At 46.4% G+C, this 144,179-nt stretch overlaps 1 protein-coding gene and 1 long non-coding RNA gene across 5 annotated transcripts in view; one reads left to right on the top strand and one right to left on the bottom strand.

The window, feature by feature from the left end:
* The window catches only part of IGSF21 (immunoglobin superfamily member 21), a 426,683-nt gene extending 396,823 nt beyond the window's left edge, over nucleotides 1–29,860 (bottom strand). For 2 of the 3 annotated variants that reach the window (XM_069947001.1, XM_069947003.1), the window contains exon 1: nucleotides 12,522–12,746. In XM_069947001.1, the coding sequence (XP_069803102.1) occupies nucleotides 12,522–12,585 (64 nt within the window). In that variant the 5' untranslated portion in view covers nucleotides 12,586–12,746. Of the gene's footprint in view, nucleotides 1–2,162; nucleotides 2,253–12,521; nucleotides 12,747–29,697 lie in introns of those variants that run through there. The other variant, XM_069947004.1, reaches the window with a different exon arrangement.
* A 20,113-nt stretch (nucleotides 29,861–49,973) lies between these two features.
* On the top strand, nucleotides 49,974–124,322 carry LOC138768931 (uncharacterized). 2 transcript variants are annotated; one of them, XR_011359184.1, is made up of 3 exons: nucleotides 49,974–50,063; nucleotides 64,117–64,281; nucleotides 124,249–124,322. It is a non-coding gene; the product is annotated as an uncharacterized lncRNA (long non-coding RNA). The 2 variants fall into 2 exon arrangements; XR_011359183.1 differs by lacking the exon at nucleotides 124,249–124,322 and adding an exon at nucleotides 80,720–80,862.
* Nucleotides 124,323–144,179: the final 19,857 nt, after the last annotated feature.

Below are 144,179 nucleotides of genomic sequence, written 5' to 3'. Positions count from 1 at the left end.
GACGAGAAGCTGCAGCAATTGCCATATGGACCAGGCAGCACCAGAAGGGGCGGCCATGGACCCCGGAGATGGCAGCGGAGGGGGAGTCTCTACAAAACCTCATGGCAATATGGCATTGAGCACTTACTCATCTCCCGAGTCCAGTCTGAAACAAATATAAAACTAGAAGCTAAAAATAAATTAATTAGAAAAACATAAAATACAGAAAATCCCTCTTCTGCGTGCGGCAGATGAGAACGCCGGAGCCGGGATCGGCCCTTCTGGACAATTAGGCCACATTGATTTCTCTGGAAAGGTAAATTGAAATTAATTTCCAAAAGTAACATCTATTTCACAAGGAGCGGCGCTGTGCCAGCTCCAGCATTACTAATGTGCGGCCAGGACGGCGTGCGAGCGGCCAGCGCTTATCTGGGGGTGATGCTTATCCAACATGAACATGCAGAAGACAACAGACCGCGCATATTGTCGCCATTATCCTGCCAATACAATGAGCAGGGGAGAATCAGGAGATGTGGAGAAGACGCTCACCTCAAGTGTGTCCCCAGGATGGCGCACTACAGAGCCCAGGTGGGTGCTACCGGGCCCCTGGATATAGAGGGCACAGTTCAGGGTGGTCTTCTACCCAATTTGATGAGTTCCTGACCAGTCAGGAGTATGGTCGCGATTATCATTAAGGGTTCAGTGTCATGGGCCCCATCTTTATGCTTCATCTATAGGAAACCTTTCTTAGTTCAGTCCTGGGGGGTCTTGTCACTTATCGTGAGTGATCAGTAGTGCAGCGGTGTTAGACAGAGGGTTCATGGGGCACGCAAGCAAAAATGTGTTCTTTTACATTAACCGGTGTCAGAAAGTTATACAGATCTGTAATTTACTTCTATTCAAAAATGTCCAGTCTTCCAGTACTTATCAGCTGCTGTATGTCCTGCAGGAAGTGGTGTATTCTCTCCACCTGCCACCTCTGTCCATGTCAGGAACTGTCCAGAGCAGGAGAGGTTTTCTATGGGGATTTGCTTCTGCTCTGGACAATTCCTGACACGGACAGAGGTGGCAGCAGAGAGCACTGTGTCAGACTGGAGAGAATACACCATTTCCTGCAGGACATACAGCAGCTGATCAGTACTGGAAGAATGGAGATTTTTATATAGAAGTAAATAACAAATTGATATAACTTTCTGGCACCGGTATTGGATTGGTTAAAGGAGGTTTTCCATGTTGGTAGAATGGAGGCTGGAATTACATGCTACTGGTTCTCCTTTAAATTAGAGAAAAATAAAAGATCGGCAGAGTTCCCCTTGAGAGAATCCTCATTTTTACCACTGATGGAACAAAAACCCTAACCCCCTTGTTTTCTCTTCTTCTCACGCCCCCCCCCCCCCCCCCCCCCCCCCCCAATACCCTTTATTATTATTATTATTATGATGCACTATAGGCTGCAGACTCTGCCCAGTTAACCCCTTCCCTGCCAGCTTCCTCTTTGTAGGTCACGGAGCAGCGTCATCTCCAGGAATAATTAGCACGGTTTATTATTAGCTCCCAATTATCGGGCCCGGTGCATGTATTAGCGGCCGCGGCAGGTTCTCACATCTCACCCCCAGGTTCACGTGAGCGGCTGGATTCAGCTTCCTCCGGTGTCCGCGGCCCGGGCGCTGGCTCTGTCCTCTGCGTCTACCTGCGGTGGCTTCCTCACACAGCGGAGGAGACGGATGGAGAGGGTTCGCCATTCTCCCATGTGATTAATGGGAGCTATTTTTAAGAGTATTTTGCAGCTTATGAGCGAGGCCCGTACAATGTGTCACACAGACAGAACGCTTATTTACCATACAGCAGATGGAGGCGAGCTCGGAAACCACAACAGGACCAAAGAAGAGATGCTCTGCGCATTTAGAATCTCAGAAAACAAAAATGTTCCTGAAGCGGCCGCCAGGGCTCCGGTCACAGGGGGCGCCGCCAGGGCCATGGGCACACCTTCATGGGTTTAGGTGTTAGAATGGAAAGTGGTAACATGATATGATAGAGATACATGAGGCTTTTCATGCGGGGGATTAGACCCACACTTACCGCCATAATACATATAGACATATTAAGCCTAAAAGGGGAACTCGGGACATTCAGATTTTTTCCATATTGCTGGGTCTGTATAGAAAAGAACACCCTGTTCTCACCTAACATGCTCCCCGGGGGTCCTCCTGTGTTGTCTTCCAAAAACAGCGCCACTCTTGTCCTCAGTTTGTGTCTGGTATTGCAGGTCAGTTCTATTGAAGTGAAAAACAACAAGTTGCAATTCCACAAACAACCTGCAGACAGGTGTGGCACTATTTCCATAATTTCTATAATTTCATCTTCTGTAAACAAAGCCCATTAGAAGCGCTGACTGTTTGCTACAATGTATCATGGCAGGTAACATGTATCAGCGCAAAGCCAATATATCTCCCAGAGAATTGTCTGGACTCCACCTATAAAGGCCATTTTACACGGCACCATGTGAGGAGGAAGCGAGCCACGACCTGTCAGCTCAGCACTCGCTTCCTCCTTGTTCCCCATTGTGTATGTCGGCTGATCGCGCCTCTTCACATGAGCGATTACACCGAATGATTATCAGCCTGAGTGGCCGGTACAGCGGGTAATCCATTGGTGTAATAGGGCCTTCAGGTTGCCAGTCCAACACATGGAGTGCTGCTCACAGCTGCTGATGCTACATGTGCGGGCAGCTTCTTCTTGCTGTAAGGGTCCTAACAGACAAAAAGATTTTTCGTTTCCACTGATTAACAATAAACAATTGCAAACGAGAGCTTTTGGGAACGGCCGGAGATCATTCACCATAATATACGGAATGATAGTTATTAGTTACCATCATTCATATATACTCTACAGTCTACAAACATTTGTAATTATGAGTTTTAAGGTGATGCAAATACAAAAGAATTTCCGTTTGTCGTTTGATCAATGCCGCGGAATGATTATCGCTAAAATTCAAATGATATAACAATTTTTTGCACGATAATCATCCCATGTAATATGGTTCTTAGTGAAACAAAGTTTACTAGAATGTTGCAGAACTTTATACTAAGATTTAAAAAAGAAGTCTGGGGTTGGTCCGGCGCTGGAGCCAGGGAGGTAAGTGCCATTTATATTATATTCAGCCACCTTCTCCCCGGATCTTTTGAGAGAAAAAAAAAAAAAAAAAGGGCAACCTCGGACTTCTACTTTAACTTTAAACGTATTAAACATTAAAATTGCTTAAAATCAGCCCTACCCACGTCTAGCGACCTGATGACCTTGGTTTATAGGGACGATGGGCGTCCTGTGAACGGCCACTGGCAGACAGGCCTTGCAATGTTCAAACCTGACATGGAAGCTAACGCCCTCAGGCTGTAATTGGATTCCCTTCTGCCACGGACTGGCTCTACTGCGATGGACAGGAGACACTGATGCAACAGGTGTGCACGCAACAGGAACTCTCTCTCTCCCCCCCCCACCATCGGTTTTCCTGTATTTTCGGAGGCGAGGCACAGACGCAGCAGAGCGATAGTTGAAGAGACTATTTGCATTGGACAAATTTATATTTTGGGATTGTTGTAATAAAGCGTGACTGTAAATCTCTGCAAACACCACAGGCAGGCGGAGAATAGAGAGAGCCTATTATGGCCAATCGAGGGCGAGAGCGCGGCTCGGCCCAGACGCACTCAAATTGCTCATTACTTGCAAGACATTTACAGAACAATGAGGTGTGGGACGCACATTACACAGACACCAGTGATGGAGAGCACTTCAGCCTTATTGGCAGCGCCGGCTACAAATGGTCTTTAATATAAAAAAAAAAAATTGCGCTGCTACCATGTTAATAGGAAGCGATCTGCAGAACAAAAACTCGACAGCTCGGTCTCCGGCGGTAATTTTCTGTGACATTTCTGTGCAACACGGAGGGGTCTGGATATATCAATATCTCTGCAGGAATGGTGCGAAGCCGTACGGTGCCGAGTGAGATCTTTCTTCCGAGGTAATGTTACTAAACCTAAATATGGACGGATTTAGTGATGATATCGGACAGACGACCCAGAGAGCAGAATAAGCGTGCAGACATCCTATTGATCCGAAGCGACACAGATTTATCCTCCTTCAATCCCAAGAGCTGTCAGAACTTTTTTTTTGCTTTATCCGGAAATCTACAAGTTGAACTTAGATCTATCTGTACCGAGACGCCAAGATAGAACTTATTACGAGCTGCTTCACTTCTCATTAAATCTTCCCGGTGGCCAGAGCTTCATTACTTAGGCACACAGCTCTAAATCCCCTGCATACACTGACTGGCATAATCGTATTCTGGCTGCCTTAGCCACCAGTAGGGGGAGCTCTCTGCATACACTGACTGGCATAATCGTATTCTGGCTGCCTTAGCCACCAGTAGGGGGAGCTCTCTGCATACACTGACTGGCATAATAGTATTCTGGCTGCCTTAGCCACCAGTAGGGGGGTCTCTGCATACACTGACTGGCATAATAGTATTCTAGCTGCCTTAGCCACCAGTAGGGGGCGCTCTCTGCATACACATTATTCTGTCTGTCTTCAGACACCAGTAGGGGGAGCTCTCTGCATACACCGACTGACATAATAGTATTCTGGCTATCTTCAGCCACCAGTAGGGGGAGCTCTATGCATACACCGACTGACATAATTGTATTCTGGCTGTCTTCAGCCACCAGTAGGGGGAGCTCTCTGCATACACTGACTGGCATAATCGTATAATCGTATTCTGGCTGACTTAGCCACCAGTAGGGGGAGCTCTCAGCATACACATTATTCTGTCTGCCTTCAGCCACCAGTAGGGGGAGCTCTCTGCATACACTGGCTGACATAATAGTATTCTGCCTGCCTTCAGCCACCAGTAGGGGGAGCTCTCTGCATACACTGGCTGACATAATAGTATTCTGCCTGCCTTCAGCCACCAGTAGGGGAAGCTTTCTAAATACTGTTATCATTGACTTCAATGTATATGTTGTATGCCAGTCCCAACCTGTCGCTCACCAGCTGTTGCAAAACTACAACTCCCAACTTGCCCTGACCACCAAGTATGGCTTTGTCCCTAAACTCTGGTGTTCCTGATGTTACAAACTACAACTCCCATCAGGCAGTGACAACCAGGTATGGCAGCTCCCCAACCTGTAGCTCTTTAGCTGTTACAAAACTACAACTCCCATCATGCACTTACATACAAGTACAGCAATACCCAATATTTACTTAAAATAACCATAAGCTTAGCTTATGAGCTGATCCAATTTTTAATAGATCCTTACGGCAGTCAAAGATTCATTTTTTGGATACAGAGCTCCAAATCCTACACCTATATCATTTACTACCTGTCACCATTAGGGGGAGCTCAGGAGCAGTCTGCATACTGTTAACATTGAGATGTATGCCAGAGTTTCCAGCTTTTGCATCCCATCCTGCTGACCTCCATAGTGGCTACAAACATCCACAGTTTTATACAAATATATCATTACATAATAAAAACTTTAAACAACTTAGTACCATACTTTGTTTTTGTCTGAATTATATTATAATTACTATATGTATGGCGCTGTGCATGGTAAACTATTAGGCCACAGCACTTATTATAGGACTGCTGCCCCTTTCCACTCCAACATTCTGCAGCAACTGACGGTATAATTCCACACCAGGGCCATGCTTTACATTGGACACCAGGGCCATGCTTTACATTGGACACCAGGGCCATGCTTTACATCAGACTAGAGAATCCTTTTTTTATTACAGGTCACCAGAGCGGTTCCTTACTGAAAATACCAAGAGGTGGCTGCTACAATCCGTCCACGTGATGCGGTGACCCCAGCCAGCAAGCAGTCACCTGGGGGACGCAGCCCTGTATCTCTGGACTAGTCACGGCCTATAGGGGTTATTTATCCAAAAGGCCATTCATCCTTGTGACGCTGGGATCCCTGAATGTCCATAGTGACAGCAAGTGACGGCACAGGAGCCCCAGTGTGTGCCGGGCGGCAGAGGACTGAACCAAACAAGAAAATAAAATCAATCTAAAGAGGAGAAAGGAGGCAGAAGGGGGAGACATGATCCTGCTCAGGGAGAGGAAACAAGGAGCCGACAAAGAGGAGATTGTTCAGAGAAGCGAAAGGGAGACTGAGCTGGCCTGACAGAGACAAACAGCACACAGGAGGCACAAGCATATACCCAGGATATCCCGATAGAGACAAACAGCACACAGGAGGCACGAGCATATACCCAGACATCCCGATAGAGACAAACAGCACACAGGAGGCATGTGCATATACCCAGACATCCCGATAGAGACAAACAGCACACAGGAGGCATGTGCATATACCCAGGATATCACGATAGAGACAAACAGCACACAGGAGGCATGTGCATATACCCAGGATATCACGATAGAGACAAACAGCACACAGGAGGCATGTGCATATACCCAGACATCACGAAAGAGACAAACAGCACACAGGAGGCATGTGCATATACACAGGCATCCCAATAGAGACAAACAGCACACAGGAGGCATGTGCATATACCCAGACATCCCGATAGAGAACCCAAACACAGGAGGCATGTGCATATACCCAGACATCCCGATAGAGACAAACAGCACACAGGAGGCATGTGCATATACCCAGACATCCCGATAGAGACAAACAGCACACAGGAGGCATGTGCATATACCCAGGATATCACGATAGAGACAAACAGCACACAGGAGGCATGTGCATATACCCAGGATATCCCGATAGAGACAAACAGCACACAGGAGGCATGTGCATATACCCAGGATATCACGATAGAGACAAACAGCACACAGGAGGCATGTGCATATACCCAGGATATCACGATAGAGACAAACAGCATCCAGGAAGCATGTGCATATACACAGGATATCACAACAGACATGTTTATATAAACACAATAGAGGCCCCATACACAGGAATGAACATATGCCGGATGTACATATGATAAGGCTATCACAATAGAGACCACCACACAGGAGGAATAAGGCCCCAAACACAGGAGGACCGTACGTATACAGTCCTCCCCCCCCCCCACACACACACGGGAGGACTGTACATATACAGAGTATAACACGATAAAGACCCCCCCACACACATACTCTGTATATGTACAGTCCTCCCGTGTGTGTGTGGGGGGGGTCTTTATTGTGTTATACTCTGTATATGTACAGTCCTCCCGTGTGTAACACGATAAAGACCCCCCCCTCCACACACACACACACACACACACACGGGAGGACTGTACATATACAGAGTATAACACGATAAAGACACACACACACACACACACACACACACGGGAGGACTGTACATATACAGAGTATAACACGATAAAGACACACACACACACACACACACGGGAGGACTGTACATATACAGAGTATAACACGATAAAGACACCCCCCCCTCCACCCCCCCACCCCCCCCCCTCCACACACACACACACACACGGGCTTAAACCAAGTATATCACAACAGAAGTCAGTACAGAGGAAAATGTGAATGTATGAAATGTGTCAGAGACCCTCAACACACTTTAAAATGTACCTCCTCGGCTCTCATTGCACGTCATGACAAGAAGAAAATGCATGTGCCGTGGTGACTCTACACACTGCATGGGTGAGCAGACATATGCCCTGTATCATGACATTGCTTCTTCTAGGTAAGGAGAGGATAACTTGTGGAAAAGCAGAGTCTCTCCGTGCTCGTCTATATTATGAATCTCCAGAAAGCACATATTACGGTATAAAGAATTCAATGATGACAAGTGTCATGACAGAAGGCAATATAACCAGAATCTACTTGTCATAAATAGATTACATCATGACAAATGCCTTCAAATACACATGTACTATATACAACAGAGTAAGACCTGTAAAATAAAAACAGTGATAAAACACACATACCAATGCATATCATGAGATAAGTACCTGTGTATGTCCACCCTCATGACAGGGGACCACCAACACAGGGCTATGTCACCATATTTAAAATAACTCTGGTATGATGGCAGAAACCCTACATGAATAGTGATTTCCTGGAAGAAACACAACCTGCACAGCTTGACAGAGAACCTACAGGGAGAATATCGCGACTGAGACCTTATAAGCACCATCATATCATGACAGAGAACCTTGTATGTATCACCGTAACATGACACAGACCGAACATGCACCAGCATATATTACATAGATCCTATATGCCTCACTATATCATGACATAGACCGTATATGCATCATATATCATGTCACAGACCCTATATGCCTCACTATATCATGTCACAGACCCTATATGCCTCACTATATCATGACACAGACCGAACATGCACCAGCATATATTACATAGATCCTATATGCCTCATATATCATGACATAGATCCTCTATGCCTCACTAAATCATGACACAGACCATATATGAATCATATATCATGACACAGACCATATATGCATCATAAATCATGACACAGACCATATATGCATCATATATCATGACACAGACCATATATGCATCATATATCATGACACAGACCATATATGCATCATATATCATGACACAGACCGTATATACATCATATATAATGACACAGACCATATATGAATCATATATCATGACACAGACCATATATGAATCATATATCATGACACAGACCATATATGCATCATATATCATGACACAGACCGTGTATACATCATATATCATGACACAGACCGTGTATACATCATATATCATGACATAGACCCAATATGCATCACTATATTACAACAGCCTTCATGCACAGTGATAAATAGCCTATGTGCACTAAAAGGACAGTGTGAACTTCAGAACACATTGCCCCCTCATAATGGAAAAATCTACATACTGGAGTGAAGACATGACCCTTACAGATATAGCACAACATGGCATTATAATGGGGGACATATAACCGGCTACAAAATAGGAGAACATACAGGCAACTATTAGAACCTTGGGGGATCTAGCATTGGAATGGTACGGCATTAATGATGTGTAAATTGTGTAACACTATATGTTACGGTATAGATGGTACGCACTGTCCCGAATATCATGACATACGCGACTGTGTGCACAGTATTACCCCACCGCACAGTGCACATATACAGGAGACGGCATATCCACAGAACAGGTAATACAGGGAAAGACAGCAGGGTAATACATTATATACAAGAGTCACATAGGAAATCCTCCAGACTGTATATAACAGTGCAAAGCAAGGAGTATACAGCACCAACACAGAACCCTTCTAGTACAGGGAGTATACAGCACCAACACAGAACCCTTCTAGTACAGGGAGTATACAGCACCAACACAGAACCCTTCTAGTACAGGGAGTATACAGCACCAACACAGAACCCTTCTGGTACAGGGAGTATACAGCACCAACACAGAACCCTTCTGGTACAGGGAGTATACAGCACCAACACAGAACCCTTCTAGTACAGGGAGTATACAGCACCAACACAGAACCCTTCTAGTACAGGGAGTATACAGCACCAGTACAGGGACAGCTTCCCAGCTGCGGGCACATCTACATACACATCGGCTCTGTATAACCAGGCTACCATACAGAGCACCTCTGTGTGGATACAATACATGGGCACTTCCCTATAGAGGGCACATAATGGGGGACACTGGGCCAGAAATACTGTAACAATGTATAGCAGGGAGGAACAGATCCCTATAGACAGGGACTAGTGATAGAAAGTAGCAGATGAGGGATCTAATGCAGACGCTGATCCAGAGAGGAGCAGAGACTGAGCCAGGGAGGGAAGACAGCGAGGAGGAGAAGGAGAACAACCAGGGATTAAGAGTGAAGGAATGAAGAAGGAGCCAAAATATCCAGCCTGCCCATCCATCTCCAGGCGGCAGACATGGGGGGTGTATACACAGACAAGTATAGGAGCACAGGCATAGAGGGACAGACACACAGACAAGTACAGACGTATAGGGAGAGATATGGAGGAGTCCAGGTATAGAGGGACAGGCACACAGACACATATAGGAGTCCAGGTGTAGAGGGATAGATACACAGACACATATAGGAGTCCAGGTATAGAGGGATAGATACACAGACACATATAGGAGTCCAGGTATAGAGGGATAGATACACAGACACATATAGGAGTCCAGGTATAGAGGGATAGATACACAGACATATAGGAGTCCAGGTATAGAGGGGAACAAATACAAAGACACATACTGTAGTGAGGACAGAGGAAGAGATACATAAGACAAGTGTAGTACAGACATGGAGGGGTGACGATACACAGACACATATAGAGGTACGGGCATAGAGGAGAACATGCAAATATATAAGGAGGTACAAGCATGTAGCAGGGGCAGATACACAGACGTATATGAGCACATATACAAGTACTGGCAAAGAGGGGGGCAGATACAGAGACACAGAGGTACGGGCATAGAGGGGGCAGAAACAGAGACACAGAGGTACAGGCATAGAGGGGGGAGATACAGACACAGAGGTACTGGCATAGAGGGGAGAGATACAGAGACAGAGGTACTGGCATAGAGGGGAGAGATACAGAGACAGAGGTACTGGCATAGAGGGGGGAGATACAGAGACAGAGGTACTGGCATAGAGGGGGGAGATACAGAGACAGAGGTACTGGCATAGAGGGGGGAGATACAGAGACAGAGATACTGGCATAGAGGGGGGAGATACAGAGACAGAGGTACTGGCATAGAGGGGGGAGATACAGAGACAGAGATACTGGCATAGAGGGGGGAGATACAGAGACAGAGGTACGGGCATAGAGGGGGGAGATACAGAGACAGAGGTACGGGCATAGAGGGGGGCAGATACTGACACAGAGGTACGGGCATAGAGGGGGGCAGATACTGACACAGAGGGGGGGAGATGCAGACACATATAGAGATACGGACATAGAGGGGGGCAGATACAGACACAAATAGTCAAGACAGAAAGAAAGATACACTGACAAGTATAGAAGTATGGGCATAGGGGGGTGCAAATACTGAAACATATAGAGGTACAGGCATAGAGGGTTGAGAACAGATGGTTGCATATAGACATAGACAGATGCACTGTATAGTGGGTTACAGATATGTAGTAGTTCACACAGCCACATACAGAGGTCCAAACATGTGGGGGTGCACACAGCCACATACAGGGGTCCAAACATGTGGGGGTGCACACAGCCACATACAGAGGTCCAAACATGTGGGGGTGCACACAGCCACATACAGAGGTCCAAACATGTGGGGGTGCACACAGCCACATACAGAGGTCCAAACATGTGGGGGTGCACACAGCCACATACAGAGGTCCAAACATGTGGGGGTGCACACAGCCACATACAGAGGTCCAAACATGTGGGGGTGCACACAGAGACATACAGGGGTACAAACATGTGGGGGTGCACACAGACACATAGGGAGGTCCAAACATGTGGGGGTGCACACAGACACATACAGAGGTACAAACGTGGGGGTGCACACAGACACATACAGGGGTCCAAACATGTGGGGGAGCACACAGCAACATACAGAGGTACAAACATGTGGGGGTGCACACAGAGACATACAGGGGTCCAAACATGTGGGGGTGCACACAGAGACATACAGGGGTCCAAACATGTGGGGGTGCACACAGCGACATACAGAGGTCCAAACATGTGGGGGTGCACACAGAGACATAGGGAGGTCCAAACATGTGGGGGTGCACACAGACACATACAGAGGTCCAAACATGTGGGGGTGCACAAGACATACAGAGGTACAAACATGTGGGGGTGCACACAGCCACATACAGGGGTCCAAACATGTGGGGGTGCACACAGACACATACAGGGGTCCAAACATGTGGGGGTGCACAAGACATACAGAGGTACAAACATGTGGGGGTGCACACAGCCACATACAGGGGTCCAAACATGTGGGGCTGCACACAGAGACATACAGAGGTCCAAACATGTGGGGGTGCACACAGCAACATACAGAGGTCCAAACATGTGGGGGTGCACACAGACACATACAGGGGTCCAAACATGGGGGGGTGCCCACAGAGACATAGGGAGGTCCAGGGATGCACACAGGCCACAGCCAGCTATCGGGGTGCACACAGGGCACAGCCAGCTATCGGGGTGCACACAGGGCACAGCCAGCTATCGGGGTGCACACAGGGCACAGCCAGCTATCGGGGTGCACACAGGGCACAGCCAGCTATCGGGGTGCACACAGGGCACAGCCAGCTATCGGGGTGCACACAGGGCACAGCCAGCTATCGGGGTGCACACAGGGCACAGTCATATGTCGGGGTGCACACAGGGCACAGCCAGCTATCGGGGTGCACACAGGGCACAGTCATATGTCGGGGTGCACAGTAACCGGATCGCTATTTACAGCTGCTGTAAGTGACAGCACCGGCGGCGCACGCGTTACCAAGCGCCGGTCACCTCTATTGCCCCGGTGCGGGGTGACTTACCCAGTGCCAGGTGCAGGAGGGGCAGCAGCAGGGCGCTGAGCCCGGGGCAGCTCATCACTCCCATGCCGACCCCGGTACCTCCATCTGCTTCACACGCCTGAGTGCAAACCGGGCATCCCGGGAGCCGTGCGCTGCTGCGGGCGCATCCCCTGCACGAACCCCCACCCGGCGGGGAGAAAAGCGGCGGCGGCGGCGGCGGCTGGAAGATCCCGAGCTCCGTGCTCACTGCCTGCAGCAGCCTCAGCAGCCTGGCATCAACTACTCCTCCAGCAGCCTCCTCCTCCTCCTGCATCCCCTCCCCGACCAGTGCCCACTCCCCTGCCTCATCCCCAGCCCTCCGCCGTGCACCGAGCTCCTGCCCTAGATCCAGCACATCTACCCCGACTAACCGACTGCTCCTGCCCTATATCCAGCACATCTACCCCGACTAACCGACTGCTCCTGCCCTATACCCAGCACATCTACCCCGACTAACCGACTGCTCCCTGCCCTATATCCAGCACATCTACCCCGACTAACCGACTGCTCCTGCCCTAGATCCAGCACATCTACCCCTACTAACCGACTGCTCCTGCCCTATATCCAGCACATCTACCCCGACTAACCGAGTGCTCCTGCCCTATATCCAGCACATCTACCCCAACTAACCGACTGCTCCCTGCCCTATATCCAGCACATCTACCCCGACTAACCGACTGCTCCTGCCCTAGATCCAGCACATCTACCCCTACTAACCGACTGCTCCTGCCCTATATCCAGCACATACACCGACTAACCGACTGCTCCTGCCCTATATCCAGCACATCTACCCCTACTAACCGACTGCTCCTGCCCTATATCCAGCACATACACCGACTAACCGACTGCTCCTGCCCTAAATCCAGCACATCTACCCCGACTAACCGAGTGCTCCCTGCCCTATATCCAGCACATCTACCCCGACTAACCGAGTGCTCCTGCCCTATATCCAGCACATCTACCCCGACTAACCGACTGCTCCCTGCCCTATATCCAGCACATCTACCCCGACTAACCGACTGCTCCTGCCCTAGATCCAGCACATCTACCCCTACTAACCGACTGCTCCTGCCCTATATCCAGCACATACACCGACTAACCGACTGCTCCTGCCCTATATCCAGCACATCTACCCCTACTAACCGACTGCTCCTGCCCTATATCCAGCACATACACCGACTAACCGACTGCTCCTGCCCTAGATCCAGCACATATACACCGACTAACAGAGTGCTCCTGCCCTATATCCAGCACATACACCGACTAACCGACTGCTCCTGCCCTAGATCCAGCACATATACACCGACTAACAGAGTGCTCCTGCCCTATATCCAGCACATATACACCGACTAACCGAGTGCTCCTGCCCTATATCCAGCACATATACACCGACTAACCGAGTGCTCCTGTCCTATATCCAGCACATATACACCGACTAACCGAGTGCTCCTGCCCTATATCCAGCACATATACAACGACTAACCGAGTGCTCCTGCCCTATATCCAGCACATATACACTGACTAACCGAGTGCTCCTGCCCTATATCCAGCACATCTACCCCGACTAACCGACTGCTCCTGCCCTATATCCAGCACATCTACCCCGACTAACCTCCTGCTCCTGCCCTATATCCAGCACATCTACCCCGACTAACCGACTGCTCCTGCCCTATATCCAGCACATCAACCCCAATTAACCGACTGCTCCTGCCCTATATCCAGCACATCTACCCCGACTAACCGACTGCTCCTGCCCTATATCCAGCAGATCTACCCCAACTAACCGACTGCTCCTGCCCTATATCCAGCACATCTGCCCCGACTAACCAACTGCTCCTGCCCTATATCCAGCACATATACACCGACTAACCGAGTGCTCCTGCCCTATATCCAGCACATCTACCCTGACTAACCGAGTGCTCCTGCCCTATATCCAGCACTCACACCCCGACTAACCGAGTGCTCCTGCCCTATATCCAGCACATCTACCCCGACTAACCGACTGCTCCTGCCCTATATCCAGCACTCACACCCCGACTAACCGAGTGCTCCTGCCCTATATCCAGCACTTCTACCCTGACTAACCGAGTGCTCCTGCCCTATATCCAGCACATCTACCCCGACTAACCAACTGCTCCTTGCCCTATATCCAGCACATCTACCCCCACTAACCGAGTGCTCCCTGCCCTATATCCAGCACATCTACCCCGACTAACCAACTGCTCCCTGCCCTATATCCAGCACATCTACCCCCACTAACCGAGTGCTCCCTGCCCTATATCCAGCACATCTACCCCGACTAACCAACTGCTCCCTGCCCTATATCCAGCACATCTACCCTGACTAACCGACTGCTCCCTGCCCTATATCCAGCACATCTACCCCGACTAACCGACTGCTCCCTGCCCTATATCCAGCACATCTACCCCAACTAACCGACTGCTCCCTGCCCTATATCCAGCACATCTACCCCGACTAACCAACTGCTCCCTGCCCTATATCCAGCACATCTACCCCGACTAACCGACTGCTCCCTGCCCTATATCCAGCACATCTACCCCGACTAACCAACTGCTCCCTGCCCTATATCCAGCACATCTACCCCGACTAACCGACTGCTCCCTGCCCTATATCCAGCACATCTACCCCGACTGAGTGCCCCCTGACCTATATCCAGCACTCACATCCGGACTAACCGAGTGCTCCTGCCCTATATCCAGCGCTCACATCCCAACTCATGAAGTGCTCACTCATCTCAGCACTCGGCTACTGACTCATGGAGCATTCACTGCCCTATATCCAGCAGTCTGCTAAGGTCTCATGGAGTGGCCTCTTTCATCCCTTTACTTTCTTGAGTGCTCACTCTCCTGTCATCCCTCTGCTTTCTTATGAAGTGCCTACTCTCCTCTCTACCTTCTCCAGGAGCTCGCACTGTTCTCATCCATCTTCCTTTTCATGGAGTGCCCACTCTCATCCATCTAGTTTCTCAAGGTTTGCCCACTTCCCTCTCATCCCTCTAGTTTCTCATTGAGTACCCACTCCTTCTTAGCCCCCTACTTTCTAATGGAGTGCCCACTCCTCAACCCATTACATTCTCATGGAATACACATGGCCCTATATCATCACTGTACTTCTCATTGAGTGCCCATTTAGTTCTCATTCTTCCTTCTTCCCCTTATCCCCGTTTAGAGTGCGTGCACACTACGGAATTCCTGCATATGACCCGCACACGGTGGAGCGCATCTCCGCCCGTGCCACAGACACTATTTTATGCACGGGCGGATTCCGCATTCCGCCAAAAGAAGTGACATATCAATACGCAGGAATTCTTTCCATTACTCAACTCCTGCAGAGCTCCCATCACTCAATCCATTTCACTGAGTGCTGGGGGAGTGTCATGGAGTCACTGAGCCCTTCTCCATCACTGACCTCTTCTCCTGTCTCAATCATCCAGCTCTTCTGTCTCACTGAGAACTCACACCCGTCTCCATCACCCAGCTCTTTTTTTGTGATACTGCGTATTTACTCCCTTCTCCATCACCCAGCTCTTCTCTTTATTCTGAGTGCTCATTCCCATCTTTATTGCCCAGCTCTTCTCCTGTGATACCGAGTGCTCACTCCCCCATCACCCAGCTCTTCTCCTGTGATACCGAGTGCTCACTCCCCCATCACCTAGCTCTTCTCCTGTGATACTGAGTGCTTACTCCTTTCTCTATCACCCAGCTCTTCTCCTGTGATACTGAGTGCTCACTCGCTGTCTCCCTCCCTCTATCGCCCAGCTCTTCTCCTGTGCAACTAAGTGCTTACTCCTTTCTCTATCACCCAGCTCTTCTCCTGTGATACTGAGTGCTTACTCCTTTCTTCATCACCCAGCTCTTCTCCTGTGATACCGAGTGCTTACTCCATCACCCAGCTCTTCTCCTGTGATACTAAGTGCTTACTCCTCGATCACCCAGCTCTTCTCCTGTGATACTAAGTGCTTACTCCTCCATCACCCAGCTCTTCTCCTGTGATACTAAGTGCTTACTCCTCGATCACCCAGCTCTTCTCCTGTGATACTAAGTGCTTACTCCTCCATCACCCAGCTCTTCACCTGTGATACTGAGTGCTCACTCGCCATCTCCCTCCCTCTATCGCCTAGCTCTTCTCCTGGGATACTGAGAGCTCACTTCTTTCTCTATCGCCTAGCTCTTCTCCTGGGATACTGAGTGCTTACTCTTTTCTCTATCACCTAGCTCTTCTCCTGTGATACTGAGTGCTCACTCGCCATCTCGCTCCCTCTATCGCCTAGCTCTTCTTCGTGATACTGAGTGCTCACTCCTTTCTCTATCGCCTAGCTCAGTGATTTTCAACCTTTGAGCCGCGGCACCCTTTTTATACTTAAAAAATCCTGGGGTACACCACCAACCAAAATGGCACAAAATGACACTAAAACAGTACATATCATACATATAGTTAATAATATAGATTCTAAATGTATTTATACTCACTCAGTGTGAAACCTGGGCCTGTTTTCTTCTCCCCCCTGTGCTTCTCTCCACCATACTTCTCCCCCCTACTTCTCTCCTGTGCTTCTCTCCCCTGTGCTTCTCTCCACCATGCTTCTCTCCACCATGCTTCTCCACCCTGCTTCTCTCCTGTGCTTCTCTCCCTTATGCTTCTGTCCTGTGCTTCTCTCCACCATGCTTCTCTCCTCTGCTTCTCTCCACCATACTTCTCTCCCCCCTGCTTCTCTCAAGTGCTTCTCTCCCCCATGCTTCTCTCCCCCATGCTTCTCTCCTGTGCTTCACTCCCCCATGCTTCTCTCCCCCATGCTTCTCTCCCCCATGCTTCTCTCCCCCATGCTTCTCTCCACCATGCTTCTCTCCACCATGCTTCTCTCCACCATGCTTCTCTCCACCATGCTTCTCTCCACCATGCTTCTCTCCACCATGCTTCTTTCCCCCATACTTCTCCCCCCTGCTTGTCTCCTGTGCTTCTCTCCTGTGCTTCTCTCCCCCCTGCTTTTCTCCACCAAACTTCTCTCCCCCCTGCTTCTCTCCCCCATCCCCAGGTTTCTCTCCCCCACTTCGAGATGGTCGCCGCTGCTGTCCGCCTCACCTACTGGCTGCCCGCAGGGCCCGGACGTGCTCCTCCAATCAGCGGAGACCGGGAGCGTGGTGCGCTGCGGGGTGCCGTAGCGCACACGTTGATTGGATGTGTGCATCACGGCCCGCCGCAGCGCACCACGCAACCGCCCACATTATAATCAGCCACTGATCGCTGCGCATTGCCAGGGAACAAAACACAGGGGCACTATAGTTTGGGAACTTTCCCCGCGGCACACCCGACCATGTGTTGCGGCACACTAGTGTGCCACGGCACACTGGTTGAAAATCACTGGCCTAGCTCTTCTTCGTGATACTGAGTGCTTACTCCTTTCTCTATCATCCAGCTCCCCTCTCCATTATAATAGGTCTGCTCCCCATTGGTTTATTTCCCCTCCATCATACCCACATCCAGCCCTCTTCTCCGCACAGCCATTGTCCTGATTTTCCTCTAATCTTCTCATGGATTTTGTCGCTTTCCTTCCTTTTAAGAGGATTTGTTGCTGGGAGAAAGTGAAGAACAACAGGGGGTTGGGAGACAACAGCTGTACCCACTTATTCTGTTTCACCCCCTAAACCTATAACCAGGCATAAACCACAGACCCACTTCCATAAGCCGTGAGGCTGAAGGTGCCCATTTAACCCCTTGTGGGGGAGGCAGCCTCACAAATGTCACCCATATAAATCACTGTCACTTATTGGGTTAGGGATTTAAATAAAGAGCCATGATCTCCGCTCTTACTGCAGTGTCATCAATCTGAGCCCCAGATGCCAGCAAGGAATGTGGTAAAGCTTAACCCCTCCAGTGCCATCCAAGGTGCAGTGTGCCATGCAGGAGTCACCAGCTGCAGGTGGTGCCAGGCCTGTGGCCAGGGCCTGCTCTGAAGCCATTAATGTGGCATCTCTGTCGTGTTGCTATGATTCACACAGATGCCGGGTTAAAGCTGCGCGGCTCTGCCAATCATTTATGGCCCCGTAATATAGGAGCAGGTCTGATGCACGTGGGTGGGCTGTCACAAGACCACTACCACCATCAGGGATAATCATCTGCTGGGGGCAGTGGTCTCATAAAAGGTCACAATATAGAAAGAAATCTGGTCTAGCGGAGGGAGGATCTGTATAATACAGGCAGGATACACCGTATCTCACGGGGGGATCCATCATTGTATATTGGATTCTGTGTTAACAGGAAAGAGAAGAGGTCATGAGAGATGTGTATAACAAGACAGGAGGAGGTGTCCAAGGGCACGGGGTCACAGTGCAGTACTGACTCCTATACACCTGAGAAGAGACACTCCAGCTACTGCACAACTATTACTCCAATCATGCCCTGACAGCCTGCAGCATGCTGGGAGGTATAGTCCCTCAACAACTAGAGAACAAAAACTCAGAGCACTCACCTGACCCTTTATTTTCATACATATTAATATCATACAATACAAATGGGCTTAAATGGTCACTGCCCTGTGTAAGGTACGTGGATATAAGATATGTAGGTATGTGCGTATAGTGAAGTAACATAGGTATATTGGATGTAGGTATAGGATATATGGGTATAATGTATGTATGTATATAGCTATTATTTTATGTCAGTATAGGATATATATGGGTTTAATGTATGTATGTATATAGGTATACTGTATTTTGGTATAGTGAATGGAAGTAAAGGATATATGTGGGTAGAATGTATGTATGTAGGTATATTGTATGAAGGTATAGTATATGTATGTAGGTATATTGTATGAAGGTATAGTATACATATGTAAGTATAGCATATGTATGTAGGTATAGAGTATGTAAGTATAGTATATGTATGTATATGGGTATAGTGTATGTAAGTATAGTATATGTATGTATGTAGGTATAGTGTGTATATATATATATATATATATATATATATATATATATATATATATTGTATGTAGATATAGTATATGTAGGTATATTGTATATATGTGGGCAGTGGGCATACTGCTGGGCTCCTTCTGAGCTTGTACTTATCCAAAAGAAGCAAGCGGTGCTGCAGTGTAAAGTATAATAATAATATAATAAGGCATAAGCAAAGCTCACAAATTACCTAAGATTCCAATAGACAATGTTATAGGGGTACTCTGACATCTGCGGAGGCATTTAGTATTGCTTACCTGTCTGCCCCAGTTCTGACGATCATTTTGAGGGTCTTAGTTTTGTACTCCCTGGTTGAGCAGTTGCCCGGAATAAATTGCTTTCCCTCCATTCTCCATCACAGCCCTCCCTCCCCTCCCCCAGCACTCCCGCCATGTCCCGCCCAAATGGATTGCAGAACGTCACATTTCACTGCAGACTACTAAGTGGAGGATACAGCCCCTGCGGAATACACTCCCTGACTGCTCTTTCTGTAGCATCACTGTTGGCATAAGGCTCACTCTCCCAATTTAATCCACCCCTCCCTTTAACTGATGAGCATCATCAGTTCAGTGTATAGTGTAACCCATTTATTACTGTGCTGCTTCTTTCTTAAAGGGGTACCCCCAGGCATTAATATTTTTTCAGATATTGTATGGGTTGCATAAAGTTTATTAATAAACAGCCTATTCTCACCTACTAAGCTCCCTCGGGGGTCTTTGTGTCACGGCATCGAGGTCCTCCATCAACCACTATCTCTGGTCACAGCCCCGTCCAGCTTCAGGTCAGTGATAGGCTATGTGTAACTGTCCAGACAGATCAGTGTCAGAAGAATCAGCCATAGTGTTCAGCACAGGACCCCCAGGGGAATAATAGGTTATGAATGTAGATATATATACAATATAATCCACTGCACATAGTGATATCCTCCTATCTGCCACCACCACTGGGGGAGCTCAGGAGCACACTGAATTTGCATGGAGCTGAATGTAAAAAGAGCTCCCCCTAGAGGTGGAATACTGAAATCTATAGGGGAAGGAGCAGGCACTTAAAGGGGTTATCCAGCACTACAAAAACATGGCCACTTTTCCCCCTACTGTTGTCTCCAGTTCAGGTGCAGTTTGCAATTAAGCTCCATTTACTTCAATGGGACGGAGTTTCAAAACCCCACCCCAACTGGAGACAACAGTAGGGGGAAGTGGCCATGTTTCTGTAGCGCTGGATAACCACTTTAACTACCCCTGTGGCTCTCCATCTGTTGTACCACCACCACAACTCTCACCATGTCTGGGTAGCCTATGGAACTAGTAGAAGCCCTAAGGTCCACTGCCCCAGGTGACTCTCCTGCCTGGTCTCTATGACTGAGGCTGTGATGGTTATATATGGTGCAGGTGGAGTGGTCACTACTGTGTCAGCTGAGCTGTGATCCAGACAGTAAGCTGAGCAGTCTCTCGTCCTCTAGTTCCAGTCTCTCCACCATGACACCGCATGCCTTCTCGTCCTCTAGTTCCAGTCTCTCCACCATGACACCCCATGCCTTCTCATCCTCTAGTTCCAGTCTCTCCACCATGACACCGCATGCCTTCTCGTCCTCTAGTTCCAGCCTCTCCACCATGACACCGCATGCCTTCTCGTCCTCTAGTTCCAGCCTCTCCACCATGACACCGCATGCCTTCTCGTCCTCTAGTTCCAGTCTCTCCACCATGACACCGCATGCCTTCTCGTCCTCTAGTTCCAGTCTCTCCATGACACCACATGCCTTCTCGTCCTCTAGTTCCAGTCTCTCCATGACACCCCATGCCTTCTCGTCCTCTAGTTCCAGTCTCTCCATGACACCACATGCCCTCTCGTCCTCTAGTTCCAGTCTCTCCACCATGACACCACACGCCTTCTCGTCCTCTAGTTCCAGTCTCTCCACCATGACACCACATGCCCTCTCGTCCTCTAGTTCCAGTCTCTCCATGACACCACATGCCTTCTCGTCCTCTAGTTCCAGTCTCTCCACCATGACACCACATGCCTTCTCGTCCTCTAGTTCCAGTCTCTCCACCATGACACCGCATGCCTTCTCGTCCTCTAGTTCCAGTCTCTCCACCATGACACCACATGCCTTCTCGTCCTCTAGTTCCAGTCTCTCCACCATGACACCACATGCCTTCTCGTCCTCTAGTTCCAGTCTCTCCACCATGACACCACATGCCTTCTCGTCCTCTAGTTCCAGTCTCTCCATGACACCCCATGCCTTCTCGTCCTCTAGTTCCAGTCTCTCCATGACACCACATGCCTTCTCGTCCTCTAGTTCCAGTCTCTCCATGACACCATATGCCTTCTCGTCCTCTTCTGTCCCATCACCTTTCCTGTAGATCAGAGCCCCCATCTGTTCTCCTATCCATCGCCGTGTATATTCACAGCCAGCTTCTCTCCATGTCTATCACTTGTTGTCTATCCCACAGTCCCTGTATCGTCTCCTTGCCTATCTAGATCATTCCAGCATCTTCCCTCCATGTCCTCTAGATCCAGCTATAGTCGGCACTATGATCAGTCACATGAGCAGTAGACTTTTCCCATGGACACCTTGTTCTCCGTGTCATGAAAATCTCTGCTCGTCTCCATTATTCTGGTATAATTGACGGCTCACCACCATGAATGTCACTTGTTTGATTTTCCATCTTTCACTCATAACATCCCTTCTGCTCTAGGTCAGTCCATTGGCCTTTATGACTGTCACTTGTCATCTATATCCTGAGCAGAGGAGGAGGAGTATACAAACCCATAACACAGAAATACAAGGTATTCTTCCTACATAATCATAAGACTGTACGCAGCCATAGAGACCACAAGACCGGAGCCCAAATCACAAGGGGGAACTTAAAAGATCTACAGGATGGAACTCAGGATCAGTGATGTATGTACACAGTGACCTCACCAGCAGAATAGTGAGTGCAGCTCTGCAGTATAATACAGGATGTAACTCAGGATCAGTAATGTAATGTATGTACACAGTGACCTCACCAGCAGAATAGTGAGTGCTGCTCTGGAGTATAATACAGGATGCAACTCAGGATCAGTAATGCAATGTATGTACACAGTGACCCCACCAGCAGAAAAGTGAGTGCAGCTCTGGGGTATAATACAGGTTGTAACTCAGGATCAGTAATGTAATGTATGTACCCAGTGACCCCACCAGCAGAATAGTGAGTGCAGCTCTGGGGTATAATGCAGGATGTAACTCAGGATCAGTAATGTAATGTATGTACACAGTGACCTTACCTGCAGAAAAGTGAGTGCAGCTCTGGAGTATAATACGGTATAAGTAATGTAATGTATGCTAATTATATACAATGAAACCTTGGATTACAAGGCCTGAGAGTGCTTTGTAAGACAAGCGAATAATTAAAAAAAAAAAAAACACTAACTCTGTAAACAAGCAAGATTTATTATGAGCCCCCCTGTGCCCCCATCCTGATACTGTACTGGATGGTGGCCCTCTCAATCAAACCCACTGCTACCTGATCAACTCTGCCGGTGATCAGGCTCCTTCCAGCTCTCCTACCATGCCCGTCCACTTCACTGCTGATTTAATTTTTGCCCCCTCTCTCCAGGCTAGTAGCACTAGTAGCAGCACCAGCAGGTTTGCAGCCACCTGGGGACTTGTGTGTGGAGGGAGAGGTAACTGATTAACCCCTTCTTTACTGATACAGTGCTCTTTAATCATACGGAACACCTTACCCGCCTTATTTTTGAGCTGCGGCATGAATTGTCTGCATTTCAATTACTTCTTATGGGAAAATTTGCTTTGTTATACGAGTGATTTGGATTACAAGCGCGTTCCCGCAACAAATTACCTTCATAATCCAAGGTTCCACGGTACGTGTAAATGAATGCTATTTTACAGTGTATAGGTGTAATTTACACATTTACATTTCAATAATATAAGAATGAACAGCCCCTGCAGCTCAGAGCTCTCTGGGACCTGTAGTTCCACACACTGGCTGAGCCCGCCCCTCTCTCCCCCCGCACCTCCTTAGAGGCGGCAGAGACTGCATGTAGTGTATACCCCCCTCCATCTCCCTGCAGCTCTGGAGCCTGAGGAGTCAGCAGCACCATTACAGCCTGATCATAAAACTGCACTGATGGATTCCCTGTATCTCTGAGGTGCTTTGAAATCTAAACATGAAGTACAACCTAAGTGAGAATGTAATACTGACACTCTCTGTGCTCTTCGCATTTCATCAACTATTACACCGAGAGGACGGACGTACAGGTGAGAATTGTATTCACTGCGAATGAAACAAATTCTCCTTAACCCCTTCACGCCTGTGAGACAGGAAACCAATTATTAATTAAAGTCTCCCTGTCATTAGAACTTTCAGAATCTGAATCAGCAGGGAATGTGATATAAAACATGTCCGCAATTTACATTCATTATCTTTTTATTAGTTATCATGCTTTTAAACAAAGCTATACTTACTGTATCCAGGTCCAGTCTCCTGAAGGCAGCTATATAACAGCTATACTTACTGTATCCAGGTCCAGTCTCCTGAAGGCAGCTATATAACAGCTATACTTACTGTATCCAGGTCCAGTCTCCTGAAGGCAGCTATATAAAACAGTTATACTTACTGTATCCGGTCCAGTCTCCTGAAGGCAGCTATATAACAGTATACTTACTGTATCCAGGTCCAGTCTCCTGAAGGCAGCTATATACCAGCTATAATCACTGTATCCAGGTCCAGTCTCCTGAAGGCAGCTATATAACAGCTATACTTACTGTATCCAGGTCCAGTCTCCTGAAGGCAGCTATATAACAGCTATACTTACTGTATCCAGGTCCAGTCTCCTGAAGGCTGCTATATATCAGCTATACTTACTGTATCCAGGTCCAGTCTCCTGAAGGCTGCTATATACCAGCTATAATCACTGTATCCAGGTCCAGTCTCCTGAAGGCAGCTATATACCAGCTATACTTACGGTATCCAGGTCCAGTCTCCTGAAGCTATTTAGTTTTGCGCTGGTTAGACACATGAAGTCCCGGCCTGTACAGAGAGTCACAGCTCATACATCAATCTCATGACTGCCTCCTCTGTGAGCGCCCAGATGAAACACGGGACTTTCTGTATTTAGACTTTTCTTTCAGATTCTAAATGCGGTAAGTGCCGTGTGTTCCGTGATAACTTAAAAAAAATTTAAGTTGCAAATATTATTTATATCACATCTCCTGTTGATTAAGACTATTAAGACTGACTAAGAGCTATACCGACAGGTAAACTTTTTAACCTTATAAAGGGACCCTTAAGGGGAGGGGGTGAATGTATATGACTGATCACCCTGGGGTCAGGTGCAGAGAACTCTGGATAGTACAGGCAACATATAACATGACATGCTGACAATCTAATGGATGGGTCTGATCTGGCTGCTCTGGATCATGAAAGGTAGTCCCCAGCATGGAACCCCGCGGCATACAGATATTGGTTGTCTTGGTGAGAGGTTCCCATTTGGAAACACCATATGGATGTACACTATAGATTATTCTCCAATCACATCTAGAGCTGCATTCATATTATGCACTGCAGGCTGGTCATGGGGAGGAGGTGGATGAAGATTCCTCTCTCCCTCACTACAGAAGGCATGACTGGAAACTAACCAGTAGGGGGCAGCAGGGAACATGAGGACCTGCAGGAAACAAACAAAACTGTGGATGTGACTAAAACACAAGGCATGCTCTCCAGTTTATATATACACAGAATATTCCCTTTATCAGTCCCAGGGCCCTCCAAGAATTGTCTCTCCCCTGAATGGACATAGCACCCATGACCCGCAGTACAGCATAAAATCTGAGGATCAGTTTTCGTGTGAATCTACATTAGATAGGAAAATACAGGCCTGGTCATCTGGGCTACACGAGCCGGGCAGGGAGCAGGGCAGAGTGTATACAGGGAGCAGGGCAGAGAGTAGACAGGGAGCAGGGCAGAGTGTAGACAGGGAGCAGGGCAGAGAGTAGACAGGGAGCAGGGCAGAGAGTAGACAGGGAGCAGGGCAGAGAGTAGACAGGGAGCAGGGCAGAGATTAGACAGGGAGCAGGGCAGAGAGTAGACAGGGAGCAGGGCAGAGAGTAGACAGGGAGCAGGGCAGAGAGTAGACAGGGAGCAGGGCAGAGTGTATACAGGGAGCAGGGCAGAGAGTAGACAGGGAGCAGGGCAGAGTGTAGACAGGGAGCAGGGCAGAGAGTAGACAGGGAGCAGGGCAGAGAGTAGACAGGGAGCAGGGCAGAGTGTAGACAGGGAGCAGGGCAGAGTGTAGACAGGGAGCAGGGCAGAGAGTAGACAGGGAGAAGGAGAGAGAGTAGACAGAGAACGGAGCAATTGAGGCAAACAATCCAGGAAAAGGGGATCCTGAAGTCAGACGGTTCCAGATCTCTGTGGATAAACGTGGCCGCTCAGAGAGATCTCTGAGGATAAACATGGCCGCTCAGAGAGATCTCTGAGGATAAACATGGCCGCTCAGAGAGATCTCTGTGGTGCCATACTAATGGGGTTCAGAATTTGGCAACATGTGGATGGACATTTGGACAGAACGGCTTATCTAAGCATTGCGGAGACCATATTTATTTCTTACTGGCAGCTGTTTCCCCTTAGGTAGAAGGAGACAGTCAGCAGGACAATGCACCGTCCACCAAGGTCGTATAGGCATGGACTGGCTCCAGGAACATGGCAGGAAGATTTCCCTTCTCTTGGCCTTCACAGTCTCCAGATGTTAATCCTATAGACGACACTGGGATGAGATAGACCAGGTTGCTCAGGACACATCAGGACCTCCATCTAATGTGCGGATAGAACTGAGAAAGGTCCAACATGCCACTATATGGGGGAGGTGTGATATGGGGGACACTGGGTGTAGATCAGCCTTGTAATAGGATGATCATGGAACGCTCTGCAGACTCCTGCTCCCACCTCTCAGCAGCGATGAGACTTTTTGTTTCTGCACCGCATTTGGTCACAGAGCGGGTGATTTATGGCATTGAGGAGAAGCGTGCTCGCGGTGCATACTATGAGTTAAGTGAGCACCAACACATGGCGCTGCTAATGGATAAATGATGGGTTCGCTCCAAAATTTCAGCAACATTAGGTGGGTATAGACCTGTGACAGGAACGGGACAGGGTGACCCTGATGCTTCCTCCAAAACAAAGCAGCAAAAACTAGTGCAAACAAAAACCTTCACATTATCCTGGAGCGACGGCTTCTCGTATCTACAGGCAGAAGAGCCGAATAATGGCTGCACTGTGTGAGGAGCAGACCGGTGGGCAGAACAATGGCATACATGACCCAGATAACAGATTATTTAGAGGCCTACTAACTAATTCACCTCTCGGGTCATTCATCAACATCTCCTCAGTGGGAGGAGGAAGAAAAAATATAAGAATCCAGGACAGAACTTGTGGGGAAGGCTGAGCCGATAATGCGGCGGCTCCTGCACATATTCCCACAACGTTGCTCTATTTTCTCCCTGTGCCTGGTTAAAATGCAGACGACGGCTTTATAAATCTCGCTCCAGCTGCTTACGAGTCCGCTGTGAACACATAAGCCCTGTGGGCTGTTATGTGGACGCAGAACAGTAACGGTGGTGCCCGTGTGCGGACATCAGACACAACGTCAGTGCAACTGTGAGGACCACGTATGGTAACACACCCAAGCAAGGGGGGACCACGTATGGTAACACACCCAAGCAAGGGGGGACCACGTATGGTAACACACCCAAGCAAGGGGGGACCACGTATGGTAACACACCCAAGCAAGGGGGGACCACGTATGGTAACACACCCAAGCAAGGGGGGGTCCGAAATCCTCCTGTAATATCCTCCAGGGACTGTCCCAGCTTCACATACATCATGTTTATGAGTTTACATTGTGTTATGGTTCCTCCTTATTGTGCGATTTCTGCTTTCAGTCAGGGACTAACAACAATCTTGTATATGCAGTACAGCTCCTAAGAACCTGCTATAGGGAGTACAGCTCCTAAGAACCTGCTATAGGGAGTACAGCTCCTAAGAACCTGCTATAGGGAGTACAGCTCCTAAGAACCTGCTATATGCAGTACAGCTCCTAAGAACCTGCTATAGGGAGTACAGCTCCTAAGAACCTGCTATATGCAGTACAGCTCCTAAGAACCTGCTATAGGGAGTACAGCTCCTAAGAACCTGCTATAGGGAGTACAGCTCCTAAGAACCTGCTATAGGGAGTACAGCTCCTAAGAACCTGCTATAGGGAGTACAGCTCCTAAGAACCTGCTATATGGAGTACAGCTCCTAAGAACCTGCTATAGGCAGTACAGCTCCTAAGAACCTGCTATAGGGAGTACAGCTCCTAAGAACCTTCTATATGGAGTACAGCTCCTAAGAACCTGCTATAGGGAGTACAGCTCCTAAGAACCTGCTATATGGAGTACAGCTCCTAAGAACCTGCTATAGGGAGTACAGCTCCTAAGAACCTGCTATAGGGAGTACAGCTCCTAAGAACCTGCTATATGGAGTACAGCTCCTAAGAACCTGCTATAGGGAGTACAGCTCCTAAGAACCTGCTATAGGGAGTACAGCTCCTAAGAACCTGCTATAGGGAGTACAGCTCCTAAGAACCTTCTATATGGAGTACAGCTCCTAAGAACCTGCTATAGGGAGTACAGCTCCTAAGAACCTGCTATATGGAGTACAGCTCCTAAGAACCTGCTATAGGGAGTACAGCTCCTAAGAACCTGCTATATGGAGTACAGCTCCTAAGAACCTGCTATAGGGAGTACAGCTCCTAAGAACCTGCTATAGGGAGTACAGCTCCTAAGAACCTGCTATAGGGAGTACAGCTCCTAAGAACCTGCTATAGGGAGTACAGCTCCTAAGAACCTGCTATATGGAGTACAGCTCCTAAGAACCTGCTATAGGGAGTACAGCTCCTAAGAACCTGCTATAGGGAGTACAGCTCCTAAGAACCTGCTATAGGGAGTACAGCTCCTAAGAACCTGCTATATAGAGTACAGCTCCTAAGAACCTGCTATATGCAGTACAGCTCCTAAGAACCTGCTATATGCAGTACAGCTCCTAAGAACCTGCTATATGGAGTACAGCTCCTAAGAACCTGCTATAGGGAGTACAGCTCCTAAGAACCTGCTATAGGGAGTACAGCTCCTAAGAACCTGCTATATGCAGTACAGCTCCTAAGAACCTGCTATAGGGAGTACAGCTCCTAAGAACCTGCTATAGGGAGTACAGTTCCTAAGAACCTGCTTACACAGTGAAGATGATGATGTGTGAGCTGAACTTGACTCGGGAATCGGATTGTTCATTATTTGAATATCATTGGCTGGAGAAGTTTAATGCATGGAGCGGGCCCTAGGGAGTGCCCTAGGACAGGGCCGCATGAAGCTTCTCCGGATGCCTGAAGTCAAATACCGAACTATCAAACTCGAGCATGCTCCAGTCACGCTCATCTCTTGTACAGTCCTTTCTCCCATCCTGTATGTGGGTCAGAGCAGGGAAAGTGTCATTCACTGCTACAGTGTAAAAAACCTACCAGCCACTGGAAACAGTCAGCAAGCTTGTAGAAAGACACCCATGATCACTTAACTAAGCCCCTATAATGTGCATGTAGGAGGAAGAGTCCTCCTACATATATATGTGCACAGCTAACTGTAAATATGACACTTCCTACAATACAAGTCACCAGAAGAAGCTCAGAACAGACACTGAACAAGCAGGCAAACAGTAGCCTCACCAGTAGAATAGTGAGTGCTGCTCTGGAGCATATACAGGATGTAACTCAGGATCAGTAATGTACAGTACATACACAGTGACCCCACCAGTAGAATAGTGAGTGCTGCTCTGGAGCATATACAGGATGTAACTCAGGATCAGTAATGTACAGTACATACACAGTGACCCCACCAGCAGAATAGTGAGTGCTGCTCTGGAGTATAATATAGGACGTAACTCAGGATCTGTAATGTAATGTATGTACACAGTGACCCCACCAGCAGAATAGTGAGTGCAGCTCTGGAGTATAATGCAGGATGTAACTCAGGATCAGTAATGTAATGTATGTACACAGTGACCCCACCATCAGAATAGTGAGTGCAGCTCTGGAGGGCACATGACATCTAGATACATGGATTGGGGCCTGGCTCATGCGAGCAGAATACTTACAGTGGTTTCTTTCCTAGTAATGGATCCTCTCCATCTTCCCTGTAGTCACAGACCAGTCTCATTTTGGGATTGCGCACTCTTACATACATCACTGACTGCCTTCCTGGTGTTGTCCATTGTATCCCCGCTGTGTGTTGACACACGGGGGAGGCTCAGGGTAGGTGTTATCAGCGCTTCTAAGAGCTGAATTTAAGGTTTTAATAACATTTTAATAAATCCATTCCGACTCTTTCATTTGCTCTTCGCTATAATGTGCATATTCTTAATTATACATTTGCTCAGTCATTGCTCAGGATTCTCTAATTACTTTCATGCAGCCACATTTCTCATAGAGACGTCTGCAGTGACAGGGGCTTTTGCAGCGGATCCAGAGTGTGTGCACTTAAAGTGGAAGACACAGCAAATGAGGGCACAAAAAGTTACTGAACACATTCAGGGGAGGGGTGACAGCACCATTCAGGGGGATCATCCGCACCCTAATAACCCAGATCAGCAGTGGGTGCTGCTATCACTATGGACAATGTAACTAACCAGAATCCTATCATCAAAAGTTTTGAAACTTTATATTTTTTAGAATATCCAGAAGTCCAGAAGCTGAAAACCTGGAAGGACCTAAAATACTGCACAACTGTGGGTTCTAGTAACCTGAAGAGCTTGTATTCAAAGCAAACACATTGTGCCAAAGCCATAAAACCAGGGCTCTCCCCAACCCATGGCTCCAGCAGGCACCAAACTACAACTCCTAACATGTCCTAACAGCATATTCCACCATGTGCAGCAACACTACAACTGCCAGCATGCTCCAACAGCCTGTTCACCACCCCATCCAACAGTTGGAGCATGCTGGGAGTTGTAGTTTCCCAACTGCTGGATGGTGTGGTGGACAGGCTGTTGGAGCATGCTGGGAGTTGTAGTTTCCCAGTTGTTGGATGGGGTGGTGAACAGGCTGTTTGAGCATGCTGGGGGTTGTAGTTTCCCAGTTGTTGGATGGGGTGGTGAACAGGCTGTTGGCGCATACTGGGAGTTGAAGTCTCCCAATTGTTGGATGAGGTGGTGAGCATGCTGGGAGTTGTAGTTTCCCAACAGCCTGTTCACCACCCCATCCAACAACTGGGAAAATACAACTGCCAGCATGCCTTGACAGACTTTGACTGGGGGGGGCACAAGATATTGGATTCGTGGGGGTCCGACTCCTGGCACTCCTGCAGATCAGCTTATTGTTGGGGGCTGCTGTACGAGCCTTGTGGCCCTTTGTCATCCCACCAGGTAATCAGGTGTAGCTAGTATTGTAGTTGTCCCATTGAATTTAAAGGAATGACCCACACTACCGATACAGCCGCTTCTCAGGGTACAGCACTGTGCCCGGGACATGGAGGAGAAGAGGTTGTGTTACTTGCCTGAATGCAGCAGCCCCTTTAATCGGCGGAGGTGATGATCCAGCATGTGACCAAAACAGCATAATGGCGGATTAACAGTAAGTTACCTGATAGTTCGGCATTTTCCACAGTGTGAGCTACGAGCCATTCATCTGAAATGCAAAAAATATCCAAATATTAAGAATCACTTAAAAGCCGTGTAAATTAGTGATAAAACCGTACGCACGCTTATCAGCTACACCGCGGCAGCTACCACAGGTTCCAGCCGGCGCCTGCACACAATGCCTCCTCCAATGATTTATCTACCGCAATATGATGTTATTTTGTAATTGACCCCAATAACAATAATGCGGCCCCTCCCCCGTCCCCGAGCGCCGGGTTTTATGTCCTGTAGTACAATTGATTACTTTGAGGATTACACGGAGCTGGCGCTCTTTTATCCATTCTTGCTGAGCTGGCCGGTGTGCACCCCCCATCACTCCCCTCAGCTCATACACATGTGCCAGTAATGTAACCGCACGGCACAGCCGAGGATAAATCCGTTATCCCAGAAAACAGCCAGCTGCAAAATCCGACTGGTGAATACAGAGTGGCGATAAGCTGCTGATCCCCCCCTCACCTTCTTTCTCTCCACTTCCCTATGAATCCATTTCCCCTGTACAGATTTTCAGTATCGCATCTCTAGTGTTACACGGCATGAATCCAGGCGTCTTCATCACCTATACAGGAACTCACACAGGTAATGTCACCTGTACAGGAGGGCAATGACACAGGTAACTTCACCTATACAGGAGCCCCCACACACAGGTAACATCACCTATACAGGAGCCCACACACAGGTAACATCACCTATACAGGAGCTCACACACACAGGTAACATCACCTATACAGGAGCCCAAACACACAGGTAACATCACCTATACAGGAGCCCACACACACAGGTAACATCACCTATACAGGAGCCCACACACAGGTAACATCACCTATACAGGAGCCCACACACACAGGTAACACCACCTATACAGGAGCCCCCACACAGGTAACATCACCTATACAGGAGCCCACACACACACACACACACACACAGGTAACATCACCTATACAGGAGCCCAAACACACAGGTAACATCACCTATACAGGAGCCCACACACACACACACACACAGGTAACATCACCTATACAGGAGCCCACACACACACACACACACAGGTAACATCACCTATACAGGAGCCCACACACACAGGTAACATCACCTATACAGGAGCCCCCACACACAGGTAACATCACCTATACAGGAGCCCAAACACACAGGTAACATCACCTATACAGGAGCCCAAACACACAGGTAACATCACCTATACAGGAGCTCACACACACAGGTAACATCACCTATACAGGAGCCCAAACACACAGGTAACATCACCTATACAGGAGCTCACACACACAGGTAACATCACCTATACAGGAGCCCCCACACACACACAGGTAACATCACCTATACAGGAGCCCCCACACACACACAGGTAACATCACCTATACAGGAGCCCCCACACACACACAGGTAACATCACCTATACAGGAGCCCCCACACACACACAGGTAACATCACCTATACAGGAGCCCCCACACACACACAGGTAACATCACCTATACAGGAGCCCCCACACACACACAGGTAACATCACCTATACAGGAGCCCCCACACACACACAGGTAACATCACCTATACAGGAGCCCCCACACAGGTAACATCACCTATACAGGAGCCCCCACACACAGGTAACATCACCTATACAGGAGCCCACACACACAGGTAACATCACCTATACAGGAGCCCACACACACAGGTAACATCACCTATACAGGAGCCCACACACACACAGGTAACATCACCTATACAGGAGCCCCCACACACACACAGGTAACATCACCTATACAGGAGCACACACACACACAGGTAACATCACCTATACAGGAGCCCACACACAGGTAACATCACCTATACAGGAGCCCCCACACACACAGGTAACATCACCTATACAGGAGCCCACACACAGGTAACATCACCTATACAGGAGCCCACACACACAGGTAACATCACCTATACAGGAGCCCCCACACACAGGTACACAGGTAACATCACCTATACAGGATCACACACAGGTACACAGGTAACACCACCTATACAGGAGCCCACACACACAGGTAACATCACCTATACAGGAGCCCCCACACACAGGTAACATCACCTATACAGGAGCCCCCACACACAGGTAACATCACCTATACAGGAGCCCACACACAGGTAACATCACCTATACAGGAGCCCACACACACAGGTAACATCACCTATACAGGAGCCCCCACACACAGGTAACATCACCTATACAGGAGCCCCCACACACACAGGTAACATCACCTATACAGGAGCCCACACACAGGTAACATCACCTATACAGGAGCCCACACACAGGTAACATCACCTATACAGGAGCCCACACACACAGGTAACATCACCTATACAGGAGCCCACACACACAGGTAACATCACCTATACAGGAGCCCAAACACACAGGTAACATCACCTATACAGGAGCCCACACACACAGGTAACATCACCTATACAGGAGCCCCCACACACAGGTAACATCACCTATACAGGATCACACACAGGTACACAGGTAACATCACCTATACAGGAGCCCACACACACAGGTAACATCACCTATACAGGAGCCCACACACACAGGTAACACCACCTATACAGGAGCCCCCACACAGGTAACATCACCTATACAGGAGCCCACACACACAGGTAACATCACCTATACAGGAGCTCTCACACACAGGTACACAGGTAACACCACCTATACAGGAGCCCCCACACACAGCACCGAGGACAGGACAGCACTGTACACACCCACGACTCCTCACCTCTGTGGTGGGACGAGCTCGCGGAGCTGTAAGACTGGAGTAAAGCATGCCGGGAGAGGAGGAGCGCGGGAAGTGCGAGCACTGTGAGGGGCAGTTTCTGCACAGTGATCACGTGACTGTATAAGGGGCAGTTACTGAGGTGAGGGGCAGATTATCATGTGACTGTATGAGGGGCAGGTTATCATGTGACTGTAGAGGGGCAGTTACTGAGGTGAGGGGCAGGTTTATCATGTGACTGTATAAGGGGCAGTTACTGAGGTGAGGGGCAGGTTATCATGTGACTGTATGAGGGGCAGTTACTGAAGTGAGGGGCAGGTTATCATGTGACTGTATAAGGGGCAGTTACTGAGGTGAGGGGCAGGTTATCATGTGACTGTATGAGGGGCAGTTACTGAAGTGAGGGGCAGGTTATCATGTGACTGTATAAGGGGCAGTTACTGAGGTGAGGGGCAGGTTATCATGTGACTGTATGAGGGGCAGGTTATCATGTGACTGTAGAGGGGCAGTTACTGAGGTGAGGGGCAGGTTATCATGTGACTGTATAAGGGGCAGTTACTGAGGTGAGGGGCAGGTTATCATGTGACTGTATAAGGGGCAGTTACTGAGGTGAGGGGCAGGTTATCATGTGACTGTATAAGGGGCAGATTCGGCACAGTGTTCTGCTGCTTATTTCTTCATCTCCAGCTGCAGCATCCAGGTCTGACCCCATACTGGTCACAGCTGAGGAGATGTTACAGTGTATCAGTGCACAGACAGGTTACATAGTGTATGAGGATATACTGTATACAGGTGGTGTATGAGGATATACTATATATACAGGTGGTGTATGAGGATAGACTATATATACAGGTGGTGTATGAGGATATACTATATACAGGTGGTGTATGAGGATATACTATATATAGGTGGTGTATGAGGATATATTATATACAGTTGGTGTATGAGGATATACTGTATACAGGTGGTGTATGAGGATATACTATATATACAGGTGGTGTATGAGGATATACTATATATACAGGTGGTGTATGAGGATATACTATATACAGGTGGTGTATGAGGATATACTATATATACAGGTGGTGTATGAGGATATACTATATATACAGGTGGTGTATGAGGATATACTATATATACAGGTGGTGTATGAGGATATACTGTATACAGGTGGTGTATGAGGATATACTATATATACAGGTGGTGTATGAGGATATACTGTATACAGGTGGTGTATGAGGATATACTATATATACAGGTGGTGTATGAGGATATACTGTATACAGGTGGTGTATGAGGATATACTATATATACAGGTGGTGTATGAGGATATACTATATATACAGGTGATGTATGAGGATATACTATATATACAGGTGGTGTATGAGGAGGGACATACTAAAAACCATGAACCAAAAGAATGAACATTATTTCCTATAGGGAGACATCTAAAATATGGTTTTAATTGGTTTAATTAGTTAGATAGACCAGGAATGAACGGCATTTTTCTGTAGTGCTCAGTGGACTGAGTATATAGACCATAAATATTGATGTGTAATACCCTACCTGTGCAAGGTACACCTGGAATACATAGGATAAGTAGTGAAATTAACCCATAGCTGCACCAGGACGTTATTTAACGTCCTCGTGCCGCTATGGGAGTTCAGAGGGGGGTCGCGCGGCGACCACCCTCTGAACTGCCGCGATCCCGGGTGCCGCGTGTAGCCCGGGCTCGCGGCTATTAGCGGGCACGGTCCGATCGCCGTGCCCGCTAATTAAGTACTTAGAAGCAGCTGTCAAAGTTGACAGCTGCTTCTAAATACTTCCTGATATGCATCCCTGGTGGTCTAGTGGGGGGATCGCCCCCCTGCGGCGCGATTGCGGGGGGGCGATCCCTGCATCCATACCGGGCCGGGGTCTGCTTCGTAATGGCGCTGATCCCGGCTCGGCATTCTATTGCTTTTGGCTGCAGCAGCCAAAAGTAATAGAACACCGATCTCATGGATTCATGCAGTATAACTATACTGCATGGATCTCTATGAGAGATCAGAGTGCATATACTAGAAGTCCCCCAGGGGGGCTTCTAGTATATGTCTAAAGTAAAAGAAAAAAGTATTTTTAATAACACAAAACCCCCTCCCCTAATAAAAGTCTGAATCACCCCCCTTTCCCCATTTTATAAATAAAAATAAATAAATAAATTAATAAACAAACATGTTTGCTATCGCCGCGTGCGTAATCGCCCGAACTATTAATTAATCACATTCCTGATCTCACACGGTAAACGGCGTCAGCACAAAAAAATCCCAAAGTGCAAAATTGCGCATTTTTGGTCGCATCAAATCCAGAATAATTGTAATAAAAAGCGATCAAAAAGTCATATATGCGCAATCAAGGTACCGATAGAAAGATCACATCATGGCGCAAAAAATGACACCTCACACAGACCCATAGACCAAAGGATAAAAGCGCTATAAGCCTGGGAATGGAGCGATTTTAAGGAACGTATATTGGTTAACAACGGTTTGAATTTTATACAGGCCATCAGATACAATATAAGTTATACATGTTACATATCGTTTTAATCGTAACGACTTGAGGAACATGCATAACAAGTCAGTTTTACCCCAGGGCGAATGGCGTAAAAACACATTTCCCCCAAATAAAAGAAATGCGTTTTTTTTTTTCAATTTCACCACACATATAATTTTTTTCTGGTTTCCCGGCACATTTTAGGCAAAAATTACATCTGCCTTAGCAAAGTACAATTAGTTGCGCAAAAAATAAGGGCTCATTTGGGTCTCTAGGTGGAAAAATGCAGGCGCTATGGCCTTATATACACGAGGAGGGAAAAACGAAAACGCAAAAATGAAAACTGGCTGTGTCCCCTAAGGGTTAAGGCATATTCCATCATAAAAAGAGGTGTCGTTCTTTCCCCGTGCAAGATAGACCCGTAATGAACAGCATATATCTGGAGTGCACAGAGCAAGGAGCGTTTGTACGATAGAAACCGATTGGTAATACCTTATCCGTCCAAGGTGCACCTGGAATGAGTAGGATACATAGTCGATGCAAGGGCAGAGAGATCCATCCTTCTGGACAAATAAGAACCCTGCTCCAGCTAAAGAGGAAGACTTTCAGAAGAAGCCCTTTTGCAGGTTATCCTTGATATACGCAGACATGGCTTCAGTTTCCGGATCAGAGGGTGGATACACTCTACCACGAGTGGGCGTAGCACTGAGAAGTAGATTTATGGGGCAATCTTAGGGCCGATGAGGTGCTAACATGTCAGCTTTCTTTTCGGTAAACACATCAGCAAAGTCCTGTTACTGGTCTGGGAGACCAGGCAACGGCTTGGAAGAGTCAGAAGGTGGTGGAGGTACCCGGTTGTGAGAGGTCTGCAGACATCGTCTGAAGCAATCTGGCCCCCAACGCAAGACCTCCCTGGTCTTCCAGTCAAGGCTAGGGGCGTGCAGCTGTAGCTAAGGGAGACCCAACAGGGTGGCAGAAGAGAACCGGGACAGAATGTAGAAGGTGATCTTCTCTGTACTGGGACTTGCCAGAAGTTTGTCGAGCAGGACCACAGGGACTAGCCACTTCTGGACCAAGGATGCTGCAACGAAGTTGTGTGCTGAGCCAGAATCCAGGAAGGCGGTGGACTGGAATCGCTGTCCAGAAGAAGCAGAGATCGTAATCGCCAAGGACAGGCGTGGAGAGGAAGCATTCACACCTAGGGAGGCCTCTCCTACCTGGCCTAGGTGTAAGAGTTTCCCGTCTGCTGAGGATGTTGAGCACAATTCAGGTGGAAGTGGTTGGGTCTAGCACAATAGAGGCACAGGTTTTGCTCCCGACAATAAGTTCTCTCTTCTGCCGTCAAACGACCTATGTCCACCTGCACGGGCTCATCGGAGACTGGCGGGGACAAAGTAGTAGGTGTTCTTTTGAAGGCAGTTGTATACGGCGAGGACATACCAACACGTTCTTGACAAAACTCCTCTTCCCTTATGGAGAAACGAACATCAATCTAAGTGGCCAAGTGGATCAGGTCATTCAAAGAGGAAGGGAGGTCCTGGCTGGAAAGCATGTCCTTTGCCCAACTGGAAAGGTGGCGACTAGGCAGCATTATCCCTGTCGAGTTTGTGAGCCAGCGTGCTGAACAGTTTCGCATACTACCTGACAAAGGAGTTGTTCTTTGTCCCCGCCAGCCTCCGATGAGCCCATGCAGGTGGACATAGGTCGTTTGACGGCAGAAAAGAGAACTTATTGTCGGGAGCAAAACCTGTGCCTCTATTGTGCTAGACCCAACCACTTCCACCTGAATTGTGCTGAACATCCTCAGCAGACGGGAAACTCTTACACCTAGGCCAGGTAGGAGAGGCCTCCCTAGGTGTGAATGCTTCCTCTCCACGCCTGTCCTTGGTGATTACGATCTCTGCTTCTTCTGGACAGCGATTCCAGTCCACCGCCTTCCTGGATTCTGGCTCAGCACACAACTTCCTTGCAGCATCCTTGGTCCAGAAGTGGCTACTCCCTGTGGTCCTGCTCGACAAACTTCTGGCAAGTCCCAGTACAGAGAAGATCACCTTCTACATTCTGTCCCGTTCCTCTTCTGCCACCCTGTTGGGTCTCCCTTAGCTACAGCTGCACGCCCCTAGCCTTGACTGGAAGACCAGGGAGGTCTTGCGTTGGGGGCCAGATTGCTTCAGACGATGTCTGCAGACCTCTCACAACCGGGTACCTCCACCACCTTCTGACTCTTCCAAGCCGTTGCCTGGTCTCCCAGACCAGTAACAGGACTTTGCTGATGTGTTCACCGAAAAGAAGGCTGACATGTTAGCACCTCATCGGCCATAAGATTGCCCTATAAATCTACTTCTCAGTGCTACGCCCACTCGTGGTAGAGTGTATCCACCCTCTGATCCGGAAACTGAAGCCATGTCTGCGTATATCAAGGATAACCTGCAAAAGGGCTTCTTCCGAAAGTCTTCCTCTTTAGCTGGAGCAGGGTTCTTATTTGTCCAGAAGGATGGATCTCTCTGCCCTTGCATCGACTATGTATCCTACTCATTCCAGGTGCACCTTGGACGGATAAGGTATTACCAATCGGTTTCTATCGTACAAACGCTCCTTGCTCTGTGCACTCCAGATATATGCTGTTCATTCCGGGTCTATCTTGCACGGGGAAAGAACTACACCTCTTTTTTGGATGGAATATGCCTTAATTTCACTACTTATCCTATTCATTCCAGGTGTACCTTGCACAGGTAGGGTATTACACATCAGTTTCTATGGTATATACACTCAGTCTGCCGAGCACTACAGAAAAATGCCGTTCATTCCTGGTCTAACTAATTAAACCAATTAAAACCATATTTTAGATGTCTCCCTATAGGAAATAATGTTCATTCTTTTTCTTCATGCTTTTTAGTATGTCCCGTATGAGGATAGACTATATACAGGTGGTGTATGAGGATATACTATATACAGGTGGTGTATGAGGATATACTATATACAGGTGGTGTATGAGGATATATTATATACAGGTGGTGTATGAGGATATATTATATACAGGTGGTGTATGAGGATATATTATATACAGGTGGTGTATGAGGATATATTATATACAGGTGGTGTATGAGGATATACTATATACAGGTGGTGTATGAGGATATATTATATACAGTTGGTGTATGAGGATATACTGTATACAGGTGGTGTATGAGGATATACTATATACAGGTGATGTATGAGGATATACTATATATACAGGTGGTGTATGAGGATATACTATATATACAGGTGGTGTATGAGGATAGACTATATACAGGTGGTGTATGAGGATATACTATATACAGGTGGTGTATGAGGATATACTGTATACAGGTGGTGTATGAGGATATACTGTATACAGGTGATGTATGAGGATATACTGTATACAGGTGGTGTATGAGGATATACTGTATACAGGTGATGTATGAGGATATACTGTATACAGGTGGTGTATGAGGATATACTATATATACAGGTGGTGTATGAGGATATACTGTATACAGGTGATGTATGAGGATATACTGTATACAGGTGGTGTATGAGGGTATACTGTATACAGGTGGTGTATGAGGGTATACTATATACAGGTGATGTATGAGGGTATACTGTATACAGGTGGTGTATGAGGGTATACTGTATACAGGTGGTGTATGAGGGTATACTGTATACAGGTGATGTATGAGGGTATACTGTATCCAGGTGGTGTATGAGGATATATTATATATACAGGTGGTGTATGAGGATATACTATATACAGGTGGTGTATGAGGATATACTGTATACAGGTGATGTATGAGGGTATACTGTATCCAGGTGGTGTATGAGGATATACTGTATACAGGTGGTGTATGAGGATATACTATATATATACAGGTGGTGTATGAGGATATACTGTATACAGGTGGTGTATGAGGATATACTATATACAGGTGGTGTATGAGGATATACTATATACAGGTGGTGTATGAGGATATACTGTATACAGGTGGTGTATGAGGATATACTATATACAGGTGGTGTATGAGGATATACTATATACAGGTGGTGTATGAGGATATACTGTATACAGGTGGTGTATGAGGATATACTGTATACAGGTGGTGTATGAGGATATACTATATACAGTGATGTAGTCAGCCCCTATAGATGTGTGATGTGTGATGTTCTTGTTGCACTGTGTATCGGTATATAGCGGTATACAGCGGTATACATCAGAGCTGTACATGGTGTAGATATTCAGCCTAAACCTATAAGAGTAGTTGAGCGCAGTGTGCACGCGGCCTTACACTGTGTGGCTGTATAGGAGGCTTTCCTGGTTATTATTTGCACGTCTCCCCGGCGGTGGGAGGACGCTGAGCCGGTCAGGTAGCACACAGAGCGCTGTAATCTGATTAATACCCTGGGTGCTGACGCCGCCGCTCCATCCACTCTGCTATACGGCTCCTTTGATGTTTGCTGGTAATTCCTCCGCCTTGTGATGGCAGGAGTGGGGGATTTCTATACACGATCTGCAGTCACCAGGAGAAGGATTTAGGAAATTAAATGTATTTACTCCGAAATTAGAAAGTTTTCTGCGGATCAATACGTCAGCAGCGCGGGGGAGGCTGCGAGCCGCCTCACATCAGGGGGATGGATGCAAAGCCGCAGCATTGGGCCACTTCTAATGTACTTCAAGCTTCAGTCACTCATCCTGATCTCCGCTTCCCGCCACTGAATTGAAAGCCAAAAATCTACGGTAAAGCTGAGGGTTTGCTACAGTTGTATCCAGTCTAGTGACCTCCGACCAACAATTCCATAGACTCTCACCTGACGGAGGTCTGTGCAGTGTCCTTCCTGCCCCCCCATTGGACCGGCATACATCTGGTAGCCATAAGGAATAGTGCGTCTCACTCTGCTATTCCATACAGAGACATCCACAGTGGGAGCCTATGGAATGAATAGCAGAGCGTTTCTCTACATCACACTGTGTGCCAGGTTTACATCTGCACAGTACAGTGTGAACAAGAGCTAAACGTGTCCAGAAAACAGCTGCAGTCAATAAAAGGCTGAAAAACTTTGAAATTGGATTAAAAAAATGTTCAAAATGGTTTTTTTGCCTGTAAAAAAAAATTTAGGGGCTGAAAATACCAAATTACAGTGCGGAATATCATTCGGTCAGGACTGGTTTCTAGCTGTGAGGATGTACTGTGTTCCCCCGAAAATAAGACAGTGTAATTGTTGCTCCCAAAGATGCACAAAGTCAAATTTTTCAATGAAGAAGAATTCACATGTCACATGCACAGCAGGGACAGCATAGGGTATGGGGGCTTTCAGCCACCAGGGGGAGCTCACCACAGCACACTCGTACAGCACAGCAGGGACAGCATAGGGTATGGGGGCTCTCAGCCTCCAGGGGGAGCTCACCACAGCACACTCGTACAGCACAGCAGGGACAGCATAGGGTATGGGGGCTTTCAGCCACCAGGGGGAGCTCACCACAGCACACTCGTACAGCACAGCAGGGACAGCATAAGGTATGGGGGCTCTCAGCCTCCAGGGGGAGCTCACCACAGCACACTCGTACAGCACAGCAGGGTCAGCATAGGGTATGGCAGCCTCCGGCCACTAGGGGGAGCTCTCCACAGCACACTCTTACAGCACAGCAGGGACAGCATAGGGTATGGGGGCTTTTAGTTACCAGGGGGAGCTCACCACAGCACACTCGTACAGCACAGCAGGGACAGCATAGGGTATGGGGGCTTCCAGACATCAGAAGGAGCTCAACACAGCACACTCGTACAGCACAGCAGGGACAGCATAGGGTATGGGGACTTCCAGCCACCAGGGGGAGCTCACCACGGCACACTCGTACAGCACAGCAGGGACAGCATAGGGTATGGCAGCTTACGGCCACCAGAAGGAACTCGCCACAGCACACTTTTAAAGCACAGCAAGGACAGCGTACGGTATAGCGTCTTCCGACTATTGGGGAGCTCACCACAGCACTCATACAGCACAGCAGCAGGGACAGAGTGTGTGGTATGGCGGCTTCCGGCCACCAGGGGGAGTTCACCACAGCACACCCGTACAGCACAGCAGGGACAGCGTACGGTATGGCAGCTTCCAGCCACCAGGGGGAGTTCACCACAGCACATTTGTACAGCACAGCAGGAACAGTGTTCAGTATGGCGGCTTCCGGCCATCAGGGGGAGCTCACCACAGCATACTAGGGACAGTGTATGATATGGCGGCAGGCAACGGAGTAGCAGTAGACTGTGTGCAGCTCTACATCTGGCGGTGGGAGACAACTGGGGATGGCAGCAGGCAACGGGCCTCTTGATGCCTTGCCTGCACATTTACAAGTTGACGGCCACAGAAGGGAACATCGGGGTTGGTGGCAGGTGACTGTCTCCATGTCCTGCATGCAGCTACTCTGCAACGGATGGTGAACGTAGGGGACAATGGCAGCGGGCTAAAAAGAATCCCAGGTGCATGCCCTGGTGTTCTGCTCGGCAGGCAGGCTTCCAAACAAAAACTTTGCTAAGTCTTACTTTTGGGGAAGATGTTAGATTTAGCAATTCAGCAAAACCAATACTAGGTCTTATTTTATTATGAAAATGTAATATACTTGATGATGTTGTGTATAAATGAGCCAGTGATTAGTGAGTGATCATCGTGGTGCTGCCCCCCTCCAGCCCAGGCCATCCGCTGGGCAGCTGAGCTCCTCCTCAGGCCGGTAAGGGTTAAGCATTGGTCTCCAGGATGTCAGTTTGCTGACTAACAAGCCGGAGCGTCTCTATGCATCCTGAGCACTCGCGCAGCCGCCGTCCCTGTTATTCCTCCGCTCGCCATTCATTTTCTTGCCTAATTAAATCCGAGGCATATTTTTTTTTCCTCTCGGTTCCTAATGTGCTGGAGATGAGATCCCGGGTGTGCGCGGCCGAGATTAAAACAAGACGATTTCCATAATTTATCTGTCTGTTCGGATGATAAGATCTGGAAATCAAAGCCCTCTTTTCCCCATAGCTCTGCAAAATTGCGCTCTCCCATCCCGTCCTGGCCGAGTGATCCGGGGAGCGGTATTCATCATGTGATTATTACTGTATCAATGGCTGCGGCTCACCAATACATCGCCCGCCATCCGAGAAGATTGAACGACACGGAATGTAACGACATAGCACAACGAGCTGCCACATTGTGACCATGATACCGGATGGAATGGTGACTGCTCCCTGTCTGCACTACCCAATAAGTTTACGATAACTTGAACACTTTTAGTGTGAGACCCCCATGGTTATGCTGTGATCTGACTTCCAGCATGCGGCCGTGTCTGTTACCCCCTACCTGCTCTGGGTGGCACTGCGCTGTGATTATCTCCCTTTCTCTCAGCCTGCTTGTCCTCTGGCAGCTTCTCTTGCTCTGTGCTGGCCTCCTGCAGGATTGGGCTCCCTCTAGTGGCAGACATGCAGCTTTACACCTGTATTTATGAGCTCAACCCACAGGCTCTGGAGTCTTCTGGCATGTTCTCCTGAGGGTATATATATAGTCTCCACCTCCTCAACTCTTTGCTCAGTTGTTGTTTCTCAGTCAGCAATCACGTCTGTGCTGCCTGGCTATTTGCCACTTCCTAGCGATCTTAAAGCTATTTGGATCTCAGTCCATTTTGGATTCCCAGTTCCAGCTCAGCTTCAGTCTGAACTACGTCCTAATGTTGCATCCTACACTTCTACCACAGAGGAGGAGTACCTAGTCCCAGACTCCAGCACTTCTTCAGTTGGTGGTCATCAAGGTCCTTCTCTGGGGGTAGTGACCTGGGAGTTCCCCGCAGCAAAGTCCAACCGGCCTTGTGGAGAGCGCTAGTGAAAACCTGGAGCTCTTTAGTCTCTTCTCCTCGGGGAAGAAATGCCAGCTTTCCTCGGTGACCCCACCAGCTTTAAAAAGGGTTTAACCCAAGGGTACCATATATCCTCCGCTTGGGAGAGGTGATGACTATGTGATCAGTGGGGATCCGACTTCAGGATCCTAATAGACATCTGCCTTGGATCATATTCACACCTTCAGTAGTTGTTCAGGACCATATATGACGTCTGCAAAGTCCTGCAATCCACAATCTGCAAAAATTTCATCCGTAACCTGGGTTTTCTGTGGATCGTGTAATAAGTAAATTAGTGGGAATGGCTTAAAATGATCATTCATCTATATTTTTTATGGATTCATTCTTCTTGTGGACGTTTCTTCAGTAAAAATTACGGACACTCCAATTGACTTCTATGGGACAATCTGTGTCACGGTTATGGTCTATAATAAAGCTTGTCGGTAATTTTTGCAGATTCGTGAACACACGGACAATGTGAACAGCCCAATTAAAATCAATGGGCCCTACATTTCACGTTTCAGATCTGCAATTATGGACAGAACTATGGAAAGTGTGAATGTAGCCTTAGTGATTGAAATGAGCAGCAGTGTCCATGTCTGACCACCACTCACACAGAGGGACCCCCATTCTTGTGATCACCTACCCATCATTGTATCAATAATACTGCTCTCTTGCTCCATTACTACTAGATGTATAGGGCGCTGGTCTCAGCTGTTGGTGATGATGGGAGTTATAGTAACAACAGCCGGAGACCCGCAGGTTGGGGACATGGATGGAAAGGAAATGGTTGAAATGCAGTTGTATAATCTAGCAGTGACGATTCCCTATAGTATCACTGAGTGAGCTGCCTGTATGATGTACGACGTCCCATTGGCTCCCCCTCCCCTAGCGGCGCCCCCATCCCATGGCTAGGAGACTTGGCCGCAGCCGCTTGTTATTGCAGTTTGTACAGCGTCTTACATGGCGGACGCCACAAAACCTCTGAATCAATATTTGCCAGCGCTGCAGATTGAATTCATTGTAAACAGGATGCTCTGCGCCTGCAGAAGATCACCACTTGTTGATTGGCGCGTGGCGTCCAGATCGGTATTGACATAATGAACACATTAGCCGCCTTTGGAGGTAAATCTGCTTGTAGAAGGGAAATACACTGGCAAGGTGACATCAGCGTGGAGACTCTGTGTACATATCATAGGTAATGTATTTACTCATACACCGGCCAATACCAATGGCGGATTCCCCACTACATCACATTCTGAAAGGTCTATAAGAAGTGTCACAGGGTGCCATGGCTGCTGGTCTGATAGCCGGCATCACTCTGACATCAAGGATGGGCAGGTCCTGGCCAAGGGAACGGGCTGCTGCTTCATCCTCCACATTCAGAACCTATCCACAGGATATTGCACTGATAGAGAGAACTGAGTGCTGCTCCATTCACCTCTATGGATCTGATAGAGAGAACTGAGTGCTGCTCCATTCTCCTGTATATATCTGATAGAGAGAACTGAGTGCTGCTCCATTCTCCTGTATATATCTGATAGAGAGAGCTGAGTGCAGCTCCATTCATCTGGATATATCTGATAGAGAGAACTGAGTGCTGCTCCATTCACCTCTATGGATCTGATAGAGAGAGCTGAGTGCTGCTCCATTCACCTCTATAGATCTGATAGAGAGAGCTGAGTGCTGCTCCATTCACCTGTATATATCTGATAGAGAGAACTGAGTGCAGCTCCATTCACCTGTGTGTGAGTGCAGCTCCATTCACCTGTATGTGAGGGCTGCTCCATTCACCTGGATATATCTGATAGAGAGAGCTGAGTGCTGCTCCATTCACCTGTATATATCTGATACAGAGAGCTGAGTGCTGCTCCATTCACCTGTATATATATGATACAGAGAGCTGAGTGCTGCTCCATTCACATTGAGCTGAGTGCTGCTCCATTCACCTTTATATACCCGATAGAGAGAGCTGAGTGCTGCTCCATTCACCTGTATGTATCTGATACAGAGAGCTGAGTGCTGCTCCATTCACCTGTATGTATCTGATACAGAGAGCTGAGTGCTGCTCCATTCACCTTTATATACCCGATAGAGAGCTGAGTGCTGCTCCATTCACCTGTATATATCTGATACAGAGAGCTGAGTGCTGCTCCATTCACCTTGAGCTGAGTTCTGCTCCATTCACCTTTATATACCCGATAGAGAGAGCTGAGTGCTGCTCCATTCACCTTTATATACCCGATAGAGAGAGCTGAGGGCTGCTCCATTCACCTGTATGGATCTGATAGAGCTGAGTGCTGCTCCATTCACCTGTATATGATAGAGAGAGCTGAGTGCTGCTCCATTCACCTGTATGGATCTGATAGAGCTGAGTGCTGCTCCATTCACCTGTATGGATCTGATAGAGCTGAGTGCTGCTTCATTCACCTGTATATGATAGAGAGAGCTGAGTGCTGCTCCATTCACCTGTATGGATCTGATAGAGCTGAGTGCTGCTCCATTCACCTGTATGGATCTGATAGAGAGAGCTGAGTGCTGCTCCATTCACCTGTATATGATAGAGCTGAGTGCTGCTCCATTCACCTGTATATGATAGAGAGAGCTGAGTGCTGCTCCATTCAACTCTATGGACCTTATGGAGATAGCTGAGTGCAGCTCTCCTAGTCTCTATGGACCTGACGGAAATAGCAGAATGCAAATAGAAAAAGAAAAAAACAAGGACACCAGCGCCTCGTGTCTTACCGAGATGACACTAGAATGGGGGGAGTGGGTGATTCCACTCACCTTTGTGCACCTTGGGCTGTAGGCATATCACCCCTCTGGGGTAGCTGTAAATCCGTGAGGATAGGGCAGTAAGCAGGTGACTAGGATCCGGGACTGCAAAGGCAAAAATACCGTGGACAGGATACTCCCAACGACAGGGCCCGTACAGTAACAACATCAGGTATCATGATATTGCACTGTTCTGATGAAGGGAGACCTATTTACCTCCTGAAGGCTGGGTTCACACTATGTATATTTGAGGCTGTATTTGTGAGGCTGTATAGCAACCAAAACCAGGAGTGGATTGAAAACACAGAAAGGCTCTGTTCACATAATGTTGTAATTGAGTGGATGGCCATCATTTAATGGCAAATATTTGCTGTTATTTTAAAACAACGGCTGTGGTATTGAAATAATGGCCGTTATTTACTGTTATATGGCGGCCATCCACTCAATTTCAACATTGTGTGAACAGATCCTTTCTGTGTTTTCAATCCACTCCTGGTTTTGGTTGCTATGAGGACCTGACATGAGGACCAAATACTGCCTGAAATATACGTAGTGTGAACCCAGCCGAAACGCGTAAACTCTGTGCTGTGATAATAAATTATATATGTAACGTTTTTATGGTGCTTATTTGGATTCTTATTGGGACAGCGCTGTATCTAGTACCATTTTTTTCTCGTATTTTGTTGGAAATAGCAGAATGACACCCCTTTCAGCCCTACACACCTGAAGGAGATAGCTGAATGTTTATCCATTAGGGTGGGTTCACACTACGGAACTCTCACGGATAAACTCAGCGGAATTCCGTTGGCTGTCCACACGCACGGCCATGCACCTTTCCGCCGGCTCCATAGACACCATTCTATGGGCCAGCGTATTCCGCTATCCGCCGAAAGAACTAACATGTCACATCTTTCGGCGGATAGTGGAATACGCCAGCCCATAGAATGGTGTCTATGGAGCCGCACGGACAGCTGATGGAATTCCGCGAAGTTTATCCCCGAGAATTCCTTACACTGTGTGAGCCTGATGAAGATAGCCGAGTGCTGCTCTATTCATCTCTATGGAGATAACCCAATGACATTCCACTCCACCCAGCTCTATGACCCTGATAGAGAGCTGAGTGCTGCTTTCACTCTGTGGAACTGAACAAGAAAGCTGAGTGCCTCACCCTTTGCTTTGTCTGTTTCTGTGTGTGTGTGTGTGTGTGTGTGTGTGTGTGCGCACGCAGTTCAGCCATGTCCTGGCCCGGGTCCATGACCTCCTATAAAGTGTCTCACAGCCCTGTACTCCACGCTGGCTATTAGACTTACGTAAAGGAGAAGTCTGGCTATTTAAAATAATTCACAGCAGGCATTTCTAAACACTTCTTACCCCTCCGTGTTCCTCGGGACCCTCGCCATAACCATAACTCGTGAAAATGCCGACCCGCCTGATGGATTACCCGCTCAGCCACACAGTGACAACAGCAGCGTCCCGCTAAGCGGCCAGGCCCTCTACTAGGTTGTCACGTCAGCTGAGAAGACATCCCAGAGTCCGGCGGGGGTCCCTGGGCAACGATCCAGCGCTGAAGAGGCACAGGGAGAGGTGAGTAGTGATGGTTTATTATCTTTCTCCATGCCCCTGTGTTTTTGTTTTTTTTAAATTATGGCGCTGGACTTCTCCTTTAAGCATGCTTAGAGTTCTCCTGTACTATTTCTGTATTGTTTTCTGTTTTGTTTGACTGGTTTTGACCCTTGGCCCATTAAGCACCCCTGTATGTGAGCCTGTTCTGTGTTATGACTGTAGTCTTAAGAAGAGGCCGTCTCCATGGTTGTCCGCAGTCGCTTAGGACAAGTGCAAGTAGGCAGGCTCAGCTGGTGGGACCAGGCTAGAGTTTACACTGTCTGTGTTCTCCCGTGACATAGTGGGCCCTATTACAGGGGGCAGATATCACACTGTGTAAGAAGGATGATCACGCTCCTGTAACAAGGATGTCCACGCTCCTCCTCCAACCTCATTGAAAGACTATACACTGTCCCCCTAGCAACCAGGCTGTCAGACAGGACTGGATTATAACAGTGGACCATTCCCAGCAAAACAGATAATACTCACAAATAACATAATAAATATATATGTATGTTTTTGAAGTTGTTATTTAGGCTTTTCCTCTTATATACAGGCCACTTCCCTTATATACAGGCCACTCCCCTTATTCAGGCCCCACCCTATTTGTAGACTCCTCCTCTCAGCCTAGGTACCACAGTTTTGCTACAATCTTCTTTTTCCTATTCATGTTTTTCCCTCCTGCATGCTTTATACTACAGCTCTGCTTGCTCTGTTTGGCTCCTGTGTACAAGCACAAGCCCATAAGGAAACAATTCAGAAAGTATATGTATATGTTCTGAATAGTTTCCTTATGGGCTTGTGCTTGTACACAGCAGCCAATCAGAAGAAGCAGAGCTGCAGTATAAAGCATGGAGGAGAGACACACTGCTAATGATACAGAAAGTTGTGGTCAGACTACCATAGTCCCCCATAGACAGTGCAGCTGAACTGTAGTCACTGATCATAGCCGTGTCCTGGTGAGGATAAGAGTCAGCAGACGCTGAGCAGAATAAACAGCAGGTAAGTATCACCCTCCGGCTTAAATTTCCACTTTAAATTTGATGTTACATTATAGCTGATTTGGTTGGTTTTGCTCTGATTTTTATGAGCTGTATCATTCGGTTTTGATATGTAATACAGAACTGGCTGCGTACTTAATTTAGCTAAGGTGCAATCTTACCGGCTCTTTGGATTATTGCCAGCAGAAAGGAGCGAGAAAATGCAGGTGGAACTCCGAAATCCAGACAGATGGAGGCTAAAAATAGAGAGGAGGGATTCACTGCATCCACGGCTGCCAGGTACAATAATGCCGCCCGTACATAGATACTCTCTGAGGCATCTACCCTCTCCATAATGCTAAAGTGTCTGCTGAGGACAGATTATGTCTATATTCATGTGGAAGTGTATAAGAAAAATATTAACCCCTCAACCCCGGCTTATAGCTGTCATATCAAATTCATCTCCGGAAAAAGTATAGTCACTCTGTATGTACATTACATTACTGATCCTGAGTTACATCCAGTATTATACTCCAGAGCTGCACTCACTATTCTGCTGGTGGGGTCACTGTGTACATACATTACATTACTGATTCTGAGTTACATCCTGTATTATACTCCAGAGCTGCACTCACTACTCTGCTGGTGGGATCACTGTGTACATACATTATTGATCCTGAGTTACATCCTGTATTATACTCCAGAGCTGCACTCACTATTCTGCTGGTGGGGTCACTGTGTACATACATTACATTACTGATCCTGAGTTACATCCAGTATTATACTCCAGAGCTGCACTCACTATTCTGCTGGGGGGGGTCACTGTGTACATACATTACATTACTGATCCTGAGTTACATCCAGTATTATACTCCAGAGCTGCACTCACTATTCTGCTGGTGGGGTCACTGTGTACATACATTACATTACTGATCCTGAGTTACATCCAGTATTATACTCCAGAGCTGCACTCACTATTCTGCTGGTGGGGTCACTGTGTACATACATTACATTACTGATCCTGAGTTACATCCTGTATTATACTGCAGAGCTGCACTCACTACTCTGCTGGTGGGGTCACTGTGTACATACATTACATTACTGATCCTGAGTTACATCCAGTATTATACTCCAGAGCTGCACTCACTATTCTGCTGGGGGGGTCACTGTGTACATACATTACATTACTGATCCTGAGTTACATCCAGTATTATACTCCAGAGCTGCACTCACTATTCTGCTGGTGGGGTCACTGTGTACATACATTACATTACTGATCCTGAGTTACATCCAGTATTATACTCCAGAGCTGCACTCACTATTCTGCTGGTGGGGTCACTGTGTACATACATTACATTACTGATCCTGAGTTACATCCTGTATTATACTGCAGAGCTGCACTCACTACTCTGCTGGTGGGGTCACTGTGTACATACATTACATTACTGATCCTGAGTTACATCCAGTATTATACTCCAGAGCTGCACTCACTATTCTGCTGGGGGGGTCACTGTGTACATACATTACATTACTGATCCTGAGTTACATCCAGTATTATACTCCAGAGCTGTACTCACTATTCTGCTGGAGGGGTCACTGTGTAGCTGCTGTGTGGTTGTGGCCCTCGGCTGTATATATGTAGCTGCTGTGTGATTGTGGCCCCTGGCTATATATATATGTAGCTGCTGTGTGGTTGTGGCCCCTGGCTATATATATATGTAGCTGCTGTGTGGTTGTGGCCCCTGGCTATATATATATGTAGCTGCTGTGTGGTTGTGGCCCCCGGCTATATATATGTAGCTGCTTTGTGGTTGTGGCCCCCGGCTATATATATATGTAGCTGCTGTGTGGTTGTGGCCCCTGGCTATATATATATGTAGCTGCTGTGTGGTTGTGGCCCCTGGCTATATATATATGTAGCTGCTGTGTGGTTGTGGCCCCTGGCTATATATATATGTAGCTGCTGTGTGGTTGTGGCCCCCGGCTATATATATGTAGCTGCTTTGTGGTTGTGGCCCCCGGCTGTATATATGTAGCTGCTCTGTGGTTGTAGCCCCTGGCTGTATATATGTAACTGCTGTGTGGTTGTAGCCCCTGGCTGTATATATGTAACTGCTGTGTGGTTGTGGCCCCTGGCTGTATAGTTGTAGCCCTTGGCTGTATACATGTAGCTGCTGTGTGGTTGTGGCCCCTGGCTGTATATATGTAGCGGCTGTGTGGTTGTGGCCCCCGGCTGTATATATGTAGCTGCTGTGTGGTTGTGGCCCCTGGCTATATATATATGTAGCTGCTGTGTGGTTGTAGCCCCCGGCTATATACATGTAGCTGCTGTGTGGTTGTGGCCCCTGGCTGTGTAATTTTGGCCCCTGGCTGTATAGTTGTGGCCCTTGGCTGTATACATGTAGCTGCTGTGTAGTTTTGGTGTGCTCTTCGCTTTTGTCACGGTCCTCAGTATACAATGTACACACAGGGCCGGGGGCGAGACTGTGCCCTGCTGCCGCCTGTCTCCTGTGTGGGGGGGGGGGGGGTCTGTCGCCTTACAGACAGTCGCTATCACTGGTTTCCCATCTCCTTGCTGGGGGTCTGTCTCCTGGTTAGTGGTCTGTCTCCTTACAGACAGTTACTATCACTCCCTGCCCCTCCTGGTAGGGGGTCTGTCACCTGTTTGGGGGTCTGTCACCTGGTTGGGGGTCTGTCACCTGGTTGGGGGTCTGTCACCTGGTTGGGGGGGGTCTGTCTGTCTCCTTGTTGGGGGTCTGTCACCTTGTTAGGGGTCTGTCCCCTGGTAGGGGGTCTGTCATCTATTTGGGGGGTCTGTCACCTGTTTGGGGGGTCTGTCCCCTGGTTTGGGGGGTCTGTCCCCTGGTTTGGGGGGTCTGTCACCTGTTTGGAGGGTCTGTCACCTGTTTGGGGGGTCTGTCCCCTGGTTTGGGGGTCTGTCTCCTTGTTGGGGGTCTGTCCCCTGGTTTGGGGGTCTGTCTCCTTGTTGGGGGTCTGTCCCCTGGTTTGGGGGTCTGTCTCCTTGTTGGGGGTCTGTCCCCTGGTTTGGGGGTCTGTCCCCTGGTTGGGGGTCTGTCACCTGTTTGGGGGATCTGTCACCTGTTTGGGGCTCTGTCACTATCACTCACAGCCCCCCGCTTCCTCCATTGCTCTGTGTGTTGGATTTGGAGGGATGTTACATACACAGTAAATCAGCCACTTCCAGCCTTTGTTTCCTATGATGGGAGGCAGCGGTGTCAGGGCGGCATATCCCGCCACAGTACAGAAATAATGAGGGCGTCTCATGTAGGGAGGACTGTGGGGATGTTTAGTGGTGACTCTCACCCTGGGTGACATTGGATCTTCTGCTGGAGATAAATAATGGGACCGCCGACACCTTTCTCACCACGTTCTACAAACTTCAGAGAATCCTAGAATTTAATAGCAGACTGGATGCGGCTGCACCTGCTGTACCTGCTGTACTCACCTTCATGTCAGCCGCCACCGCTTTGTAGGTGCTCGCTGATCACAGACAGGTTTTATGTATATAGTTTTATCCCATCATGCTTTGCTGAGTGAACTGCCTAAAATGTTAAGAAATGGACTACTGGGGTGGTCTGCTAGAGGGCTGGTCTACAAGAGGGTTTGTCTACTAGATTGGTGGTCTACTAGATTGGTGGTCTACTAGAGGGCTGGTCTACTAGATTGGTGGTCTACTAGATTGGTGGTCTACTAGAGGGGTGGTCTGCTAGATTAGTGGTCTACTAGATTGGTGGTCTTCTAGAGGGCTGGTCTACTAGATTGGTGGTCTTCCAGTTTGTTGGTGTACTAGAGGGCTGGTCTACTAGATTGGTGGTCTTCCAGATTGGTGGTGTACTAGAGGGGTGGTCTGCTAGATTGGTGGTCTACTAGAGGGGTGCTCTGGTAGATTGGTGGTCTACTAGATGGGTGCTCTGGTAGATTGGTGGTCTACTAGATGGGTGCTCTGGTAGATTGGTGGTCTACTAGAGGGGTTGTCTTCTAAAGCGGCATCCCTTAGGTGCATTTGAGGCAGTAATGCTGCACTAAGGGGACAGTTTAGCTCTATAGGGGGCCCATAGTGGCACTTTACTTGTGTAGAGCTTTATAGGGAGACTCTGTGTGGGCGACTAAAGGGATCCGCAGTCACAGCATGATACTGTTATAGGGGCAGCAGATTTGAATGGAGTTATCCTGGCGGTGTGGCTCAGATGGAGAGAAAAGGGAAAGTGATACCGCTATATGGTCACTGTATGACAAGATGGGTGTTGTGTGTAGTGTGTGTTTATTTAATAACAGGGTGGTTATGCTATTCAGTCACTATGTGGGGGGTGGTGATATATGCGCCTGGTCTGCAGATCTTATATAGTAGCAGTATGATTGTATTGTTAAGTGCTAATAAGTGAGCCTGCTATGGCGGTATTATTCAGTCCCTATGTTATATTTGCTTTTGGTGTGGTGTTGTTATTCAGTAACAGTATGAATTTATTATTTACACACTACATAGATAATATACTGTACGGTCCTGGTGTGGAGGTATTCTCCAGTAACAGTATGACTGTATTATTCAGTGACCTTATAATGGCAATATATGTTCTTATGTGGAGGTATTGTCCAGGAACAGTATGACGGTATTATTCATTCACCTTATAATGGTAATATATGTTCTTATGTGGAGGTATTGTCCAGTAAAAGTATGACGGTATTATTCAGTCACCATATAATGGTAATATATGCTGTTATGTGGAGCTATTATTCAGTAACACTATGACTGTAGTATTCAGTGACCTTATAATGGTAATATATGTTCTTATGTGGAGGTATTGTCCAGGAACAGTATGACGGTATTATTCATTCACCTTATAATGGTAATATATGTTCTTATGTGGAGGTATTGTCCAGCAACAGTATGACCGTATTATTCAGTGACCTTATAATGGTAATATATGCTATTATGCTGTCCAGTATTAGTCATGCTGTCATGCATGTGTAGTGTGCCATTATTATTATTATTTTTATTTTTTTATATTTTTAAAATCCCAACCTTGAGAAAGTTCTCTGTACGCTCCTCGCTGGGTGTAGCCTACGATGTAGATCTGTGACGTAGTTCTCTGTACGCTCCTCGCTGGGTGTAGCCCCCGCTGTAGATCTGTGACGTAGTTCTCTGTACGCTCCTCGCTGGGTGTAGCCCCCGCTGTAGATCTGTGACTTAGTTCTCTGTACGCTCATCACTCGGTGTAGCCTCCGATGTAGATCTGTGACGTAGTTGTCTGTACGCTCCTCGCTGGGTGTAGCCCCGGTGTAGATCTGTGACGTAGTTCTGTGTACGCTCCTCGCTGGGTGTAGCCCCCGGTGTAGATCTGTGACGCACTTCTGTGTACGCTCCTCGCTGGGTGTAGCCTACGATGTAGATCTGTGACGTAGTTCTCTGTACGCTCCTCGCTGGGTGTAGCCCCCGCTGTAGATCTGTGACGTAGTTCTCTGTACGCTCCTCGCTGGGTGTAGCCCCCGCTGTAGATCTGTGACTTAGTTCTCTGTACGCTCATCACTCGGTGTAGCCTCCGATGTAGATCTGTGACGTAGTTCTCTGTACGCTCCTCGCTGGGTGTAGCCCCTGGTGTAGATCTGTGACGCAGTTCTGTGTACGCTCCTCGCTGGGTGTAGCCCCTGGTGTAGATCTGTGATGTAGTTTTCTGTACGCTCCTCGCTGGGTGTAGCCCCCGGTGTAGATCTGTGACGTAGTTCTCTGTTTGGGGCGGTCTATCCTATCGTCATTCATCTTTATCCCTGTGTGAATGAGGCCTCAGAGCTGTAATCCTACATCCTGTTCTCTATCCCTCATCTGTTTAGGGTTGTTTTATTCAGTAATTTTCTGGATGCAGCTTGCGGGATCTTTGTATAATTTGTTATTTAGCGTTTTGTCAATAACAGGAGCCAAAATTCAGCAAATCATAAAAAGCTATTGATTGCGGCGGCTCGCACCTCCATTGTTTGTCTCTGCAAATTAGCATGAAGCCCGACAAACAGACAAATCTTCAGTGACGGACTCATTACTTTACCGGGCCCCAAATTTATAGATACAGTAATCTCCTTAACAAAAATCTCCCCCGTTTCTTCATCTTCTTTTCTAATGATCTCTAAGGTTTGACGCATCGTCTCACGGATCCTGCTTAGATCTGGACGCCAGGATGCCACACGGTGTGGTCATTACGGGATAAGTGCCTGATTAGATTGGTCATTTAAAGGTAAAATGGCGCTCGCAGTCCGGTAAACTTCCCATAAAAGTAACAAGCTTTCCTAATCTGGTGGAACAACGGCGAAGTTTCAGCTCTTCTCATTATTTCAGAAATAAATTACGAGTTCCGCGCTTTTTAGGGGAAGTGCTTGTCAATTAAATGTTTTCTTTACTTTTAATCCCCGTCCTGTCCTCGCCAGACGCCTTTAAAGCAACCGCTGCGAAATCATTAAAATTGGCGGAAAAAAGAGAAGTGGCCAGACAAAAGAAATCCATTTAAAGTGAAACTATAAAAATTGATTAAAACAAGTCACATTTATCTACAAGAGAAAACATAAAAAGAATTCTGTAAACTTAACCGAAAGGCGTCGTCTCCTGCTACATTGTTACTCGACAACAAGGACCCAGAGGGGACGAGAAACCCAACATAATGAATCCCCAACCTTCAACCTACAGGAGAGGCTGCATTATTCCGCACAAAGATCCTCAACACTTCTCATACACCAGGAATTAGTCACATAAAGTTTTCTATTCAAACTTTTTATAAGTTGAACATAGTATTATAAAAGTTGTATAGTTCTATTCTTGTATATAGGGGGCAGTATTATAGTAGTTACACTCACCGGCCACTTTTTTAGGTACACCATGCTAGTAATGGGTTGGACCCCCTTTTGCCTTCAGAACTGCCTTAATTCTTCGTGACATAGATACAACAAGGTGCTGGAAGCTTCCTCAGAGATTTTGGTCCATGGTGACATGATGACATCACACAGTTGCCGCAGATTTGTCGGCTGCACATCCATGATGCGAATCTCCCGTTCCACCACATCCCAAAGATGCTCTATTGGATTGAGATCTGGTGACTGTGGAGGCCATTGGAGTACAGTGACCTCATTGTCATGTTCAAGAAACCAGTCTGAGATGATTGTAGCTTTATGACATGGCGCATTATCCTGCTGAAAGTCGCCATCAGATGTTGGGTCCATTGCGGTCATAAAGGGATGGACATGGTCAACAACAATACTCAGGTATTCTGTGGCGTTGCAACGATGCTCAATTGGTACCAAGGGGCCTAAAGAGTGCCAAGAAAATATTCCCCACACCATGACACCACCACCACCAGCCTGAACCGCTGATACAAGGCAGGATGGATCCATGCTTTCATGTTGTTGACGCCAAATTCTGACCCTACCATCCGAATGTCGCAGCAGAAATCGAGACTCATCAGACCAGGCAACGTTTTTCCAATCTTCTACTGTCCAATTTCGATGAGCTTGTGCAAATTGTAGCCTCAGTTTCTTGTTCTTAGCTGAGCGGAGTGGCCCCCGGTGTGGTCTTCTGCTGCTGTAGCCCATCTGCCTCAAAGTTGGAGGTACTGTGCGTTCAGAGATGCTCTTCTGCCTACCTTGGTTGTAACGGTTGGCTATTTGAGTCACTGTTGCCTTTCTATCAACTCGAACCAGTCTGCCCATTCTCCTCTGACCTCTGGCATCAACAAGGCATTTCCGCCCACAGAACTGCCGCTCACTGGATGTTTTTTCTTTTTCAGACCATTCTCTGTAAACCCTAGAGATGGTTGTGCGTGAAAATCCCAGTAGATCAGCAGTTTCTGAAATACTCAGACCAGCCCTTCTGGCACCAACAACCATGCCACGTTCAAAGGCCTCAAATCACCTTTCTTCCCCATACTGATGCTCGGTTTGAACTGCAGGAGATTGTCTTGACCATGTCTACATGCCTAAATGCACTGAGTTGCGGCCATGTGATTGGCTGATTAGAAATTAAGTGGTAACGTGCAGTTGGACAGGTGTACCTAATAATGTGGCCGGTGAGTGTATATTCCTGTATATAGGGGGCAGTATTGTAGTAGTATATTCCTGTATATAGGAGTAGTATTATAGTAGTATATTCCTGTATATAGGAGCAGTATTATAGTAGTTATATTCCTGTATATAGGAGCAGTATTATAGTAGTTATATTCTTGTATCTAGGAGCAGTATTATAGTAGTTATATTCCTGTATATAGGAGCAGTATTATAGTAGTTATATTCTTGTATATAGGAGCAGTATTATTGTCGTATATTCCTGTATATAGGAGCAGTATTATAGTAGTTATGGCTCAGGGAAGAAACAGAGTGCTGCACCTCACACCTATGGCTGATACTAGTGCCGCTTGGCCAAATAAAAAACACATCAGAATTTTGTGTATGAATTGATCAAGCCATACTGCCCCATGTACCTCGTGCCGGTATCTGATACACATGGGTCCCTACACTAAGTCCACACCGTGCCAGTCAGTGGCCACCAACCCCGCAGGCGTGCACAGCCAGGGAACGGGGGCCATGGGACGGCCCTGCGACCCCCATGCCACAGGACCAGACCCAAAAACACCACACCAGAACCCGGCCAGCACCGCCGGCGGAGAAGGTCGCCCCCAAGCAGCACAAGTCTGGATAAGGTATTGCGCTCACCATAGCTGCAGCAAACAGAATGGGAAAAAAACAGGAGGGATTAAAACCATGTGCACTCAGGTGTCTCCTGCTAATTGCGGTCATGTGGGTCTCACATCTGACATCTCACTCTCTGAACAGCTCGCACTCCTTTATAAGACCCACATGACCAAAATTAGCAGGATATGTCTGTGCTCACATGTCTGGACCCTATGTCTTCCCCATTCTGTGAGAGCAGCAATGGTAAGTGTAATACCATATCCATACTTGTGTCGTTTGGGGGCAGCCTTCCCCGCCGGTGGTGCTGGCTGGGTTTTGGTGGGGCTTTTTGGGTCTGGTCCTGTGACATTGGGGTTGCAGGGCCGTTCCATGGCCTCCCTTCCCTGCACGTGCACGCTTTGCGGGGTTGGCGGTCGCTGACCGACACGGTGTGGAGTTAGCGTAGGGACCCGTGTGGACCAGAGGACCTGCGCGGTGGTACACGGGGCAATATGGCTTGATCAATTCATATACAGACACTCTGGTGTTGATTTTTAATATAGGCCTGGCGGCATTAGTATCAGCCATAGATGGGATGTGCAGCCGTTCCATTCTCTCCAGTTCGTGTTTTGCAATTCTCCCTCTCTGAACAGCTAGCACTCCTTTATAAGACCCACATGACCAAAATTAGCAGGATATGTCTGTGCTCACATGTCTGGACCCTATGTCTTCCCCATTCTGTGAGAGCAGCAATGGTAAGTGTAATACCATATCCATACTTGTGTCGTTTGGGGGCAGCCTTCCCCGCCGGTGGTGCTGGCTGGGTTTTGGTGGGGCTTTTTGGGTCTGGTCCTGTGACATTGGGGTTGCAGGGCCGTTCCATGGCCTCCCTTCCCTGCACGTGCACGCTTTGCGGGGTTGGCGGTCGCTGACCGACACGGTGTGGAGTTAGCGTAGGGACCCGTGTGGACCAGAGGACCTGCGCGGTGGTACACGGGGCAATATGGTTTGATCAATTCATATACAGACACTCTGGTGTTGATTTTTAATATAGGCCTGGCGGCATTAGTATCAGCCATAGATGGGATGTGCAGCCGTTCCATTCTCTCCAGTTCGTATTATAGTAGTTATATTCCTGTATATAGGAGCAGTAGTATAGTAGTTATATTCTTGTATATAGGAGCAGTATTATAGTAGTTATATTCTTGTATATAGGGGCAGTATTAGGCTGGGTTCACACTACGTATATTTCAGTCAGTATTGTGGTCCTCATATTGCAACCAAAACCAGGAGTGGATTGAAAACACAGAAAGGCTCTGTTCACACAATGTTGAAATTGAGTGGATGGCCGCCATTTAATGGCAAATATTTGCTGTTATTTTAGAACAACGGCTGTTATATTGAAATAATGGCCGTTATTTACTGTTATATGGCGGCCATCCACTCAATTTCACCATTGTGTGAACAGATCCTTTCTGTGTTTTTAACCAACTCCTGGTTTTGGTTGCAATTTGAGGACCACAATACTGACTGAAATATACGTAGTGTGAACCCAGCCTTATAGTAGTTATATTCCTGTATATAGGGGCAGTATTATAGTAGTTATATTCTTGTATATAGGAGCAGTATTATAGTAGTTATATCCCTGTATATAGGGAGCAGTATTATAGTAATTATATTCCTGTATATAGGGGCAGTATTATAGTAGTTATAATCCTTTATATAGGGGGCAGTATTATAGTAGTATATATTCCTGTATATAGGATCAGTATTATAGTAGTTATATCCCTGTATATAGGAGCAGTATTATAGTAGTTATATTTCTGTATATAGGACCAGTATTATAGTAGTTATATTCCTGTATATAGGAGCAGTATTATAGTAGTTATATTCTTGTATATAGGGGGCAGTATTATAGTAGTATATTCCTGTATATAGGAGCAGTATTATAGTAGTATATTCCTGTATATAGTAGCAGTATTATAGTAGTTATATCCCTGTATATAGGAGCAGTATTATAGTAGTTATATTCTTGTATATAGGAGCAGTAGTATAGTAGTTATATTCCTGTATATAGGAGCAGTATTATAGTAGTTATATTCTTGTATATAGGAGCAGTATTATTGTCGTATATTCCTGTATATAGGAGCAGTATTATAGTAGTTATATTACTGTATATAGGAAGCAGTATTATAGTAGTTATATCCCAGTATATAGGGAGCAGTATTATAGTAGTTATATTCTTGTATATACGAGCATTATTATAGTAGTTATATTCCTGTATATAGGAGCAGTATTATAGCAGTTATATTCCTGTATATAGGAGCAGTATTATAGTAGTATATCCCTGTATATAGGAGCAGTATTATAGTAGTTATATCCCTGTATATAAGAGCAGTATTATAGTAGTTATATTCCTGTATATAGGGGGCAGTATTATAGCAGTTATATTCCTGTATATAGGAGCAGTATTATAGTAGTATATTCCTGTATATAGGAGCAGTATTATAGAAGTTATATTCCTGTATATAGGAGCAGTATTATAGTAGTTATATTCCTGTATATAGGAGCAGTATTATAGAAGTTATATTCCTGTATATAGGAGCAGTATTATAGTAGTTATAATCCTTTATATAGGTGGCAGTATTATAGCAGTTATATTATTTTCTATTGGAAATTATTTCTTCAGAATCTGAGCTAATTCCGTGTTCACCTTTGCTGATCTCCTGCAGCTGTTTGTCAATTACCTCTTACCTTATACAGAAAGGTCTTGATGGCCTTTACAGTTTTACCTCTTTCACAACAAGATCATTTTGATGCTTCTACCATCGTTTCTCTCTGAACTTTTTTCTGCTACTCAGAATCTATTAAGTCAAGTATCCGTCTCCTCAGCCACTTTGGGTTGTGAAGGTTGAGTAAATCTTCGAGGTTGTATGATACGTATGAGCGTTCACTTCATTATCTGGATATCTCAGCACTAAAACTTCTTTCTTCCAGAATTGCCATTTCTTCTGCTCGTGTTATGTTCTTTATATCTGGAGTGTCTGTACGCTTCTCATGTGCTCTTGTACACAGCTTATCGCACTGTTTAGGGGTTACGATGACAGATCTACCAATAATCTATGAGTCTACTTTGCACATATAAGAAAGAAGGACCTATAAGAAGTTTCAGTATGGCACCACACATGTCTACTACTATTGCAATGTATATAAAGGGGTAAAGCAATGGTAAGTATCAGACCATCAAGATGTAACCATGGGGCTCCTTGTAACATGGCAGGTTTGACATAGATTTGGATTGTAGATTCCATTGTAGATTGTAGATTGGGAAGCTAGGAAGCTATGTTACAGATGGCAGCCATGTTGGTCATCGCTCCTCCGATGATACGCTGTATGTATGGAGTCTCTAAGTGGACCGCAGCTCCCTGCATCCTTGCTCTTTGGAGCTTAGAGTCTTGCACAGAGCAGCTAGGGAAACAACACATTCATCTATCATACGCAATGTCAGCCATGGCCGCCGTTCTCCCCAGCGAGCTATTAAAAGGGGTCACAACCTTCAAAGCATCTTCCATTTCTAGGGTCAAAACAACAACAACGCGAAACATTAAACACAAGGCGCTGGCAGAATATACTTAACCAAGGAGATAAAGAGAGAATGGAGGAAATAACCTTTACCGTAATGTTTTGCCAAGAAAAACTCCGTTCAGTAAGATTGATAGATAAAGCCAATCTATTAACAAGATTTTATTAACATGCCGAGAGTAAGTGATTAACCAAATTCACTGTGTTCATATTAAAGCCACTTCATTGTGCCGCTCACTCACTCCAGGCTGATAATAAAAGGCAACATTTTCATGGCTCCATTAATTCAATTAAAGGGAGAACATTTCCTGGGGCCTAATATTTCCCTATACATAAGAGGTAAGTGATGTAAAGACCCCCACCCCCCGATCTCATCATCCCCCGTACATGCTTCTTCAGCTGCAGTCAACACTTTTGGAATTTTCTTGGTTACATTCTTTATTTTGGCAAAAATAGGACCTCAGGTTCCTGAACTATCCAGTTTCCAGTTTGTCCCCTGTCGGTTTTGTGTTTCCCCATATTTACTCTCTGAAATCTGACACACCTGCCATTTTGTGCTTTAAAACCAAAAAGTTGAAATGTTGTGGGCATGTCCCTTTAGATCTGCCATAACCATCATATTTATTGAGCAAGCCCCCCCCCCCTTTTTTCTTTTTTAACATGTTTTGCATTTTAAAAATCCACCACCTGCCAATTTTGGTGGGAGCAACCAACAGTCTATTATGTAATGGGGGATTTCAGAGTCCCTTTGTAGTAGACACCCCTCTTCTGTGCCCATTATAAGTAGTTTTGCCAAATATGTGCCACTCTGTGCCCCATATAGTATAGGAGATCTTCTTTTTGCCTTCATCTAGGTAGGGTGTAGTAGTGGAGGTATAGTGGATAAGGGGTGTAGTAGTACAGATATAGATGAGGAGTGTAGTAGGAGAGGTATAGTGGATAAGGGGTGTAGTTGCACAGGTATAGATGAGGGGTGTAGTAGTGGAGGTATAACGGATAAGGGGTGTAGTAGTAGTACAGGTATAGATGAGAGGTGTAGTGGTACAGATAAGGGGTGTAGTAGTAGTACAGGTATAGAGAAGGGGTGTAATAGTACACAAACAGATGAGGGGTGTAGTAGTAGTACAGGTATAGATAAGGGGTGTAGTAGTACAGGTACAGATGATGGGAGTGTAGTAGTAGAACAGGTACAGATGAGAGGTGTAGTAGTAGTACAGGTACAGATAAGGGATGTAGTAGTAGTACAGGAACAGAGGGCAGGGCGTAGCTAGAAGTCATGAGGTCCCATAGCAAACAACTGCATGGGGCTCCATGAAACTTGGTGACTGGGGGATAATGGGGCAAAATGGCACATACCTGGCATACCCCTTCTCCTTCTCTCACCCTGGGCACACACTACTATTTGCCCCTCATCTATAATCGCCCAGCCCTAATTACAAGAAGACAATTTCGTACGGAGAATCATCATAACATTCTAATCTAAACGATAATCGTCCTGTGAAATTGCAGGCAATGATCGAAAAATCGTTCGTGTGTCCTTAATCGTTGATTTAGCCCCCTATTACACAGACAGATTTATCTGACAGATCATAGAAGCCAAAGCCAGGAACAGACTATAAACAGAAAAGAGGTCATAAAGGAAAGACTGAGATTTCTCCTCTTTTCAGATCTATTCCTGGCTTTGGTCTCAAAAATCTGTCAGATAAATCTGTGTGTGTGATAGGGCCTTTAGATCTGACCCTAAAATCATCATTATTCTTTTGCTAATCGTTCGCTGTAATTCCGCATTTGTTCACTAATCGTTCAGTGTAATTCCACATCGTTCCTTATTTTGCTGGGATCAGATGAAGTAAACGATCGTAGTAACTAACGACTATCGTTCTGTGTAATATGGTAAACCGTAACCGTAAACAATCTCGTTTGCAATCGTTTATCGTTAGTCATTAATCGTTATAAATTGTTTCCTCTAATAGGACCCTATCTGTCCTCCTCAGCTTCTCAGAAATTTCTTTATAGGAAGCTTCAAGTAAAATCTCTAGAAGAGCTGTGGAATATGAACATCCTTCATTTCGATAACAAGGGTTTTTTCACAATTCTTCTTACTATACAGGAAGGATTCGAGAGCCAAGGTACAAGCGTTCTTGACCTTTGTGGAAAACTAGTTGATGACCAGAGCAGAAGAGATGTATAAAAACTATTGTCAATCGGGAGAGAGAAGGCGGCAGATGAAAGGTGGCCTGGTTTATCTGTTCCAGGGCCAAAATGGCCCAATAAGGTATGAATAGAGAGTATAATGTGGCACTGTTAGCTGAATATTCCTTGTGGACAGCCAGTCATCCAGAACAATGTTGAGAACATATCAGCACCTTTTTTAAACTTAGCAACTGCAACTTCTGGAATTTTTGAACCTTCATTTTTGTGGTAAATTCTTGTGATCAAAGTATTTTAGGAGTGATGCCTTTATTGGCCAACAAAAAATTGTTAGAATTGTCAGCTTTGGGGATTCAAAAGATCCCTTCGTCAGACAAGTTCACAAATGTGTGAACTGGTCTGATGAAGGGATCTTTTGAATCCTGAAAGCTCACAGTTCTAACAATCTTTTGTTGGACAATAAAGGTATCACTCCTAAAATACTTTGATCACAAGTATTTACCACAATATGGATTTTTCTGGCTAACACGGTACTATACCATATATTTTTTTTCTGAACCTTCATTAAAATGACCTTAATATTTCAAGAAAAGTCCACACGGTCAGGTACCTGAGGCTGGGCAGAGATTGAGAGAGTTGAGAGACAAATACCCAGCTTCCACCATTCCACCGCCTTGAAAAAATAACTGGATAACTCCAACTGCATAACTAAGGGACATACTTAAGTGTTTTTTTTTTTTTTATTTGTGCACAAAAACCATACTTACCTTTCTTACTCCCACCTGCGCAATTATTCTTCTATAATGAGTCCCATTCCACAGTGCTGTATGCATTTGTGATTGACCCATGCACTGCCTGCTCAGTGTTTGAGGTGGGACTCCACTGTGACTGCTGATTGACTGAGCAGGCACTACATGTGCTGACCACAAACACGAGAATTGCTGTGCAGTGTGACTAGCTCTAGGAGAATGGTAGCGACAGCAGGAACAAGGAAGGTAAGTATATGTATTTTTTATTTATTTTTTGTCTGTCCCAGGCTGAACACATTTAATAAAATGCCACTTCAACCACCCTTTAAATCAAGTTGAACCACTTACCCTGCTGGACAAATACATTGATTCAAAGATGCTGCAGAAGGACGTGAATGATGAAGAGAAGAAAAGTCCAGGCCTATTATCATTCTACACAGTGCCTCCAAACTCAGGGGAACGTGAAGGTCCAACTTATAGGGTATCCAAGACAACAAAAGAAGCATAAAAGTAAGAGAGTCCAGCATGCTTGGAGTGGGTTGAGCCCATGGTTAGACTGGAAGCACTCCAAATTTTGGGGGTCAGTGACCATAGTAATGGGAATTTTCAGTAGCTGTCATCATTCCTCCTGGGAAAGTTTGACTAATGGCAATGTATTGGTCTTCAGAATAAAATATGGTGGAAGGAGTTGTTATTGAGAAGACGCAACTGTTTTAACCCTTGGACTTTTAGAGAACGTCTCCAGTTGTGCTTTACAAGACATTGACCCCCAGGAAGAACGCCTTTGGATCGAGTAGAATTTTCTGAGCTGCGGACGTTGGCCAATCATAGGGATTAACCTCTCTTACAGGTTATGGTAGTGACTGGAGAGGTTACCAAGGAGAAATGTTGAATGAATCCATGATAATAATTCACAAAGCCCAGGAATCTTTGGAAAGGCTTGAGACCTACGGGATGGTGCCAGTATGAGGCTCTCAGAGTCAGTGGCACAGCCCAGTGGCGGAGGAGTTTATTCTGCAGACAGGCATTTCTCCACCTTGGCATGTAAGGAGTTCTGCTGAAGCAGCACAGAGCAGACGGGAGAGAGACGAGTCTTCAGATCCTGAGAGTAGATTAAGATGTCGTCAAGGTAGAGCAGGGCGTAATGATTGAAAACATCCCTGTCAGTCACAGGCTGCTGGAAAACAGCATTGCATAGACTGAATGGCATCACCCAGCACTCTAGGTGCCAGTCCTATGTATCAGAAGCAGTTTACCATCTGTGTGCAGCTAACCCAGTGCCCCCTGTGAGCCCTAAATGTGGTTGCTTCAGTGATACAAAGTGCAGAATTGAGACCTCTGGAAACTTTCTTCTTGACATTGACTGGCAGTCTTCTACAAAGCCGCCTAACTCCACACAATGCTGCGATCACTGTGTACATGGCTCAGTTCTGTCTGTAAACAAAGGTAGCAACTGGAATAGGTGGTTGGGTACTGCTGCAGTATGCACATCTTTAGCTACTTGATTTAGTTACTAGCACGTTACAGGAAGTTGGAAACTGTTGAGCCCTAAGGCTTGGTGTGAGGTCTAGCAAACACGAGGAGACATGGATAGCCTTAATCACCCCCCTGGTCAAGCCAGAACTAACTAAACAATTCCAGCCCTCTGGGTAGAGATGGTTGGAGAAAGGGATTGGTTCACATCCAGAAAGAGGTGGAACTGGGAGATTCCCCCCTCAAAGCACACTGCTAATTGAAGCTGCATTAGTGTCATGTGACCAGAATTTTTATTTCCTTGTCATGTGACCACTGTTTTTTACACCCTTACACTATACCTCAGTATATTAAGTTTCAGCTGTGAGGCAAGCAAAATAGCAGTACATATCAGAAACCATTATATAACAATTTGTGTTGAGCGAACTTACTGAAGGTTCTGTATTTGTCTCCCAGTGACTGGAGAAGTTGGATGCAGGGAAAACATGGATACAGCCTATGGGTGTATTAATGTTTCCCACAACTCTCTAGGGCTGCATCCTACTTCTCCAGCTACCAGTATCAAATGCTGAGTATTTGGGTTTGACAGGTTCGCTGAACACTACTTACAATACTTAGGCACAGTTTAAGATACTCCGCAGAATATTGCTCAGATCCTATTCCACACAGCAACTTAGAGTCACTGTCGTGAATTTTTTTTTTGTTTTTGCAGAAATCAATAGTTCAGGCGATTTTAAGAAACTTTGTAATTTGGGTTTATTAGGCAAATATGCCATTATCTGCATTTACAAAGACTTTTTCCAGGTCCACCCCTCCTCTCCTTTCTGTCATCCACTGCTCAGAATCAAGAAATTGTAACTTGTTGCATCAGACACAACCTATCTGTTTTATAGAGAGGGGAGGGGGAGGAGGGAAGAGGGAGTTAGTCGGCAGCAGAGAGCAGAGAACAAAGGATTACACAAACACTGAGCTGGGTGACAGCATATTCAGAGTTCAGAGAGGTCAGTGGTGACTGTCAGAGGAGATAGAGGGTGATGTATTTGTAGATTAACTCTTTGTTGTCCTGTTTTATTTCCCTCTCTCCATAGGAGAACAATGAAGACAGGGGGGAGAGCTTCAAACTCCTTTTTCATGATAAAAATTCATTTTTCGGCTAATAAACACAATTACAAAGTTTCTTAAAATCGCCTGGACTATTGATTCCTGCAAAAAAAAAAAAAAAAATTCACGACAGTGACTCTCTAAAGTAGCTGGGATACAAGTACTAGGACACTGCACTTAGATGAAGGGTTGCAGGTATCTTAAATATGAATTTGTCCAGTACTCAGTAATCACTGCATGGCCTTGAGCTTCTTTGCTTCTTCGTAACAATGATAAAACCAGCTCCAGCCAGGGAAGAATTTACAAAGGAATTCTTTTTCTAGATCGTCTTTGATATAAGCAGACATTGTCTTTTTCCTCTGGTTGTGAGATTGGGTATACTCTACTCCTGGGAGGAAAGTGGTGTAGAAGACGCGAATTATCAATGATAGGAATGACAATGTGCGGAGAGATGCCTTTTTAGAAATGCATTTGCAAAGTCTTGGCATAGTGGTGGCAGCGGCACGGATACAAGAGCAGCAGACCTGAGCAAGACTTTTAGGATGCAATTTAGACTAGGAAAACAATGCTGGAAACAAAAAGATCCCCGGCGAGCAATTTAGCCAGATGTTTAGTCAATAGTAGGAGAATGAGGTCTGAGCCAGGATAATCCCAGGGGCAGAGAGCTGGAGGAGCACTGAAAACCCAGGAATGATATCTATTCAACATGGAAGAACCCGCATTGGAGGCTGAACTAGAACCAACTTAAGGGAGACTTTTCATAGCAGAATAAAGGAGACATTGACTGAAATTAAACATAGAGGTATCCAAAAAAAAATCAGTAAAAAAAAATATATATACACAAAAAATAAAATATAATAATCCATATTGGACCATGCTGGCCTTATAAAGCCCATAGAAACTCATGATAACATGGAGCAAAATTAAGGGACGTGTCAGGCCCATGATCATCCCATTCTTACCTAGGTCTTCGAGTTTTCTGAATAGGACAATTGACCTCTGTGTCCACAATAGAAGTATAGGTCTAGAGTCAGACACCATATCTGCTCCTCTGCTGCTAATACCATACGTCCTAATTGCCTGTGCTCATCTGGAGTAGTGACTGGTGGGTTATTGATGATAGGAGCTAGATATACTTTTTTATTGATCTTCCCCGGAACCCATTTCCTACCAATTCCCAGTATAGTTAACAATTCTTCATAGAATGCCAAATGCAGAGCTTTACTGATCAACTCCGATACCAGGATACCTGATACCTGGCTGACTGTGGAAGCAAGAAGAACTGAAGCGTCAGAGGGTGTATGGTGTAAATGGACAATGACTTTATGGCAATTTCCTTGATTGTTGAGTTAGTCAACATGTTCATAGATATCCATGGTCTCGGGGTCTATGTAGTGAAGAAGTAGTGGAAGTAGTAGGATGGCACTCCATAAGGTTGGTGGTGTTTGTGGTGGATTAGTCCAGCAGTTGTAGAGGAAGGTACCCAGCACTCACCGGTCAGTTCATTTGTTTACTTCATTAACAACAGTACAAGTTTCGGCTAAGCATGGCCTTCATCAGCTTTGAGCAATGCTTGGCCGAAATGCGCACTGCTGTAAATTTTGATGCATTTCTGCACTAAATAAACTACTGAACTGATCGGTAAGTGCTGGGTACCTTTCTCTACATAGTAAAGCACTGACTAGATCGGGTGCAGAGTTTCTGGAATCTCCCTGTTCTTCACTATTAACCCCTTGTTTGGATTACCAGTTTGCAGTTCCCAGAGTTGTCCCTAGCGGCAGTAGTGCTGGTGGCGCAGGGATGGTGGAGTAAAGGAACATATAAAATACAAAATAAACAGGAGCAACAGCTAGTGAGGAGAAGAGCGGCAACTCATGGCTGAAATGAGATCAGAAGAAGAGGCCACAAGTTGTCTATTCTGGATATGAAACCTTTAGCTCAGGACTGATTTTCATTACCTTGACAGCAAGCAGAGATCTCAGGAGGAATTGATATAAAGCATAGAGGGATCTGTGTACTACTTTCACTGCAATGAGCCTCCTGTAGATTTATATAAGGGGGTGAGCCCTTTAAGGTGGATGCTATGAATTGGTTAAGCCGCCACTTATGTGTCTTGGCCATCCAGAGCTGTAAATGAGGTAAAGAATTTCCTCTCAAATTCGGGAGGAACAATAGTCTGAATATAGTAACAACAGTAATCTCAGAATTTTGCCGACACATTTTCCTCCAGTCTTGAGGTACTTCAAGGGATGATTGGTACGAAAAGAAACCAGCAAAGAATCCAATTTGCGCCGTAAAGACAGATCAGGAAAAGAGCGACGGGCACAGGGAGAATATCCTCCGAGCCCTTTACAGATGGCTACATGCAATGCCACCAATTCTCCATCCATTCAGCTTCATAGCACTGAGCTGGTTCCCCCGAGGAATGAGCTGGATTCATACCCTGGTCATTGTGCAATAAATAAAGTATATTACCTAGTATCTATCATGGCAAAGCAAGGGGGGCTGGGGTCACGAGTCGAGGGACAGTGGGGGGTATATTACATATTGAGTCTCTGCGTAACAAGCAGAATGCGTTCATGACCCCCAAATGCCTGATACTTTATGTGCTGCCTTCTCATTAAGTCTTATTTTCTTACCGTCAGGCTCTAATAGGTAAAAATCCATGGAGATTGTTCAATGTTTTACCTCCAAGGTGCTGTAAGACGCCAAGTGCATGCGAAAGCCTTCCATAAGTGCATGCAGGGGGGGGAGGTGGGGGGAGATGTTCTCTATATGTGTTGCATACATTATCTTATTATGATACACATAGGTCGGAGTTCTAGCGCTGCACACCACGCCATCTCCCTCCTCCGACTACACTTACCAGTTGCCTTTCAGAATCCGCATCCTGCACATGTGCAAGGTCTACCAGGACATCTATCGTAATTCTGCGTTTATGTAGCTACGCGTTTCTACAAAAATATGACAGGGTATATACATTTTCTTCTTTAAAAAATGGCTAGGTCTTGTTTTCGGAGAAACTAGTGTACTACAAAAAGCCTGCAAAATGCAGCTAGGTCTGAGAAACATGGTAAGAGAGGAACAAAGGGAAGGAATCACAGGTGCTCTACTAGAAAACATGTCCCTGACCAGGTAGAGCGATCTCCTGTCATGGTGCTGGGCGATGTACTAGAGGACGTATCCCTGACTGACCAGGTAGGAGCGATCTCCTGTCATGGTGCTGGGCGATGTACTAGAGGACGTATCCCTGACTGACCAGGTAGAGCGATCTCCTGTCATGGTGCTGGGCGATGTACTAGAGGACGTATCCCTGACTGACCAGGTAGGAGCGATCTCCTGTCATGGTGCTGGGCGATGTACTAGAGGACGTATCCCTGACTGACCAGGTAGGAGCGATCTCCTGTCATGGTGCTGGGCGATGTACTAGAGGACGTATCCCTGACTGACCAGGTAGGAGCGATCTCCTGTCATGGTGCTGGGTGCTCTACTAGAGGACGTATCCCTGACTGACCAGGTAGGAGCGATCTCCTGTCATGGTGCTGGGCGATGTACTAGAGGACGTATCCCTGACTGACCAGGTAGGAGCGATCTCCTGTCATGGTGCTGGGTGCTCTACTAGAGGACGTATCCCTGACTGACCAGGTAGGAGCGATCTCCTGTCATGGTGCTGGGTGCTCTACTAGAGGACGTATCCCTGACTGACCAGGTAGGAGCGATCTCCTGTCATGGTGCTGGGCGATGTACTAGAGGACGTATCCCTGACTGACCAGGTAGGAGCGATCTCCTGTCATGGTGCTGGGTGCTCTACTAGAGGACGTATCCCTGACTGACCAGGTAGGAGCGATCTCCTGTCATGGTGCTGGGTGCTCTACTAGAGGACGTATCCCTAACTGACCAGGTAGGAGCGATCTCCTGTCATGGTGCTGGGCGATGTACTAGAGGACGTATCCCTGACTGACCAGGTAGGAGCGATCTCCTGTCATGGTGCTGGGTGCTCTACTAGAGGACGTATCCCTGACTGACCAGGTAGGAGCGATCTCCTGTCATGGTGCTGGGCGATGTACTAGAGGACGTATCCCTGACTGACCAGGTAGGAGCGATCTCCTGTCATGGTGCTGGGCGATGTACTAGAGGACGTATCCCTGACTGACCAGGTAGGAGCGATCTCCTGTCATGGTGCTGGGTGCTCTTCTAGAAGACATATCCCTGAAGAGGTAAGAGCAATCTCCTGTCATGGTGCTGGGTGCTCTACTAGAGGACGTATCCCTGACTGACCAGGTAGGAGCGATCTCCTGTCATGGTGCTGGGCGATGTACTAGAGGACGTATCCCTGACTGACCAGGTAGAGCGATCTCCTGTCATGGTGCTGGGCGATGTACTAGAGGACGTATCCCTGACTGACCAGGTAGGAGCGATCTCCTGTCATGGTGCTGGGTGCTCTACTAGAGGACGTATCCCTGACTGACCAGGTAGGAGCGATCTCCTGTCATGGTGCTGGGTGCTCTACTAGAGGACGTATCCCTGACTGACCAGGTAGGAGCGATCTCCTGTCATGGTGCTGGGTGCTCTACTAGAAGACATATCCCTGAAGAGGTAAGAGCAATCTCCTGTCATGGGGCAGCGCTCATTGTTTTGGCAGCCATGTGTAATCGATATATATTTTAGCAGTGGAAGGAGAGGCGGCTCAGATTGCAGGAATACCCCTTTAAAGTCTCCTTCTGCCTGTGACTTTAATGTGATGAGTCGTCCTCTGCGTCTTTCTTTTCTTCTTATTTCTGTTAATTAAAAATGTGACTTTCAAGACAAATTATAAGGAAAAGCTTCTCCGCGGAAATTGAATTTATTAACCTGTTTACACTGTAGTCGCTGGAAGTCAAACATTCTATGTGAAACTACGAGAACTTGCTGTAATTACTGCCGCTTTCAGGTGGCCGTGATACACCCCAATTTTTGTTTCTGTATTACATTCACTACAACTCCCCCTTCATGCTTCTACTGAAGAAAACATAAAAGTAGCGATTAACTGCGTCTCCTTCTTTCCGGCACAGTCATGGTGTTTGCCGGCATCCATCGTATTCACTTTCTGTGCACAGATGTATACATTTTCCATTGAGTTCAATGGCTATAAAAATCCATATGCAGTAAGCTCCCCCTAGTGGCGGTTCCATACAGCCAGAATTTTATCATGTAACTCAGTTTATGCAGGGGATTGGGGCTTTGGGTCAGAGAAATGGAGCCCCAACTGCTTAAAAGGCAGTGGGACAGCTCAAATTACCTCTCCAACAGCACCAAAACCACAGTGCAGCACAAATTACCTCTCCAACAGCACCAAAACCACAGTGCAGCACAAATTACCTCTCCAACAGCACCAAAACCACAGTGCAGCACAAATTACCTCTCCAACAGCACCAAAACCATAGTGCAGCACAAATTACCTCTCCAACAGCACCAAAACCACAGTGCAGCACAAATTACCTCTCCAACAGCACCAAAACCACAGTGCAGCACAAATTACCTCTCCAACAGCACCAAAACCCACAGTGCAGCACAAATTACCTCTCCACCTGCGCCAAAACCCACAGTGCAGCACAAATTACCTCTCCAACAGCACCAAAACCACAGTGCAGCACAAATTACCTCTCCAACAGCACCAAAACCCACAGTGCAGCACAAATTACCTCTCCAACAGCACCAAAACCCACAGTGCAGCACAAATTACCTCTCCAACAGCACCAAAACCCACAGTGCAGCACAAATTACCTCTCCAACAGCACCCAAACCACAGTGCAGCACAAATTACCTCTCCAACAGCGCCAAAACCCACAGTGCAGCACAAATTACCTCTCCAACAGCACCAAAACCCACAGTGCAGCACAAATTACCTCTCCAACAGCACCAAAACCACAGTGCAGCACAAATTACCTCTCCAACAGCACCAAAACCACAGTGCAGCACAAATTACCTCTCCAACAGCACCAAAACCACAGTGCAGCACAAATTACCTCTCCAACAGCGCCAAAACCCACAGTGCAGCACAAATTACCTCTCCAACAGCACCAAAACCCACAGTGCAGCACAAATTACCTCTCCAACAGCACCAAAACCACAGTGCAGCACAAATTACCTCTCCAACAGCACCAACACCACAGTGCAGCACAAATTACCTCTCCAACAGCACCAAAACCACAGTGCAGCACAAATTACTTCTCCAACAGCACCAAAACCCACAGTGCAGCACAAATTACCTCTCCATCAGCACCAAAACCACAGTGCAGCACAAATTACCTCTCCATCAGCACCAAAACCATAGTGCAGCACAAATTACCTCTCCAACAGCACCAAAAAATACAGTGCAGCACAAATTACCTTTCCACCTGTGCCAAAAACCACAGTGCAGCACAAATTACCTCTCCACCTGCGCCAAAACCCACAGTGCAGCACAAATTACCTGTCCACCTGCACCGAAAACCACAGTGCAGCACAAGTTACCTCTCCAACAGCACCAAAAATCCCAGTGCAGCACAAATTGTCTCTCTACCTGCGCCAAAAACCACAGTCCAGCACAAATTACCTCTCCAATAGCACCAAAAAATACAGTGCAGCACGAATTACCTCTCCAACTGCCAAAAACCCACAGTGCAGCACAAATTACCTCTCCAACAGCAGCAAAAATCCCAGTACAGCGCAAATTGTCTCTCCACCTGCACCAAAAACCACAGTGCAGCACAAATTACCTCTCCAACAGTGCCCAAGACTGCAGTGCAGCACAAATTACCTCGCCAACAGTGATCATCCACCAGGTCACCTGGCCAAAAGTCTAGTGTCCATTTTGTGCACTAAAATGGCAACCAATCACTAATCAACTTAACCCAAAGCGAATCCCAAGAGCTTTGTATTCTTTGAAATCTAAAACTCTCACAAAGATGTCAAGTTTGTTCTAAATTAATTTGCTCATCTCTACAACTCCATAGAAGGGGGGGGTCACATTGCATTGCAAATTAAATCTTAACCTATTCACAGCTCATGGAAGATTGTAACCCCCCCCCCAACACACACACACACACACACACACTTCCTTACGTTTAAATGGGCGCTGTTGTTACCAATTAATATTGTTAGGAAGAGATATACTGATTCTACATCTTTCCAATTAACATTATTTTTTTTGTATTTCTATGTGAGATACAGTGCTATACATTTGGCCACTAGGTGTCTCACTTACTGGAAACCACAGTCCAGGCTCCATCACTAAGGCCATTTGGTCTTTAGTAACAGCAAAAAAAGAGAGACCCAATGCAGTAAGTGATGTTGCTTGGCCCATTGAAGACTGACTGTCCGCCAGCTGTAAACTGCTGATAAAAAAGAGTTCTGTAACTTTCTCTGCTTACTGTCAGTGAACAGAGACATTCTTGTTTACACCCATGCCCCGTGCCCCTCTACTGCCGGAGGTTTCCTTTAATAACATGGATTGTGTGACTGATGAAACTTTTTACTGCCGGGCCGATAAACCCAGAATGTGAGGGCAGATTCTTCACCCTTGTGTTGTCTCAGGGCTGAAAGTCAATTCTGCTCTCCGGTATCCATCACTGAAATAACCACATCACTTTCTTCCACTTGTTTAAATGTGCATTAACTGTGGCTACAAACTCCACGTGATGTAAGTATTCTGTCACGGCCGAGACACTATCGTATTTTACTGGGGCTCTAATCTCGCAGGTGCCTCCAGATCTAAATAGGTTAAATACAGAATTAAACCCATAATTGCAACATCTGTCTTTGAAAGGCATTACAGACGGACGTGGTGAGCCGCAGCCTCCGTGCATTATAGCTCCTTCCAGCATTCACACTGCGTATTGATCTACCTGCATCTCTTACCTTCTCTACATGGCATAAGGAATGACAGTGGGGGTGACGGTAGTAGATGGAGAGCAATGGAGGTGGTGGTAGATGTGATGATAGGGAGAGGGTAGTAGTGGTTCCGGTATAAGAGCACACAGTGGTGGTTGTGCTGGGAGTAATAGTGGTAGTTGTTTTGATAAGTAAAGGATAATGGTGACGGTAAGAAGCGAGGAAGCAATAGGTGATAGAAATGGTGCTTGTGGTGATGGTAGGGACAGTGTACAGTGATGTAGTAGACATATTGTCATGGTAATAATCAGACAGTAATGATTGTGGTGTAATAGGAAGAACATAACAGTGGTAGGGTGAATGGTAATGGTAGCTTGGGTGGGACCACATGGTGGTGGTGTGGTAGGGTGAGTGTAGTAGTGTGGTGGAAGAAGGTAGAGTAGTAGAGTGAGTGGTGCTGGTCATGTGGTGGCTGTGTGTTGGTGGTTGGTAGGTTAAGTGTGATGTGGTAAAATAAAATTGGTGGGAGGGTGAGTATGGTGGTTTGGTAGTAGGGTAAGTATATTGGTGTGGTGATATGGTGATTATGGTAGCAGTGGTGTGGTAGGGTGTATGGTGGTGTGGTTATAGGGTGGGTGTGGTGGTATGGTGAGTGTGGTAGGGTGAGTATGGTGGTAGCGTTAGTTTGGTGTGGCGGTAGAGTCACTGGGGGTGTGGTAGGGTGAGTATGGTAGGGTAAGCGTGGTGGTAGCGTTGGTGTGGTGGTAGAGTCACTGTGGGGGTGTGGTAGGGTGAATAGGGTGGTGGTGTGATAGGATGAGTGTGGTGGGGTTAAAAGGGTGAGTATGGTGGTGGTAGGGAGAGTGTTATAGTAGTGGTGGTAGGGTGAGTGTGGTGGTAGGGTAAGTATGTTAGTGTGGTAATGTGAGAATGGTGGTGGTGTGGTAGGTTGACTGTGGATGTAGTGTAAGTATGTTGGTGTGGTATGTGGGTGAGTATAGTGGTGTTGGTAGGGAGAGTGTTGTGGTGGTAACAGTGGCGCGGCGTGGAGAGACTGTGTGGAGACAGGGATGATATTTGTCGTTTTGATAAAATGAGTTAAATCCCGCTCTCAGCGTGCGCCTCATACAGAGAGATTAATTAATTCCAAGAAAAAGAAAAAAGTCTCCAAAAATTAGTCACTTCAATTTTCTATTTTTGTTCTCGTCTTGAAGAGTTACAGACACTCTCCGGCTCTCACACCATGTGTGGCCATCTCGCTGTGTCTACGGTTTTATCGCTCGCTTCCATTTCCTCTTCTGCTCTAAGGGGGGGGGGGCAAGAATGGGATTTCTTCCCTCCTGCTCAGAATTACTGGGAGAATAAATGAGAGCGCAAGGATCGAGCATCTGTCTATATATGTACAGTATACACACATACCCCCCTACACACACATATACTGTATATATATATATATATATATATATATATATACACACACACACACACAGTATATATATATATACCCCCCTACACACACATATACTGTATATATATATATATATATATATATATATATATATATACACACACACACACACACAGTATATATATATATATATATATATATATATATATATATACACACACACGCACACTCTGTACACATACACACTCACATGTATATACACACTCAATACATTATACACATACACTGGCACACATCAAAATGTACATATATATATTTTTATATATATATATATATATATATATATATATATATATATATATATATATACACACACACACACTGTATTATATGGGGAGACATATACAGAACATCCATCAGTCACTGCTGGGGAGCACTCCCTGCATACTCTGCCCTCATTACTGATTCTGCTCTGTCTATTTTTAGTCTTTTATTAGATGGTTGGATAATATTCCCGTCACTGTCCCAATCTCCTACTTACCGAACAAGCAGGTAAAGCTGGATGTATCAGGTGTAATAACCCCTACAGACTTGTATATAACCCCACCAGCAGAATAGTGAGTGCAGCTCTGGAGCATAATACAGGATGCAACTCAGGATCAGTAATGTAATGTATGTACACAGTGACCCCACCAGCAGAATAGTGATCGCAGCTCTGGAGAATAATACCGGATGTGACTCAGGATCAGTACAGGATCAGTAATGTAATGTATGTACACAGTGACCCCACCAGCAGAACAGTGAGTGCAGCTCTGGAGTATAATACAGGATCAGTAATGTAATGTATGTACACAGTGATCTCACCAGCAGAATAGTGATCGCAGCTCTGGAGAATAATACCGGATGTGACTCAGGATCAGTACAGGATCAGTAATGTAATGTATTTACACAGTGACCTTACCAGCAGAATAGTGAGTGCAGCTCTGGAGTATAATCCAGGATCAGTACAGGATCAGTAATGTAATGTATGTACACAGTGATCTCACCAGCAGAATAGTGAGTGCAGCTCTGGAGTATAATACCGTATGTAACTCAGGATCAGTACAGGATCATTAATGTCATGCCTGTACACAGTGACCCCACCAGCAGAATAGTGAGTGCAGCTCTGGAGTATAATACCGTATGTAACTCAGGATCAGTACAGGATCAGTAATGTCATGCCTGTACACAGTGACTCTTTGTAATGAACATAATTGAATTAGAGCTGTATAATGGTGTGGCCGCACGCTGTAAGTATTGGGCAGGAGCGTCTTCCTGTACCGTCTTTGCCCCATGGGATCGACCCACAAAGCACAAACATGATTATTCTTGAATTAGCAGCCGGAGAACTCTGACAAATTAAAATGAGAAGACTCGATTCATCAAGATCAGAGGATGCACACCTACAGACGCTCGCATTCATTAGCATCCTAATTAGCTTAATCAAGTTTTTGATGCAAGGAAAATGGAGAAAAATGACAGAAGGAGATGTAAGAGCCGGCGTGCCCCATCCTCACACCCGCCTGGCACCTGAGCTTCCATTGTCTCTGCGGACCTCTTCCCCAAATCTCCGGATTCTACAAAGTGAATAAGTGCTCTAATTTCCTAAACTGCACCCATGAGGTTCCCGGGAAAAACTATTATTGTGTGACAAGTGATTCTCGGCTTGGTAAACAGGGAACGCTGGTGTATTACATCCCCCAGTCCCTGCGACATGGCGGCCCATCTCATCATCACTTCATCAACATTTACAAGGTCTGAACTTACAGCAAAGAGGGAGAAGCAAAGGTGTCTTCTGATTGGTTACATCCAGAGAATAACCCCACCCAATAGGGATGTATAGGGATAAGGAATGTATAGCTGGGAAAGTGGTGTGAGGTCACTGTATACAAACATTACATTACTGATCCTGAGTTACATCCTGTATTATACTCCAGAGCTGCACTCACTATTCTGCTGGTGGGGGTCACTGTGTACATACATTACATTACTGATCCTGAGTTACATCCTGTATTATACCCCAGAGCTGCACTCACTATTCTGCTGGTGGGGTCACTGTGTACATACATGACATTACTGATCCTGAGTTACATCCTGTATTATGCCCCAGAGCTGCACTCACTTTTCTTCTGGTGGGGTCACTGTGTACATACATTACATTACTGATTCTGTATTATACTCCAGAGCTGCACTCACTATTCTGCTGAAGAGGTCACTGTATACAAACATTACATTATTGATCCTGTATTATACTCCAGAGCTGCACTCACTATTCTGCTGGTGAGGTCACTGTGTACATACATTACATTACTGATCTTGAGTTACATGCTGTATTATACCCCAGAGCTGCACTCACTATTCTGCTGGTGGGGTCACTGTGTACATACATTACATTACTGATCCTGTATTATACTCCAGAGCTGCACTCACTATTCTGCTGAAGAGGTCACTGTGTACATACATTACATTACTGATCCTGAGTTACATCCTGGATTATACCCCAGAGCTGCACTCACTATTCTGCTGGTGAGGTCACTGTGTACATACATTATATTACTGATCCTGAGTTACATCCTGGATTATACCCCAGAGCTGCACTCACTATTCTGCTGGTGAGGTCACTGTGTACATACATTACTGATCCTGAGTTACATCCTGTATTATACTCCAGAGCTGCACTCACTATTCTGCTGGTGAGGTCACTGTGTACATTACATTACATTACTTATCCTGAGTAACATCCTGTATTATAGTCCAGAGCTGCACTCACTATTCTGCTGGTTGTTTTTGAAACAGCCAACATGTCAGCAGACACCCCCCCACACACACACAGAAATAAAATAGTTTTTAAACCGTAACTGTCATTTTTTTTTTATTGCAGAAATCAGTAGTATAAGCGATTTTAAGAAACTCTGTAATAGGTTTCATCAGCCAAAAAAGCCTCCTTCTGTACTCAAGAAGCAATCTCCCAGCCTCCCCCCCTGACGTCTTATCTGTGCATTATCAGGCAAACACGTCTTCATTACAGAGAAGCCAGTGAAGACGGGTTCTGCTCTCTCCATTGTAATCCTATGGAGGGGGGAGGGGCTGAGGGAGATGAGGGAGCAGGAAGAGGTGACATGAAGGTCAGCTGTTTGTAGACGCTCTGGGCACCTAAACCACAGGATTCTGGGGTCAGAAAGGTCAGTGCTTATCTATGAACTTACTGAGAGAAGATTGCCGGGTGTTGTGCTGTGCAGGACTGCTCCGTGCTCACTCACTCCTAACAGCCCCTCCCCTCTCCATAGCCACATAATGGAGACAGAAATCCTGCATCATCTGCAGTGAGGGGGGAGGCTGGGAGATTGCTTTTTCAGTACAGAAGGAAACTCTTTTGGTTTATAAAACCTATTACAGAGTTTCTTAAAATCGCTTGTACTGTTGATATTTAATGTTTTCAGAAAAATGACCCTGAAATGACAGTTACGCTTTAAGTCAACTGGTGTCAGAAAATTACACAGAAAATTATTTTCATTATTAAAATTATTTGTAAATGAATTTTATTTAAAAATATCCAGTCTTCCAGTATGTATCAGCTGCTGTATGTCCTGCAGGAAGTGGTGTATTCTTTCCAGTCTGACACAGTGCTCTCTGCTGCCACCTCTGTCCATGTCAGGAACTGTCCAGAGCAGCAGCAAATCCCCATAGAAAACCTCTCCTGCTCTAGACAGTTCCTGACATGGACAGAGGTGGCAGCAGAGAGCACTGTGTCATTCTGGAGAGAATACACCACTTCCTGCAGGACATACAGCAGCTGATAAGTACTGAAAAACGAGATTTTAAAATAGAAGTAATTTACAAATTTGTATAACTTTGTGGAACCAGTTGATTTCATAGAAAAAAAAATATCTGGAGTTCCCCTTTAACCATTGAATGGCCACAGTGTATTATGTCCTGTCTAGCCTTCTCCTCGGACCCCAATACTATGAGCAGGAGCCATGTTTGCTGTGCATGTGTGGAGCAGCCCTGTACATAGGATAGGACGTATGCCCCCTGATAAGTGATGTATCCAGCGCTCATCAATCCTCTTGATCGGATACGTACGAGGCGTGGACCCACTTCCATCTCTCCTGGAAATAAAGTCGTCAGCGTCCTGACATTCAATGATCTTCCTGCAGCGGCAATTACTCTTTGGGGTCCTCTGTCTTCTCGCAGTCATTGATAGCAATATGTTGTGAGACGGCTGGGTCAGGCCCGGTCAGGCTCAATAATCTGTCAGCTTGATCAGGATGATGCTGGATGCGGGCACCTGGGAGCCGGGCGGCGCGCTGTTTGCAGCCATTGCTCTGACAGATTACACTTCATGTCGTCTTCATTACACAGTCCACTACTGCCGTATCCTGTCTGAAGCCGAAATCCATCCTCCCGCGCCCATCCTGGGGGAGACCACGTCCTGTCTGAGCGGAAAGGTTTCCTGTGAAGGATTCGTGTAATTTCCTCGGCCTCACAACGCCTCCAGGACGCTCCGAGGAGCTTGTACCCCTAAAATAAGAGAAATAAGTGGAAATCCTTGCTGATGATGCTTGTGTTGTAAAGGGGTTACCCAGCGCCACAAAAACATGGCCGCTTTCCTCCAGAGACAGCACCGCTCTTGTCTCCAGTTTGGGCACAGGTTCCATTGAAGTGAATGGAGCTTAACTGCAAACCACACCTGAACTGGAAAAAAGAGCGGTGCTGTCTCTGGAAGAAAGCGGCCATGTTTTTGTAGCACTGGAGAACCCCTTTAACCATGTTCAGTCCTGACAGAGGATACAGATGATGGATGACCGCCCCCAAATGACTATATACAGCCCCCACTATACAGCTGCCACAGTCAGACAGGTAACTCCTCCTGACATGTAACTAACCCAGATGCATCCACCAGACATCAGGTAGAGAAGTGTGATCCGTCACTCCATACAACACCAGTCCAGTGGCAGCAGCTTTATCGTTATCTCTAGTCCACGGAGCGATAATCGGCTGAATCGGGCAGATTCGGCCGATTATCGCTCCGTGGAATAGGGCCCTTACACATCTGATGCCTTGCATTGTGTAAGGCTTGTAAGATGCTGCCCAGATCACTAGTACAAGCAATGTAAAGAAAACATTGTAATATATCTTATCAGACAAAAATGCTTCCTTCTATTATCAAGCATCTTACTTCTCCCCATCTCCCTTCTCAGACTCTGAAATGACTTTTCTTTACTTGATATAACTTGTAGCAGCTCAGGGAACAGATTACCGACAATGCTAGTTTATCAAGGGGGGGGGGGTAGTAAGGAGGGGGAGTGCCTGGGAACACCTACAGTGCAGAGAGAAAGAGTGACTGCTAAAAGACAATCCACAGAATGATATCCTGTACAAAATGAATGATGGTCAGAGATCTAGCGCTGCCCCTCGTATACATTCATAAGAGGGCTTCTCCACAATAGTCACTTTAAATGACTGGCATGCCTTAAAGTAAGCCAACTAGTGGTTGGTCTAAGCTTAAAGGGGTACTCTGGGGGAAAAAAGTAGTTTGTCTTTTTTAAAATTGGTGTTCGAAATTTATACAGATTTGTAATTACAATTTATATACAATTACACAGAAGCATATTACAGATCTATAAAGCTTTCTGACATCAGTTGATTTGAAAGAAAAAAATATTGAGTACCCCTTTAAATTAAGCACTTGAAATGGCACTATAAGACCTAATGCATCTCATATATAGATTTTCCCAACTAACTTTTATAGGTAAGTGAAAATCAGCATCAATTCTGCAGCATTTCAGTCCTGTGTGAACATAACCTGAATCTACATATCCTCATTTATATCCACATGCTATGGATACAGATTGTTGGCCGCAGACTTACATCACGGTACAGCACAAGACTTCTGGATGATCTTGTCCTCTTTTCCTAAGGCTACGGCCACACACAATACACATGTGCTGGAGAATTGTGCGGATTATGTGTACTACGTTACAATGTTCCTCCATGTGATCGCCTGGGTTGTACGCCATTTTATTTTCCTACAGACAAAAAGGAGGCTCACTGAAATCTGCTTCCCCCCCCCCCGATTCTTACTCGCTTGCTGTTGACACGTGTAATAGCGCTGGTAGCGAGCGGAGGATGAGGAGCAAGCGAGCACTGACCTGACAGGTAGGCGCTCGCTTGCTCCTCTGAATCGCCCCGTGTCACAGGAGCATAACATAGGGATTGTACCCAACGCAGCACGGACCTGCCAGGATCTGCTAAAGTTCCCATAACCATAGACCTCGCTTCCCTCTCTTTCTGCACCTGTTTTGCTGCATCCACTAAGAAGCAGAAGTGGTGGAGCAATGGGCGTCCGCTCCCCCTGACTGACCTATAAGAAGGGGGATATCATCATACAGGCCTGCAGGGCCCAGGCGGGTGGCCGGCCATGAGATATCACACACATCTTTGGATTTCAATGCATCAAGGTGAACAGGTCTGAAAATGGAGAAAAGTGAAATGATATCAGACTTCCGGTCCTGGATCCTGAGGAGTGTGGGGCTGTGTTTGCGGTGCGGAGGTGATGGATTGCAGACACTGAATTTTCTTATATTTCGTCCTTTCCTTTTGACATAAAAAATTATCTAATGCCACGTTCTTATTAATGTTATAAATAGCCGAGCGGCTGACTCCTTCGAGCCTCGCCCGCGCCATCGGCGTGATTTGCTCGGCCTCCATCTTGTTGTAGATCATTGGCTTCAAACGTTCCCTTGTTTTTACTATAAACCTGAGTGTGTGAAAGTTAAAGCCTCGGTAATGTCAGGAAGGCAGCTCCAGCCAAGAGATAAAGGGGCGAGATGGAGACGCTGAATTGTTGCCAATCGTATTTCGCAGACATAACCCGTGGAAAATTGCTGCAGTTTGCTGTCAGGTTGTGTTTTAGGAAGGTTTCCTCCGATTCAGCAGATAAAAAACCTCAGGAATCAGAATGACCAAAAAAAAAATACTTTTCAGTGAAGGAAAAACATTGGAGGATAAAAACCACTTTATTCTGCCGATCTCCTTCCAAGAGCGCAATGTCCATCTGTTACGTACCCAGAGAGCATAGCCGCAGGGCAGCGGTGACAACCTGACTGCCCCTCAGATACAGTAATTGGGGGATAGTGACATGTCTACTAGATACAGCCGTCATTACACCAGACTTAGCAGATGGGATATATGTTCACGTTATATCACACACTACGTATGCTTCAACACCGATAATCCAACATAGGAGAATCTGCCATATTGTATCTTCATAAAATCAGCTGACAATGGACATTATTGTTACATAACGCTCATCGATCTGTTGCTAAGTAATCTGGGATGAAATGTTTGTTACTTTGTCTTTTTTATTTTTAAACGGCAAGTTCAAAGATATGTATTAAGTTACATTAAAGATATCTGGTTTTTGATGATACGTGGTAAGTGCGACCCAGCTCTCAGCTAAATACATCCTGAGTGTCTGTGACCTCTAAGTGTCCTTACACTGAGCTGCGTAAAAAGTGTCAAGACTCCTCAAAGAAATCCACATATTAGTTCAGAACGACGATGACCTGCGAGCAAGGTTAATATCAAGGGTCCAGCTGCCACAACACTTACGGTCAGGAAGATATATGTGACCTCAAACAGGATAAAATGTTCTATCTGTATTATATCACTTCCTGACAAGACAAGATTAATGCCATAATACTGCCACCTGTGTACAAGAATGTAACTACTATAATACTGCCCCTATATACAAGAATATAACTGCTATAATACTGCTCCTGTATACAGGAATATAACTACTATAATACTGCTCCTATATACAGGAATATAACTACTATAATACTGCCCCTATATACAAGAATATAACTGCTATAATACTGCTCCTGTATACAGGGCTGTATTAACAGCTGCTGCTGCCCTAGGCACTGAACCTGAAGACACCCCATCTACACGCAGCTATTGGCGATACCAGACCTGTCCAATACCACCATACCCCCCACCCCCCTGGAAAAGACACCAGATTTACTGGCAAGTCTGAATGGGAGGAGGGAAACTAAAAAAATAAAAACAAAATAATTTGGTTTTTTTTGTCCCCCTGCTCCCTGGTGCTGCCCCCCTGCAAGGTGCTGCCCTAGGCACCGGACCACGGGGGCCTAATGGTAAATACGGCCCTGCCTGTATACAAGACTATAACTGCTATAATACTGCTCCTATATACAGGAATATAACTACTATAATACTGCTCCTATATACAGGAATATACTATATATACTGCCCCCTATATATACACAGGAATATAACTACTATAATACTGCTCCTATATACAGGAATATAACTTATACTGCTCCTATATACAAGAATATAACTACTATAATACTGCTCCTATATACAGGGATATAACTACTATAATACTGCTCCTATATACAGGAATATACTACTATAATACTGCTCCCTATATACAGGAATATACTACTATAATACTGCTCCTATATACAGGAATATAACTACTATAATACTGCTCCTATATACAGGAATATTACTACTATAATACTGCTCCTATATACAGGAATATAACAACTATAATACTGCTCCTATATACAGGAATATAACTACTATAATACTGCTCCTATATACAGGAATATAACTACTATAATACTGCTCCTATATACAGGAATATAACTACTATAATACTGCTCCTATATACAGGAATATAACTACTATAATACTGCTTCTATATACAGGGATATAACTACTATAATACTGCTCCCTGTATACAGGAATATAACTACTATAATACTGCCCCCTATATACAGGAATATAACTACTATAATACTGCTCCCTATATACAGGAATATAACTACTATAATACTGCTCCCTATATACAGGAATATAACTACTATAATACTGCTCCCTATATACAGGAATATACTACTATAATACTGCCCCTATATACAGGAATATACTACTATAATACTGCTCCTATATACAGGGATATAACTACTATAATACTGCTCCTATATACAGGAATATAACTACTATAATACTGCTCCTATATACAGGAATATACTACTATAATACTGCTCCTATATACAGGGATATAACTACTATAATGCTGCTCCTATATACAGGAATATAACTACTATAATACTGCCCCTATATACAAGTATATCACTATTATAATACTGCTCCTATATACAGGAATATAACTACTATAATACTGCCCCTATATACAAGTATATCACTACTATAATACTGCTCCTATATACAGGAATATAACTACTATAATACTGCTCCTATATACAGCAATATAACTACTATAATACTGCTCCCTATATACAGGGATATAACTACTATAATACTGATCCTATATACAGGAATATAACTACTATAATACTGCCCCCTATATACAGGGATATAACTACTATAATACTGCCCCTATATACAGGAATATAACTACTATAATACTGCTCCTATATACAGGAATATAACTACTATAATACTGCTCCTATATACAGGAATATAACTACTATGATACTGCTCCTATATACAGGGATATAACTACTATAATACTGCCTCCTATATACAGGAATATAACTACTATAATACTGCTCCTATATACAGTAATATAACTACTATACAGGGCTCCAGATGGCGACCAAAATGGTCGCCAATGCGACTGATATCTTGCAAATGGCGCCCAGATTTATTAATCTGGGCGCCATTTGCGACTGGCCCCGGCAGCGGCTGTCTCTTTAAGGACTTCTGCACGCTGCACCGAAGCACGTGGCGCCTCTGCGGCCGTCCGTCCAATGAATGACGGACGTGCTGGATGACGTGTGCAGGGACACGCTTCTCCAGTGACGTCATCCAGCACGTCCGTCATTCATTGGACGGACGGCCGCAGAGGCGCCACACTCCTCCAGCGCCTCTCTCCCGCCTCTCCTCACCCGGAGGTTCTTCAAGTGCACCCCAGCGGCACCAATTTGTGGATAGTGTGTGTGAGTACAACCGGAGGGACAACAGGGGTGGCGGCCGGCCACTAATCTGTGTGGGGGGACCGCGGCCTGGGCGGCTGATTGGTAGTGTCTGTTGTGATGGCGGCCAGGTGCGGTAGTCAGTGCGTGTGGGGTGCGGGGGGGGGGGTATGTATAGACTGCACAGTGCCACTTCCCTTAGTGTCAGTATGTATAGACTGCACAGTACCACTTCCCTCAATGTGTGTGTGTGTATATACACTGCACAGTACCACTTCCCTCAGTGTCTGTATGTATATACACTGCACAGTACCACTTCCCTCAGTGTCTGTATGTATATACACTGCACAGTACCACTTCCCTCAGTGTTAGTATGTATATACACTGCACAGTACCACTTCCCTCAGTGTCAGTATGTATAGACTGCACAGTACCACTTCCTTCAGTGTCTGTATGTATATACACTGCACAGTACCACTTCCCTCAGTGTCTGTATGTATATACACTGCACAGTACCACTTCCCTCAGTGTCTGTATGTATACACTGCACAGTACCACTTCCCTCAGTGTGTGTGTATGTATACACTGCACAGTACCACTTCCCTCAGTGTCTGTATATACACTGCACAGTACCACTTCCCTCAGTGTCTGTGTATGTATACACTGCACAGTACCACTTCCCTCAGTGTCTGTGTGTATGTATATACACTGCACAGTACCACTTCCCTCAGTGTCAGTATGTATACACTGCACAGTACCACTTCCCTCAGTGTCTGTCTGTATGTATATACACTGCACAGTACCACTTCCCTTAGTGTCAGTATGTATAGACTGCACAGTACCACTTCCCTCAGTGTCAGTATGTATAGACTGCACAGTACCACTTCCCTCAGTGTCTGTATGTATATACACTGCACAGTACCACTTCCCTCAGTGTCTGTATGTATATACACTGCACAGTACCACTTCCCTCAGTGTCTGTATGTATAGACTGCACAGTACCACTTCCCTCAGTGTCTGTATGTATAGACTGCACAGTACCACTTCCCTCAGTGTCTGTATGTATATACACTGCACAGTACCACTTCCCTCAGTGTCAGTATGTATAGATTGCACAGTACCACTTCCCTCAGTGTCAGTATATATAGACTGCACAGTACCACTTCCCTCAGTGTCTGTATGTATAAACACTGCACAGTACCACTTCCCTCAGTGTCTGTATGTATATACACTGCACAGTACCACTTCCCTCAGTGTCTGTATGTATATACACTGCACAGTACCACTTCCCTCAGTGTTAGTATGTATATACACTGCACAGTACCACTTCCCTCAGTGTCAGTATGTATAGACTGCACAGTACCACTTCCCTCAGTGTCTGTATGTATATACACTGCACAGTATCACTTCCCTCAGTGTCTGTATGTATATACACTGCACAGTACCACTTCCCTCAGTGTCTGTATGTATATACACTGCACAGTACCACTTCCCTCAGTGTTAGTATGTATATACACTGCACAGTACCACTTCCCTCAGTGTCAGTATGTATAGACTGCACAGTACCACTTCCCTCAATGTCTGTATGTATATACACTGCACAGTATCACTTCCCTCAGTGTCTGTATGTATATACACTGCACAGTACCACTTCCCTCAGTGTCTGTATGTATATACACTGCACAGTACCACTTCCCTCAGTTTTAGTATGTATATACACTGCACAGTACCACTTCCCTCAGTGTCAGTATGTATAGACTGCACAGTACCACTTCCCTCAGTGTCTGTATGTATATACACTGCACAGTATCACTTCCCTCAGTGTCTGTATGTATATACACTGCACAGTACCACTTCCCTCAGTGTCTGTATGTATATACACTGACTCAGAACCTGACTTGTAGACCCCCTCACACATTCTAGTGGACTGTATATGGTTGTCAAGTTGCAAGTTTCCATGTTGAACGTTTTCAAACTAAGAAAAGAGAGGATCTAAAGGAGGAGGATGCTGCCGCGGCCTCTGCACACAGTAAGTCCCATGTAACATAACATTAATTTTACATGTTTTAAAATGTTGGCGACCAAATATTCTATTTGGCGCCTAAATTTTTCAGGTTAGGAGCCAATGGCTCCCAGGTAAATTTTTTAGTCTGGAGCCCTGCTATAATACTGCTCCTATATACAGGGATATAACTACTATAATACTGCTCCTATATACAGGAATATAACTACTATAATACTGCTCCTATATACAGGGATATAACTACTATAATACTGCTCCTATATACAGGAATATAACTACTATAATACTGCTACTATATACAGGAATATACTACTATAATACTGCTCCTATATACAGGAATATACTACTATAATACTGCTCCTGTATACAGGAATATAACTACTATAATAATGCTCCTATATATAGGAATATAACTACTATAATACTGCTCCTATATACAGGAATATAACTACTATAATACTGCTCCTATATACAGGAATATAACTACTATAATACTGCTCCTATATACAGGAATATACTACTATAATACTGCTCCTATATACAGGAATATAACTACTATAATACTGCCCCCATATACAGGAATATAACTACTATAATACTGCTCCTATATACAGCAATATAACTACTATAATACTGCCCCCTATATACAGGAATATACTACTATAATACTGCTCCTATATACAGGAATATAACTACTATAATACTGCTCCTATATACAGGAATATAACTACTATAATACTGCCCCCTATATACAGGAATATACTACTATAATACTGCTCCTATATACAGGAATATAACTACTATAATACTGCTCCCTATATACAGGAATATAACTACTATAATACTGCTCCCTATATACAGGAATATAACTACTATAATACTGCTCCCTATATACAGGAATATAACTACTATAATACTGCTCCTATATACAGGAATATAACTACTATAATACTGCCCCCTATATACAGGAATATAACTACTATAATACAGGAGTATGACTTGTATAATGGGCAGCCAGTGCCCCAGTCTTGCAGGTATATACTTTAACATATATGTATACTGTATATACAGGTAGATCAGGCAGGTATATACTGTACATACTATATATACAGGTAGATTAGGCAGGTATATACTGTACATATTATATATACAGGTAGATCAGGCAGGTATATACTGTACATATATGTATATATTCAGGTAGATCAGGCAGGTATATACTGTACATATATGTATATATACAGGTAGATCAGGCAGGTATATACTGTACATATATGTATATATACAGGTAGATCAGGCAGGTATATAGTGTACATATATGTATACATACAGGTAGATCAGGCAGGTATATACTGTACATATATGTATATATACAGGTAGGTCAGGCAGGTATATAGTGTACATATATGTATATATACAGGTAGATCAGGCAGGTATATAGTGTACATATATGTATATATACAGGTAGATCAGGCAGGTATATAGTGTACATATATGTATATATACAGGTAGATCAGGCAGGTATATACTGTACATATATGTATATATACAGGTAGATCAGGCAGGTATATACTGTACATACTATATATACAGGTAGATCAGGCAGGTATATACTGTACATATATGTATGTATTCAGGTAGATCAGGCAGGTATATACTGTACATATATGTATATATACAGGTAGATCAGGCAGGTATATAGTGTACATATATGTATATATACAGGTAGATCAGGCAGGTATATACTGTACATACTATATATTCAGGTAGATCAGGCAGGTATATAGTGTACATATATGTATATATACAGGTAGATCAGGCAGGTATATAGTGTACATATATGTATATATACAGGTAGATCAGGCAGGTATATAGTGTACATATATGTATATATAGAGGTAGATCAGGCAGGTATATAGTGTACATATATGTATATATACAGGTAGATCAGGCAGGTATATATTGTACATACTATATATACAGGTAGATCAGGCAGGTATATACTGTACATATATGTATATATACAGGTAGATCAGGCAGGTATATACTGTACATATATGTATATATACAGGTAGATCAGGCAGGTATATAGTGTACATATATGTATATATACAGGTAGATCAGGCAGGTATATAGTGTACATATATGTATATATACAGGTAGATCAGGCAGGTATATACTGTACATACTATATATACAGGTAGATCAGGCAGGTATATACTGTACATATATGTATATATACAGGTAGATCAGACAGGTATATACTGTACATATATGTATATATACAGGTAGATCAGGCAGGTATATACTGTACATATATGTATATATACAGGTAGATCAGGCAGGTATATACTGTACATATATGTATATATACAGGTAGATCAGGCAGGTATATAGTGTACATATATGTATATATACAGGTAGATCAGGCAGGTATATAGTGTACATATATGTATATATACAGGTAGATCAGGCAGGTATATACTGTACATATATGTATATATACAGGTAGATCAGGCAGGTATATAGTGTACATATATGTATATATACAGGTAGATCAGGCAGGTATATACTGTACATATATGTATATATACAGGTAGATCAGGCAGGTATATACTGTACATATATGTATATATACAGGTAGATCAGGCAGGTATATACTGTACATATATGTATATATACAGGTAGATCAGGCAGGTATATAGTGTACATATATGTATATATATACAGGTAGATCAGGCAGGTATATAGTGTACATATATGTATATATATACAGGTAGATCAGGCAGGTATATAGTGTACATATATGTATATATACAGGTAGATCAGGCAGGTATATAGTGTACATATATGTATATATACAGGTAGATCAGGCAGGTATATAGTGTACATATATGTATATATACAGGTAGATCAGGCAGGTATATACTGTGCCGCTGGGGGTTTGTTCCTTCCGCTCTGTGTGATGAGGACAGGAGGAGAATTAGATTGGGGATCAGTGTGGATACATGTGTGTTAGTGTGATGACACGCGGAGGCCTATTAGTATACAATGTATCCAGGTTGTAGCTGCTTTGCTGTCAGTAGATGTCGGAATACTAGTAAGGTCACTGGTGCATCATTTCCCAATAGGCGTTTAATCTCTGACAAATGAAATAAGTGATTGTGCGGAGTGGCGGCTGCACTAAGTCCCCAAAATGCATTTAATCTCATGTAAATTAAAAAAAATCACAAGTAATGTTATAAGAAACGTTAATCCGCGTCGGCGGCGTCTTGTGTGTCGGGTAAACACGGTGAGCAGAACAAATCCTGGCGCAGAAATCATTAGCAGCGGCAGAGAAGTCTCCGGCAGCCGGGATCACTCCCCCCAACATCTATTTCCATAAGGTAATAACTTCTCCGTGCGGCGTTATAAAGTAGAATTTGTTCCAGCAGATGAGCCGTAAAGAATCGCCCATTCACACGCACGCCACAGAAATGTCTCGTTTTAACAGGTATTACCATGTAATTGAGAGGGGTTCATATATAATGAGGGTCTGCCACCGCTCCACGTCCCAGGATGCAGCGGGAGGAGACATCCGCGTCCGGAATCCAATGGATGTGTCATTCTACCGCAAGGAATATTACACGTCAGGATGGAAGTCTGCCACCTCTGGGCCACAAAGCATCACACTGCCGTATAACCTCAGGACGGTGACGGGTAGTGACCCTGTGACCGCACAGAAACGTCACCAAATACTTCAACCCTGACTTCATCATCTACATATAGAGTGAGTACATACATGACCTGACTTACTATGTATTCATCCCATCCTGTATTATACTCCAGAGCTGCACTCACTATTCTGCTGGTGGGGTCATTGTGTACATTACATTACTGATCCTGTACTGATCCTGATTTACATCCTGTATTATCCTCTAGAGCTGCGCTCACTATTCTGCTGGTGGGGTCACTGTGTACATACATTACATTACTGATCCTGAGTTACATCCAGTATTATACTCCAGAGCTGCACTCACTATTCTGCTGGTGGGGTCACTGTGTACATACATTACATTACTGATCCTGAGTTACATCCAGTATTATACTCCAGAGCTGTACTCACTATTCTGCTGGTGGGGTCACTGTGTACATACATTAAATTACTGATCCTGAGTTACATCCTGTATTATACTCCAGAGCTGCACTCACTATTCTGCTGGTGAGGTCACTGTGTACATACATTACATTACTGATCCTGTATTATACTCCAGAGCTGCACTCACTATTCTGCTGGTGGGGTCACTGTGTACATACATTACATTACTGATCCTGAGTTACATCCTGTATTACGTATACCCCAGAGCTGCACTCACTATTCTGCTGATGAGGTCACTGTTCACATATAATATTTCATGTACCGTGTTTTGATCCATAATTACAGCATGTTTTACACTCCAGAGTTAGGCCCCGTTCCCACTGGAATGAACATGTTCAGTGCGGACAGAGCAGGAGCGCGCGCCTCCCATAGACTCCCATTATGAGCGGTAGGCTAACGGCATTCCGCGGTGGACAATTCCGCTAGTTTTGCTCAGTGGGAACGGGGCCTTACAGTTACTATTTTGCAGCACCTGAGAATACGCTTTCCTGCATCTCCATATTGAGCATCTCTGCACTGGGGACTTGTACTGTTATTGAATGTAGGATAACATCTACCCTCCCCCGCGTATCATAGGAGATGGAGCAGCTTTTCCCCCCTGATATAATACAGACCATCACTATATCTGCAGTGTCATCTGTCTCATCCCAACTCTGCTGCATCCATACATCTCATTACTGTATCTGAGTCATGTGACCTCTGATCAGCACCCTGACTGCACTCCCCATCAGTCTGCTCTCACTCCCATGATGCATCAGCGCAGGGACAGATCTAGGGAAGGATTCAGTGATAGTTATTGTCAGTGTTGAGGGAAAGATCTAGGGAAGGAGTCAGGGATAGTTTTGGTCAGTGTTCAGGGACAGATATAAGGAAGATGTCAGGGACAGTTATGGTCAGTGTTCAGGGACAGATCTAGGAAAGGATTCAAAAGAGGAGCCCGTGGAGCCTCATTGAAGAGTCTCAAAACACAGGACTAGTCAGACATCCCTCTGGGAAGGACCCAGCCAAGGGGCAGCTCCTGTTAGGAAACCACCATATTAAGTGGCCCTATAAGTCAATGTAATGACAAGGGATAAACCAAGGCTAGGTAACCATCCACATACAGCTGTTTCAGGGTGTTGCCCCTCATCAGTGTGGAGCAGGATTCTGGCTAGGTGGGAGCAATAAGAGAAACAGACTGCTGAACTCAGGGAGACCAGCCAGACGACAACACTGCTGGCTGCTAGTGAAAGCGCTCAATGCAGTGAAGTCCTAGGTGCATTGCCCCCTGGGAAACATGAATATGCAAAAGAAGAGCCCGTGGAGCCTCATTGAAGAGTCTCAAAACACAGGACTAGTCAGATATAGTTAGTCAGGAATAGCTATGGTCAGTGTTCTGGGACTGGTCTAAGAAAGGTTTGGAAAATATTAGGGTCAGTGTTTAGGGACAAATCTAGGGAATGAGTCAGAAATAGTTATGGTCATTGTTCAGGGACAGATCTAGGGAAGAATCAGGGATAGTTATGGTCAGTGTTCAGGGACTGTTCTAAGAAAATTTTGGGAATATTAGGGTCAGTGTTCAGGGACAGAGTAGGGAAGGAGTCAGGGATAGTTATGGTCAGTGTTCAGGGATAGAGCTAAGGAAGGATTCAGGGATTGTTATAGTCAGTGTTCAGGAACAGATCTAGGGAAGGAGTCAGGCATAGTTATGGTCAGTGTTCAGGGACTGGTCTAAGAAAGGTTTGGAAAATATTAGGGTCAGTGTTTAGGGACAAATCTAGGGAATGAGTCAGAAATAGTTATGGTCATTGTTCAGGGACAGATCTAGGGAAGAATCAGGGATAGTTATGGTCAGTGTTCAGGGACTGTTCTAAGAAAATTTTGGGAATATTAGGGTCAGTGTTCAGGGACAGAGTAGGGAAGGAGTCAGGAATAGTTATGGTCAGTGTTCAGGGATAGAGCTAAGGAAGGATTCAGGGATTGTTATAGTCAGTGTTCAGGAACAGATCTAGGGAAGGAGTCAGGCATAGTTATGGTCAGTGTTCAGGGACTGGTTTAGAGAAGGATTCTAGAGTAGTTATGGACAGTGTTCAGGGACTGGTCTAGGGAAGGTTTCAGGGATAGTTATGGTCAGTGTTCAGGGACTGGTCTAGGGAAGGTTTCAGGGATAGTTATGGTCAGTGTTCAGAGACAGATCTAGGGAAGGAGACAGGGATAGTTTTGGTCAGTGTTCAGGGACAGATCTAGTAAAAGGATTCATGGATAGTTTTGGTCAGTGCTCAGGGACAGATCAAAGGAAGACTCAGAGATAGTTTTGGTCAGTTTTCAGGGACAGATCTAGGGAAGGAGACAGGGATAGTTTTAGTCAGTGTTCAGGGACAGATCTAGGGAAGGAGACAGGGATAGTTTTGGTCAGTTTTCAGGGACAGATCTAGGAAAGGATTCAAGGATAGTTTTGGTCAGTGTTCAGGGACAGATCTAAGGTTTTGGGAATATTAGGGTCAGTGTTCAGGGACAGTTCTAGGGAAAGATCCTGGAATTATTAGGGTCAGGTTTTGTAGCCTGTTCCTGTCCTTCATTCATCTATTCCCAGCATTATTTGGCTTCTGTCATCTAATGAGTTCCTAGTCTTATCTTCTGTACCCTGTTTGCATTGATGCTTTGATATAATTGTCCTTCTGACTGGTTGGTATAGATTTAGTCCTGTTGTCAGTCCTTGAGATTACTGGGAGCCATTGGGATGACCTGGGAATGGCGCCTGCTATGGGTGAAGCCCAGTTCTGCTGTCCTCTCTGCACACACAATCTTGTGGTCTGTTTCCTATAATGATTGTGAGCGCAGCTCTGGAGTAAATTGCAGGGATTAGCAGCTTCTATCAGTAGATTATACTGTGGGACGGCAGCACTTGACCTCTTGGTTGGTTGATACATAAGTGCGGCTTCATCATCCTCTCTGTACTGCACACAGTTACCCTAGTCTGCATGACGTTATACGGTTACATAACCATGGCCTATTAGGCTGTGCGCAATTCCTATGGAGAAAAAAAACCCCACAAGTTTATATGAAAATTGTGACATAAGAAAAATACACAAAATCATGATGATAAATGTTTGCAGAAAACACCAGAAAAGTCATTATAAGGACCTAACAGGCTGACGTCATGGTCCTCATATTTCCCCACGGACGTTGCTGACGGAGTCCTGTCCCACAATACATTCATATCAGATGTATATCATGATGTCATGGATGTGTGGTGATGATGTCATGGCGGTGTGGTGATGATGTCATGGCTGTGTGGTGATGTTGTCATGGCTGTGTGGTGATGATGTCATGGCTGTGTGGTGATGATGTCATGGCTGTGTGGTGATGATGTCATAGTTATGTGGTGATGATGTCATGGCTATGTGGTGATGATGTCATGGCTGTGTGGAGACAATGTCATGGCTGTGTGGTGATGATGTCATGGCTGTGTGGTGATGATGTCATGGCTGTGTGGTGACAATGTCATGGCTGTGTGGTGATGATGTCATGGCTGTGTGGTGATGATGTCATGGCGGTGTGGTGATGATGTCATGGCTGTGTGGTGACAATGTCATAGCTGTGTGGTGATGATGTCATGGCTGTGTGGTGATGATGTCATGGCTGTGTGGTGATAATGTCATAGCTGTGTGGTGATGATGTCATGGCTGTGTGGTGATGATGTCATGGCTGTGTGGTGATAATGTCATAGCTATGTGATGTTGGGAAGGAGGAGTCAGTCTCCTTCCCACTTTTTACACACAGACATGATTCCCCTCCAGTAACCTGTGACACATAAACTGATGAGGATATGAGACACATAATACCGCCCTAAGAGCTCATGTAACTATGTCGTTTTCTTTACCAAAATGCCGATTGCATAAAACTATATAAACAACTGTAAATTACCGACAACTACAGACACGAGGAAGAGCTGGAGGTAAAAAAAAATTCTAACTAAAATAATCTTACAGAAAATAGCAGAAGAGTAACCACCCGGGCCTACAAGGTTAGGAGCCTGTTCACACCAAGGAAAACAGGCGGATAATCTTCTCGGAATCCCGCCTGCTATCTGTTTCCATGTGATGCCTGACACACCTCTGCTCTCCATGCCGCTCCACTAAGGGTTAATAAGAAGACTCCTAATTGTATACAGGCTAGGGGGGTGCCCAGCCGCTGGTTTATCATCTCAGGGGTCTTGTTGGTCACGGTAAACTGCTGTGCCCACCAGGGTTGTTACAGCTCATGTTGCTGCAGCTCATGTTCATGGCTAGATATAGATGGACGTTGCGTTATCGGCCTCATCTGGAGAAGCGCTCTCTATTAAACCAAAATCGAGTAAACTGGCTCAGCCGCAACCTCCAGCCGGTGCCCATACTCAGGCCTGTATTTAGAGTTCATGCTGCCCTAGGCACTTTGCATGCTGAGGCGCCCAACAAGCCCCCCCCCCACCCCCGTAGCCCTAGCGTCCCGGCACCCCACCCCCCACTTGGCACTGGCAGGTTACATGCATGGTGTATACCCTGGCAGGCTGGCACCCCAGCACCCAGTACCTGGTACTACTGAACGGCACCCCCCGACTTTCAGGAGTGCTGGGTGCTGGGGCACTCTGCTTGATTCTCGCTCTTCTCATCAAACAGACGTGAAGGAGGCCGGGGATGTCTTAGTTTGGGGACCGCTTCTGTCCAGTTATAGAACCAGTGAGACACGACATGCTGACCCGCTCCTTTCCTGGATTCATCTGTATCTGTGACAAATCCCTACATTTATACAGCTCTCAGGGTATGCTGGGAGTTGTAGTCTCTGAGAGGACAACCCTGTAATAAATCACTGTGTGCAGAGGCTCCTGGTGGCTGCAATCTGTGGGTGACAACCATCAGCCCTGAAGGTCCAGCAATACATCTGTCTGCACTGTACTACAACTCCCAGCATATCCTGAGGGCTGCAGACTGTCAGTAAATGCTGGGAGTTGTAGTGCCTGTAGTGCTTTGTGAGATCAGAATACAGAGATCTGTGGGGGCTCAGTGCATGGAAGTGACCCCAGAACATTACTAATAGGGATAGGGGGAGATGTTTTTGTTCTATCCCCTATTAGTGATGTTCTGGGGTCACTTCCCTGCACTGAGCCCCCACAGATCTATGAATTCTGATCTCCCACAAAGCATCCAGTGTATAGGACCCAACTAAAACAGCTGCAGGCACTACAACTCCCAGCATGTACTGACAGTCTACAGCCCTCAGGAAATGCTGGGAGTTGTAGTGCCTGCAGTTGTTGTAGTTGGGTTCTAGTTTAAAAGTTTGCGCTAGTGTACTGTAGTGACCCCGGGGCTGTGTCAGTACACTACCGCAAACAATACACTGACCCATTGAGACCCCAACGGTACGCAGGCTCGGCACACTATAGAAGTGATTACAGTGCAGTTACTAACGACTCACAGGTGACGTCTTCTCTGATTTGTCGTCGCTCACTTTTTGCTTTCTTCTCCATCTGGCGCAGCATCATGAAGACTTCTCCGACCACAACTAGTCTGCAGAGGGGCAACTGGGGGTGACTGGGGAAGGGAGGCAGCTGGGGGTGACTGAGGAAGGGAGGCAGCTGGGGGTGGCGGGGAGAACAGCTGGGGTGACAGGGGGAGGGGAGAAACTTGGGGGCAGGGGAACCGCTGGGGGTGACTGGGGAAGAGAGACAGCTGGGGGTGGCAGGGGGAGCAGGAACAGCTGGGGTGACAGGGGGAGCAGCTGGGCGACAGGGGGAGGGGGAGAAGCTGGGGGGTAGGGGGAGCAGCTGGGGCGACAGGGGGAGGGGGAGAAGCTGGGGAATGGTGAGAAGCTGAGGCGATAGGGGGAGCAGCTGGGGAGCAGGAGGAGAAGATGGGGGGCAGCTGAGGTGACAGGCAGGAAGAGCAGATGGGGGCACATGGGGGGGGCAGATGGGGGTCAGCATATGGGGGCAGATAGAGAAGCAGGAGCAGCTGGTGGTGGGGGGGGGGTAGAAAGGGAGCGGTCAGGGGACAGGGGGAGCATCCGGTGGGCAGGGGGTGCAGCCATGGAGCAGGGGAAACACAAGGGCAGCAGGGACAGAGGCAGGCTGAGCAGGTCCCCCCCAATGCAGGGTCGGCAGGAGCTTCCGGCCAGTGTGACGGCTATCTGTGCCGGAAGGTCACAGCCGCAGCCCGGCAGTGCAGAACTCCTCCTCTGCTTGTGACGTCATTGCGCTGGCGCCGATGAGAAGAGGAGTTCGGGCACTGCGGGGCTGCAGCTTCCGGCCTGCGTGATGGCTATCTGTGCCGGAAACCTACGCCAGCACCCGAAGCTGCCAATCCCCCTACCCGACCCCCCCCCCCCCCCCCCGGGAACGGACGTCAGTGGCGGAGGGGGTTAAGATTTTCTTTTTAAATTAATTTTAAAAAATGTGTCCTGCGGGTGCCGACCCCTGCAGGGCGCCACCCTAGGGACCAGACCATGGGTGCCTAGTGGCAAATACGGCCCTGTCCATACTAATTACCCGAGCCGAATCCGAAGAGGGAGAAACGGCGGCGATCAGCGGCAGCGCAGCAGGCGAACGAGCGGAGGCACGGTGAGACCTACAGAAAACACGAAGGACAGCGCCAGAGCGCAAGGGCAGCCGCCTCACAGCAGCCGTCTCAATGTCACTCATCCCGCCAGGCCGGCTACTACACGGTTAACGCTGGGACGGAGCCGGCGTGTTTACCAAGGCATTACCGAGCGGAAGAAACGCCCATTTAATGAAGAGATGGTCGCTAATGGGTTTCTGATTATCCCGCTGTGTATTAAGTTAAGATATTCCATTGATTCCGAGCTATTTCATTTGTTTCTCTCTCCTGTTGACCTTTCACTTCCTATTAAAGTACTTGTCCCCGAGGGAGCGGCGCGTTCATTATCACCGCTCTGATGCTGCAGACAGGTTACACATGCAGATGGAGGAATCCGGAACAATGAGAGGAGACGCTCTGTAACAAGTATACAGACAGCCTGCCCGACCACCATCCACGGACAGCACCCAACCAGGTGATCAGGACAACCACAACCCTGTAAGGGAGACACGTCACCGCCAACCATTACTATATAGTAGTTATATCCCTGTATATAGGAGCAGTATTATAGTAGTTATATTCCTGTATATAGGGGCAGTATTATAGTAGTTATACCCCTGTATATAGGAGCAGTATTATAGTAGTTATATTCCTGTATATAGGAGCAGTATTATAGTAGTTATATTTCTGTATATCGGAGCCAGTATTATAGTAGTTATATTCCTGTTTATAGGGGGCAGTATTATAGTAGTATATTCCTGTATATAGGAGCAGTATTATAGTAGTTATATTTCTGTATATAGGAGCAGTATAATAGTAGTTATATCCCTGTATATAGGAGCAGTATTATAGTAGTTATATTCCTGTATATAGGAGCAGTATTATAGTAGTTATATTCCTGTATATAGGGGGAAGTATTATAGTAGTTATATTCCTGTATATAGGAGCAGTATTATAGTAGTTATATTCCTGTTTATAGGGGGCAGTATTATAGTAGTTATATTCCTGTATATAGGAGCAGTATTATAGTAGTTATATTTCTGTATATAGGAGCAGTATAATAGTAGTTATATATATAAGTTATATATATACAAGTTGATAAATTTGCACTTTTTTGTACATTGTATGGGAAACTTTTCTGCTAGTGTTTATCATTTGTCGCTGAAATTTTATAGGAACCATTAAAAGTTAACACAGTGAAATCTTTGTGACTTTGGTATTGTTGTTGAGTCCCACAATGGCGTACACCCTCTGGGGCTTGGAGACGCAGCGTGATAATAGGCAGCACTCAGAGGCTTGAAACCATGCCACATACTCAGCAATTTAACCCCAGTCTGCTGAGTCAGAGACACGGAGCCTGTAACAAGAGCAGGCACAAGGTAAGCATTCTGCATCTGCTGACACCATCTCCCCAGTGCTCCACCGCTCTGTAGTTTCCCTCTTCTGTCTCAGCAGAGATGATTGGAATAACATAGTTAGATGGATAAGCATCAGACTGACTCATTCCCATTCATTTCCCTCTATTCAGGGTCACCAAAGAATTCGGTCCCGTGGAGCTGTGTGCGTGGACATTCTTTTCTTCCCTTGTTATTCTTTAAAGTGACATTCCAGGCTGAACTTATACAAAAGCTAACAAAACCTAACCTGTGGCCTCCTCTTATATATGGGTTTTCCTTATCTGTGGCCTCTACTGACCTGTAGCCTCTTCGGACCTGTGGCCTCTTCTTTTATGTGGCCTCTCCTGATCCATAGCATCTCCTCAGCTGTAGCCTCTCCTGATCTATGGTCTCTCCTGACCTGTGCATCTTCCTACCTAAGGCATCCCTTCACCGTTGACCTCTTTTGACCTGTGGTCTCTCCTCACCTGTGGCCTCTCCTGATCTGTGGTCTCTTCTGACCCGTGGCCTCTCCTCACCTGTTGCCTCTCCTAATCATTGCCCTCTCCTGACCCATGGCATCTTCTTAACTGTGGCATCTCCTGACCTATGGCCTCTTAGGGTCCTATTACAAGGTGCGATTTTTAACGATTAACGATAAAGGATTGCAAACGAGATCGTTTATCGTTAACCTGAAATTGTTCACCAAATTACACAGAACGATGGTCGTTAGTTACAATCATTATTGCGATTGTTACTATGATCATTTATTCCTTCTGATCCCAGCAAAACAATGGACAATGTGCAATTACACTGAACGATTAGTGAAAAAATGCGGAAATTGAGCGAACGAATGTGGAAATCCCACGAACGATTAACAATAATTTTAGGTTCACATCTAAATCAACGATCAACGACATACTAACGATTTTCCGATCGTTGCCTGCCATTACACAGAACGATTATCTTTTAAATTTGAGCGATAAAAATTTTTTTGCACGATAATTGTAGCGTATAATTGGGCCCTTAGGGCTAGGCTAGCTAGGTGGATAGCTCCTGGGTCCCTATGTTTTCAGGCTCAGCTATAATGGATAGCTCCTGGCTCCCTATGTTTTTAGGCTCAGCTATAATGGATAGCTCATGGCTCCCTATGTTTTTAGGCTGATATTGGGCTATGCTATGGTGAATAGCTCCTGGGTCCCTATGTTTTTAGGCTCAGCTATAATGGATAGCTCCTGGCTCCATATGTTTTCAGGCTCAGCTATAATGGATAGCTCCTGGCTCCCTATGTTTTTAGGCTCAGCTATAATGGATAGCTCATGGCTCTCTATGTTTTTAGGCTGATATTGGGCTATGCTATGGTGAATAGCTCCTGGGTCCCTATGTTTTCAGGCTCAGCTATAATGGATAGCTCCTGGGTCCCTATGTTTTCAGGCTCAGCTATAATGGATAGCTCCAAGGTTCCAATGTTTTCAGGCTCAGCTATAATGGATAGCTCCTGGCTCCCTATGTTTTCAGGCTCAGCTATAATGAATAGCTCCTGGGTCCCTATGTTTTCAGGCTCAGCTATAATGGATAGCTCCTGGGTCCCTATGTTTTCAGGCTCAGCTATAATGGATAGCTCCAAGGTTCCAATGTTTTCAGGCTCAGCTATAATGGATAGCTCCTGGCTCCCTATGTTTTCAGGCTCAGCTATAATGAATAGCTCCTGGGTCCCTATGTTTTCAGGCTCAGCTATAATGGATAGCTCCTGGCTCCCTATGTTTTCAGGCTGAGCTATAATGGATAGCTCCAAGGTTCCAATGTTTTCAGGCTCAGCTATAATGGATAGCTCCTGGCTCCCTATGTTTTCAGGCTCAGCTATAATGAATAGCTCCTGGCTCCCTATGTTTTCAGGCTCAGCTATAATGGATAGCTCCTGGCTCCCTATGTTTTCAGGCTCAGCTATAATGAATAGCTCTTGGCTCCCTATGTTTTCAGGCTCAGCTATAATGGATAGCTCCTGGGTCCCTATGTTTTTAGGCTGATATTGGGCTTGGGTATGGTGGATAGCTTCTGGCTTCCTATGTTTTCAGGCTCAGCTATAATGGATAGCTCCTGGCTCCCTATGTTTTCAGGCTGAGCTATAATGGATAGCTCCTAGGTTCCAATGTTTTCAGGCTCAGCTATAATGGATAGCTCATGGCTCTTTATGTTTTCAGGCTCAGCTATAATGAATAGCTCCTGGGTCCCTATGTTTTTAGGCTGATATTGAGCTTGTGTATGGTGGATAGCTCCTGGGTCCCTATGTTTTCAGGCTGATATTGGGCTATACTTTGGTGAATAGGTCATGGGTCCCTATGTTTTCAGGCTTTTTTGTAGTGGACAGCTATGGAGGTCTATGGTAGTCATAGTCAGGGCCAGCCTTTGCTATGTGTGACTGTGGTATCCCACCACGGGTGTTTTTGTCTCTCTTTTGCACCTGTCGCAAAAGCTTCTTTCTTCAGGTTAAGTAGTGTTAAGGGTATTTTTAAAGTTTTACCACTAGATGTCAGTATTTTGGATTCCTATGTATTGCACAGCTGAAGAAGGTAATGGGTTACTGTTTTATGTGTACCATGTGCTTTTATTGACCAATAGGAGGTGCTTTCTACTTCTAACCAATCTTTTTAGAAGTTAGAGTGGAAGAAAATTTAGGTTCCAGTGACCACCAGTGTTTATGGTTCGACATACAAACTGACTGCGTCCAATCCCATACTACAACAAGAGTGTTGGATTTTAAGAAGACAGATTTTAATAAAATGGGGGAGTATTTAGATAAAGAATTAAGAGGGTGGGATAAAACATCGGGAGCGAGCACTCAGTGGGCAGAATTAAAAAATGCCATATTAAAAGCAACTAGACTACATGTACGAGAAGTTAGCAAAAGTAAAAGGAAGAAGAATCCATTATGGTTTACTAGAGAGGTTAAGGCCATTGTAAAAGGAAAAAAGGCAGCGTATAGGAAGTATAAGGAGACTGGGAATGAAGCTGACAGAGAGACGTATAAAAGTATGCAGAAGGAGGCATATCATCCTATAGGAAGTATAAGGAGACTGGGAATGAAGCTGACAGAGAGACGTATAAAAGTATACAGAAGGAGACATATCCTATAGGAGGTATACAGAGCCTGGGGGTGTAGCTGACAGAGAGACGTATAAAAGTATACAGAAGGAGGCAAAGCAGATTATAAATGCTGCTAAAGCCTCAAAAGAAGAAGAAATGGCAAAATCTGTTACTGCGGGGAATAAAACCTTCTTCAGATATATAAGTGACAGGAAGAAGAAGAATGGCTGCAGCATTACTAAAATAAGTAATGGGGAAAATACGTTTATTGATGGAGATAAGGCGGTCGCTGACTATTTGAATAGTTACTTCTGCTCAGTGTTTTCAGAAGGAGAAGCCTTCACAATCACAGGATGGTTGGACACAGCATTGCCTCCAGCTATATGGGTTCAGCTCCAGTATTTTCAGAGACTGAAGTTGCAGAGGAACTTGCCCGTTTAAAGCTGAATAAGGCGATGGGTCCAGATGGGATCCATCCCAGGGTTCTTAAAGAACTCAGATCTGTGATTGCTTCCCCCCTGACAGATCTGTATAACCAATCCCTGCTAACAGGAGATGTCCCCGATGATTGGAGAACAGACAATGTTATACCAATCCACAAGAAGGGGAATAGAGAAGAGCCCAGTAACTACAGGCCAGTGAGCCTGACATCTGTAGTAGTGAAAATGATGGAAACTCTTCTAAAAAAGAAGATAATGGATCATCTAAGAATCAACAATTTGATGGATCCAAACCAGCATGGCTTTACTGAGGGCCGATCATGTCAGACTAATCTCATTGATTTCTTTGATTATGCCACAAAAGTGTTGGATGAAGGTGCTGCTGTGGATATCGCCTATCTGGACTTCAGCAAAGCCGCAGATACAGTTCCCCATAAAGAGCTGATAGAGAAGTTGGAAAAATTGGACTTAATCCCTGGATAGCTCAGTGGATTTGTGGTTGGCTGAAGGAGAGATATCAGAGGGTTGTTGGTAATGGTGAATATTCCGAGCAGAGACTGGTTACAAGTGGTGGCCACAAGGGTCTGTTCTGGGTCCTATTCTTTTTAATATGTTTGTAAGTGACATAGGAGAAGGGTTGGTAGGTAAGGATAGTGACATATAAGAAGGGTTGGTAGGTAAGGATAGTGACATAGGAAAGGTTTGGTAGGTAAGGATAGTGACATAGGAGAAGGGTTGGTAGGTAAGGATAGTGACATATAAGAAGGGTTGATAGGTAAGGATAGTGACATAGGAGAAGGTTTGGTAGGTAAGGATAGTGACATAGGAGAAGGGTTGGTAGGTAAGGATAGTGACATAGGAGAAGGTTTGGTAGGTAAGGATAGTGACATAGGAGAAGGGTTGGTAGGTAAGGATAGTGACATATAAGAAGGGATGGTAGGTAAGGATAGTGACATAGGAGAAGGGTTGGTAGGTAAGGATAGGGACATAGGAGAAGGGTTGGTAGGTAAGGATAGTGATATAGGAGAAGGGTTGGTAGGTAAGGATAGTGACATAGGAGAAGGGTTGGTAGGTAAGGATAGTGACATAGGAGAAGGGTTGGTGGGTAAGGATAGTGACAGGAGAAGGGTTGGTAGGTAAGGATAGTGACATAGGAGAAGGGTGTTGTCTACCCTAAGGCCGGCCCTGGCCATAGTTGATGGTGGCTGCAGCTATACAGAGACAACGATGTGACCATCTTAGTGGAGCAGACATGACAAGGACTTGGGCAAGAAAGCCAGAAGATAAAATGAAACAAAACAGGGAGGTAAAAGGCAGGAGAGGTCAGAGGAAGGCTCTAATAGCCACCTCCATGCCTTCCATAGAGGAGGACTGACCTGTGTCAGTCCCCTGTGTATTGTGCCCCTATGGTGTGTGGGTGTACGCCTACACAGCACTTATGTATCCCCGGCAATCTCTAATGGATTTTGTGCCTTCCAACAATCCCGCATTCACTTTTAAAGGGAAACAGTAAATCGTTGTCTTCAGCGCTGAGCGTCCCTTATTGCAGCGAGTTTTACAATGAGAGGCTCTCCTTTGCGCTGCGGTATTATTATACTCTCCCGGTGTTATTTTACAGATAGATTGTGGTTGTTTTCCTGCTGCCATCGCACATTCAGCCCGGCTGCCTCCTAAACTCTCCTTGAACTCGCGTTTAGTTGTGGCCGTGCCCAGCATATTACCATGGGCAGACCATGAATTGACGTAAGACTCCATCAGGAAGGAGAACATTGCTCGCATTCCTTTTCCTATGTCACAGAAACGTATTGAGTTGTGCTTATAAAACGTGCACAAAAATCATTTCGCCAGGTCATGGCTGCCGCGATCTGCAAGTTCTTTGCTTCCTCTGCGCTGAAATCTGAATACAATAACCTGCAGAAAATCTGTGACTATATACAATTCCTGGTCCCATCTGCAGGACCTCGAGCTCGGCGGAGTCTTAAAGGGGTTGTCCGGCGATCAATAAATTGCTGCCGGTGCATATAAACCAATAAACGTTATTATCCCTACCTCTCCGCTCTGCCTTGGTGTCCTCCTCCAGTGTCCCTCCTGTCCCCCAATCACTCCAATCACTGACTGAGGCGGGACAGTCCTACGCCACTGATTAGCTGAACAGGCTGTCGCTCCTGAGACACATTCATCTTGGAGGTGGAGGCTCTGCAGTCAGTGGCGGACACCAGCAACACCCGGGCAGTGCAGAGGGGTAAAGATAACATTTTTATTGTTTTATATACGCCGATCGCAGGACAACCCCTTTAACCCCTTAACGACAAAGGGCGTATATTTATGCCCTGTTGTCGGTAAGGGCATTCAGAATGGGGCCATGCGGCGACCCCGCTCTGAACTGCCGCGATCCCGGGTGCCGCATGTAACCTGGGACCGCGGCTATTAGTGCGCACGGTCCAATCGCCGTGCCCGCTTATCAGGTAATCAGATGCAGCTGTCAAAGTTGACAGCTGCATCCGATTACCGTATGCAGTCGTTCCCTGGTGTCTAGTGTCGGAGATCGCCCCCCCCCCCCTGAAGCAGCCGAAAGCAAGTGAGTGCCGATCTCATTGATCTATGCTGCATATCTATACAGCATAGATCTCAATGAGAGATCAGTGTGCTTATAATAGAAGTCCCCCAGGGGGAATAACCCTAACCCCAGGGGGGAATAACCCTAACCCCAGGGGGAAATAACCCTAACCCCAGGGGGGGAATAACCCCAACCCCAGGAAAAATAACGCTAACCCCAGGTGGAATAACTGTAACCCCGGGGGGAATAACCCTAACCCCAGGGGAAAAAACCCTAACCCCAGGGGGGGAATAACCCTAACCCCGGGGGGGGGGGGGTGATAACCCTAACCCCAGGGGGAAGGGGAATAACCCTAACCCCAGGGGGGGGAATAACCCAAACCCCGGGGGGGGGGAATAACCCTAACCCTAGGGGGGGGGAATAACCCTAACCCCAGGGGGGGGAATAACCCTAACCCCAGGGGGGGGGAATAACCCTAACCCCAGGGGGGGGAATAACCCTAACCCCAGGGGGGGGGGAATAACCCTAACCCCAGGGGGGGGAATAACCCTAACCCCAGGGGGGAACAATCCTAACCCCAGGGGGGAACAATCCTAACCCCAGGGGGAATAACCCCAACCCCAGGAAAAATAACCCTAACCCCAGGGGGAATAACCCTAACCCCGGGGGAATAACCCTAACCCCAGGGGAAAAAACCCTAACCCCAGGGGAAAAAACCCTAACTCCAGGGGGGGGGGAATAACCCTAACCCCAGGGGGGGGGATAACCCTAACCCCAGGGGGGAACAATTCTAACCCCAGGGGGGAACAATCCTAACCCCAGGGGGAATAACCACAACCCCAGGAAAAGTAACCCTAACCCCAGGGGGAATAACCCTAACCCCGGGGGAATAACCCTAACCCCAGGGGAAATAACCCTAACCCCAGGGGAAAAAACCCTAACCCCAGGGGAAAAAACCCTAACCCCAGGGGGGGGGAATAACCCTAACCCCGGGGGGGGGGGAATAACCCTAACCCCAGGGGGGGGAATAACCCTAACCCCAGGGGGGGATAACCCTAACCCCAGGGGGGGACTAACCCTAACCCCAGGGGGGGGAATAACCCTAACCCCAGGGGGGGGATAACCCTAACCCCAGGGGGGGGGAATAACCCTAACCCCAGGGGGGGAATAACCCTAACCCCAGGGGGGGAATAACCCTAACCCCAGGGGGGGGAATAACCCTAGCCCCAGGGGGGGGAATAACCCTAACCCCAGGGTGGCTTCTAGTATAAGTGTTTTCAATCAAAAGCCCCCTCCCCTAATAAAAGTCTGAATCACCCCCCTTTTCCCATGTTATAAATAAAAATAAATAAATAAACATGTTTGCTATCGCCACGTCCGTAATTGCCCAAACTATTAATTAATTACGTTCCTGATCTCGCACGGTAAACGGCGTAAGCTATGGGTTTAGCCCATAAATTGCCCCTAATGAGATCACCTGAACTGAAGCTCTGAGGATGCAGAACCAGTTGAGACACTATGATGGAGAGGAGAGCCATGCCCCATCACTGCCAGGAGTTTTGCTAGAAATGCCCCTTCAACATTTCCATTAAAGGGGTACTCGGGCAAAATAAGTTTACTTTCAAATCAACTGGTTTAAAAAGTTATACCGATTTGAATTTACTTCTATTTAAAAATCTCCAGTCTTCCAGTAATCTTTTGAATACCAATTGATTTGAATGAAAATGTAAAGTTCCCCTTTAAGGGCACCATGGTTGAAGATGGGAGAGAAGAAGTGATGTGTGAAAGTGAGAAGCCCAAGATGTGTGTCTGGCAGGTTTTACAGGAATAGGTTGTGGTAAGCTGCCGGATTTTGGGCTTCAGGGCAGAGTGGCAAAGAAAAAGCCATATCTGAGACTGGCCAATAAAAGAAAAAGATTAAGATGGGCAAAAGAACACAGACATTGGACAGAGGAAGACTGGAAAAAAAGTGTTGTGGACGGATGAATCCAAGTTTGAGGTGTTTGGATCACAAAGAAGAAGGTTTGTGAGATGCAGAAGAAATGAGAAGATGCTGGAAGAATGCCTGACGCCATCTGTTATACATGGTGGAGGTCATGTGATGGTCTGGGGTTGGTGCTGGTAAGGTGGGAGATTTGTACAGGGTAAAAGGGATTGTGAATAAGGAAGGCTATCACTCTGCACCGCCATGCCATACCCAGTGGGCAGCGCTTGGTTGGAGCCAATTTCATCCTACAATAGGACAATGACCCTAAACACCTCCAAATTGTGCAAGAACTATTTCCAGCAGAAGCGGCAGCTGGTATTCTATCATAGGTAATGGAGTGGCCAGCGCAGTCACCAGATCACCACCCCATTGTGGGAGCAGCTGGGCCGTATGGTACGCCAGAAGTGCCCATCCAACCAATCCAACTTGTGGGAGCTGCTTCTAGAAGCGTGGGGGGCAATTTCTCCAGCTTACCCCAACAGATTAATAGCTAGAATGCCAAAGGTGTGCAATGCTGGAATTGCTGCAAAAGGAAGATTCTGGGACGGAAGCAAAGTGTGATGGAAGAACAATGTTATTTCACATACAAATCCTTATTTCTAACCTTGTCAATGTCTTGGCTCTATTTTCTATTCATTTCACAACGTATGGTGGTGAAGAAGTGGGACTTCATGGAAAACACTAAATTGTTTGGGTGACCCCAAACTTTTGAACGGTAGTGTATATACTATAATGTGCATTGGCTTTGCTGGACACACGCATTCAGGAGTCCCCTAATCTGGCGGTGTAGCCGTTTTCCCATTATATTAGCCAGAAAGCTGCGAGCCGCCACAACAACACTGAACAGGACGCATTAAAATCACCTTTGCAAATTCCCAAGTAATTTCCCTGTTCTGATGGGATCCCAGAGTACGGGAAGAGACGGAGTGACCTCACCCAGCAATTTCAGTCCTATAAAAAGATCCGGATGACAATAAAAACGGAAATGTGATGGGGAATAAAGCCGGAGCTGAAATACTGACCGTGAGGTGAAGAAGTAAAGAGAAGATAAAAGTGCCAACCATATTTACAGCCATGGGGCCTGGCGTAACGCAAGCACCTTAAATTGCCGCTACCTGTGTGTGTATTAGTCAGCAGGGAGCCTGTAAATATGCGCTCGGGGGTATTATTAGTGGAGTATCCTTCTAGTGCCGGGTACTCAGTACTGTGCTATGGTCTCCAGAGGATAAATTACCGGAGAGGGGGGAGGACGCAGCATTAGTTATGGCCGCCCAGGGGCCACACACTTCTGGTCATGTTGTCCTGTACATCGTATCCCTGTATGTAAGTGATCCACAGCTAGAAAACCTACTGTACAGCTGCAGTCATATATATATATATATGTTGTGTATTATCTATTTGCTGCTTGTTATTTTTTCATTGTTGCCCCTAGTGATGTCACCCTTGATCTCTAGTGATGTCACCGCTGATCTCTAGTGATGTATAGGCTGTATTCTCAGTGATGTCACCCCTGATCTCTAGTGATGTCACCGCTGATCTCTAGTGATGTATAGGCTGTATTCTTAGTGATGTCACTGCTGATCTCTAGTGATGGATAGGCTGTATTCTCAGTGATGTCACCACTGATCTCTAGTGATGGATAGGCTGTATTCTCAGTGATGTCACTGATCTCTAGTAATGGATAGGCTGTATTCTCAGTGATGTCACTGATCTCTAGTGATGGATAGGCTGTATTCTCAGTGATGTCACTGATCTCTAGTGATGGATAGGCTGTATTCTCAGTGATGTCACTGATCTCTAGTGATGGATAGGCTGTATTCTCAGTGATGTCACTGCTGATCTCTAGTGATGGATAGGCTGTATTCTCAGTGATGTCACAGCTGATCTCTAGTGATGGATAGGCTGTATTCTCAGTGATGTCACTGATCTATAGTGATGGATAAGCTGTATTCTCAGTGATGTCACCGCTGATCTCTAGTGATGGATAGGCTGTATTCTCAGTGATGTCACCCCTGATCTCTAGTGATGTCACCGCTGATCTCTAGTGATGTATAGACTGTATTCTTAGTGATGTCACTGCTGATCTCTAGTGATGGATAGGCTGTATTCTCAGTGATGTCACTGCTGATCTCTAGTGATGGATAGGCTGTATTCTCAGTGATGTCACAGCTGATCTCTAGTGATGGATAGGCTGTATTCTCAGTGATGTCACTGATCTCTAGTGATGGATAGGCTGTATTCTCAGTGATGTCACTGATCTCTAGTGATGGATAGGCTGTATTCTCAGTGATGTCACCGCTGATCTCTAGTGATGGATAGGCTGTATTCTCAGTGATGTCACGGATCTCTAGTGATGGATAGGCTGTATTCTCAGTGATGTCACTGATCTCTAGTGATGGATAGGCTGTATTCTCAGTGATGTCACTGATCTCTAGTGATGGATAGGCTGTATTCTCAGTGATGTCACTGCTGATCTCTAGTGATGGATAGGCTGTATTCTCAGTGATGTCACAGCTGATCTCTAGTGATGGATAGGCTGTATTCTCAGTGATGTGACTGCTGATCTCTAGTGATGGATAGGCTGTATTCTCAGTGATGTGACTGATCTCTAGTGATGGATAAGCTGTATTCTCAGTGATGTCACCGCTGATCTCTACTGATGGATAGGCTGTATTCTCAGTGATGTCACTGATCTCTAGTGATGGATAAGCTGTATTCTCAGTGATGTCACCGCTGATCTCTAGTGGTGGATACGCTGTATTCTCAGTGATGTCACTGCTGATCTCTACTGATGGATAGGCTGTATTCTCAGTGATGTCACTGATCTCTAGTGATGGATAGGCTGTATTCTCAGTGATGTCACTGATCTATAGTGATGGATAAGCTGTATTCTCAGTGATGTCACCGCTGATCTCTAGTGATGGATAGGCTGTATTCTCAGTGATGTCACCGCTGATCTCTAGTGATGGATAGGCTGTATTCTCAGTGATGTCACCGCTGATCTCTAGTGATGGATAGGCTGTATTCTCAGTGATGTCACCGCTGATCTCTAGTGATGGATAGGCTGTATTCTCAGTGATGTCACTGATCTCTAGTGATGGATAAGCTGTATTCTCAGTGATGTCACTGATCTCTAGTGATGGATAGGCTGTATTCTCAGTGATGTCACTGATCTCTAGTGATGGATAGGCTGTATTCTCAGTGATGTCACCGCTGATCTCTAGTGATGGATAGGCTGTATTCTCAGTGATGTCACGGATCTCTAGTGATGGATAGGCTGTATTCTCAGTGATGTCACCGCTGATCTCTAGTGATGGATAGGCTGTATTCTCAGTGATGTCACCGCTGATCTCTAGTGATGGATAGGCTGTATTCTCAGTGATGTCACTGATCTCTAGTGATGGATAGGCTGTATTCTCAGTGATGTCACTGATCTCTAGTGATGGATAGGCTGTATTCTCAGTGATGTCACCGCTGATCTCTAGTGATGGATAGGCTGTATTCTCAGTGATGTCACTGCTGATCTCTAGTGATGAATAGGCTGTATTCTCAGTAATGTCATTGATCTCTAGTGATTGGATAGGCTGTATTCTCAGTGATGTCACTGATCTCTAGTGATGGATAGGCTGTATTCTCAGTAATGTCATTGGTCTCTAGTGATGGATAGGCTGTATTCTCAGTGATGTCACCGCTGATCTCTAGTGATGGATAGGCTGTATTCTCAGTGATGTCACCGCTGATCTCTAGTGATGGATAGGCTGTATTCTCAGTGATGTCACTGATCTCTAGTGATGGATAGGCTGTATTCTCAGTGATGTCACTGCTGATCTCTAGTGATGGATAGGCTGTATTCTCAGTGATGTCACAGCTGATCTCTAGTGATGGATAGGCTGTATTCTCAGTGATGTCACTGATCTATAGTGATGGATAAGCTGTATTCTCAGTGATGTCACCGCTGATCTCTAGTGATGGATAGGCTGTATTCTCAGTGATGTCACTGATCTCTAGTGATGGATAAGCTGTATTCTCAGTGATGTCACCGCTGATCTCTAGTTTTGGATACGCTGTATTCTCAGTGATGTCACTGCTGATCTCTACTGATGGATAGGCTGTATTCTCAGTGATGTCACTGATCTCTAGTGATGGATAGGCTGTATTCTCAGTGATGTCACTGATCTATAGTGATGGATAAGCTGTATTCTCAGTGATGTCACCGCTGATCTCTAGTGATGGATAGGCTGTATTCTCAGTGATGTCACCGCTGATCTCTAGTGATGGATAGGCTGTATTCTCAGTGATGTCACCGCTGATCTCTAGTGATGGATAGGCTGTATTCTCAGTGATGTCACCGCTGATCTCTAGTGATGGATAGGCTGTATTCTCAGTGATGTCACTGATCTCTAGTGATGGATAAGCTGTATTCTCAGTGATGTCACTGATCTCTAGTGATGGATAGGCTGTATTCTCAGTGATGTCACTTATCTCTAGTGATGGATAGGCTGTATTCTCAGTGATGTCACCGCTGATCTCTAGTGATGGATAGGCTGTATTCTCAGTGATGTCACTGATCTCTAGTGATGGATAGGCTGTATTCTCAGTGATGTCACTGCTGATCTCTAGTGATGGATAGGCTGTATTCTCAGTGATGTCACCGCTGATCTCTAGTGATGGATAGGCTGTATTCTCAGTGATGTCACTGATCTCTAGTGATGGATAGGCTGTATTCTCAGTGATGTCACTGATCTCTAGTGATGGATAGGCTGTATTCTCAGTGATGTCACCGCTGATCTCTAGTGATGGATAGGCTGTATTCTCAGTGATGTCACTGCTGATCTCTAGTGATGAATAGGCTGTATTCTCAGTAATGTCATTGATCTCTAGTGATTGGATAGGCTGTATTCTCAGTGATGTCACTGATCTCTAGTGATGGATAGGCTGTATTCTCAGTAATGTCATTGGTCTCTAGTGATGGATAGGCTGTATTCTCAGTGATGTCACCGCTGATCTCTAGTGATGGATAGGCTGTATTCTCAGTGATGTCACCGCTGATCTCTAGTGATGGATAGGCTGTATTCTCAGTGATGTCACCGCTGATCTCTAGTGATGGATAGGCTGTACTCTCTATATTGCACCTTACTGCCAAAAGTATTATTTTTGTATTGTACTGAAGATTTGCTGAATTTACTTGTTTAAGAGCTTGGACTGATTAGCCCGTCCTCACACCTACACCTGTTCTACCTTTTACTAAGCCTAGTGTCAGTACACCCGGGGTTGGGCATTCCACTCCTGGGCACAGTGACTAGTGCCCAGTCAGTACACATATCACCTAGCCCACTGCTAACCCAACACCCAGCAGGCCCTGGTTACTGCAATGTTTTTGCTTATTTTTGTGCAGGACGAAACTAAGAGGGGCATCACTACTATGCAGGGGACACTAAGGGGCATAATTACTGTGTGGGTGAACTGGAAGGGCATCATTTCTGTGACACTAAAGGGGTATACTTGTAAAGGGGGCATCCTTACTGCGTGAAGGGCAAAATAACTGTGTGGGGGCATTATTACTGTTTGGTGGCATTATTAATATATGGGGGCATCATTACTATGTGGGGGCATCATTACTGTGTGGGAACATAATTACTGTTTGGTGGCATAATTACTGTTTGGTGGCATCATTACTATGTGGGGGCATCATTACTGTGTAGGGACATCGTTACAGTGTGCAGGCATTATTGCTGTGTGGGGACATCATTACTGTGTGGGGGCATCATTACTGTGTGGAGACATCATTACTGTTTGGTGGCATTATTACTGTTTAGTGGCATCATTACTATGTGGGGGCATCATTACTGTGTAGGGACATCGTTACAGTGTGCAGGCATCATTACTGTGTGGGGACATCATTACAGTGTGAGGGCATTATTACTGTGTGGGGGCATCATTCCTATGTGGGGACATTATTACTGTGTGGGAGCATCATTACTGTTTGGTGGCATAATTACTGTTTGGTGGCATCATTACTTTATGGGGACATCATTACAGTGTGGGGGCACCAATACTGTATGGGGACATCATTACTGTTTGGTGGCATCATTACTGTGTGGGGGCATCATTACTATGTGGGGGCATCATTACTGTGTAGGGACATTGTTACAGTGTGAGGACATTATTACTATGTGGGGACATTATTACTGTGTGGGGGCATCATTACTATGTGGGGACATTATTACTGTGTGGGGGCATCATTACTCTGTGGGAGCATCATTACTGTTTGGTGGCATAATTACTGTTTGGTGGCATCATTACTTTATGGGGACATCATTACAGTGCGGGGGCACCAATACTGTTTGGGGAAATCATTACTGTTTGGTGGCATTATTACTGTGTGGGGGCATCATTACTGTGTGGGGAAATCATTACTGTTTGGTGGCATTATTACTGTTTGGTGGCATCATTACTGTGTGGGGGCATCATTACTGTGTAGGGACATCGTTACAGTGTGCAGGCATTATTGCTGTGTGGGGGCATCATTACTATGTGGCGGCATCATTACAGTGTAGGGGCACTAATAATGTACAGGGCACAACAGGCGGCACTATTTCTGCTCTTACTTATGTGAGGTCAGGAGACATCATGGTCGATTGGATCGAATATAGAGAAAGAGGAAAGTGAAGGACTCCAATCAGAGAGGACATCCCCTACGGTCACTGGATGTAATAGTTATGGATGAAGATGTTACCTCCGCACGGACCTCAGATCCGACGACAAGGCTGGGTGCTGCCCCCTGTAATGGCGGTGGGATCTCTCCGTCCTGTCAGGGCTGCCCACGCTGCCGGCAGAGAGGAGGTCATGGACGCCAGGAACACTTGGGCTGTATGGAAGCGGCAGGTGGTGGTTGTCTTTCTCAATTCTGTGCCAACATTGAACAAAGCCTTTCCAGGGAGTCGTTCATCTTCATCAGGGTATGTTGGAGGGTTGCCACGGCCTCCGCCATGGTGTGTGAGGGGGAAGGGCGTGCCTCCTGTACTGCCATGTTTACATTATCACTTCTCACTGTTGTCGATTTATCACCTCAAGGACGAGTCCGTCCACTGTAAGCTCTTCATTAGCTCTAATGAAAGATTTCATGGCCGTCATATAGTTTTGTTACTAAGCCCAGACACAAAATGGCCGCTGATCATTTCCTCTGCTCCTGCTGCCCAGTGGTCGGGTCATCTCTCCGGTGAGTCCTGTCCACAGATACAAGAAACCAGCAACCGCTCCTACTACTCCCTCAGCTCAACAAACTATCCACAGCGCAACCAACCTTACACTGTAAACCACAACCCTAACAATCATCGCTGATCTCTAGTGATGGATAGGCTGTATTCTCAGTGATGTCACCGCTGATCTCTAGTGATGGATAGGCTGTATTCTCAGTGATGTCACTGCTGATCTCTAGTAATGGATAGGCTGTATTCTCAGTGATGTCACTGCTGATCTCTAGTGATGGATAGGCTGTATTCTCAGTGATGTCACTGCTGATCTCTAGTGATGGATAGGCTGTATTCTCAGTGATGTCACTGCTGATCTCTAGTGATGGATAGGCTGTATTCTCAGTGATGTCACTGCTGATCTCTAGTGATGGATAGGCTGTATTCTCAGTGATGTCACTGATCTCTAGTGATGGATAGGCTGTATTCTCAGTGATGTCACTGCTGATCTCTAGTGATGGATAGGCTGTATTCTCAGTGATGCCACTGCTGATCTCTAGTGATGGATAGGCTGTATTCTCCGTGATGTCACTGCTGATCTCTAGTGATGGATAGGCTGTATTCTCAGTGATGTCACTGATCTCTAGTGATGGATAGGCTGTATTCTCAGTGATGTCACTGCTGATCTCTAGTGATGGATAGGCTGTATTCTCAGTGATGTCACTGATCTCTAGTGATGGATAGGCTGTATACTCAGTGATGTCACTGCTGATCTCTAGTGATGGATAGGCTGTATTCTCAGTGATGTCACTGATCTCTAGTGATGGATAGGCTGTATTCTCAGTGATGTCACTGCTGATCTCTAGTGATGGATAGGCTGTATTCTCAGTGATGTCACTGCTGATCTCTAGTGATGGATAGGCTGTATTCTCAGTGATGTCACTGATCTCTAGTGATGGATAGGCTGTATTCTCAGTGATGTCACTGATCTCTAGTGATGGATAGGCTGTATTCTCAGTGATGTTACCTTGATTTCTACCATAGGACTATCCTCTCCATGAATACCAGTTAAACAGTAATGATTAGTTGTCTCCTTATTGTTGCGGAGCAGTTTTGCATTGAAGCCATCATTATTTGTTGGTTCCTCGATGGTTCCTCCGCTCACCAGATGTCGCTGTACGTAATAATCCTATATTATGTCGGCAGTCAGAGGCTCTGGGAGTCATTTACAGACATTCTGACATTCTGGCTCAATCATCCTGCTATAGATTACACAGTCCTGACTGACGATAGTCTCTGCCCCCATAGAGGTGCAGGCTGGAGCCATAGAGGCATGTCTCATCTTCAGCATTTATGGGGACCCCTTAGGATATGCTGTAATGAGGTCATCCCTCACCCTCATCAGGGGTCCTGTGACCTCTCCAGGGGTTGTCACACAGCTTTCCCAGACTCCTGTCTAGTTGTGATATAACTTTAGGGGATATAAGGCAGCAGAGCCTGTATTCATTCAGTTGTGACCCTCAGAGCAGCGCTCCATACAGCAGCTCCTACGCTCAGTGTCTGACATCTCATGGGAGTTATTCCTGTAAATCATTTGGGGACCTTTAGATAACAGGTTGTAGTTATGGATGATTGCAATGACGAGACTGTGGGCCCAGACGCCACAACCGACCACCGCGTGTCCACCCACCACATATCTAACACATATCAGATGCCCTCAGGACGCAACGTGCCGCTGCAACAGCTGGGGGCCCCCATAGTAACCGTATAGGCACCGCAGTATATGGGGGATAGAGGGCCCAGCATATCTAAGCCTCTCATGTGTGATACTGCCTGCTGAGCTACTGTATCTAATTCCATCATGTGCGATACTATCTGCTGAGCTAATGTATCTAAGCCCATAATGTGTGATACTGTCTGATGAGCCACTGTATCCAATTCCATCATGTGCGATACTATCTGCTGAGCTAATGTATCTAAGCCCATCATGTGTGATACTGTCTGCTGAGCTACTGTATCTAAGCCTTTTATGTCTGATACTGTATGCTGAGCTACTGTATCTAAGTTTTTTTAATGTGTGATACTGTCTGCTGAGTTACTGTATCTAAGCCTACCATGTCTGATACTTCTGAGCCACTGTATCTAAACCTATATACTAGAATACTGTGTGCTGAGCTTCTGTGTCTAACCCTTTCATCAGTGATACTTTCTCCTGATCTTCTGTATCTAGGCCTATAATGTTTGATTCTGACTTCTGAGCCAGTGTATCTAATCTTACTGTCTGCTAAACCGCTGTATCTATGCCAGTCATGTGTGATACTTTCCGCAGAGTGGCTGTATCTAAGCCAGGCATATTTAATATTGTCTGCTAAGCTTCTGTATCTACACCAATTATGTGTGGTACTGTCTTTTGAGTCACTGTATCTAAGTCATGTGTGAAACTGTCTGTTTAGCTACTGTATCTAAGCCTACCATGTGTGATACATTCTGCAGAGTTGCTGTATCTAAGCCAGTCAGGTGTGATACTGTCTGCTGTCTGTAGAGCTGGTGTCTGTTCCTGTGTCTCACCCCGGCTCCACAGCGCCCCCCTCATATCCTGGAGGCCGCGGCTCATCCCTCCAGAGGTGTCGGTGGAAAGTCGATGGCTTCTCTTTGTCCAGGAGCGCAGGAGTGGGGAGGACGCTGCTGACAGGAGACGCTTGGACGGGAATCAAGCGTCACTCAGCGCCTTTCATCGGCTCCGCTTTCACATCATGACATTTGTTTGGTGTTTTCTTAATATACAATTGGAGAACAAATCTGTTTCTCTCGCCTGAAGCACAAGATCGTGTGCGGCTCTGAAGGATGGAAGGCGGCCGCGCCAAGATTACAGGGAGAAGAACACGGAGAACGCTGAACGCCAAAATCTGCTCGTCCAGATAAAGAAAGGCACGCCGCCTCACTCCAGTCACATGACCTGCTTTACTTCAAGGCCATTTTCCTATATTAGCTGGAAATCCCATCCATCACGGCCGAGCACAAAGAGGCCCAAATATTCTATATATTAGAGAGATTTCAGCTAAAGTTGCAGGCTGGTGCAATTCACAAGCGCTGCCTTACTGCAATATGGATATTATGTGTCGTCTGACCAGGAGGAAGAGTGTATGGAGTGTGTCCTCACTGGTTTCCTCTAGACACTCTGTAATCCTCTTACGCCACTAAGACATACTGCTGTGCGGTGAGCGGCGGGCTATAGTAACGGTATCACAGCCATGTCACAGGCCACAGGCGTACGCCAGCAAACCTCCAGATCCACAAACACTTTACTAATAGCAATAAGTCCTATAGGGTTCCAAAAACTATAAAACTAAAGAATTTAGTTTCCGTTCTTCCTGTTGTGTATTGTGGTATCAAAAGACATCAATCGCACAGTTTCTTGAGATATCCAACAACTTTATTGAGCAGGGTTGGAGAAGTTGTGTTCCTGCCTACGTGTCCCCTGGCTCACTGTCTTTCTTCAGGCCTCTGGTTACAGATGGTACTGTCCAATACAATATAGTCCCTTGTTCGCAAGGGGCAGGAAGGCTTGTTTATCGCTTTCCTTTTGTTGTATTAAGAGTTGAAATGGGCGACTACATGATGCAGGGATGTGAACCTCTGGCCATCCAGCTGTAGCAATACTAGAATGCCCATCATGCCTGGACAGCCAAAGTGAAGCTTTGGCTATATTGGTATGATGGGAATTGTAGTTTTGCTACAGCTGAATGGCCAAAGGTTCCCCATCCCTGTTATAAGTATGCCCAGTCCAAATAAACTCTGCTGAAGAGGCTCTGTGCAGTTTTACTGTCTGCACATTGAGAGAAGAGCAGCAAAATGTACTCACAGGGAATTCTTCTGATACAGTCACATAACACCCATGGGCATAGAGCACAACTATCGTTGTGGAAGGAGATCAGTATGTTGAGCCAGGGGCCCCTAGGCAAGGATGCAATTTCTCCAACCCTGGGCGAAGATGGGAAACATAAGAGGTAATGCACCTTAGGTGGTTAGCACTGCATAGCTGGACATGCAGGAATACTGGAACACACAGGCGCAAACCGAGGCCAGCAGCCAGGCTATTGGAAGAGGCTCACTCTCTGGCTCTCTCCCTCTCTGGCTTCTACGGCAAACTCTGGAAGAAGATCCCACATAATCATTTATGTGCTACTGGGAGGTTTCCCATTGGTAGAGAGAGGTCTGAGTTCTGATTGGCTCTGGGAGATGAGTGGACACTTGCCACTCTGTGATTAGAAGAGAGAGGTCACCAGTCTTACTGTTTCTGCAAGTAGGTGGCACAAAGATGCATCAGAAATCATGAACAATACAGCTATCCCCTGCATAAATTACTGCGGTACGCTTGCTGTCAATGAATAGAAAAGACTTCTTAATGACATCACAGGTACCTAAGAACAGACTGTAAATGACATCACAGGTACCTAAGAACAGAGTGTCAATGACATCACAGGTACCTAGGAAGAGGCTGTCAGTGACATCACAGGTACCTAAGAACAAACTATCAGTGACCTCACAGGTACCTAAGAACAAACTGTCAATGACATCACAGGTATCTAAGAACAAACTGTCAATGACATCACAGGTACACAAGAACAGACTGTCAATGACATCACAGGTACCTAAGAACAGACTGCCAGTGACATCACAGGTACCTAAAAACAGACTGTCAATGACATCACAGGTACCTAAGAACAGAATCAGTGACATCACAGGTACCTAAGAACAGACTGTAAATGACATCACAGGTACCTAAGAACAGACTGTCAGTGACATCACAGGTACCTAAGAACAGACTGTCAGTGACATCACAGGTACCTAAGAACAGACTGTCAGTGACATCACAGGTACCTAAGAACAGACTGTCAGTGACATCACAGGTACCTAAGAACAGACTGTCAATGACATCACACGTACCTAAGAAGACTCAGTGACATCACAGGTACCTAAGAACAGACTGTCAGTGACATCACAGGTACCTAAGAACAGACTGTCAGTTACATCACAGGTACCTAAGAACAGACTGTCAGTGACATCACAGGTACCTAAGAACAGACTGTCAGTGACATCACAGGTACCTAAGAACAGACTGTCAGTGACATCACAGGTACCTAAGAACAGACTGTCAGTGACATCACAGGTACCTAAGAACAGACTGTCAATGACATCACACGTACCTAAGAAGACTCAGTGACATCACAGGTACCTAAGAACAGACTGTCAGTGACATCACAGGTACCTAAGAACAGACTGTCAGTGACATCACAGGTACCTAAGAACAGACTGTCAATGACATCACACGTACCTAAGAAGACTCAGTGACATCACAGGTACCTAAGAACAGACTGTCAGTGACATCACAGGTACCTAAGAACAGACTGTCAGTTACATCACAGGTACCTAAGAACAGACTGTCAGGGACATCACAGGTACCTAAGAACAGACTGTAAATGATATCACAGGTACCTAAGAACAGACTGTCAATGACATCACAGGTACCAAGGAAAAAGCTGTCAGGGACATCACAGGTACTAAAGAACAGTTGTAAATGACATCACAGGTACCTAAGAACAGACTGTCAGTGACATCACAGGCACCTAAGAACAGACTGTCAGTGACATCAGAAGGTGGATATCTGGCCTGGGTTTTTCCTTGTTATTACATTGACTTATAGGGCCACTTAGTATGGTGGTTTTGGGGGTTTCCCTACAGGAGCCGCTCCTCGGCTGAGTCCTTCCCGGAGGAATATCTGGCTAGTCCTGCGTTTTCAGACTCTTATATGAGGCTCCACGTGATGACATCACTGCTGAAGGTATGACCTCTCAATTACACCTTGTGGTGCACCTATAGTTACACGACTATTGAAAATGCTACATGATGACATCAGAGTGCTGGATATATTATAATGACATCGCTGATGTCATTGATATTTCATAGCACTGGACCTATAGTGACATCACTGGTAAAAATTCTAACTGATGACATCATAGAGGGCTGGATATATCATCATGACATCACAGAGAGCTGAGCATATCTAACGCTGTCCGCAGTAGAATTATTATTTCCATATGACTATTGATGACATCATAGAGTGTAACACTGACATCACTACATCTGATCCCCTCTCATAGTGCTGGTGACATCACTGTTGTATATACCGTATCATGCTTCTCAGGGTTTCTTCATGTTATTACTTGCATGATACGTAGGTTCTGGGACTGTAATATTATATGTGTGTGCTCCTTGCTCCTTTAGGGCGCGGTTCACATTTGCTCCACAGACTCCATTGCTGATTCCATCAGTTTGATGCACTTATCTTGTTATTGATGCACTCAGCTTTTTTTTCACTATTTGACACCTTTAAAGGGGTTGCTCACAAATTTTTTTTCTTTCAAATCAACTGGTGCCAAAAAGGGCCGGAGATTTGTAGTTTACTACAATCCAATCCAGAGCAGTAGTAAATCCCCATAGTAAACCTCTCCTGCTAAGGACAGTTCCTGACATGGACAGAAGTGGCAGCAGAGAGCACTGTGTCAGACTGGTAAGAATACACCACTTCCTGCAGGACATACAGCAGCTGATAACTACTAAATAATAGAAGTAAATTATAAATCTCTGGCACTTTCTGGTGTCAGTTGATTGAAAAGAAAAACATTTTTTGGTGAACAATCCCTTTAATGAACCCGATGGTCCTGATACTAAGGGCCCTATTCCACCGGACGATTATCGTTCAGATTATCGTTAAATCGTTCGAATCTAAACGATAATCGTTCAGTTGAAATGCAGTTAACGATTAACGACCGAACGAGAAATCGTTGATCGCTTTATAAGACCTGGACCTATTTATCGTTACTCGTTCGCAAATCGTTTACATTGAATAAGACATCGTTCGGTCGTTCACAATAGATACGAACGCAATATCGAATAAATAGCGAAGAAAAAACGATCGCAATTACGATCATAAGTAACGATTATCGTTCCATGGAAATGAGTGAACGTTTTCAGGCCTTTCGCAATAGCCCTAAGGGCCCTATTCCACCGGACGATTATCGTTCGCATAATCGTTAACGATTAACGATCTCAAACGACCGCTATTGCGAAAGACCTGAAAACCTTTGCTCATTTCCATGAAACAATAATCGTTACTTATGATCGTATTTGCGATCGTTTTTTCTTCCGTATTTCTTCGCTATTGCGTTCGTATCTACTGCAAACGACCGAACGACATCTTATTCAATGCGAACGATTTGCAAACGTTTTGCGAACGAGCAACGATAAAAATAGGTCCAGGTCTTATAAAGCGATCAACGATTTCTCGTTCGGTCGTTAATCGTTAACTGCATTTCAACCGAACGATTATCATTCAGATTTGAACGATTTAACGATAATCTGAACGATAATCGTCCGGTGGAATAGGGCCCTGAGACGGTGGACCCTCTCCCTGGTTGTGTTCACACTGTAGCGCACAGATGGGTTCATCTGAGGAACATGTCACAGAAGGTCATGGCGCGGGCTCGGCATTGTTCCGTATGTGGCTATTGTGAAGTCTCCTGTAATACTACAGCTGCATTGTTACCCATGGTTCATGTTGTGGTGATAAATGGAGGTCAGAGCACTGTATAGAGGTGATGGGCAGGTCCTGGACATTATATACAATCAGCAAGGTCAGGACGGTAATATACAAGTCAGGGCGGCGATACAGCATATTTCATACCTACAACTACTAGTATATAACACGTATAGGAACAGGACAAACCTCACATACAGTAACCTCAGATAATGGGGATTGTAGTCCAGTGGATGCTCCAGACCAATACAGAGGCCCAAACCACTCAACCATACATGATGGGATTAGATACAGCAGTATGTATCACACTCCACAGGTTTCTTAACAAACTTTATCACACATTATCGGCTTAGATACACCAATTCAGCTGCTCACTGCCATAGAACAACAAATCCTTAGTTTCTATGAACAATTCCATTATCCATTTTAATGTAAGTAGATAGTTAATAACATTAACATAAATGTCACTTAATACGGGGATTAGAACTGCAGGAATGTCCTATTTGTTGTTATAATGGGAGAGTTTTATCCAACATAATTCTGTTCTCTTTAGGATTACTTCATTCTGTCTCCTATTCCGAAAGGTTTCTGTGCAAGAAGAACTAGGAAGAAATAAGAAAACTACCCACTAAGTAAGAGAAGACACCTACCATATTACTGCTCCTATATACAGGAATATAACTACTATAATACTGCTCCTATATACAGAAATATAACTACTATAATACTGCTCCTATATACAAGAATATAACTACTATAATACTGCTCCTATATACAGGAATATAACTACTATAATACTGCCCCCTATATACAAGAATATACTACTATAATACTGCTCCTATATACAGGAATATAACTACTATAATACTGCTCCTATATACAGGAATATAACTACTATAATACTGCCCCCTATATACAAGAATATAATTACTATAATACTGCTCCTATATACAGGGATATAACTACTATAATACTGTTCCTATATACAGGGATATAACTACTATAATACTGCTTCTATATACAGGAATATAACTACTATAATACTGCTCCTATATACAGGAATATAACTACTATAATACTGCCCCTATATACAGGAATATAACTACTATAATACTGCTCCTATATACAGGAATATAACTACTATAATACTGCTTCTATATACAGGAATATAACTACTATAATACTGCTCCTATATACAGGAATATAACTACTATAATACTGCCCCCTATATACAAGAATATAATTACTATAATACTGCTCCTATATACAGGGATATAACTACTATAATACTGTTCCTATATACAGGGATATAACTACTATAATACTGCTCTTATATACAGGAATATAACTACTATAATACTGCCCCTATATACAGGAATATAACTACTATAATACTGCTCCTATATACAGGAATATAACTACTATAATACTGCTCCTATATACAGGAATATACTACTATAATACTGCTCCCTATATACAGGAATATAACTACTATAATACTGCTCCTATATACAGGAATATAACTACTATAATACTGCTCCCTATATACAGGAATATAACTACTATAACACTGCTCCTATATACAGGAATATACTACTATAATACTGCTCCTATATACAGGAATATAACTACTATAATACTGCTCCTATATACAAGAATATAACTACTATAATACTGCTCCTATATACAGGGATATAACTACTATAATACTGCCCCTATATACAGGGATATAACTACTATAATACTGCTCCTATATACAGGAATATAACTACTATAATACTGCTCCTATATACAGAAATATAACGAGTATAACATAAAGCCCGGCTGATGAGATTTTGGTCCTGTATGTATCATGACAACCCCAGATAATGATGGTTGCGGTGTTTACGTGTATGTTGTCATGGATTCCGGCGGCCTTGTGTCTCTGCGCGCTCTCTTACCGCAGGCCTCTCTTAGTGACATGTCAACCTCTGCTCATTATCACACGCCTGCGGGTACAATAATAGTAATTACATCCATGTATTGATATCTATGGGACATGTCGGGTTTTATCTCCGTTTTCTCTCTTTCTATTGCGGCTGTGATGAATCCTGTGAGATCCCGCTTACCTGACAGACACTGGAGATGTGCTTACCTGAGGAAAACACAGGCTTATATATAGATACCATATATATCTATATAATCAGCAGATTATTACACCTCTGACCTCTAAAGATCTCCAGAACATTACTCCTCTCCCGCCTGACACATACATAGACATATACAGGGCAATTTCTAGGTAATTTTGGCAACAGGGTGAATCTTGGTATCTCCTGCTGTGCTCCCCATATAGTATTAATGCCCCCTGCTGTGCCCTCTGTAAAGTTATAATGCACCCTGCTGTGCCCCCATATAGTTATAATGCCTTCTGCTGTGCCCCATATAGTAATAATGTCTCTTGCCGTGCCCCCATATAGTAATTAAGCCTCCTGCTGTGCCCCATATTGTAATAATGTCCTCTGCTTTGTCCTTATATAGTACTAATGCCTCCTTCTGTGCCCCCATATAGTAATAATGCCTCCTGCTGTGCCGCCATATAGTAATAATGCCTACTGCTGTGCCCCCATGTAGTAATATTGTCATCTGATTTGCCTTTATATAGTAATTATGCCTCCTGCTTTGCTTCCCATATAGTAATAATGTCTCCTGTCGAGCCCCCATATAGTAATGATGCCCCTGCTGTGCCCTCTGTTTAGTAATAATGCACCCTGCTGTGCCTCCATATAGTAATAATGTCCCCTGCTGTACCCCATATAGCAATAATGCCTCCTGCTGTGTCCTCCATATAGTAAAAATGTCTCCTGCTGTACCTCCATATAGTAATATTGTCCCTGCTCTGTCTCCATATAGTAATAATGTCCCTGCTGTGCCTCAATATAGTAATAATGCCCCCTGATGTGCCTCCATATAGTAATAATGCCCCCTGCTGTGCCCCAATATAGTAATAATGTCCCCTGCTCTGTCCCCATATAATAATAATGTTCCCTGCTGTTCCCCCCTCATATAGTAATAATGTCTTTTGCTTTGCCCCCATATAGTAATAATGCCTCCTGCTGTGTCCCCATAAAGTAATAATGTCCCCTGCTTTGCCCCCATGTAGTAATAATGCCTCCTGCTGTGCTTCCCATATAGTAATAATGTGCCCTGCTTTACCCCCATATAGTAACAATGTGCCCTGCTGTGCTTCCCATATAGTAATAATGTTCCCTGCTGTGCCCTCATATAGTAATAATGTCCACTGTTGTGCCCCAATATAGTAATAATGTCCCCTGATGTGCCCCCACATATTAATAATGCTCCCTACTGTGCCCTCCATATAGTAATAATTCCTCCTGCTGTGCCCTTTATGTAGTAATAGTGTACCTTGCTGTGCCCGCATATATTATTAATTCCTCCTTCTGTGCCCTCCATATAGTAATAGTGTGCCCTACTGTGCCCTCCATATAGTTATAATGCCTTCTGTTGTGTCCCCATATAGTAACAATGTTCCCTGCTGTGCCCTCTGTAAAGTGATAATGCACCTTGCTGTACCCCCATATAGTAATAATGCCTCCTCCTGTGTTCTCCATATAGTAATAATGTCTTCTGCTATGCCCTCCATATAGTAATAATGTCTCCTGCTGTGCCCCCATATAGTAATATTGTCCCTGCTGTGTCTCCATATAGTAATAATGTCCCCTGCTGTACCTCCATATAGTAATAATGCCTTCTGCTGTGCCCCATTTAGTAATAATGGCCCTGCTGTGTCCCTATAAAGTAATAATGCCTCCTGCTGTGCCCCCATATAGTAATAATGTCTCCTGCTGTGCCCCCATATAGCAGTGATGTCTCCTGCTGTGCCCCATGTAGTAATAATGTCCCCTACTGTGCCCCAATATAGTAATAATGTTCCCTGCTGTGCCCCATATAGAAATAATTCCCCCTGCTGTGTACCCATGTAGTAATAATGCCCCCTGCTGTGCCTCAATATAGTAACAATGCCTCCTGCTGTGCCCCCATATAGTAATAATGCCTCCTGTGTGCCTCATGTAGTAATAATGTCCCCTACTGTGCCCCAATATAGTAATAATGTTCCCTGCTGTGCCCCTATATAGTAATAATGTCCCCTGCTATGCCCCCATATAGTAATAATGTCTTCTGCTGTGCCCCCATATAGTAATAATGTCTTCTGCTGTGCCTCCATATAGTAATAATGCCATCTTTGCTGTGCCTCCCATAGTAATAATGCCTCCCTGCATTGCCCCAACACATACACACACATAAATACACAAAAACATTATACTCATCTACTGCTGCAATGGAGTCTCTTCTGTCTCTCTTCTCTCCTCTCCAGCTGCCGGAGGGATCCTCCAGCAGGCACAATGATGCACCTGCTGGAGTATTCGTCTGCTAAAGAGATCAGAGAGGGTGATGCGCCAGGTGAGATCTGGGGAGAAGAGGGGATTGGTGCTCGGGTGGGCGCCCTATGGTGGGCCGTCCTCCCCTCCATTGCCAGTAATGTATTTTGGTGTCTCTTTCCTCCTCCATTCTGCCCGGTGTTGCGCCCTCTGGTGGGTCGTCCTCTCCTTCATTGCCAGTAATGTCCTCTGGTCTCTGCCTTGTTTATCCTCTGGATTGTGGCCAGTGTTGTGCCCTCTGTTGGGCCATCCTCTTCTCTGCTAGTACTGTTCTCTGGTCTCTGTCTTATTCCTCGTCTGGATTGTGCCCGGTGGTGTGCCTTTTGGTGGGCCATCCTCTCCTTTGCCAGTAATGTCCTCTGGTCTCATCCTCGTTTCTCCTCTGGATTGTGGCCAGTGTTGTGCCCTCTGTTGGGCCGTCCTCTTCTCTGCTAGTACTGTTCTCTGGTCTCTATCTCGTTCCTCATCTTGATTGTGCCCTGTGATGGGCCTTCTTCTCCTCTGCCAGTAGGGTTTTCTGGTCTTTCCTTCATTCGTCCATTCTGCCTAGTATTGTGTCCTCTAATGGTCCATCCTTTCCTTCGTTTCCTGTAATGTTCTCTCGTCTCTGCCTCGTTCCTCCTCTGGATTGTGCCTGGTGTTGTGCCCTCTGGTGGGCTGTCCTCTCCTCTATTGCCAGTAATGTCTCCTGGTCTCTGTCTCATTCCTCCTCTGGATCTTGCCCACTGTTAAGCCCTCTGGTGGGCCGTCCTCTCCTCTATTGCCAGTAATGTCTTCTGGTCTCTGCCTCGTTCTTCCTCTGGATTGTGCCTGGTGTTGTGCCCTCTGGTGGGCCGTCCTCTCCTCTATTGCCAGTAATGTCTTCTGGTCTCTGCCTCGTTCTTCTTCTGGATTGTACCCAGTGTTGTGCCTTCTGGTGGGCTGGCCTCTCCTCTATTGCCAGTAATGTCTTCTGGTCTCTGCCTCGTTCTTCCTCTGGATTGTGCCCGGTGTGGTGTCCTGTGGTGGGCCGTCCTCTCCTCCATTGCTAGTATTGTTTTCTGGTCTCTGCCTCGTTCCTCCTCTGGATTGTGCCCAGTGTTGTGCCCTCTGGTGGGCCGTGTTATTCGCTGGCAGAGCGCAGAAGTCTATTGTAATGATGTCATTAGCTTCCCTGGGATTTACTCGCCATCCTTTGTCGCTGATTAACATTTCATGTGAGTTCCACGGATCCCGTCCTTTCCCTATATTAGAAGCTAAGAGTGGAAATTAGTCCGGCCTGGAATTAATTGCTTGCCTTCCCCGTAATGTGCACATTACCCTACGAGGATAATAGCCAACGCTTGGTGCATGATTACGGCGCTCGCTGTAGATGAGTCTTGTCGAAGGGTTTAACCTACACCGTGCCAACCTGGTCCATTGTGGGCACTTGATCCTGCCATGGCTGCTGCCCCCTCCCTTGCTGTCTGTCTTGGCATAGCGGCCTGGGAGCGTTGTATCAGCTGCAGCTCTCATCATTACTGCCCATTCTTCTGAGGTCTGAGCAATGAACTCTAGTCTCTACGCGTTCATTCAGCGAGAACAGCCGCCCCGGACCTTACTGATGTCTAACAAGCTGCAAGAGCTTCTCGTCATACGAAATTTTCTGCCGGTCTCACAAAGCACCTGAACCCCAGTGCAAATTCTGCTCCTGGGCTCCTCACTGATGATGTCACAGGTTCCTCTGTGATGACATCACCACACTGTACGGATTACATGGCACTGCAATCAGGAAATAGAGTGTCGATTATGTAATTGTGCAATTATGATTACATCTTCCCTCCTCCGCACCTTCTCTTATGTATGTGACTCAACCGCTATCCCCCCCCCCGCAGATATAGGGGCCTAGTTACACGTGTGACCTCCGCGGCCCTCATTGCTCTGCCTCCACAGCTTTCACTATTGTATTACTATCTGCATTTAAAGGAAAATAACATTTATTTGAGAGGACTGTAGACCTGGAGAATCTTGGATCAATGGAAATCGCTTCATTCGGGATGTTACTTTAAAAGATTTATTGCACAGAACAATGGGCTTCGAAAATGTGTTCCCAATTTTGAAACGCGTTCTTTTGTGCAATAAATCTTTTAAAGTAACATCCTGAGTGCAGCGCTTTCCATTGATCCAAGATTCTCCAGGTCTACAATGCTCTTCCAGTGAAACAGATGTGCTCGACCAATGGGATTCACAAATACTATGAGGTCCCCAGCTGTCTGACAAGCAGCACGGGGCCAGACAGCAATAAAGGTGGCAGCATGCTCTCACTCACTATTCTGCCAGTACCCTTTAAACATACCAATTATCCCCCCCCCCCCCCGTTGGCACGTTTGGTCACCCTCCGACGACGGCTTCTCCAGTTTCTCCTCTACTAACCTGGGGACTAGACGTGGGACTGCTCTCCACATGGCCTTTACAGTTGTTGGTGACGGCATGCCACAGTTTCAGTTGCCAGTGCCTCTTCTCCCCCCCCTTCTCCCCCCCCCCCTCCCCCCCCTCTCTCCCCTCACTCCCCCCCTCCCTCCCCCCCCTCCCCCCCCCCCCCTCCTCCCCCTCCTTCCCTCTACATTCGCCCTGTGCCTTACCTCTCCGCCTCTCAGTTGGGGACTCATGCCCGACCCTCCCCCGCCCCCCCCGCCCTGCCTCACAGTCCGGTCCCCCCGCATCTGACGCGGCTCGGCATCTGCTGTCACCCCATCTCTGCATCGAGCGATGGCCACGCTGGGGATACCGAAGACTCTTGTATCATAGGGACAACGGCAACATGGTGATATCCGGTGCTATGACTCTCACCCCCCTTTACGTATAGGGTATCCATGTATCCCACCGTCGGATGATTATTTGTATGCTGCTGTATCCTTCCCACCCCCCACCCCCCCTCCCCCCCTCCTCCCCCAATCCCCCCTCTCCCCGCCTCCCCCTGCCCTCTCCTTAAGCTGTTCTCCCCCAACCTCCCCCCTCCACGACCCGCCCCTCCCTGGCTCCTACTCCCCCCCTTCCTATCCCTGGTACTTTGTTCCCTGGTTAACTGTTGATTTTTTGCAGGACTCGCCGAGGATATGACGACTTTCCTCCTCCCTCAGTGGTTGGCTCGGTGTACAGGCATGCGCAGGCCCCGAGTCGATGCCGCTCATATGAGTGTGTGCCCTCTCTGGGGTGTATCTGTACCCCCACTCTTCCTTCTCCCTTTTTCCACTCCCTGGCATTCTCCTGGGGTTTCCTGGCTCCCTCCTCTCTCTCCCCTCTGAACCCTCGACTTCACCATACCGGCTGGTTACAGTCTGGATCCCTTAGTTACCTCATTTTCGGGAGCGTTCTGCCCGAGCTCCCCCACCTGGCCTGCTCCTCCTCGTTCCTCGCTAGTTCTCTCCACTGGTTTCTGACTGGTGACCGCATCGGCCCCTGCCAGATCTAGTGTTTGGGTCTTTGATACCCGTAGTTGTTTTCTCTTTCCCCTCTTGTGTGGGCCCCTGCCCTTCTGCCTCGGTTCCCCCTCCCTCCCCGTTCCCTACTTCTCTCCCTTCTCTCTCCCACCTCCCTTCCCTTCTCTCTCTTTTCTTTTTATTTTTCTCCCTCCTCGGCTGCCCCTCACTGAGCCATGTCCTCGGTTCTGTGTGTTTCTCTCAATGCACAGGGCCTGAATATTCCGGAGAAGCGCTCATCGCTGCTGCGCCTTCTGTGGGCCAAACGAGCCTCGGTGGCGTGCATCCAAGAAACGCACTTTCGTGCGGACCAAATACAGAAATTGACGGACCGCAATTTCCCTGATGTCTTCCATAGTTGCTCACCCGATTCCAAAACGAAAGGGGTTTCCATCTTATTCTCTCGCACTGCCCCATGGGAATTCATTGATCAGGTGTCGGATCCGGAGGGGAGATTTCTCTTCGTGAAAGGTAAAATGGCAGGTACGTTATGCACTTTTGGCACAGCCTATCTCCCTAACTCAGGCCAGCCAGCCTTCTTAGAACGCTGTCTTGCCGGAGTTGAGGATTTTCTGGAGGGTATGGTTGTTCTCGGTGGCGACTTCAACATGGCAATAGACCCGACTCTAGACTCCTCCTCAGGCCGCTCCTCACTTTCTTTCTCGTCCCTTCGCCACACTAAACTAACTCTACATTCCTACCAACTGATGGACGTGTGGAGGCTTCATCACCCCCGGGATAGGGACTACACCTTCTTCTCCAACCCCCACAACCTCTACTCGCGCATTGACTATTTCTTTCTCTCTCACTCTTACCTTGATTACGTGACAGCTACCACTATTGATCCCATTTCCTTTTCCGATCACGCTTTGATCTCCATCTCCCTGGCCTTCAACCCACCGCAACCCCGAACGTGGCGTTGGCGACTTAACGATACTCTACTCAGAGATCCCGGGATCCTCGCTAACATCCGCACAGACTTGACCAATTATTTTGCCACCAACACCACTGCAGACTCCTCTCCCCTGATGGTATGGGAGGCCCATAAGTGCTTCATCCGGGGCACATTTATTAAGTTAGCTACCCGCCTTAAGAAGGACCGTTCTGCCAAGATAAAGGCCCTGCTGTCCAAAATCGGGGAACTAGATAAACAACACAAGAGGTCACTTGCCGCAGATACTGGGATGGAACTCGCCACTTTAAGGGGTAAGCTGCGGGATCTGACCTTTGCGAACGCAAAGGCTTCACTGGCGCGCTGCCGTCGTCACTATTTTGAGTTCGGCAGCAAGCCAGGCAAGACTCTAGCTCGGGCCTTGCGGTCGCAAAGAGCCCGATCTTTTATTCCCCAGGTGGCCTCGGCCTCCGGCTCTAAACTTTCTTTAACCCCCCAAATTGCTGAAGCTTTCCGCGCCTACTACGTGAATCTATACGGCCTTGCTCCCACCCAAACGCGTGCCGATCTTGAGACACTCAACTCCTCGATATCCGCATACCTCCGGGACTCTGGCCTTCCCCCCCTTCCCGAGGACAGCATCTCCTCCATTGAAACCCCCATCACAGACGCGGAATGGGAATGGGCTCTTAAGACCTCCCCTTCCGGAAAGGCTCCTGGCCCGGATGGTCTCACCCTACCCTACTATAAGTGCTTTGGCCCCCTCTTAAAAGATCATTTCCTGGCCGCATACAACTCCATTTCCACCGGTTCCATCCTGCCTGCCGACTCTCTCCGTGCCCACATTTCTGTAATTCCCAAAGAAGGCAAAGACCCCTCCCATTGCCAAAACTATCGGCCTATTTCCCTCCTAAACCTGGACCTCAAGTTCTTCTCCAAGATCCTCGCGGCTCGCCTGACCCCCCTCCTCCAACCCATTATACATCCAGACCAAGTTGGTTTCATGCCCATGAGAGAGGCCCGAGATAACACTACTAGGGCAATAAACATCATTCACTACGCCCGCTCCTCACCCCTGCCTTCCATTCTATTATCTACTGACGCGGAGAAGGCCTTTGACCGAGTCAGCTGGCCTTTTCTCTTCTCCACCCTCCGACATATCGGCATCGGTCCGCATATGATGGAGTGGATTAGCTCTTTATACTCTCACCCTACTGCCCAGGTCTCGGTCAACGGCCTTCTCTCAACCTCCTTCCCTATTTCAAATGGCACGCGGCAGGGATGCCCTCTCTCCCCTCTCATCTTCATCCTGACACTGGAACCTTTTCTCCGACACGTTAGGAATAATACGGACATCTCTGGAATATCTGTGGGTCAGAGGGTACACAAAGTAGCGGCGTATGCGGATGATCTTCTCTTTTTCCTTACACAGCCCTCGGTGTCCCTCCCCAACCTCCTCTCAGAACTCTCGCGATACCAGGCCCTATCTCATTATAAGATCAATCTGCAGAAATCTGAGGCGCTCAACCTCACCCTTCCCGCTGCCGGGGTCTCCGTGCTGGAATCTTCTTTCCCCTTCCGCTGGGCTCGCTCATCTCTCACGTATCTAGGGATCCACCTGACGCCGTCAGTATCGGACATCTTTAAGACAAACTTTCCACCTATGCTTCGGCGCATTGAGGCAGACTTGCTCCGGTGGCACAAGGGCACCTTCACATGGTTCGGGCGTTGTTCGATCTTCAAGATGAACGTCTTGCCTCGCCTATTATACCTCTTCCAGGCCCTACCTGTGGCGGTGCCTATGTCCTACTTCCGGCAACTCTCGTCCATTCTCACCAGGTTCATATGGGCACATAAGCAGCCCAGACTGGCAAAACTAGTCTTAAACCGGCCTAAATTAAGGGGGGGATTGGGACTTCCTAACCTCTACCACTATTACGTTGCGGCCCACCTCTCTCGAGTGGTTGACTGGCACCGCCATGCACCCACGAAAGCATGGGTGTGCCTGGAAATGGCGTTGTCCCCTCTTTCCCTGTTGGCAGCCCCGTGGCTACCTGGCGCCTCCAGCCTAGTGAGCTCACACCCTACCATCGCTCCGACCCTAAAAGTCTGCCAGAAACACCTGTCCTCGGGCTACTTGGGCCCACATCCCTCCCCTCTGTTTCCCGTCTTAGGTAATCCCTCCTTTCCGACTAGTGTTGAGGACCCGGTCTTCCGCACGTGGCTCCGAACGGGCAACTTTCGGGCTTCCTCCTTCATTACGGGTCAGACCTGGCTTTCCATTTCTGCGCTCAATGACCTGACTGATCCTTTACCTCTTGGATTCTGGAGAGCACTCCAGCTTCACCACTTTCTCCGGTCTCTCCCTAACCCCTCATGCTTTACACGGCCACTTACTCAGTTTGAGTCTCTTTGCTTGGGCTCCGACCCTCTACGCCACACTCTTTCTCTCATTTATGCCATGTTGGGCTCTCCACCAGAACAGCCACCACTCCCATACCTCACCGCTTGGGAGGAAGACCTCAATATTACCTTCACGGCGACACAGGTTGAGCGGGTTCTCACCTGTACGCACTCTTCATCCATCTCCTCTCGTCTCCAGGAGGCGGGTTATAAGCTTCTCTCCAGATGGTACCGGGTTCCTACCCGGCTGCATAGGATCTTCCCGGACGTATCTCCCCTGTGCTGGCGAAACTGTGGTGGAGAGGGCTCCCTATTACATATTTTCTGGAGCTGTCCTAGGGTGGTGCCTTTTTGGAAGGAAGTGTGGCGCATCATCTCCACCTTCACCGACCGTCGGCTCCCCTTTTCTCCATCGTTCTTTCTCCTGCATTTATCGGAGATCCCCCTCAAATCCTACCGTCGCTCTGTGCTCCGACACCTGGTCAATGCGGCCCGGGCCTGCGTTCCGGCTCTCTGGCGCCAAGTAAATCCCCCCACCACCTCTATGTGGGTACATAAAGTGGAAGAGATCAAACGAATGGAGGACCTTACGGCACAGTTGTATGGCCGCGACTCTCAGTTCTACAAAACATGGTATTATTGGGATCAATTCACTGAATCGGCTGAATTCCGGAGTCTCATGGCACAGTGAGGGACTGCCCCCTCCTCTCCCCTTCTTTCCCCCCTCCCCCCCCTATTCTCCCCCTCTGACATGGGGGCCCGCCTGCTTTCCCCCCCGTTTTTTCCTCTTCCCCCTCTTCTCTTTTTTCTTCACTCTTTGCCCTCTCTACCCCCCCCCCCGGTTTCTTTTAGGAATCTTTTTGATTGAGCGCTAGCTCACTCCCTTATTTTTAAGTAAGTGCCGACACTACCACCCACTGGGAGCGGCGGACGCTCTGTGTTCTGTTGACATATGATTGTTCTTTGATTCATCTGTATTTGCATGTCCAATTTATGGGCCTGCGCCTCTTTGTAAAGGTGGTGCTGTTGCCCCTGCTTGTTTGTTTGTTTTATAAAATGGAAAAAGGAATAAAATTGAGAATTAAAAAAAAAAAAAAAAAAAAACATACCAATTATCCTACTGAAGATCCTCACTCCTGTGCTGAACCACCATGCTCACACCTGAATGACAATACTATTATAATATCCATAGTGCTGGCCGCTTCCAAGGCTCAGCCTGTGCATTAGCATAAAGATTATTATCCCTTATTAGTTAAAATGAGTTGAATATAACTTGCCTAAAACTTCCACCTGACTCCTGAACCACCCAACCAAGCAACAATAGTATCTAAAATATGCCATGTTTATTTATGTATTTACACATTTTTGCAGACTTAATTCAGTGCTGGGAATGTATCACTTTGAACTGCGAGTCAGGCGAAAAACTGAACATTTTGATAAACAAAGCCAATCCTCAACTCACAAACAGTCATCCTCCACATAGAGGAGGAAAAACCCCCAGTGGAGGAAAACCTGTAGGCAACCATGGCTAAAGGATTGACCTACATTTGGTTAATGCAAAACTGTATTAGTATTTACACTATATTTGCAAAAACTCCCAGCATGGCCTGTTAACAGAGTATTATACTTGCTGAAGATCCAAAGATTGGGGAGCACCACTTTGGGCTGTGACCGATGAACAGGGCCGTATTTACCACTAGGCACCCGTGGTCCGGTGCCTAGGGCAGCACCTTGCAGGGGGGCAGCACCAGGGAGCAGGGGGACAGAAAAAACAATTTTTTTGTTTTTACTTTTTTTAGTTTCCCTCTTCCCGTTCAGACTTGCCAGTAAATCTGGTGTCTATTCCAGGGAGTTGGGGGGTATGGTGGTATTGGTCAGGTCTGGTGTCGCCAATAGTTGCGTGAAGATGGGGCGTCTTCAAGTTTAGTGCCTAGGGCAGCAGCAGCAGCTGTTAATACAGCCCTGCCGATGAAGCCCATATGCCTAGGCTGCCCCCTCTCCCCACCTATTGATAGTCCTCAGGTTTCTCTCTGGTTGCAATATATAACTGTTCTGATTTTATTATTAAATTGCTGGTCATCTCCCTCATCATCGTCCTTCATCACCTATTAATTTTGCACTTGATAGCTGATAAAGAAGCTGCAGGAGCAGAGAGAGGATGCAGTAAGCTATTTACTAGTCATGAAAAAGAAACAATAAATTATATACTGGAAAGAGGTACTACAAGTGCCAGCATAACTTAAAATAACCCACTACATGCTGGAACACTGAGGTACTAGTACTGGATAATTACACTTTGGAATAATGGGGCACTAAAAAAATCTCTGCATTACCTAAAACTAGGGCCGGTCACAGGGTCTATCCTATTGTACTAGAGCCGGTCACAGGGTCCTATTGTACTAGAGCCGGTCACAGGGTCCTATAGTACTAGGGCCGGTCACAGGGTCCTATAGTACTAGGGCCGGTCACAGGGTCTATCCTATAGTACTAGGGCCGGTCACAGGGTCCTATAGTACTAGGGCCGGTCACAGGGTCTATCCTATTGTACTAGAGCCGGTCACAGGGTCCTATTGTACTAGAGCCGGTCACAGGGTCCTATAGTACTAGGGCCGGTCACAGGGTCCTATAGTACTAGGGCCGGTCACAGGGTCTATCCTATAGTACTAGAGCCGGTCACAGGGTCTATCCTATAGTACTAGGGCCGGTCACAGGGTCTATCCTATAGTACTAGGGCCGGTCACAGGGTCCTATAGTACTAGGGCCGGTCACAGGGTCCTATGGTACTAGGGCCGGTCACAGGGTCCTATAGTACTAGGGCCGGTCACAGGGTCCTATAGTACTAGGGCCGGTCACAGGGTCTATCCTATAGTACTAGGGCCGGTCACAGGGTCTATCCTATAGTACTAGGGCCGGTCACAGGGTCTATCCTATAGTACTAGGGCCGGTCACAGGATCCTAAAGTACTAGGGCCGGTCACAGGGTCTATCCTATGGTACTAGGGCCGGTCACAGGGTCCTGTAGTACTAGGGCCGGTCACAGGGTCTATCCTATGGTACTAGGGCCGGTCACAGGGTCCTATAGTACTAGGGCCGGTCACAGGGTCCTATAGTACTAGGGCCGGTCACAGGGTCCTATAGTACTAGAGCCGGTCACAGGGTCCTATAGTACTAGAGCCGGTCACAGGGTCCTATAGTACTAGGGCCGGTCACAGGGTCCTATAGTACTAGAGCCGGTCACAGGGTCCTATAGTACTAGAGCCGGTCACAGGGTCCTATAGTACTAGGGCCGGTCACAGGGTCCTATAGTACTAGGGCCGGTCACAGGGTCCTATAGTACTAGGGCCGGTCATAGGGTCCTATAGTACTAGAGCCTGTCACAGGGTCCTATAGTACTAGGGCCTGTCACAGGGTCCTATAGTACTAGGGCCGGTCACAGGGTCCTATAGTACTAGGGTCGGTCACAGGGTCCTATAGTACTAGGGCCGGTCACAGGGTCCTATAGTACTAGGGCCGGTCACAGGGTCCTATAGTACTAGGGCCGGTCACAGGGTCTATCCTATGGTACTGGGGCAGGTCACAGGGTCCTATAGTACTACGGCCGGTCACAGGGTCTATCCTATGGTACTAGGGCCGGTCACAGGGACCTATAGTACTAGGGCCGGTCACAGGGTCCTGTAGTACTAGGGCCGGTCACAGGGTCCTATAGTACTAGGGCCGGTCACAGGGTCCTATAGTACTAGGGCCGGTCACAGGGTCCTATAGTACTAGGGCCGGTCACAGGGTCCTATAGTACTAGGGCCGGTCACAGGGTCTATCCTATGGTACTAGGGCCGGTCACAGGGTACTATAGTACTTGGGCCGGTCACAGGGTCCTATAGTACTAGGGCCGGTCACAGGGTCCTATAGTACTAGGGCTGGTCACAGGGTCTATCCTATGGTACTAGGGCCGGTCACAGGGTCTAATAGTATTATAGTACTAGGGCCGGTCACAAGATCCTATAGTACTAGGGCCGGTCACAAGATCCTATAGTACTACAGGCGCAGGATATCTGCTGAGAAGGGGAGGAGCTACAGGAGGAGGATGTCTGCTGAGAAGGGGAGGATATCTGCTGAGGAAAGGGGAGGAGCTACAGGAGGATATCTGCTGAGGAAATGGGTGGAGCTGCAGGAGGAGGATATCTGTTGAGAAGGGGAGGAGCTACAGGAGGAAGATATCTGCTGAGAAGGGGAGGAGCTACAGTAGGAGGAGATCTGCTGAGGAAGTGGGTGGAGCTAAAGGAGGAGGATATTTGCTGAGGAAAGGGGAGGAGCTACAGTAGGAGGAGGAGACGTCTGCAGGGATGAATAACACTGCTGATATATGGGCGGCCACCCCTAACGTTAGATAGCACTGATGCTTTGCTGGCTGGTGCAGGATCGGGGGTTGCATTGTGGGGTTCTCCAGTTTGGCCTGGTTGATCCCCGTGTCATGTCCGCCTTGTAGTGACGCAGCCCATCATCATTCTTATTACTCGGAGTTTCCCTATGTGATGGAATGATTGTAGAATAAGCTTCATAGACGTCTGCGTCTGCACAGTGAGATGGATGCTGGGTCTCCGCCATGTTCCTGGCCGGAGAAGGATTATTATGCGGCTGGATTATTTCTCTTATATATTGGAGCTGCCATGGACATTAGGTATTGATCCGCCCGGGGGCCGCCGGCCTGTGTATTTATCTGCTACTTGATCACCCAGTGAAAGACGCGGAGTGGATGTCCCCTCAGGAAGGCTGAATTATCATCCATGATTCCCTCATCCTGAAGATATTAAGACATAGCAGCCCTGTACGGAGGGGGGCATCATAGGGGGGCCCCAATAACACGCCTGTCCATGCTCCTATATATGTGCAATCATGCAGCTTTGTCCAGTATGTCTCCAGGCTGTTCCCCCTGACAACACTCCCTGGCATCCGATCTCTATGTCTGCTATAATCGATCACTGTATTATAAATAAGTTTATTGTGTGCAGCAGAACATACATCTGGGCATTGACAGAGTACTTTATACTTGATAGGACACGGAACAGTTTAGGATCCTGATCTATAAAGAGAGTTACAGTCGTGTCGACTGGGTTGGTTGTTAAGAGGTATAAAGAAGAATCAGAGGAGCAGAGAGGAGGACGTTGTGAGAGTGCCAACCCAAGTAGTACTGTGCTCTGCCGGGATGTTGGAGGATGAGGTAGAAATAGACAAATACTTGAGAGAGAATACTTGTGCCCGTGCATCGACTCTTGTCGGAATGAACTGCGATGCCCTGGCCCCTGGGGGCCACTTCCGCAGTGCTGGTGTTATGAGCGGGCAATGACCGGGGCAGCTGCAGGGGTTATACTTGTCACGGTATAGGCCTGAGGGCAGCACAGCTGTAGGGCCGGTCTGAGGAATCTGCGGGTGATGATGGGCATGCGATTCTTCGCTGCACTTAGTCAGGGCACCAGTTAGTGGACACCAATGCCAGGGTTCAGTAACAGCGGTTTTATTATAGATAAGGTAACTAGTAGCAACAGTTCTGTCCGGATGCAACCGGGTATATAGCAGGCTTTGACAAATAAGGCAGGAGTGGTGCTGCATAGGCTGTGAGAATACGTGCCGGATGATGGGAGTAGGAGTATGAGAGGAATAGCGTTGCTGGGTGGATTAGCTTGAGAATAATACTTGCTGTGAATCCTTGCAGCGATGAGGAGAGATAACGGAATGACACCCAGATGAGAGAGAAGACTCCGGTCACTTGAGCAGGCAGATACAGCCGAAGACTTGAACACCGCAGAGCACTCAATCCATACTTCTAGTGGTGAAGTGGAAGCTGCAGAGAAGAAGCCCAACTCCTCTGAGGCAGGAGAGGGACGACACACATCCTCCTTGCTTGGGAGCAGGGGGAAGACTAACTTGTTAGGAGGAAGTGGGAGGTCACATGGTTGCTCCTGGCCAGAACCAGTCGGCCATTGGAGGAACCATGGTTACAGGTCACGTGATCAACAGCCTTGCATACCACTGTACACTGTAATAATACACAGGAATACATGACAATACACATGAAAATGCACAACACCAGAGAATACTAGGGGAAAACCAGCAGCAGTTGCAGTGCAAACACTTACCAGAACAGGCATTGACACAGCAATAGAAATGGCCATAATAGGAGTAGTAGTCTGCATGTTCTGGGACACTGCATACCTCCCTAGCAAATTTGAGCCGACCTCGGCGAATCTAGAAGGCAGCAAACATGAATAGACTGGACAATCAAACAACAGGAATAAATGATGAGAGTGAGTGTGATGAGGTGTGTGTTTCCCAGGCCCAAGGCACAGGTGAGAAGAGAGAGAAGATGAGAAACCCTAGTGGCAGGACTTCACCTAGGGGTGCCTAACGTACTCTGGCGACCAGATAGCTAGTGCGTGAACCATCTGACGTGTAAGCCAGGACAACTTAACTGCTGGCGGGGGACCCTCAATATTCCAGCCAGTTAGACAGTAGGTTTTCTGTTAAATGTGTTACCCTACTGGAGGAGAACGTGAAGACCTGTGTACTATCTTGGCGTGTCTGAGTAGTGTCTTGGATACCTGGAAGAGAAAAGAACAAAATAATAAAAGCATACATACATGGGGGCCCCTTACATACCGGTCAATCATACAACACAATTACTCAATAGGCCAAACACACGAAAGGGTATCCAAGGTGCAATATGTATGGACCAGTGTGAATATTAGGTAAGACTATGTGTGATAACTACTGCGTTGGGACAAGACAGAGGTAAACAAATACTGGAAACAAAAGGAAGGGAAACACAAGGGACAACAAATACTGCGAGGTCTTGAGGAGAACTGGCTCACATGAATCTGAATGAAAATCTGAGAAAAATCTGAATGAAAATCTGAGAAAAATCTGCATACGAACTGGCTCAACTAAATCTTTCCAGCTATAGATATGATAATAATACACAATAATGAGACTGGATGAGAAAATACACTCCTACATAAACTGGACTTTTTCTGAGGTATATATATATACTGACTTCTCTTACTCAGAGGGGGAGCTATCTGACTTAGACACTGGAAAATATACTGTTTTACAAAAGAGGCGCTCTACTCTGAGGCAATCTATGTAATCTTGTGCTTACTCAGAGGAGGAAATACAAAGACTTCGATAACACTGGAATGCAATAGTAGGAAAAGTGCAATAATGAAATAAATGTAATGATATCCTGTGTGGAACACACAATCACAGGAAAGTGCATTAGGAAGGAATGGGTTAAGTGTCTCTGTTAGGTAGAGTCTCTTTTAGGCAATTAGACATCGTCCATGTAAAAGGCTCTGGAACAGGCACTAGAGAACTTTTTGTTCTGGTAAGTGTCCATCAGCTCATGGCTGGTTAGTACAGGGAACTTGGTCAGGAGGACCAGGCACGAACCTTGAACGTTGCATACACTGGAATAATTAAACAGTTAGACAACAGAAACAGTTAAGGACTCAGCCTTTGAAGAGAACACCTAATAGAGGTGTCTTGGAAGACCCCAAGTGGCACCCCTCTTCTTCTCCCAGGGGTAATACCGGGAGGAAGCCGGAGCAGGAGCCTCATCTGCTGCGGTGGTGACCACGAGGCTAGGGGTCACGGTGGTCACAGGAGAGACAGTAGGGGCCACATGGTATGTAGTGGTGGTGGTCGCAGCTTTAGCCACGGCAATGGTAGGGGGAGTCACCGTAGTAGCCATGGTGAGGGGGGCTTTAGCCACCGGAGGTAGCAAGGTTAGGGCCTGCTTGATCTCATCCGCCAACTTCTTGATAACCGGGTCGTCCCCAAACACCCACTGAGGCAGGGATGGTGTCTCGGGCCCGGGGAGCCTCCAGGGACTGGCGTAGCAGGTGGCCTTAAAGTTATCCCCCTGGCTAGAGGCAGGAAGAGGGGCGCCCGGAACCCCGGTACTCACGGATCCATCGTTTCCTGGCGAGGTCGATCCTCCTGTGGAGAAGGCAACCTCGGGAGTGCTGGAGCAACGAGATCCCGGTGAGACGCTGGCAATGGAGACAGGCTCTTCCTCCGGACCGTTGGAGACTGGTGTAGAGCCCCAACTGATATCGCTGTCGGAGGGTAGCGGCATTAGCAGGCACGCAGGATTGAGCAGAGGCAGACTCTCAGGCAGTTTAGGCATCACAAGCGCTGGGGCTGCAGGCAGGTGCTCTTCATAGGCCGCCACTGGCCGGAACTTGTAGCAGGAAGGGGAGGAGCGCCAGGCTGGAGGATCAGGCTCCAAAGTCTGCCCAGCAACAATGACGTCAGTGGAAGCGGCCGGCCAATCAGGAGAGACACAGTCATTATCAATGGCGCCAAGCAATTCCCGCTTCTCGGCCGCATGGCAGTTAACCCCCTCGTCACCGGGGGATGGCGCAGGTAGAAATAACAGCAAGAAGCGGCCATTTTGGGTACAGTCCAAGCCGTGCAGCGACTCAGTAATCAAAACTCCCATGGCAATTTTAGCAAAGTCTCTGGAGACGATAATAAACTATAGATCTCGTACACCGCGTGGCGGGTGTATCCTGTTCGTGACGCCAAAAATGCGATGCCCTGGCCCCTGGGGGCCACTTCCGCAGTGCTGGTGTTATGAGCGGGCAATGACCGGGGCAGCTGCAGGGGTTATACTTGTCACGGTATAGGCCTGAGGGCAGCACAGCTGTAGGGCCGGTCTGAGGAATCTGCGGGTGATGATGGGCATGCGATTCTTCGCTGCACTTAGTCAGGGCACCAGTTAGTGGACACCAATGCCAGGGTTCAGTAACAGTGGTTTTATTATAGATAAGGTAACTAGTAGCAACAGTTCTGTCCGGATGCAACCGGGTATATAGCAGGCTTTGACAAATAAGGCAGGAGTGGTGCTGCATAGGCTGTGAGAATACGTGCCGGATGATGGGAGTAGGAGTATGAGAGGAATAGCGTTGCTGGGTGGATTAGCTTGAGAATAATACTTGCTGTGAATCCTTGCAGCGATGAGGAGAGATAACGGAATGACACCCAGATGAGAGAGAAGACTCCGGTCACTTGAGCAGGCAGATACAGCCGAAGACTTGAACACCGCAGAGCACTCAATCCACACTTCTAGTGGTGAAGTGGAAGCTGCAGAGAAGAAGCCCAACTCCTCTGAGGCAGGAGAGGGACGACACACATCCTCCTTGCTTGGGAGCAGGGGGAAGACTAACTTGTTAGGAGGAAGTGGGAGGTCACATGGTTGCTCCTGGCCAGAACCAGTCGGCCATTGGAGGAACCATGGTTACAGGTCACGTGATCAACAGCCT

Source organism: Dendropsophus ebraccatus, chromosome 12 (genome assembly GCF_027789765.1).
Source record: "Dendropsophus ebraccatus isolate aDenEbr1 chromosome 12, aDenEbr1.pat, whole genome shotgun sequence".
Lineage (NCBI taxonomy): Eukaryota > Metazoa > Chordata > Amphibia > Anura > Hylidae > Dendropsophus > Dendropsophus ebraccatus.
Note: the sequence above shows the minus strand (reverse complement) of the source record. Positions and strands in the feature narration are given on the sequence as shown.